This window comes from Macaca mulatta, chromosome X, assembly GCF_049350105.2.
Source record: "Macaca mulatta isolate MMU2019108-1 chromosome X, T2T-MMU8v2.0, whole genome shotgun sequence".
In the NCBI taxonomy this organism is placed as follows: domain Eukaryota; kingdom Metazoa; phylum Chordata; class Mammalia; order Primates; family Cercopithecidae; genus Macaca; species Macaca mulatta.
Window position 1 is genome coordinate 138,230,373 of NC_133426.1, and position 144,179 is coordinate 138,374,551.

A 144,179-nucleotide genomic window follows, 5' to 3' on the forward strand; every position below is an offset into this window, starting at 1 on the left:
ACCCAGGTTCCCTAGGAGTTCTATTTCATGTTCTGATGTAAGCATTGGGCCTTATATGTTGAGTGGGAGGCTGCCATTTAGTGGAGCTCTGAGATAAGGGACCAGATAGCTCTCAAGCTTGAGAGAGACACAGAACCCGACTTGAATGGACACAAACACAGGAATGACTATAAATTTCAGTCAGATGAATCACAGGATTTTGTCTCATGGTTTCATTATTTAACATTGGAACACAAACATTTTCCTGTGTCTTTAAATGGCCATGGCTTAAGACTGTGCCCTATAACTTTGCTGTGTATATGTGTTACTGTTTTCCAGTTAGGATTCAGTCCTATATTTTCTCATTAGTAACAACAAAAAGGTGGAATTTGCAAAGAAGTAAAAACAAAAAACAAAACAAAACAAAAAACCCATGTGCTGATCAAGAGAAAAGCAGTCTTATAAAACTGTATATTAAACACTGACACCCTTTTCCATATTTATTCCTTTTTTCAATATGTAGGTAAAAAGTTCTATATATAGTCAACACAATGAATTTACATTTAAATTGGATTTAGCTATACACTGTATTTTAGTATGAATATTCCATAGTATGAATGAAGATTTTCATTCTAAAATTTGATTTCTGACAGGTTTTTGACATTGCCATATAAAATTTGCAATTTCTGGATTTTGGACAATAAAATATTTGCAAAGAACTGTGTGATTGGACTAGTCATTAAGAATTAAGATCTCACCTTGCTCTTTTTAATCTACAAAATCTATTTATACATATATAAACATATATAAATATATATATTTTACATAGTTATGCCTCTGAAAATTAGGATTTTAAAATTATTCCTGAATTTTTATCTCTAATTCTTACTTTCAAATTTTATCTTTAAAATCTCAAAAGAAAGAAAACAAAATTCAATAAATGATAACTGAAATAGGCACGTCTCATATTCAGTCACTTAGATGTGAACCCCAGGAAAACTTTAAGATGGATGTGTTCACACCATTCACATGCAGCTATAATGTTTCATTAATGTCTGTGGATTAAAGATATGAATTTGTGGGCCAAAAATACCATATTCAAACGCACACTCAGTATAACACTGACCATAATTTAAAATATATGGCATTGGCCGGAGTGGTGGCTCACAACTCTAATCCCAGCACTCTGGGAGGCTGAGGCAGGAGGATCTCTTGAGCCTGAGAGTTCAAGACCAATTTATCAATTAGCAATTTAGGCAATTTAGCAAGTCCCTGTCTCTACCAAAAAAAAAAAAAAAAGTCAGGCATGGTGGCATGTACCTGTAGTCCCAGCTACTCAGGAAGTGGAGGTGAAAGGATCACCTGAGTCCAGGAGGTTGAGGCTGCATTGAGCCATGATCATGCCACTGCACTCCAGCCTGGGGAATACAGTCTGATCCTGTGTAAAAAAACATGTATATGGTATTTAAACATTTATATATGCATATGAACAGATATGAATATACACAGAGTCCTGCACACATTTTACTTTCAATATAACTGGATTCATACTATTTGAAATTTTGTCCAAAATCCTCAGCATCACCTTATAATCTTTGAATATATCCATATCAATATATACTTTTGAGTGCCTGAACTTTTTTATATTTTACTTATTTATAAAATATAACTTTTTTATATTTTATTTATAAGAATTATAAGCAGAAAACATATGGTAGGTCAAACCTAGTGAGAAGAAATAATCACTTTTAAAATATTTGGGCTACGTATTATGATCTGTTCCTTTGCATATATAATATGTACATTTATAAACTAATGTTCAAATTCCTCCATAGTATAATTGTTAAAACAAGTTTTCTTCACTGATAACTTGAGTACTTTTCAAATATAATTATTTATTCTTGGAAATAATGATAGGTTTAAAAATACTGGCACTTTTTTAAACTGTTCATATAATTCACATAACATATAATTAACCATTAAAATGTGTGAAATTCAGTGGCATTGAGTACATTCACAATGCAGTGCAAGTACTACCTCTATGTAGTGGCAAATCATTTTCATCACCACAAAAGAAAACCCTGGACCCACGAAGCAGTCATTCCCCATTCCACTCTATGCCGAGCCCCTGGCAAACACTCATCTGCTTTCCTTCACTACTGATCATCACAATAAGTAGCCTTTTTTGTCTTTCTTCTTTCACTTAGCATGTTTTCAAATTTCATCCATGTTGTAATACATGTCAGTACTTCATTTCTTTTTGTAGCTGAATAATATCCATATGTATATATCACATTTTGTTTATCCATTCATCAAGTGATTGATGTTTGCTTGTGTTCACCTTTTGGGCATTGTTAATAAATATATACAGTGAGTATATACATGTACTTGTTTGAGTATTTGTTTTCAATTGTTTGCGGAGTATACTTAGGAGTAGAGTTGCTAGGTCATACGATTATTTCTATGTTTAAATTTTTGAAGTACTGATAAACTGTTTTCCATAGCAGATTCGCAATTTAGCATTCCCACCTTCACTGCAGAAGGGTTCCAATTTCTCCGCCTCGCCACCCATATTTGTTCTTTTTAAGTAATATCCATTCTAGTGGGTGTTAAGTGGCATCATGAAGTGGTTCTGATTTACATTTCTGAAAACACCAATAATGGAAGCATCTTTTCATGTAATTGTTGATCATTTGTATATCTTCTTTGGAGAATTGTATATTTAAGACCTTTGCCTATTCTTTAAATTGACGCATCATCATTGTACATATTTATGGGGTACACATGATATTTTGATGCACACATAAAATGTGTGATAACCAAAAAAAGACAACTGCGATACTTATCCCCTACTGCATTTATTATTTGTGTTCGGGCACATTTCAAATGTGTTTTATCTATTTGGAAATAGCCATTAAATAATTGTTAACTATAGACATCCTAACTGTGCTATTGAACACTAGAACTTACTTCTTCTGTCTAACTGTATTTTTGTAGTCATTAACCCACCTCTCTTCATTCCCTTCCCTTCCTAACTTCTGGTATCCATCATTCTACTCTATACATTCCATGAGATGGATTCCTTTAGCTCCTACATAAGAGTGAGGACATGTGATAATTTGTCTTTCTGTATCTGGCTTATTTCACTTAATATAGTGTCCTAAAGTCCCATTCATGTTGCTGCAGATGACAGAATTCTATTCTTTTTTCTGGCTCAAATCAATAATCTTCCATTTTATATGTATGCCACAGTTTCTTAACCCATTCATCCATCAATGAACACTTAGGTTGATTCCATATCTTGACTACTGTGAATAATGCTGCAATATACATGAGAATGCATATAAACATGAGAATGCAATGTATATATACTTATATTTGATGTACTGATTTCCTTTCTTTTGGATATATACCCAAAAGTGGGATTGCTACATCATATGGTAATTCTATTTTCAGTATTTTTGGGAAACTCCATCCTGTGTCTCATAGAGGCTGTACTAATATACATTGCAGGTAACATTATACAAGCTTTCCTCTTTCTCTGCTTCCTAGCCAACATCTGTTACTCTCTGTCTTTTTTGTAAGAGACATTTGAACTGGGGTAACACGGTATCCCATTGTAGTTTTGATTTGCATTTCCCTGATGATTAGTGACGTTGAGCACTTTTAGATGTATCCATCAGCCCTTTGTGTGTCTTTCCTTCAGAAATGTCTATTCAGATCATTTGCACATATGTAAATCAGATATATTTGGTTTTTTTTCTATTGAGCTGAGTTTTTTTAAGTTTGCAAAGATATTCTCTCTTACTGTAGGTTGCCTCCTCACTTTATTGTTTTCTTTGCTGTGCAGAAGTTTTACTCTCATTTGTCCATTTTTGCTTTGATTACCAGTGCTTTTTGAGGTCTCTTACAAAAAAATCATTGCCCAAAATGATGTCTTAAAGCATTTCCGCAGTCTCTTCTAGTAATTTCATATTTTCGGGTCTTTTCTTAAATTTGTTGAGCCTTGTTCTGTGGCCTAACACATGCTCTGTACTGGAGAGTGTTCCATGTGCTGACTGATGACAAGAATGTATATTCTACAGCAGTCGAATGAAATACTTTGTAAATGTCAGTTAAGTTCATTTGGTGTAGAGTACAGTTTACTTCCAATGTTTCTTTGTCTAGATAAGCTGTCCATTACTGAAAGTGGGGTACTGAAGTCTCCCACTATTGTTGTACACCAGTCTATCTCTCCGTTTAGATCTCCAAATGTTTGCCTTATATATTTGTGTGTTCCAGTGTTGGGTACATACATATTTTAAATTATTCTATCCTCTTGCTGAATTGGCATCTTCTTCTTCTTTTTTTTTTTTTTTTTTTTTTTGAGATGGAGTCTCGATCTGTCGTCCAGGCTGGAGTGCAGTGGCGTGATCTTGGCTCACTGCAAGCTCTGCCTCCCGGGTTCACGCCATTCTCCTGTCTCAGCCTCCAGAGCTGCTGGGACTACAGGCGCCCGCCACCTCGCCCGGCTAAGTTTTGTATTTTTAGTAGAGACGGGGTTTCACCATGTTAGCCAGGAAGGTCTCGATCTCCTGACCTCGTGATCTGCCCTCCTCGGCCTCCCAAAGTGCTGGAATTACAGGTGTTAGCCACCGCACCCGGCTGGCATCTTCACTGTTACACAGTGACCTTCTTTGTCTCTCTTTACAGTTTTTGACTTTATTTTATTTAAGACCAGCCTTTCTTGTTCTTTTTCCATTCCTGTTCATTTTCATGTTGCTGCTGATGTTCCTCTCTGGTTTGAGATCTTTGCCTGAATAAAAGAAGAGTCCCCTAAATTTAATGTACTGGGGTTGCTAGTTTCAACTCCACTTTCAGTCTCAGACTACCCCCCTCAGGGATTTTTCTTCCTACAGGCAGTCAGGATGCCTCCTAGGGATTGAGGCAAGAATAGCATTCCTGCAAGGGACACCAAAATGGAAGAGAAGCTAGCTCTCTGTCTTGATCTCACATTTTACAGAGCAAACTGTGAATCAAGGGAGACTTTTCTTTTCTTTTTTTTTTCTTCCTTTTTTTTGGGGGGGGGGTGGCTGGGGGACAGAGTCTCACTCTGTCACCCAGGCTGGAGTGCAGTGGTGCAATCTGGGCTCACTGCAAGATCAGCCTCCCAGGTTCAAGTAATTCTCCTGTCTCAGCTTCCTGAGTTGCTGGGATTATAGGCGCACACCACCACGCCTGGCTAATTTTTGTATTTTTAGTAGAGACGGGGTTTCACCATATTGGTCAGGCTGGTCTCAAACTCCTGAGCTCAGGTGATCCACCTGCCTCGGCCTCCCAAAGTGCTGGGATTACAGGTGTGAGCCACTGTGCCTGGCAGCATTTTTTATATGATCATCATATTTGTGAAGAGAAACAATTTCCATTTTTTCTTTTCAACTGAGATACGTTTTATATATCTTCATTGACTGATGACTCCGGCTAGATTTTAAGTATAATGTTTAAGACAAGTGGCAACAGTGGGTGTTTTTCTCCTGTTCATGATTTTAGGAGCAAAGTTTTCCATCTTTCCCTCTTGACTATATTATTAGCTGTAGGTTTTAATAAATGCCCCATATATCGTGCTGAGAAAATGATCTTCTAATTATACATTATTGATTGTTTTGAGTTGCTTTTCTGGAGAGATGGACTAACAGAAAGTGTCTACTGCACCATTGTCATTGATGTCACTTTTGCTACCTGTTTTTGAATTTGTAGGAACACTCATCCTTCTTCATAATGTGCCTGACAGAATAGTCATATACGAAAAAGTAGTTACAAGTAGTTAGATAGACAATGAGCAGGGCAGGAAAGGGCTCTCCCCCACCCAGTAGGAATGTCACATGATGGTTCGGCAGTGATCATATTGCCCCTCTAAAATTGATAATTTGGTAGCCTGGGAGAGACAATCTCTTGATGATCCACACCTGTTAATATTAAGCATGTGAATTGAATGCAGGCCCCAGGGAGAAGCAGCTTCTTGGGCATGCGTGTTAAGAGAAAAAAATGGCAAAATGTGACGTTCCGGGTGCATGCCACCAGGAAAAAGAAAAAAGCCTCACATGGGCATGTGTATAACTCCCTGAACACACTGCACAGTGCTCAATTCCAAACGGTAAGGAGAGCACTGCGCATGCAGAAAGCTCACCCTAAAGCAAGAATCATGGGAAAGAGGTGAGCCTAAAAGGTCCCAGGGTCAAGGTTAAAAGGTCTTTTTGTTCTCTTGGCCAGTCAGGCACCCACTTGGATCTCTTCCAAGGGTTCTTTCTTTCCTTTCTTCCCTGTTCTAAAGCCTGTTAAATAAACTTTCACTCCTGCTCTGAATTTTGCCTCAGTCTCATTTTTTGCTTTATGCCCCTCAGTCGAGTTCTTTCTTCTGAGGTGACAGGACTGAAGTTCCTCTGGACCCATATGGACATGCCGCCTGTTACTTGGGGTAACTTGGTTCTCTGCCACCACTAACAAAGTGAGATCATGGGTAATGCTACCTCCAACAGACAAGCACTTTAAAAATGTGGATTGATTTTCAATCCTTTTCACTCCTTTTGGTTCCCATCTCTTTATGTGAAACGACTCCACTAAATAAATAAATAAATAGAATGACCGGGCACAGTGGCTTATGCCTGCAATCCAGCATATTGGAAGGCCGAGACGGGCTGATCATCTGAGGTCAGGAGTTCGAGACCAGCCTGGCCCACATGGTGAAACCCCGTCTCTACCAAAAGTACAAAAATTAGCCGAACATAGTGGAGCCTGCCTTTAGTCCCAGTTGTTCGGGAGGCTGAGACAAGAGATTCCCTCAACCTGGGAGACAGAGGATGTAGTGAGCTGAGATCGTGCCACCGCACGCCAGGCTGGGAGAAAGAGCAAGACTCCATCTAAAAAAACAAAACCAAAAAACAACTCTACTAGAAGATGTGAAACTTTAGGTCCTTTCAGTCTCTAGACTAGATGCCTTTGAGACTATCAGAAAACATACTGGCTCCTGCTTTATCACACCTGGAACAGGCCTGTCTTTGGTGTTCTCAGACTGCTGTAACAAAGGACCATGATACCGTAATACTGCCTGAAAGCCTGCTAACTCTTGCTCCAAGGGACAGGACATAACACACACACCCATCCCCGCCACACACAGCATCTAATGTCTCAGGAAATGCCTGAAGAATATGTAATGCATGGAAACATGTTGTGTTCTGGTGTTAAATGTTGAGACCATGAGATGAAACTGAGTAATCTCGATATGAACTGAACATAGGGACTATGAGGATCACGCCATGTGGAGCATATATGGCAGGGAGTAATGACTGCTGTCTGATCCTTACTCTATGGCTCATGCCGAATTGTTGACTATAAACAACACATGAGGCTAGAACATGAAGAACCCCCAGTTTTCTGGGAGGGGAGCCAGGTCAAAGACCACCAGGATTTGTAAATTGTTTGCCAAAGGTCTCTTCCAAGTTTCAAATAACGTTTTCCTTATTGCACTTTTATCCACCAAGTTTATCACCTGAAGGAGACAATTCGATGCTATGGAACTTTCTGGACTGTAACTGTGTAGTAAATCCTATCCAGATAGACACAGTGAGGAGTATATTTAATTTCTGAAAGAACAGGATTCCTGAGGAGCATGGGAGGGTCAGGCCTCATTTTGTTTTCAGATGGACAGAAAGAAAGTAAAAATTTAACCGTAAGACAAGGTTGCACCAAACTGGACAAATCTCCATGCATCCAGATTTAGTGGCGCCTTTGTCTCTGAGTGGCGTTTTTTCAGACATAAAAGGCGGGAGAAGAGCGCTCCAAAATAGGGCTTCAGTGAAAATGTGAAGCACTACTGCCACCGTGAGGAAGTTGTTTAAAAACAGACTCCGCCATTACGCACTCCTTCCCAGGATGTCGCGCTGTGGGGGAAGGTCTGATCTGGGCCGAGGTGGAAAAGGACTGGGCTCCAGACTAGGTCTTGTTGCCTTCTCCTCTAAGGTCTTAAGAGAGGCCGGGACATTGACGGTAATTTGGTGTAGAAACTGGAGAGTGAGGGGCTTGAAGTGAGGCAGCGGCTGCCAGGCTGTCCTGGCACAGGAAGTCCGGGGCGGGACCTCGGTTCATCCTGGTGTGGGCAGGACAGCAGGAACTCACTCAAAGACGAATTCTGGCTCTTGTGGGCATCTGTCTCCTGTTACTGCCCCTTAGAGCAAGAGTTGGCTGGCTTTCCCATGTTGTCATCTTGCTACAGGTCTTTGGGTCTCTTGTGGCATCAGTATCCGCGCACAATGGACAGGGTTCTTCCGAGGGAAATTTACAGGATTTGCTCTTCTTCACTCTCCAGGTTCTATACCAAGACACTGCCAAAGTCCACATCTCTTTTAAGGCGTTGGACGAGAAGGCAAGGAGGATCAGTATGGGGCCCAGGCCTCTTCCACGTCCCCACAGATAAGACCTTCTCCAACAGGTAGTCCTCAGGGGAAGAACTTTGTTGTGGCTTAGGGTGTCTTTAAACTACCACCGCACGATGGCAGTAGTGCACTAGATGTGCCAAGATGTGTCTTGGATCCCTCTTCTCCCGCCTTCCCTGTCTGAAAAAACGCCACCCAGATACAAAGGCACAAGGAAATATGGCTGCCTTGCTTTTTGCTGAGTTTGGAGCCATCTGGTCTTACTCTGGCACTTTTGTTTTGTTTTCCATCTTAAATCAAACCAAGGCCTAAACCACCCACCCTCATCGGGAATCTTACTCCTTCAGAAACTTAAAATCCTCCTAACCTAGTCTATATGATTATTACTTACCTCAGACTTATAGGTCCAGTAGTCTACATGGCATCAAACTGTCTCTTCAGGGAATAAATTTGGGAATGAAGGGACAAGGATAAAATCGCTTGAACCTCAGAGACCTTCTCTAGCAAACAAGTTACAGACCTTGGTGGTCTCTGACCTGGCCCCTCTCCCCGACAACCAGGAAGTTCTTCATCTTCTAGCTTATGTGTTGCATTGTAGGCAACAATTTGGCAAGAATCATAGAGGAGGAACCAGAAAGCTGTCATTACTGCATGCCATATGTGCTCCACATGGCATGATACTCATACTACACATGTTCAGTTCCTGTCTAGGTTACTCAGAGTTTCAGCTCATGGTCTCATCATTTAACATCAAAACACGGCATGGTCCCATGACACTACATATTCTTCAGGCATTTCCTGAGACTTTAAGTGGTGTGTGTGTTTGTGTGTGTCTTTTTTAATAATTTGTATTTTAGATATAAGTCTTACAGTATTCTCCTATTAGTTAATTAAAGAATAATGCTTGACAAAGATTGAGAAAAATCAATGTGCTAATAAAGATGAAAAGCACTACCATACAATTTGTCAAGGCAAAAAATAACCATGTGGATTATTTCCATATATATGGAAATATATACAAATATATATATAAATATATGAAAAATATATAAATATATATTTTTATATACTTTATACATAAATATATATTTTTAAATATAAATACATAAATTATATTAAATAATGGATTTTTATATGATTATATATAAATATATATTTTTATATAACATATATAAATATATAAAAATATAGATATAAATAAATATATACGTGTATATATATACACGCTTTTTCTCTTTGGGGGGACCAAAACTTTCTCTGTCACCCAGGCTACAGTACAATGGCGCAATCTCGGCTCACTGTAACCTCCAAGTTCAAGCGAATCTCCTGCCTCAGTCTCCTTAGTAGCTGGGATTACAAGCACAGGCCACCAGGCCTGGTTAATTATTTTGTATTTTTCGTAGACATGGGGTTTCGCCATATTGGCCAGGCTGGTCTCAAACTCCTGACCTCGAGGCATCCAAACACCTTAGCCTCCCAAAGTCCTGGGATTACAAGTGCGACCCACTGTACCCGGCTATATATACATTCCTAATTTCATGCAAATAATAAATCTGTATTGAAATTGGGTTACACTCTACATTGTGGTTTGGAGCAGATCAAGTATGTATTTTAACAAAGCTTTCAAGAGCATTAATTCATTTAAATATCATCAATACTAAACGTTGTTTTCAACATTTCAAGTCTTCAGTGTAAATGAAGGAAAATCTGAAAAATATATGCTCAAAAACATTCCTTTAGAAAAGCAGACACTATTTATTTATTTATTTTTGAGACGGAGTTTTGCTCTTTTTGCCCAGGCTGGAGTGCAACGGCCTGATCTCGGCTCACCGCAACTTCTGCCTCCCAGGTTCAAGCGATTCTCCTGCCTTAGCCTCCCAAGTAGCTGGGATTACAGGCATGCACCACCAGGCCTGGCTAAATTTGTAGTTTTATTAGAGATGGGGTTTCTCCATGTTGGTCAGGCTGGTCTTGAACTCCCGACCTCAGGTGATCCGCCCACCTCGGCCTCCCAAAGTGCTGAGATTGCAGGCGTGAGCCACCGCACCTGGCCAATTTTTTGTTTAAATTATTACAGATACATCACAATGTGCATACTGGCTCTATAGAATACATACTTGACTATATGTTTGGTTTAAGTTTCTGACATGTTAGAAGTAGAGTAACACATACTTTATCATTTATCTTACGGTGTGGTAGGTTTAATCCTCAAGGTTCTATAATTTTTCTTTTCTCCCTAAATTAGAGGCAGGGAATGGTTATTTATGAAGACACAGAGAATAAAATTAAGATTTTGTGATGGGCCAGGCGCGGTGGCTCACGCCTGTAATCCCAGCACTTTGCGAGGCCAAGGCAGGTGGATCACGAGGTCAGGAGTTGGAGACCAGCCTGGCCAATATGGTGAAACCCCGTCTCTACTAAAAATACAAAAATTTACTGTTTGTGGTGGTGCACGGCTGTAGTCCCAGTTGCTTGGGAGGCAGAGGCAGGAGAATTGGTTGAACTCAGGAGGCGGAGGTTGCAGTGAGCCGAGATCATGCCACTGCACCGCAGCCTGGGCAACAGAAGGCAACTCGGCCTTAAAAAAAAAAAAAAAGAAAGAAATTGTGAGGGATAAAGGGACTACCTGGTACAGATGAATGACATGTATCCAACCTAAATGGGAATGAGAGGCTCATTGCCCCTCCACACTACCTTTCATTGCAGAATAAACCAATCAATCTCCTTGTCACTGCCACTGGTAGTTGGCTAGCTGTGATTTCCTTTCCAGGCTTCCATCCACTGCCCAGGCACATAGCCACTTTATTAAAGATAGCTAGCAAGGGGTGAATAAAAGATCACTTAGCCTAAAGAATTCTAGGTTTGGCACCACCAGCATTTCTACCTTCAGATATGAGACACTGTCCCATAGGTAGGTCTGTATTCTTCCATGAAAATGGTCGGATCAAACTATTCCTCCATAGGAGGGAGGCAGTTTAGCAGATGTCTAAGTTTACTTTAGGTGAAATACTCCGGGGAGGTAAGATATCCTTTTTGTCCTTTCCAGGAACAGGGATCATGGGGAAATGTTTCCCCTAGAGTCTCCAGGACATTCATGCATGCCAATATCATCTATGTCTGCAGATCATCACTCAACTCAACAAAACCAGCTAGAGTGAGAGCTAGACACAGTGAAAGATGTCAAAAAAGCCAGGCTACCCTAGAATGCCTTACCCTGGAATGCCTGCCTGAATCCTCAGAGGCCAGGAGAGGTCATACCTGAACAAGCTCTTGAAGCACTGTAATGTCACAGTGCAGAACCAGACTAACATTAATTCCTTTCATTAAGAATTCAGATACTAAGATAATAAACTCTGAGGAAGAATGTCATGAGGATCAAGTCACCCATACACTTTTAGTCACCCTTATTGATTCTTCAATTATGAGTCATAGAGTATCTGGAGGTCTCCATACCAAAGGTTGGATATCTTCATTAGGAAATGGATTTGAAGCTGCTAGAGAAAATACTAGCTTGGATGCAGTACATAATGATTTGCTCAGGCCTAAACAATGCCATACCTCTCAAGGACATCGAACAGGAAAGAGCCACCTATCTGCCCTCCTTGAGAGAACTGAGATGACATCGGGGTCCCATTATGACAAAAGACTTTCTCCTGAACTTATAAAGTCACAGAAGCTGCTGGCTTGTGCGCTCAGATAATTGCTTAGGCCTTCCATCACATTCTTGGCCTTCATCCACTTTAGCAAATCGGCTCTCCTAAAAGATGATCTGGCCCTCATAGGCATGTTAATGTATCCTCACTCCTCTACAGAGGTCCCTCTAGTTGTAGGCAACGGTGTTTAGAATTTTTGTGTATTGAGGACCATGTGAATGACACTGGCTTCAGACAGATGGTCCCTGGAACTGGCCTGTCCATTGCAACCTAACAATGCTGCTGTAAATGTCACAGCCCCATAACACAGGGACAACCAGATTGCCTAAAACTCCCAACGGCATATTCATGACATAAATGCCCCAAGGGTCTGCATTTGGCTGTGTCATCTTCTAATCTTGTCCCCACTATGAGGAAACTGAGGCCCTGTCCTCTGTTTCCTGTACTAGGACTTCCTGGAAGCAGTTGGCTTAGTCCTGGTCTCTCACTCAGCAGATACTTCACTAAGACTTTGCATTTGTCCATTGCTTCTGCCAGGCCTCAGAGAAAAGGGTAGGAATGTCAACTTGTCTTGGGCGACTTTTCCTTCCGCAGCTGCTAGGGCTTACAGGGAGAAAACGTTCACGGCTTTGGATGTTATGAAACTATTTCCGCACGATGGCAGTATTGTGCGAGAAAAGCCAGCTAATTTTGTTCCAGTTGCTCCTCTCCCGCCCATCACTTTTCAAAAAAAAGGCCAAGAAGAGACAAAGATACCAGAAACTATGGTTACCTAACATTTTGCTACATTTGCGTAAAGGTATTCCACTTTTGGCATTTATTGGATATTAAACTGAGGTGTCATCCACTCACCCTCATCGAGCATCTCTTCCTTTCAAGAATTCAGTTTCTGCTCAACCAAGTCTTCTCATTTCTACTCCTCTTCACTTAGCATTGTGTCTGCAGTGCTCTATTATGATATCAAATTGCCTTGTAGTATTGGGGACCAACCTCAGGGATCCATGTCTAAAGAGAAAGAAAAAAAAAGATGTTGACATTTAAGGTCTTGGAGGAGAGCAAATCTAGGCACCAGGCCACGCGTTTCTTCTCCAGACTCCCTACCCAGGTTCCCTGGAAGTTTTACTCCATGTTCAGACCTAGTCAGTAGGCCTTGTATGTTGAGAGGAAGGCCGTTATTTAGTGGGGCTCTAACATAAGAGTCCAGATAACTCTCAAGCTTGACAGACACATACAACCCTACTTGCATGTACACAAATACAGGAATGACTATAAATGCTAATCAGATAGATCCCAGGAATTTGTTTTACGGTTTCATTATATAACATTGTAACACAAACATTTTCCTGGTTCATTAAACTGCAACGGCTTACAACTATGTCCTATGAGTTTACTGTGTATGTGTGTTACTGTTTATCAGTTAGGAATCAGTCCTATATTTTCACATTAGTAACAAAGAGGTGGGATTTGCAAAGAAGTTAAAAAGATGTGGTGATCAAGAGAAAAGCAATGCCATACAACTGTGTATTAAACACTGAAGGCTGGGCGCGGTGGCTCACGCCTGTAATCCCAGCACTTTGGGAGGCCGAGGCAGGTGGATCACTTGAGGTCAGGAGTTCGAGACCAGCCTGGCCAACGTGGCGAAACCTCGCCTTTACTGAAAATATAAAAATTAGCTCGTGTCACATGCCTATAATCTCAGCTACTTGGGAGGCTGAAACAGTAGAATCGCTTGAACCCAAGAGGTAGAGGTTGAAGTGAGCGAAGATCACACCATTGCACTCCCGCCTGGGCATCAAGAATGAGAATCCATCTCAAAAAATAAAAATAAAAAACACTGATACCCTTTTTCATATTTGCTCCCACTTTCAATACATAGATAAAATTTCTGTATATACAGTCACAATATATACAGTCAAACGCCACAATAAATTTACATTTAAATCGGATTCAGGCCAGACGCAGTGGCTCACGCCTGTATCCCAACATTTTGGGAGGCCAAGTCGGGCGGATCACTTGAGGTCAGGAGTTTGAGACCAGCAATTTCTTGATTTTAGACAATAAATTATATACAAAGAACTTTGTGATTGTACTAGTCATTAAAAAATAAGTTCTGATTGCTCTTTTTAATCTAAAAATGTGTTTATACATATATAAACACATATTTACATATCATATAAATATGTATATTATACATGCTTATACCTCTGAAAATGAGGATTTTAAAATTATTCTTGAGATTTTAGCTCTAATTCTTACCTTCAAATTTTATCTTTAAAAACTCAAAAGAAGGAAAACAAAATTCAATACATGATAATTGAAATAGGCATCTCTCACATGCAGTCACTTAGATGTGAACCCTAAGAAAACTGTAAGACGGATGTATTCACACCACTCACATGCAGCTACATGGTTTCATTAATGTCTCTGTTTATATAACTGTGAATTAAAGATATGAATTTGTGGGCCAAAAATATCATATTCAAACATATACTCACTATAACACTGACCATGATTTAAAATATAAGCCATTGACTGAGTGTGGTGGCTCAAGACTGTAATCCCAACATTTTGAGAGGCTGAGGTAGGAGGATTGCTTGAGCCTGGGAGTTTGAGACCATCTCGGGCAATTAAGCGAGTCCCTGTCTCTACAAAAAATACAAAATATACCTGGGCATGGTGACATGCACCTGTGGGCCCAGCTGCACAGGAGGTGGAGGTGAGAGGATCACTGGAGCCCAGGGAAGTCGTGGCTGCTGTGAGCCATGATCACGCCACTGCACTCCAGCCTGGATGACAGGGTGAGACCCTGTGTAAAAAAACATATATATGGCATTTTAAAATCTGTATATGCATATAAACAGATATGAATACACACACAGTCCCACACACATTTTACATTCAGTATACTTGGATTCGTGCTGTTTGAAATTTTGTACAAAATCTTTAGCATCACCTTATAATCTTTGAATATATCCATATCGATTTATACTTTTCAGTGCTTGAGTTTTTTTATATTTTACTCTAGAAGAAATTTAAGAAATTATAAGCAGAAAACGTATGGTAGGTCAAACCTAGTGAGAAGAAATAATCACTTTTAAAATATCTATGCTATGTATTATTATCTCTTTCCTATGCACATATAATATGTACATTTATAAATTCATGTTCAAATTCTCCTGTAGTATAATTGTTAAAACAAGTTTTCTTCACTGATAACTTTGAGTACTTTTCAAATATAATTAGTTATTCTTGGAAATAATGATAGGTTTAAAAATATTGACACTTTTTAAACCTGTGTTGGTAAAATTCATGTAACATAAGAATAACCATTAAAATGTTCAAATTCAGTGGCATTTAGTACATTCACAATGCACTACCTCTATGTGGTAGCAAATCATTTTCATTACCACAAAAGAAAACCCTGAACTCATTAAGCAGTCATTCCCCATTCCACTCTATGCCCAACTCCTAGCAAACACTAATCTACTTTCCCTCAGTACTGATCATCACAATAAGTAGCCTTTTTTGTCTTTCTTCTTTCACTTAGCATGTTTTCAAATTTCGTCCATGTTGTAATATATGTCAGTGCTTCATTTCTTTTTGTAGCTGAATAATATCCATATGTATATATCACATTTTGTTTATGCATTCATCAAGTGATGGATGTTTGCTTATGTTCACCTTTTGGGTATTGTCAATAAATATATACAGTGAGTGTATACATGTACTTGTTTATTTGTTTTCAATCATTTGTGGTATATACTTAGGAGTAGAGTTGCTAGCTCATATGGTTCCTTCTATGTTTAAATTTTTGAAGTACTGATAAACTGCTTTTCGTAGCATTTCCACCAACACTCTAGAAGAGTTCCAATTTCTCTACCACCCAACTGATATTTGTTCTTTTTAAGTAATTCCCATTCTAGTGGGTGTTAATTGGTATCATGAGGTGGTTTTGATTTACGTTTCTGAAAAGACTAATAATGGAAGCATCTTGCATAGAACTGTTGGTTATTTGTATATCTTCTTTGGAGAATCGTATATTTAAGACCTTTGCCTATTTTTAAAATTTACACATAATTGTACATATTTATGTAGTACATATATTTTCATGCATCCATAAAATGTGTGATAACCAAAAAAGGATAACTGGGATACTCAGCACCTAATGCATTTATTATTTGTTTGTGTTGGGAACATTTCAAATGTTCTTTTAGGTATTTAAAAATAAGCATGAAATTATTGTTAACTATGGTTGCCCTAACTATGCTATTGAACACTAGAACTTACTCCTTCTGTCCAGCTGTATTTTCGTAGCCATTAACCAACCTCTCTTTATTCCCCTCCCTTCCTAACTTCTGGTACCCACCATTCTACTCTATAGTTCCATGAGATGGATTATTTTAGCTCCTGCATATGAATGAGGACATGTGATAATTTGTCTTTCTGTATCTGGCTTATTTCACTTAACATAGTGTCCTACAGTTCCATTCATGTTGCTGCAGATGACAGGATTTTATTCCTTTTTCTGACTTAATAATCTTCCATTTTATATGCATGCCACATTTTCTTAATCCATTCATCCATCAATGAACACTTAGGTTGACTCTATATCTTCGCTATTGTGAATAATGATGCAATGAACATGGGAATGCATATATCTCTTTGCTGTACTGATTTCCTTTCTTTTGAATATATACTCAGCAGTGGGATTGCTGCATCATATGGTAACTCTGTTTTTAGCTTTTTGGAGAAACTCCATCCTATGTCCCATAGTGGCTGTATTAATATACATTTGCAGCAACAGTATACAAGCATTCCTCTTTGCTTCCTAGCCAGCATCTACTATTTTCTGTCTTTTTAGGAAGAGCCATTTGAACTGGGGTAATATGGTATCTCACCATGGTTTTGATTTGCGTTTCCCTGACGGTTAGTGATGTTGAACATTTTTTCATATATCTGTTGGCCATTTGTGTCTTTCTTTCAGAAATGTCTATTCAGATCATTTGTCCATTTGTAAATCAGATATTTCGTTTTTGGTTATTGAGCTGAGTTCATTTTACATTGCGATTTGTTACTCCATTGTTAGATGAATAGTTTGCTAAGATATTCTCTCTTTCTGTAGGTTGTCTCCTCACTTTACTGTTTTCTTTGCTGTGCAGAAGCTTTCTAGCTTGATTTACTCTCATTTGTCCATTTTTGCTTTGATTGCCGGGGCTTTTCCGGTCTTATACAAAAAATCTTTGCCCAGAACAATGTCTTAAAGCATTTCTGCAATCTTTTCTTCTAGTAATTTCATATTTTCAGGTGTTTTCTTAAATTTGTTGAACCTTGTTCTGTGGCCTAACATATGCTCTATACTGGAGAATGTTCCATGTACTGATGACAAGAATGTACATTTTAGAGCAATTGGATGAAATAATTTGTAAATGTCAGTTAAGTTCATTTGGTCTAGAGTATAGTTTAATTCCAATGTTTCTTTGTCTAGATAAGCTTTCCATTACTGAAAGTGGGGTACTGAAGTGTCCCTGTATTGTTGTACACCATTCTATCTCTCTGTGTAGATCTTCAAATGTTTGCCTCATTTTGCTCTCCAAATATCTGCGTATTCCAGTGTTGGGTAGATACATATTTCCAATTGTTATATCTTCTTGTTGTATTGTCATTTTCATTGTTATACAGTGACCTTCTTTGTCTCTCTTTACAGTTTTTGACTTTTAATCTATTTTATCTAAGTATAGCCTTTCTTTTTCCCTCTTTTCTTTTCTTTCTTTCTTTTTTTTCTTAATGGAGTCTTGCTCTGTGACTCAGGCTGGAGTGCAATGGCATGATCTCGGCTCACTGCAATCTCGGCTCACTGTAATCTCTGCCTCCTGGATTCAAGGGATTCTCCTGCCTCAGCCTCCCAAGTAGCTGGGATTACAGGCGTGTGCCAACGCATCCAGCTACTTTTTGTATTTTTAGTAGAGACAGGGTTTCACCATGTTGACCAGGCTGGTCTTGAACTCCTGACCTCAGGTCATCCGCCTGCCTCGGCCTCCCAAAGTGCTGGGACTCAAGCATGTGCCACCATTCCCAGCCAAAGTATAGCCTTTCCTGTTCTTTTTTCCTTCCTGTTCATTTTCATGTTGCTGCTGATGCCCTCTCTGACTTGAGGTCTTCTTTGAGTAAAAGAGGAGTCCCCAAATTTAATGCACTGGGGTTGCTAGCTTCAACTCCACTTATTGTCTCTAACTGCCCTCAGAGATTTTTCTTCCTACAGGCAGTCAGGATGCTGTCTAGGGAGTGAGGCAAGAACAGCATTCCTGGAAAGGACACCAAAATGGGAGAGAACCTAGCTGCCTGCCTGGATCTCACATTTTATAGAGGAAACCGTGAGTCCAGGGGGAATTTTCTACGTGGTGCCTAGCAGCTTCTGGTTGGAGAAGAAGTCCATCATGGAGAGAGAAGTCCATTAATCTTACCAGCTGCTCATATGTATTCACTTTCTTATGGCCCCACAGATCGTCATAGTCTCAATTTTCAGTTCTGCAATATTGATTGTGACAATCTCGACACTAGACAGCTGTTTTTAGTTTTTTGGGGGATAACGTCAGATTGCTTCCACTCTACCATTTTGGTGACCTCACTCTCCCTTGGCCTATTTTTTTTTAAATTGGGTTGTCTTTTGTTGTTTTTAAGAGTCCTTTATATGTATTGGATATTCGCAGTTTTTAGATAATTGATTTGGAAATATTTCCTCCCATTCTGTAAGCTGGCTTTTCAAGTTCTGAATTGTGCACTTCGATGCAAAAAGTTTTTAATTCCAGGGAAGTCCAATTTATTTTTTCTTTTGTTATTGGTGCTTTTGGTTGTATAGCTAAAAAATCATTGCCAAATCTAAAGTTCTGAAGATTTATTCCTATAGTTTCCCTGAAGGTTTTATAGCTTTAGCTCTTACCTTTAGACATTTGATACATTTTGAGTTAAGTTTTGCATATGATGTGAGGTAGAGGTTTAACTTCCTTTGGTATGTGGATAACCAGTTGTCTAAGCACTATTTCTTAAGGGGTCTATTCATGTCTCATTAAATGAACTGGATAACTTTGTGAAAAGTCAATTGACCAGAATGTCTTGGTTTATTTTCAGACTCTTCATCTCTTCCATTAATCACTGTGTGTATTCTCATTTGATCATCACCCTGATTTGATTACTCTAGCTTTTCTAGTAAGTTTTGAAATCTACAAGTGTGTCTTCCACCTTGGTTTTTCTTATTCAAACTTTGGTTACTCAGATCTCTTGCAATTTAATAGGATCTTTAGAATTTGCTCTTTCTTTTTCCCAAAAATAAATGCTCATGCGAATAATAATTAGGATTACATTAAATCTATAGATCTCTATGGCTAGTATTGCCATATTATAAATATTTAGTCTTCCAACTCATTACCACAGGATGTCTTTTGTAAAAATCTAGGTAATCTTTAAGTTCTCCAATATTTTGTGATTTTCAATGTACAAGTCTTTCATCTGTTTAGTGAAACATTCTCCTTAAAATATGATTTATTTTGAAGCTATTATAAATGGAATTGCTTTCTTAATTCAATTTTCAGATTGTTCATTGCTAGTGTACATAACTATAACTGATTTTTACCATTTAATGTTCTATCCTGCAGGGCTTGCTGAATATTGTTCATTAGCTCAAATATGGTTTTTCTGCATTTTTAAGCATTTTTATAAGATCATCAACTTTATGAAGAGAGATAATTTCCATTTTCTTCTTTTCAACTTGGATGCCTTTTATATATCTTCATTGTCCCATGACCCTGACTAGAATTTTAAGTGTACTGTTCAAGAAAAGGGCAAAAGTGTGCATTTTTACCTTGTTCATGATCTTAGGAGGAAAGTTTTCAGTCTTTTACTCTTGAGTGTAATACTACCTATAGACTTTTTATAAATGCCCCATATATTGTGTTGAGACAATGATCTTCTAATTATAGATTCTTGATTGTTTTGAGTTGCCTTTCCGGAGAGATACACTACAGAAGTTCCCTAATGCATAATTTTCATTGATGTCACTTTTGCCACCTGTTTTTGAATTTGTAGAAACAATCATGCTTCTTGAAAACATAACTGCCACAATAGTCATACATGATAACGTGAAGTGAGATCATGGGTAATGCCATCTCCAACAAATACTATTAAAACATAGATTGATTTTCAATCCCTTTCACTGCTCTTGGTTTATGTGTTTATGTACAGCAGTCCACTAGAAGAAGATGTAACTCTTCCTCGATGCTCAGTGGTTCAATTTCTCTTTATGCCCTTCTAGTCTTCTCCAGACAATTGGGTACCCTTGAGACCCTCAGAAAACTTGCTCGCTCCTGCTATATCCCACTTGGAACTGGTCTGTCCTTGGTGTTCTCACATTGCTGCAACAAATGACTCATGCCTCACAGCAGAGTGACACTGCCTGAAAGCCTGCTAACTCTTGCTGTAAGGGAGAAAACATAATGCACCCATCCATTCCCCACATAGGCACTGTGTAAAGTCTCAGGAAATACTTGAAATATATGTAACACATGGGAAATGTTGTATTTTTATGTTAAATGATGCGACCATGAGATATAACTCTGAGTAACCTCGACAGGAATTGAACATATGTACTATGAGTATCATTCCATGTGGAGTATATGTGGCGGGCAGCAATGACAGCTATTGGATCCCTCCTCTAAGGCTGATGACAAATTACTGCCTATAATGCAACACATGAGGCTAGAACATGAACTCCCTGGTTGTCTGGGCGGGGAGCCAGGTCAAAGAACACCAGAATTTGTAAATTGATTGCCAGAGAAGATCTCCAAGTTTCAAGTAATTTTCTCTTTATGCCTTCATCCCTGAAGAAGATAATTTTATACCATGAAATACACTGGCCCTGTAACTCTGTGAAATAAATCATACCCTCAAAGACTTGGGCAAGAGGATATTTAATTTCTGAAAGCAAAGATTCTTGGTGAGGGCGGTTTTTGTTTGATTTCAAGTGGAAAACAAAAGCAAAAGTGCAGCAGTAAGACCTGCTGGCCCCAAACCGGGATAAATATAAAGCAGCCATGTTTGGTGGTGCCTTTGTCTATGGGTGGCGTTTTTTCATACAAGAAGGGCGGGAGTAGAGGGCTCCAAGACAAGACTTCTTGGCACATCTGGAGCACTACTGCCATCGTGAGGATGTCGTTTAACGAAACCCCTACGCCATTATAGAGTTCTAGTGAGGGCTACCTGTTGGGGCAGATCTGGTCAGGTAAGAGGTGGAAGAGGCTTGGCCTCTATGCTGGGAGTCCTTGCCTACTCCTCTAAGGCTTTAAAAGAGACCTGGACATTGGCGGTATCTTGCTACAGAACCTGGAGAGTGAAGGTTATAATAGCAAATCCTGTAAACTTCCCTTGGAATAACCCTGTTGATTGTGCGCGATGCTACCAGAGACCCAAAGATCCATAGCAAGATGACAGCTCGTGAAAACCCGACTCTTGCTCCAAGGGGCAGGAACAGGAAAGAGATGCCCATAAGAACCTACATGTGTCTTTGAGAGGGTTCCTACTGTCCTGCCCACACCAGGAGGGACAGAGGCAGGGAATGGCTGTTTATGAGGACACAGAGAATGCAATTAAGATTTTGTGATGGGCCAGGCGCGGTGGCTCACGCCTGTAATCCCAGCACTTTGCGAGGCCAAGGCAGGTGGATCGAGGGACCGAGGCCCCGCCCCACGACTTCCTGTACCAGGACCGCCTGGCGGCTGCTGCTTCACTCCAAGCCCCTCACTCTCCAGGTTCTACACCAAGATACCGCCAAAGTCCAGGTATCTCTTCAGGCCTTACAGGAGAAGGCAACAAGACCTATAGCCTGGAGCCCAAATCCTCTTCCACCTCCTCACAGACCAGACTTTCCCCTACGGCGAGGCTTCCCGGGAAGGACGCTGTAATGGCCTAGTCTGTCTAAACGATTTCCTCACGGTGGCAGTAGTGCTTCAGATTTTCAAGGACACCCTGTCTTGGAGCAGTCTTCTCCCGCCCTTCCTGTCTGAAAAAACGCCACCCAGAGACAAATGGGCCAGGAAACATGGCTGCCTTGCATATTGCACAGTTTGGGGCAACCTGTGCAAATTCCTGTATTTTTGCTTTTCTTTTTCATGTGAAATCAAGTCAAGGCCTAAACCACCCATCCTCATCAGGAATCTTGTTCTTTCAAGAAATTAAATGTTTTCCAGACTTAGTCTACGTGGGTTGGCTCAGCACTTTCACATGGTATCAAAATGTCTGTCTCAGGCAGGAAATTAGACTGATCAGAGAAGAAAGGCGAGAATAAATTATCAGAAGCCTGGAGATCATCATGAGCCACCAATTCACAAGTCTAGGTGATCTTTGACCTATTCCCCTCCCCAGACAACCAGGCAGTCCTTCTCCATTTTCTCAGCTTATGTGATGAATTGTCAGACAGTGTTTGGCAGGAGTCATAAGAGAAGGCCAAGACAGCACACATCATTGTATGTAATACATTGCTCCACAGAGCATGATACATACACTTACATCTGTATAAATTCCCATTAGAAGTTACACAGTTTGGGGGCAGACGCAGTGGCTCACGCCTGTAATCCCAACACTTTGAGAGGCCAAGGCGGGTGGATCACTTGAGGTCAGGAGTTTGAGACCAGCCCGGCCAACATGGTGAAACCCTATCTCTACTAAAAATAGAAAGATCAGCCAGGTATGGTGGCCCACACCTGATGTCCCAGCTACTCAGGAGGCTGAGGCAGGAGAATCGCTTGAACCCGGGAGGTGGAGGTTCCAGTGAGCCAAGATCACGCCACTGCATTCCACCCTGGGCGACAGAATGAGTGAGACTCTGTCTCAAAAAAAAAAAGTTACGCAGTTTTAAAAATTGTCCTATGTTTAACAGTGAATAATTTATTTTTCCACATGTTCCTATGTCATTAAATATTTTTCAGCTTCTTCTTGTGATCTGAGTGTGTGTGTATGTGTGTGTGTGCCTGCATGCGTGTGTGTGTGTGTTACCTCTTATCTCTTAGGTATCAGATTTACAATATCTTCTTATTAGCAGTGGTATTTGCAAGCCAGGTAGTTGCGTGTTCCTGTAGTTTCAGCTTCTTGGGAGGTTGAGGCAGGAGAATAGCTTGGACCCAGGAGCAGAGCAACCTGAAGAACATAGTGACACCTTAGTCTCTTAAAAAAAAAAAAAAAATTTAAAGAGTATGATGTTTGCCACGTAGTTCAAAAATAATCTTGTGTACACCAAGAAGAAAAATACCATAAAATCTGTTAATACAACTGATAATATGTTGGGTTATTTTCTTCCATACTTTTCAATGTATACATACATAGGCCTACTATATTTAGGTTCACACAAAAAATAAATCTATATTAAAATTGGATTAATCTGTAGTGGTTTGGATCAGACCAGATGTGTATTCTGACAAAGTTTTGAAGGGAAAGTATTTGCTTGCATTAAATGCATGTACAAACTCTCCTTAACATCTTGTTTTGTATAAATAAGTACATATACACATACATACGGATATAGGCACAAAGCGAGGTAACTGAAATGATTACCATGGCTAAAATATAGTTAGTAAACATGTGTACACACATAGGTGTATATATACCATAAATAAGTGGTCTCTCAATCCCAAGAGGAAATGACTTTTAAAATGGTTTTATCACACATTCACGTATTCCATTGGTCATATAAGAACTTCTCTATTTAAAGTTCCCATGTATTTGTATGTCCAGTGTATGTCCAGTGTTCAAATATGTTCTCTTACAAATGGATTCTATGATTGTTCATGAGAGGTGATACTATTTTACTAAATCGATAGAGGCTTATTAATATACTCCCTTATTTGCACAACAAGGTGTTCAACACAAACACACACACACACACACACACACACACACACAATCACATTAATTATTCCTTTCAATTCCATCATCAGACTATAGGTAGTATTTAGTGCCTTGAATATTTCACACAATATTAGGTAATGGGAAGTTTCCAATGGTATGGAGTAACTAATAGTACTTTATTGCTAACTCTCATGACATTTCTTTATAGTTCAAAAATAACAATGAATCAAATTGCACTCAAATCCTAAGGATAATATAAACATTTGGCAAAAAAATGAAAAATGGAACAATTATAACAGAAGCTAATGAGGCATATTCTGTATCACAGAAACTCAATCAAAATTCAATTACTGTTTTTCTCAATTGCATTTTGCTTGTTCTTCTATTTGCATTATATTGGGGGGTTAGAGGGAATGTACATGTGCAGGAATTTTTTGTTATAAACATCAAATAACACCCTTTATGAGAAATTTCCTTCTGATTTAATGTTTTTCCTTCTATCATTTTTCTCGGTTTTTATATAGAAAGGCTACTTAAAATGTCACTAAACATATTTCAGCTAATTGGATTTTGTGTTAAACAATAATTTGTTAGAAGGTTTTAATTTTCTTGACTAGTAAGAGCAAGACATTTAATCATCCTAGCATGTAAACAGTGCCATTTATTTTTAGATAAAAATATGGTATTACTCAGAATGTTATCAGTACTAAGCTTATTTGTCAATGTGTCAAGCCTTCATTATAAATACAGGTAAAACTGGAAAATGTTCTCTCAGAAAACTCAGCTTTAGAGAATTAGACACTGTTAGTTGTTTTGTTTGAGTTTTTTCAATTTACAGATACATTACAATGTGCATATTGGCTCTCTAGAATACATACATGTTTAGACGTTTGATTCAAGGTTATCACATGTTAGAAGTAAAACGCCCTTGACTTTGCCATTTCTCTTACCTAGTGTTAGCAAACTTACATGGTTTGATTCCCAAGGTCGAACTGTTTGCTTTTCTCCCTAAATCAGAGGCAGAGAATGTCTCTGCCAATCAGGCCACAGAGAATGGAATTCAGGCTTTGTGAAGGCTGAAGAGGCTACCTAAGGAGCCTAACTCATCTAGTCAAGGCTTTCTCTGAGTGTTCTTTAGATGATATATGAAGGGAAGGTTAGAGATCATTTTTCTCTTTCACAAAATACCTGGAAGACGTCGTGCTTGCTTCCCCGAGCCTCTGCAAGGCACTCCTGTGTGTCAGTACACCTATATCCATATGCCATCCTTTAAGTCTAAAAGAGAGTTAGGCACAGGCCAGGATGTCACAAAAGCCAGTTCCCTTCTCCTGGCATAGCATGGTCTACATGGTAGGTGATGGAATCTTACCTTTCAAGGAAAGATATATTTTTATATCTTTTAGGTGTAGTTGACTTATAACTTTGTTCACATTCTCTAATTCCTTAATGATCTTCAGTTTAGTTGTTTCATCCATTGTTTAAGGTGGAGTATTGGGCTGGGTGACGTGGCTCATGCCTGTAATCCTAGCACTTTGGGAGGCCGAGGTGGGTGGACCACTCCAGGTCAAGAGTTCAAGACCAGCATGGGCAAAATGGTGAAACCCCTTCTCTGCTAAAAATACAAAAATTAGCTGAGCATGTTGGTGCACGCTTGTAATCCCAGCTACTTGGGAGGATGAGACATAAGAATCGCTTGAACCCAGGAGGCGGAGATTGCAGCCAAGATGGTGCCACTACACTCCAGCCTGGGTGATAGAGCAAGAGACTCTGTCTCTAAATAAATAAATAAATAAATAAATAAAGTGGGGTATTGAAGTCACCAAGTTATTTTTTAGAACTCTCTATTTTTTCCTTTAGTTCTGTTCAGTTTTTGCCTCATGTATTTGGGGACTCTTGTAAAATAAATATGTATGCTTAATTAGTACATCTTGACAGACTGATCGTATCATTATATAATGTCCATCTTTGTCTCTTGAAATAATTATTGTCTTAAGGTGTATTTTGTCTTGTATCAGGACAGTCAGACCAACTTTATTTTGGTTATTTTTCACATGAATTTTCTTTTTTCATGCTATTACTATTAACCGTTTGTGAATTGGATCTAAAGCCAACTCTTTTAGACAGCATAGAGTTGGATGTTCTAAAAAATGCATTCTGCCAATCTCTGCCTTTAAATTGGAGAGTTTAATCCATTTAAAGTAATTACTGGTAAAGAGGTACTTACTCCTCCTATTTTGCTATATATTTTCTGTATATCTTATAGCTTTTTTCTCAATTCCATAATTCCTACCTTCTTTTGTGATTAATTGATCTTTTCTAGTGTACCACTTTTATTCCTTTCTGTTTCTTTTTCCCTATATACTAATTTTTTATGGCTATCCTGCAGAATACAATTAATATCTTAATTTTAGAGCAATCGATTTTTATTAAACTACAAATTAGTTTATATAGTACATAAAACCTACTCCTTTAAAGCTCTAATCCCTTTTGTGTTATTTTTACAAACTATATGATTAAACATTGTACAATGTTAATTAATACAGACTTATAATTATTGTTTCATGCATTTGTTTTTAAAATCATATGGGAGGAAAAGAGAATTATAAACCAAAAATATAATTCTTCTGGCTTTTTTATGTATCTATGTAGCTACCCTTTTCTTTGTTCCTTATTTCTTCATATGGTTTCGAGTTACTATCTAGCGTCTTTTCATTTCATCCTGAGAGACTCCGTTTTGCATTTCTGTTATGGGAGGTCTACTACTGGTGGAATCTGTAAAGTTTTTTTCTATCTAGGAATGTCTTAATTTCTCCTTCATTTCTGAAAGTTAGTCTTGGGGGATATGGAATTTTTGACAAGTTTGTTTGCTTTTGCAACTTTAAATATGTTATCCCACTGCCTTTTGGCTTCCATGGTTTCTGAAGAAAAACTGGCTGCTAATCTTATTGAGGAGTCCTTGTATATAATTAAGGCCTTTCTCTTATAACGCTTTCAAGATTCTTGCTTTGTCTTTGTCTTATGACAGCATGGTTATAAGCTTTCTCATTGTAGATTTCTTCATGTTTATCTTACATGGAGTTTGTTGAGCTTCTTGCATGTTTATACTCATGTGTTTCAATTGCTCTAGCTTCACATTCAATGACTTTTTTCTAACTGTTCTAATCTGCTGTTGGAAACTTCCAGTGGTTTTTTTTTTTTTTTTTTTTTTTCATTTCAGTTTCTGTACTTTTCAGTTCCAAAAGTTCTATTTGTTTTTTTAAAAAATAATATCTCTCTCTTTATGGATATTCTCTACTTGGTGAGACATTATTCTCTTGGTTTACTTTAGTTCTTTGTATTTTATTTATGGAAACACTTTGAGCATATTTAAGAGAGTTGACGTAACTCTTTTCTAGTAAGCCCAATGCCTGGGCTTCCTTCTGCACAGTTTCTATTAATTTCTCTTTTCCCTGTGAGTAGGCCACACCTTCTTGTTTTCTTTGCATGTCTTATTTTTTGTTTATCATTAAAAATTAGATGTTTTGATATCATACTGTATCAACTCTGGAAATTAGATTTCTAGACACACTTCCCTCCCCACCCCATGGGTTTAGTTGATAGCATTTGTGTGTTGTTGTTTTTTATTTGCTTTTTTAGTAACTTTTCTTAAATATTTTTGTAAAGTCTGTATTTTTATCATTTGTGGCCACTGGAGTCGGTGTTCTGATAGCTTAGTGGTCACCTAGTACTCCGACAGTTTCCTTAAACATGTGGAGCCTAAGAAAGAAAGAGAAGTATTCTCTAAGTCCTTGAAGGCTGGCTCTGTGTGTTGGGGCACTCCTTCAACTAGCCAGGCTGTAGTCTTCACTTCTAGCTTGCAAGGGGCCTGAAAGCTACTGAGATATGAGTCCTTAAGGTCTTCTCAGGCATTTTCTGAATAATTGTCCAGCCCTGCGCATGTGCATGGCTTTTTATTTCTCTAGTATATACAAGAACTTTTTAAAGTTCTTATTCCCCCAAGTATTTCCTTTCATAGCCTCTTCCTTCCCATGCTTTTCCATCTGTTTACTGTTTAACTGTTGTCCCTTGCCCCAGACTCCTATAGCCAATACTTGTATCTTTAAGTTTTTTCAACACATGCCCCTCAGGAAGCTGTTCCAAACCTGGAAACACTCTAAGTGAGGCAAAACAAAAGCAAGATTACACCAATCCTTTAGGGAGCCAAAAGACAGGTCCAACTGGAATGCAACAATTCTTTGAGAATAAGTTCTGTATTATACCTATGCACAAGGGTGGGAGCTATACTGAAGGCACTGTGGAGGCTGGGGGATGGTAGACAGGCAATTTAAAATGCCGTAGCTCTCTTGCTCTCTCACCACAAAGCAGCCACTGCTTTCTTCACCAAGGCTTCCTTGGGTGTTGCAAGTTTTTGACAAGCTCTAGAGTTCTGTAAAAGTGGATTCTGACACTTCTTTCTAGTTCATGCCTAGCTCGTCGTTGCTTTTGTGGAGGGTTGATGTACCAACGTGTCCTCCTTCATGATCTTCAGTGACATCATTTTTGCCACCTGACTTTTGCACTTCTAGAAATAATCACATTTCTTTTTTTTTTTTTTTTTTTTTTTTTGAGACGGAGTCTTGCTCTGTCACCCAGGCTGGAGTGCAGTGGCCGGATCTCAGCTCACTGCAAGCTCCGCCTCCCGGGTTTACGCCGTTCTCCTGCCTCAGCCTCCCGAGTAGCTGGGACTACAGGCGCCTGCCACCTCGCCCGGCTAGTTTTTTTTTTTGTATTTTTTAGTAGAGACGGGGTTTCACCGTGTTAGCCGGGATCATCTCTCGATCTCCTGGCCTCGTGATCCGCCCGTCTCGGCCTCCCAAAGTGCTGGGATTACAGGCTTGAGCCACCGCGCCCGGCCGAAATAATCACATTTCTTTACAACGTTCCTTCTACAACAGGCATGTATGAAGTCATAGAGTTATATCACAAGGAATGACACCTCTGACAGGCAAGGACTTTTCAATCCTTTTCACTGTCTGTGTTGAAATAAATGATAAATATTATTTAACAGCTTAGTCATATGTAAAACATATAAATTAGATTGAATTCTACTTCAGTTTTCGTTTATGCTTGGCTAACACATTTGGACTACTTCTTCTCCATCTGTTTTTTTGTATCTACTCCTTTAGACGTTTCATTACTTCTTGGTTTGGCTACGTGGCCCCACTTCTCTTCAATTCCTCCTGGCTGCAGGCAGTGAATCTCTAGATGTTTGAGTGACCTGAGATCCTCAGCAAGCACACTTGCCTCTGCAATACGTCACCTGGAATTGGCCTGTTCTTTGTGTTTTGACACGGCTGCCACAAGAAACCAATGCCCCATATCTTCCTTGAGGAGTCCTTGTATATAATAAGGCCTTCACCATAGGATGGTGGTACCACGTGAAAGCCTGCTAACTCTCGCTGCAAGGGGCAGGAACAGAAGACAGATGCCCAAGAGCTTGCATTCGTGTTTGAGTGGGTCCCTCCAGTCCTGACCACACCAGGAGGAAATGAGGCCCCACCCCACGACTTCCTGTGCCAGTATCGCCTGGCAGCTGATGGTTCACTCCAAGCCCCTCACTCTCCAGGTTTTATACCAAGATACCACCAATGTCCAGGTCTCTGTTAAGGCCTTAGAGGAGAAGGCAAAGAGGCTCAGCATGGAGCCCCAGCCTCTTCCACCTACCCACAGAACAGCCCTTCCCCAACAGCTGGGTCTCAGGGAAAGAACGCTGTAATGGCGTATTCTGTCTTTAAATGATTTCCTCACGGGGGCAGTAGTGCTGCATATTTTCAAGGAAGCCTGCCTTGGGGCACTCTTCTCCCGCCCTTCCAGTGTGAAAAAACGCCACTGAGAGACAAAGGCGCCACCAAACATGGCTGCCTTGCATTTTGCCCAGTTTGGGGCGACCTGCTCATACTGCTGGAAGTTGCTTTTGTTTCCATCTGAAATCAAACCAAGGCCTAAACCAGCCACTTTTTTACTGAAATTTTTCCCTACTAAACGCTCAGTAACTTTATTTGCCTTTGGCTGGCTCCTGGGTGTGGGGCGGGGTAGGGGTTGGCAGCAGCCTGGGATTCATGCGCCCTCTGGTGGACCTCGAGAACTGGAATCCCGGCCAAACCTGAGGACTTCACAGTCAACACAGTTTAGGAGGGTTGCATCGTTCCTCAGGTCTGCACCCCAGACTCAACATGAGGGGACGGGGCACGTTGGGGGGATGCCCTGAACCTCTGGCTCTCATACTGTCCCGTGTTGGACACCCGCATGTTCTGCCGAGCCTTCATCTGCTTCACACGGTCCTTGTCCACTTCCCGCTTGTTGAGGATGAAGAGAAGGATACCACAAGGGAAGCCGATGGCCCAGGCCAGTCCCTGGCTTTCATGGGGTTCTTGCTCCTCTTTCTGGGAATGTATTCCAGCTCGGGGGATAGGGGTTCAGGTTCCTCCCTGCCCTCTGGGGAGCTGTGGGTTTGCAGTGCCTGGGTCCTGTTATGGGAGGCCGTGTTAGCTGTGGTTCCTGCGAGAAACCCCCGGAGGACACAGGCATTTCTCACCCCCCATATCCCCGGCCCTTCAGCACCATAGCAGCTACCACCGCCGCCATGTTCAGATCCCACCTTAAAGCACCCACTTTTATCAGGCAATATTATCTTTCAAGAACGCAATTTCCACTTAACCTAGTCTTTGCAGTTCTGCTCTTAACTCGGTTTTACATCTCAAGCATTTTCTCTACATTACCAAATTGTTTACGTCTAGGGGCAAGTCTCAAGGAGCTAGGCCTAGGAGGAAGAAAACAATTCTGAAAATTAAGGGCAGGATTGGGGCATTTCTAGGCAGCAGGCCACATGTTCCTTGACTTGGCTTGCTGTTGTTAAAGAGAAAATTATTCTGGCACTTGTAAAAGTGATAAAGAAGACTTTATTCAAGACTATTGCAATAGGGACATTACAACAGGTGAGAAATAGATCAGTCTCCATTCTGAGCATAGTAAAGACAGCCGGGGATTTACAGTCAAGGAGCAGAATGAGGGGTGTCAGTGCATGGAACATCACAGAGAGGAGACATCAAGGGTAGGGGAATTCTTGCTAAACTGAGTTAAGATTCGTATTAAAACTGGATTAGGCAAGCCAAAGACAGTACTCAAGAATGAGCTCAGTCAAAAAGACGGCTCAGAGGAGCCTATCTACAATTTGGTCAAGGAGATAGCCTTTGTCAGTATTCATGCCCTCAAGGAGTCTTTCTCCATTTACGGGGTTAGACTGTAAAATGAGAGGCACCTGTTTTCTTGGAGCCCTAAGAGGAAGGCTTAGATACCGCTCATCACTTCATGCCATAAATGCGGACTTTGAGTGGTATACATATATAAATATGTATAAACCCCTATCAGAAGTTACTAAAAGGTTGTCTCATGATTTCATCTTTTAACATGGAAACACAAGCACTTTCTAATATCATTAATTTTGTACCTTATATTTTAAAATTTTTATTTCACTTTATTTTTTGTTTGTTTTCATTGTATTCTCATTTGAATTTAGTTACTTAGTTTCTTCAGAAAGTTAAGGAAAATATTCATTGAAATAAATTACAAATATTACTGAACAGCTTAGTCATATTTCAACTTGTTAAATACATTTAGGCTTAATTCAGTTTTTGTTTATGGTTGGCTATAATATTTGGACCATTTCTCCTCCATATCTCTCCACTGGAAACAAAATATATAGGATGAAATACAAAATTCTCCCTAAAAGTGTCAAAGAATTCACAAAAGAGAAACTCTCAGATTAAAGCTCTATAGACAGAGAATTAAGGGGAACACCAGATTACCCAGTCTTTTTGGCCTTTCAGGTATTTGCTTAGCTGGGTAGTATTGGCCTTCATTTTCAGGGACCTCACAGGTGGCAAAGAGCAGAAGATAGAAAAAGCCTGAAGGGAAGTATAACTATTAAAAAATAAAACACACTTAGGGATTTTCCTTTAACACAAACATCTATCCCACATGGTTACAGGTTGGTTCTATGAATTTCTTTTTTTTTTTTTTAAGATGGAGTTTCACTCTTCGTGCCCAGGCTGGAGTGCAATGGTGCGAACCCGGCTCACTGCAACCTGCACCTCCTGGGTTCAAGTATTCTCCTGCCTCAGCCTCCGAAGTAGCTGGGATTACAGGTGCATGCCACCATGCCTGGCTAATTTTTGCATTTTTAGTAGAGATGGGGTTTCGCCATGTTGGCCAGGCTGGTCTCGAACTCCTGACCTCAGCTGATCTGCCCGCCTCGGCCTCCCAAAGTGCTGGGATTACAGGCAGGAGCCACCATGCCCGTCCGGTTTTATGAAGTTTTAAGCAAAAGATGATTCCAATCTTATTCAAAATATTTTAAAGGGGAACTAGAGATGAATTACTCCCCAACATATTCTGAGCAACTTTTATAACCTTGATACCTAAATCAAACATAGATTGTGACTGAAGAGAAAAATACAAACCCACTTCGATTATGAGTGGAGACTTAAAAATTGAAAGATATAAGCATGTTTAATCCATAGTTCTATAAAAGACAATAAACTATGATCAGCTTGGATTTATCTCATGACTGAAAGGGAGTTAAAACATTGCAAAAGGACGAAATGTCATACACCACTTTTCCAAATAAAGGAGAAAAGTATATGGTCATCTCAATTGATGCAGAAAAATAAAAATATTTGGTAAATTCAACAGCACTTACAACATAAACTTTTAGGAAGCCATGAATATAAAGGAACTTTCATAATCTGGTTATTGTATCATTTAATCATTGCTCTGTGAAACACTATTTTTTAACTCAGTGGCTTAAAAAACAAGCACTTATCATAGCTCAAAAAGCTACAAGTAAGACCAAGTGCTGTGGCTCACGCCTGTAATCCCAGCACTTTGGGAGGCTGAGGTAGGCGGATCACCTGAGATCAGGAGTTCGAGACCAGCCTGGCCAATGTGGTGAAACCCCGTCTCTACTAAAATTACAAACATTAGCCAGGCATGGTGGCATGCCCCCGTAGTCCCAGCTACTCGGGAGGCTGAGGCAGGAGAATTGCTTGAAACCGGGAGGCAGAGATTGCAGTGAGCCAAGATCATGCTACTGCACTCCAGCCTGGGTGACAGAGCGAGACTCTGTCTCAAAAAAAAAAAAAAAAAAAAAAAAAAATCTACAAATATACTGTGTTGTTATCATGGTCTTGCCTGGATTCTCAAGCATCTGGCATCATCACTAGGTCAGGTTGGCAGCTTTGCTAATGCTATCTCTTACATGTTTGGGGGTAAATTCACCATAGAGACTGCTGGTCTTTCCTCCCCACCCTGCAACAGGCCAGCCTGAGCATATTCACACACTGGCAGCAGGTTCGCAAGGGAAAATGGAAGTGCACAAGTCTTGTGAAACTCAGAGCTGACACACCATGACTTCAGAGTTTTATTAACTAAATCAAGTCACAAAGACAGCCCAGATTTAGAGTCCACCTTTTTCCTGGAAAAGAAACTGAAAATTCACATTTACCCTAGGAGGACAATTTAGGACGTTTTCACATTCAATCTAGTAGAGATAGCTACAAAAACCCACATCTAACATAATGCTTAATGGGAAAACAGCTAAAGAATTCCTTTCACGGCCATGAATAATAAAAGGCTACTCAATTAGAGCAATTCTACCAAATAGAGTACTGAAGGCAATGAAAAAAGAAAAATGAAATGAAAACAGGATTAGAAAAGAAGAAAAGTAAAATGTCATATATATTATATAATTCTATACATGTATAAAATAAGAGAATACATCAAACTGGGCATAAGATCAATATATAAAAGTAAACTGTATTTCTATATAGCAAAGGACATTAGAAAACATAAATTTAAAGAAGACACCATGTGCAACAGCACCAGTCACTATAAATTAACTAGGGATAGGCTGGGCTCGGTGGCTCACGCCTGTAATCCCAGCACTTTGAGAGGCCGAGGAGGGTGGATCACCTGAGGTCAGAAGTTCAAGACCAGCCTGCTCAACATGGTGAAACCCCGTCTCTACTAAAAATTCAAAAAAATTGGCCAGGTGTGGTGGCAGGCATCTGTTATCACAGTTACTTGGGAGGCTGAGGCAGGAAAATCACTTGAATCCGGGAGGTGGAGATCATGCCATTGCGCTGGGGCAACAAGAATGAAACTCCATCCCGAAAAAACAAACCAAAGTGAATTAACTAGGAATAAAAGATGTGTAAGACTTTTCATTTGAAAATGTAAAATTGCTAAGTGGGCCAGGCGTGGTGGCTCATTCCTGTAATCCCAGCACTTTGGGAGGCCTAGGCGGGCGGATCACCTGAGGTAGGGAGTTCGAGACCAGCCTGACCAACATGGAGAAACCACATCTCTACTAAAAATACAAAATTAGCTGGGCGTGGTGGCGCACGCCTGTAATCTCAGCTACTCGGGAGGATGAGGCAGGAGAATCGCTTGAACCTGGGAGGTGGAAGGTGCAGTGAGCTGAGATCATGGCATTGCACTCCAGCCTGGGCAACAAGAGCGAAACTCTGTCTCAAAAAAAAAAAAAAAAATTACTAAGTAATGGTAAAGAAGATTGAGATAAATGCAGACACCATGATCAAACATAGGAAAATGCAGTATCATAAAGGTATCAGTTCTACTACAATTGGTTTATTGGTTCAATGCTACTCAATTTATCATTGCAAAATGTCCTTGTTGTAGTGCTTTTTTTTTTTTTTTTGAGATGGAGTCTCGCTCTGTCACCCAGGCTGGAGTGCAGTGGCGCAGTCTCAGCTCATTGCAAACTCTGCCTCCTGGGTTCACGCCATTCTCCTGCCTCAGCCTCCCCAGTAGCTGGGACTACAGGTGCCCGCCACCATGCCTGGCTAATTTTTTGTATTTTTAGTAGAGACGGGGTTTCACCGTGTTAGCCAGGATGGTCTCCATCTCCTGACCTCATGATCCACCCGTCTTGGCCTCTCAACGTGCTGGGATTAAGGCGTGAGCCACCTCGCCCAGCTTTTACGTTTTAGTGCTTTTAACTTCAAAGCGCATTTGTCTGATATTAATATTGGTACTGCTACTTTCGTTTTGTGTGATACTTGTTTGCCCCAACCTTAATTTTCAAAACTTCCTATAATTCTTGGCTTTAAGTGACTTAATTTTTAAAAGTACTGCATAGGGTTCTTTTTGTTGCTGTTTTGTGTTTTGTATTTTAGCCCGATATAATGACTTCTGTCTTTTGAGGAGATAATTGTGTCCACTCACATTTACTCTAATGAAGAAAACATTTAACTTTATTCCTGCCTTCCTACCTTATGTTTATTATTTCTTTTTCCAGTTCTTGTTTTTGATGTTTAAGTTGCTGATTATATCTTTTTACCAATTGTTAATTTCCATTCATAGTTACCTTCATTTCTCCATGTCCACAAACAGCCACATATTTTTCTAATGTTGTCCGAAACAAAGTCCCTCAAAGCACACTATTTCTTAGGTCAAGGTACTTGATTTCTTCCTCAAAACTAACCCAAGATGTTGTGTCCATTAACATATGTATTCCAATTCATCCTTTTATATTTTTCCTACTTAAAAGACTTGTTAAAATTCTTTAATATTTTATTGTGTACTCTTAGTGTTATTTCCTTTGCAGTATAGTCCCTCAATTATGACCATTTAGAGTGCTTATGTTCTTCATTTATAGAGTATAAGGTCTTTATTCCTGCTTCTCCTTCTTCATCCACTTCAGTTCTCTTTTCTGGAATATTCACTTGGCTAGATTTTTTTTTTTTCTTTTTTTTGAGGCGGAGTGTTGTTCTGTAGCCCAGGCTGGAGTGCAATGGCGAGATCTCGGCTCACTGCCACCTCTGCCTCCCAGGTTCAAGCGATTCTCCTGCCTCAGCCTCCCAAGTAGCTGGGATTACAGGCGCCCGCCACCACGCCCGGCTAATTTTTTGTATTTTTAGTAGAGACGGGGTTTCACCGTATTAGCCAGGATGGTCTTGATCTCCTGACCTCGAGATCTGCCCGCCTCATCCTCCCAAAGTGCTGGGATTACAGGCGTGAACCACCATGCCCAGCAAGGTGACTTTTTAATAATTCTAGTATTTTACCAACATATGCTTAGTGCATATCTTTATTCCATTCTGTACCATAGTGAGACTCTACAATCTGGGCCTTCTTCAATTGTGGGAAGTTTTCTTCTACTTGTTACCTTAAATTTTGCCTTGTTTATTCTGTTTTTTCCCAATTGTAACATCTTTAGGCAAAGTCACAGAAGAACAGTTAGAAACAAATTTTATAATCGGATTAGTCAGGCTTCAGAATTCACATTCTTAAGATCTAGGTTAGGCAAACTGTCAGCTCACTTCTGAGGCACTTTGAGGAAGCCTCCCAACTTTTATTGGTTTTCTTGCATTCTGCAAGTCTCAGGTCCAGGGAGGACTCAGGTAACAAATTCAGTTCTATCTTGTGTTCTTAGCATAGGGGAACAACTGGCAAAAATAAGTCTGACTCAGTTGACCTTCCAGTTATTATTAGTCCACCTGTTTCTCAGGTCAAGCCCTTCCCACAGTCTGTTCCTTTTCATTGCAAGCTTTAAAATTTTTGGCCGGGAGCGGTGGCTCCCGCCTGTAATCCCAGCACTTTGGGAGGCCGAGGCAGGAGGATCACGAGGTCAAGAGATCAAGATCATCCTGGCTAACATGGTGAAACCCCTTCTCTACTAAAACAAATACAAAAATTAGCTGGGCTTGGGGTCGCGCGCTTATAGTCCCAGCTACTCAGGAGGCTGAGGCAGAAGAATTGCTTGAACCCGGGAGACGGAGGTTGCAGTGAGCCAAGATAGTGCCCCTGCACTCCAGCCTGGTGAGCAGCCCAAGGGAGAAATTCCCATAAAGGCCCCACTTATCCTCAGCTACCTGCAGGCCCAAGGACTCCCTTGGCTCGGAAGAAAAAGATAAATTACAGTTGGGAATGTAGAAATACACAGTCACATTCAGGTTCCAATGTTATAATTTTAAAAAACGCTGACATTGTTTAACTATATTTATGGGTATATGGGTATTTGTTATGGCTGTTTGCCAAATATTTCCATTACTCCTCCAGGATACTGTTAAGATAGTGGTATTTGGCTAAAGGATGGAGTCAAACCCATAGATCTGATTAAATAAATACCTAACCTACCCCTGCAATCCTGCCAGAACCCTTTATAGGAGAATGTAACCAGGACCTGTAGAGCAAGACAGCCAGATTACATAGTCCATACAGATTAGCCATTTGATACACAGAGAAGTAGAGAAAAATGAAGAGTGGATTAAAGAGGAGAAAATAGAAATATCAGGGAAAAACATCCAATATACGCTATTACGCAATTTGTGTTTAAAGAAAAAATACATACAGATTATAGTAATATGATAGGTCATTTTGTGTTCACTTTTCTGAATTCCATATTTTCTAAATATTCTGTATTGAAAGAGTCTATTTCTCTTAATTTTAAATATTTCTATTTCTTATAAATAAATAGCTATTTTCATATTTTTAAATCGTACTTTTGGATAACTAAAGTCCAACTGTCAAAATGCTCATAATATAGCCAAGAGAAAAAGTATAAAAGAAAAAATATGCAGGACAAGGCCCAATTTTTGTAAGCATGTATATGTATATACAAATTAAAATTTATTGGCCAGGCGCACTGGCTCACACCTGTAATCCCAGCACTTTGGGAGGCCAAGGCGGGCCAATCACCTGAGGTCAGGAGTTCGAGACCAGCCTGGCCAGCATGGCGAAACCCCGTCTCTACTAAAAATATAAAAATTAGCTGGTCATGGTGGTGCACGCCTGTAATCCCAGCTACTTGGGAGGCTGAGGCAGGAGAATCGCTTGAATCCAGGAAGCAGAGGTTGCAGTGAGCTGAGATTGTGTCACTGCTCTCTAGCCTGGGTGACAGAGCAAGGCTCTGTCTCAAAAAAAGAAAAAAAATGTATTTAGGTAAATAAAGCATAAAGATGTGATCACTGTTTGTCTCAAGACTGTGGAATTATAAATAGGGTGAACATTCCTTTCAGTTTGCCTTAGGAAGTCAGTTCACACAGTTGTCCAACTTGGACAATAAATTATATAATTACCTAAGAAGGATACACAATGTATATTCTCTACCTAAGTGCCCAATTAATTATTTAAAATGTGTTGTTTCTTTATTCATTCAAAGCATCATCTATGTGCAAATTAAAACATGAATATATATGAGGCATAAAAATGTAAAAGTGTAAGACAAGGTCATATGGTAAAATTGATAATGTTGTTTTAACATATTAGTTCAAAACCTATGGAAGAGCTTAACTCTAATGTCTTAAATTATAATAGCTAAATATTAGTATTTATTTTGAACATCAAGTTTGAGCAACTGAAATATTTATTAGTGAGTTCTCCATCTGGAAAGACATTTAAAAAGAAGGATGCCATTTTGGTTACTTTCTAAACTATGTGAGCCAGAAAATGGAGTACACCATAAGAGCTTGGGAAATGAGCCAGGTCAAAGACCACAACGTCTGATGGAGACAGATAGCCTCGTACAAGCTTTGGAGTTCCAGCAATTTCTTTTCCTCATGCACGGACTCCTTGGGACTTGAACCTTGTATCAGAAAACTTGAAAATGGGGAAAATCATACATATCTAATGGTGACTGATGAGGAGATCTGTGAAGCTGTGGTAGAGGAAACTGAATTACTGAAAAGAAAAGATGCCTGATGAGAGTGTGTGGTTTTAGGCTTCAGTTTGATTGTATATAGAAACCAAAAGCAAAAGCGCAGCAATGTGAGCAAGTTTCTTCAAACTGGGTAAGACACAAGGCAACCATATTTCCTGGTAGCTTTGCCTTTTAGTGGTGATTTTTTTCAGATGGAATGGGCGGGAGAAGAGGGCCTGGGGGCAGGGTTAGTTGGCTTTCCTGAGCTCATACTGCCATCGCGAGGAAGTAGTTTGACAAAAGCAAAAGCTTTGGATTTGAACTTCCCTCCCATCTAGCAGTTAAGAAAGATTTAGCAAATTCAAAGGTTCAATAGGGCCTGACCCCAAGATGGGCCTTCTCAACTTCAACTCTTAGGCTTTCCAGGAGCTCAATCTGGACAAAGGCAAAATCTCAATGAAGAAGCTGCTGAGTAAGGTGCCAGGACTGATGCAGGGTTTGGTTTCTTCTCACTGTGGGCAGGACTATAGAAAAATTAGTCTACACACAGCTTCTGGGCATTGATCTTCTGGCCCTGCCCCTTAGACCATGAGATAGTTGGGCTGGCACAAGATATCCCTGTACTTTGGAGTATGGGCCCCAATGTCAGCAACGTTAGAATGTGGGGAGGGGAAAATGAATCTCATTTGAGGTGGCATCTAACAGCCGCTGGAGGTCTCAGGGACACCAAAAGTCTGGTGCCTCTGTTGCCTAGAGCAAGAGGGATCTGAGGAAAAGGAGCATGTGTCACTGTGCCAAGTCAATAAATTCCAGAACATCAATAGGAGTGCAGATATACACAACCAGAAGGCCTGGAAGTGTTCTCTGAGCCCAGGAGGTAACAGCTATAGTGGCTTTGCAGCATTTTGTCTAGGGTCCAGTGTGAAGGCATACCCACGTGGAGGGATCCGCTCTCATTTCAGTTCTCTTAATGGGACAGAAATGGGTTCTTTAGCTTTCTTCTAACGAAGATGAGGCCTTTAAGGCTCAGGATCTAACTGTTCATTAAGATTAGCAAGTAGTGTTCTCTGTGCCTGTTCCTTAGCCTTTTTCTGATGAAGATTCCTTGTAGGCCTGACAAGATATCCTTCTTCAGGGAGCTGAGTACATCAGGAGCCCCAGAAAACTTGCCTCTTTAGTGCCACGCTTTCATACCAGAGATGATCTCTGTACATGATCCTTTTGAGAAAATGCTGAGCAGTCCATGAAAACAAGCATGAGTATTTTGATCTTCTTTCTTCTGCTCTCTTCTAAATCTATTCCATTTGAATATTTGCATGAGTACATGTATATGTGAGCACTCATGGGTTTGTTGGTATGACTTTAGGCTTCCACATAGTTTGCAAATCTCCTTGGGTTTTGAAATTTTTCCTTTTATCATACTTTTCCTTTTTATTATAAGGCCACCTCATGGGTCACTAAATATCCTTCGGATTATTGGATTTTGTGTTACTTATAAATTTGCCCAAAGATTTTTGTTTTCTTCACTATAAAAAGTGGTCTTTTTTATTTCCATATGTAAACAGAGCAATGTATAATTTTCAGAGAAACTGATTCTTACACTGAAGGCTATTTTAAAACCTGAAGGGTATACCTTTCTTTCTTTCTTTCTTTCTTTTTATAGACAGAGTCTCACTCTATCGCCCAGGCCACATTGCAGTGGCGCGATCTCGGCTCACTGCAAGCTCCGCCTCCCAGGTTCAGGCGATTCTTCCGCCTCAGCCTCCGGAGTAGCTGGGATACAGGTGCCTGCCACCACGCCCGGCTAATTTTTTGTATTTTCAGTAGAGACGGAGTTTCACCATGTTAGTCAGGATGTTCTCGATCTCCTGACCTCGTGATCCACCCGCCTCGCCCTCCCAAAGTGCTGGGATTACAGGCGTGAGCAACCGCCCCCAGCCTACCTTTGTTTCTTGATTTCGAATGTAAACCTTGCTTGTTACTATTTCAAGCATGGAGACATGTATGACGTTAATACTTGAGGGCATGGCCTTAAAATAATTACTCCAGGAAGGTAGACACAATGAGTATCTTCGTTAGAAGGCTCTGCAAATTCATTCTTTAGAATTCATATATATGCACTCAACTTAGGACAGTAGTCACACATGGAATAAGCAGAGAGAGATAGACTTTATTGTTTTTCTTTCTTTCTTTTTTTTTTTTTTTTTTTTGAGATGGAGTCTTGCTCTGTCGCCCAGGCTGGAGTGCAGTGGCACTATCTTGGCTCACTGCAAGCTCCGCCTCCCTGGTTCACGCCATTCTTCTGCCTCAGCCGCCTGAGTAGCTGGGACTGCAGGCGCCCACCACCACGCCCAGTTAATTTTTTGTATTTTTAGTAGAGACGGGGTTTCACCATGTTAGCCAGGATGGTCTCTATCTCCTGACCTCATGATCCACTCGCCTCGGCCTTTCAAAGTGCTGGGATTACAGGTGTGAGCCACCGCACCTGGCCTGTTTTCTTATATTAGTAAACTAGGTTGGTTTGATCCCAAAGAGTCAATAATTTGCTTTAACCCCTAATCAAAGAGGTGGAATATCTTTACTCATGTGGACACTGAGCATGGAATTCATTCTTTTCCAAGAACTTAAGAGGACCACCTGGTACAGCTGAAACATGTGGAGTCAATCTACTAGAGAATAGACCCTTTGCTCCTCCCCACTGTCTGACGTTGCAAAGGAAAGCTGAATGAACCTACTCATCTCTATACTCCTGTCTCCTATGGGAATGTGACCCTGACTCTGGAGAAGGAGTGTGCTCATGTGAAAGGTTAAGTGATACACATATATTGCCCACCAAATTGTAAAACCAATTGACAATGCTTCCCACCTCACGGGAACTTGTCCGATTCTACAAATGTTCACACAAAGTAGGTGTTTTCAGTGGTTTCATGTTCAGTAGCTTGCTCAGGGATATTTTGAAGAGGTGGGGAATGTTTGAGACTTTGTCAAATTGTAATTTACTTGAGTATTGGTGAATTTGAGAACCTCTGCTGTTGTGGGAAGTCAGGGATCCCAAACAGAGGGACCAGCTGAAGTCATGTCGGAAGAACACAAATTGTGAAGATTTCATGGACATTAATTAGTTCCCCAAATTAATACTTTTATAATTTCTTACACCTGTCTTTACTGCAATCTCTGAACATAAATTGTTAGGATTTCATGGACATTTATCACTTCCCCAGTCAATACTCTTGTGATTTCCTATGCCTGTCTTTAATCTCTTAATCCCATCATCTTCATAAGCTGAGGATGAATGTTGCCTCAGGACCCTGTGATGACTGTGTTAACTGCACAAATTGTTTAAACAATATGAAATCTGGGCACCTTGAAAAAAGAACAGGATAACAGTGATGTTCAGGGAACAAGGGAGATAACCATTAGGTCTGGCTGCCTAACAGCCAGGTGGAACAGAGCCATATTTCTCTTCTTTCAAAAGCAAATAGGAGAAATATCACTGAATTCTTTTTCTCAGCAAGGAACATCTCTGAGAAAGAGAATGTGTTCCCAAGGGGAGGTCTCTAAAATGGCCGCTTTGGGAACGTCTGTCTTTTATGGTTGTAGATAAGGGATGAAATAAGCCCCGTTCTCCCGTAGCACTCCCAGGCTTATTAGAATGAGGAAATTCCCGCCTAATAAGTTTTGGTCAGACTGGTTGTCTGCTCTCAAACCGTGTCTCCTGATAAGATGTTATCATGACAATGCATGCCAGAAACTTCATTAGCAATTTTAATTTCGCTCCATCCTGTGATCTCGCCCTGCCTCCATTTGCCTTGTGATATTTTATTCCCTTGTGAAGCATGCGATCTCTGTGACCCACATCCTATTCGTACACTCCCTCCCCTTTTGAAAATCACTAATAAAAACTTGCTGGTTTTGCGGCTTGGTGGGCATCATGGAACCTACTGACAGGTGATATCTCCCCCGGACACCCAGCTTTAACATTTCTCTCTTTTATACTCTTTCCCTTTATTTCTCAGACTGGCCAACACTTAGGGAAATAGAAAAGAAGCTACGTTAAATATCGGGGGCTGGTTTCTTGTTCCATGGTCTTTTTCTTCTGGGAAGTTTGTGCCTGGTTCCTTTTCTCTTTCCTTGCTGAATTGTTTCTCTTTAACTTTTCATCTTGGAATAGCTAATGATCTGTAATGGATGCCAATGGTTGAAAGGCAGTAAACACGGACAAATAATTGCTTGTGGTTTCCTGTTTTTGCTGTTATTTTTATTATGCCTGAAACAATGAAATTGTTTCCATCTGCAATCAGGCCTGTTAGCCTGTATTAAGTATAGCCAGGTGAGGTGAATACAACATTCTTGAGCCTGAGGAATTCCTGAGCTGAGGCCACTGCTAGTGTCATCCACAATTCTGTCTCCTCACATTTGTCTACCCTACTTCAAGCATAGGACCTAGTCAAAATGCAGCTCCAAGGCAGGCATGCTAACCCATCTAGTTCAGGTCTTCTCTTTCAGTCTGTTTTAACTGAGATAATGTCAGAAGATCAGCAATGAACTTTCACCTTCACAAGACATCTGGGATCACTGATGGATGCTTTGCCACATGTCTCCAAGACACTCCTGAGAGTTATTCACCCTTCTTGTCAATTATCTATTGCCTCTCAACTTTGAATGCATTCTTCAATATATGCTCTACAATAAATAGTGGGAATTTCCCCCCTGCACTCTGAGCTCCCGCACTACTGCCAAATGGGGCTCATATCCCAGGCCCCAGTGTGCTAGAGGACTGTGTCCCAGACTGTCTGCCTCTACAACAAGGAGCAGGAGCAGGAGACAAATGATCAGAAGCCCTGCACTTAGCAGTGAACTGCTTCTTCTAGTTCTTCCTGTACTGGGAGGACACAAAAGCTCCACCTCCAGGACTTCCTGTGCATGAATTTCCTGCCTGCCCCTTGGTCAGTTCTGGCCGCTTCTACAACTATATCATGCCTTTGTCCACAGATCCTAGAAGGCCTGAGAGATGAAGGCAAGGACATCACGCTTGAGGCCAGAAGCCTTTCCAACTTCCCCACAGGTCCAACCTTCCTCGACATACTAGTTTTTTGGGAGGAATTGTTCATGACTTGGATTTTCATCAACTGATTTCCTCACGATGGCAGTAGTGCTCCAGAAATGTCAACTGTCCCCAGGGCCTCTTCTCCCGCCCATCCAGTGTGAAAAAACGCCAACAAAAGACAAACGCACAAGGAAACAAAACTGTTTCAATTCTTGCCCAGTTTGAGGAAACTTGTTCACATCACTGTGCTTTTGCTTTCTATTTCCATCTTAAATCAAAACGAGTCCTTAACCATCCCGCCCTGGTGAGGCATCTTCCCTTTTCCAGCATTAAATTTCCACCAGATCTTTGGCTTCACAGTTCAGCTCTTCTTCACTGAACATTAGTTCTTCAGCATTTTCTCAATTTATTAAGTTCACTTCTTAAAGTTGAACAAGACTCAGGATTCCAGAATGAAATGGGAGAAGAAAACGCCGTAAGTTCCAGGCTTGGAGAAGGTCATCTCTAGTCACCTGGTATTATGGTCCTTGACATAGTTTTCTAGGTTACCAGGGAATCTCCCTCCATTTTGTAGGAGACACTAATCTTTCTGTTTGGTGGAAGGCTGTTATTTGGCCAAATTCCTGAGATTATTTTCTTATAGCCTATATAGCTCTCATTGGTTTGACATGTCATATATGACATACCAAATGTACCTTTACATTTATTTATTTATTTATTTATTTATTTATTTATTTTTGAGACAGAGTCTCTCACTCTATCTCCCAGGCTGCAGTGCAGTGGCACAATCTCGGCTCACTGCAACCTCCACTTCCTGGGTTCAAGCGATTCTTATGCTTCAGCCTCCCAAGTAGCTGTGACTACAGGAACCCGCCACTACACCTGACTAATTTTTGTATTTTTAGTAGAGATGGGGTTTTACCATGTTGGCCAGGCTGGTCTTGAACTCCTGACCTCAAGTGATCCTCCTACCTCAGCCTCCCAAAGTGCCGGATTTACAGGCATGAACCACTGGGCCTGACCTGTTCTTAGGAAACTCTTAATGAAAAAAATGTATTAAACAAAAAGGTGAGTTCTTATCTAAAACAAGTCTTCAGATGTAACTTTTCTTTGCACTTTGGTGTATCTATTTTAAAAATTCAGTACATCTGTCATGTGACCAATTTGTCTTTGTAATTATCAATACATTTCTTACAATGCTAAATGTGGAAGTCCAAACGGACACACACACACACACACACACACTCCTTTTTCACTTATGTCATTACACTGAATTCACAGGTTTGCATTTTACTATTTTATTTCCCTTAACAAAACAATAGTCAATATATGTTCTTTAAAGTTTATAAACTGAATCTCCTACATTATTTTCTTAGAGGAAACCAGTTTTAATATTTCTCCATACTTTATTCTAGATGTTTTAGTCAAGGAGGGCTGCCATAAAAAAATCATAGATTTTTAAACAAAATAAATGTATTTCTCACAGTTCTGGAGGCTGGGAAGTCAAAGATCATGGTGGGAGCCAATTCCGTTCCTGGCTAGGGTCCTCTTCCAGGTGTAGATGGATACCTTCCTATAATGTACTCACAAGGCAAAGAGAGAAAGCTCTGTCCCTTCATCTCCTTATAGGGGCACTAATCATAATGCAGGCTCCACCCTTACGACCTCATCTAAACCTAACTACCTCCCAAAAGTCTCATTTCCAAATACCATCGCACTGTGGGTTAAGGCTTCCACATACGAATTTTGAGGTGACACAAACTTTCAGTCCATACTACTAGGTTTTCTTTTTTTTTCTTCCCCGTGTGTAAGCATTGCATTCATTATCTCTTGCTATGTAACAAATTACATCAAACTTAATAGCTTAAAACAGCATACATTTTTTATCTCAGTTTCTGTGAGTCAGGAGTCAGGGCATAGCTCAGGTAGGTCCTCAGCTCAAGGCTGCAATCAAGGTGTCGGTTAGGGCTGGGGACTCATCTGAGGCTCAGGATCCTCTTGAAAGGTCATGTGGTTGTTGGCAGAATTCATTTTGTTGCAGCTTTAGAACTCACAATTGCTTACTTCTTTGAGGCTAGCAAAAGAGAAGATCTCAGACCACCAGGCCCTCTTTCCCTGTCCTGATTAGATCCGGCCCTCCCAGGGTAATCTCCCTTTTAAGACACTATCATTTTTGCCATATAATATAAAGGAATCAGAGGAGTGATAATCTATCATATTCACAGGTCCCACTCATACTTAAGGAATTATACAGGGAGATGGAATCATCTTAGAATTCTGCCTATATACCACAAGGATGAATGGATGGATAGATAGATACAGTTTTTAAAGATTTTAAGTCAAAATTATACATGAACACATTTTTCAACGTTAGTTATTTGTACAATACTTTACAAACAACATTATGCCATCTCTGACATTCCTCCGAGATTGAAACTTTTTTTTTTTTTTTTTTTTTTGAGATGGAGTCTCACTCTGTCACCCAGGCTGGAGTGCAGTGGTGCGATCTCAGCTCACTGCAAGCTCCGCCTCCCGGATTCACGTCATTCTTCTGCCTCAGCCTCCTGAGTAGCTGGGACTACAGGCACCTGCCACCACGCCCGGCTAAGTTTTTGTATTTTTAGTAGAGATGAAGTTTCACCGTGTTAGCCAGGATGGTCTTGATCTTCTGACCTCGTGATCTGCTCGCCTTGGCCTCCCAAAGTGCTGGGATTACAGACGTGAGCCACCGTGCCCAGATGATTGAAACACTTTTAACACTCTTAGCTAGTAAGTTTTTACTTGCTTATATATCCCTAAATAGAATGCCCATATTACCAATTCCTTCTAGAAGAATATTTTACTTTCTTTGCCCTCACTACACTTCACTAATACCAATATTAGTACTTCACTTACATCCTTCCTTCCTTCCCATCCTCCCAATGTAGCTATAATTGCTTGTGTCAATATTTAATGCATACAATACTATAACAATGTAAATATCTTGAGATGATCCATGTACTAAATTGTGTTTGCTTTTCTTTTTCTGGACTTCTTTCCCCTAGTCTCTGTCTCCTAGAATAATTTACTAGTCATTTCATTTGATGGTCTGTGTACTCAAAGTTCATTCAAACACACACATATACAAGTTGACTAAAATATCTCTCAAGGCTCTCATTCATATTACAGATTTTGATCAATTTAATTTTCCTCGCAAAATTTATCTCAAAATTTTCTGACCTCCTCCAATGTGTCCAATTTCCCCTATGTCTGATGCCCCAGCACTTTGGGAGGCCAAGGCGGGTAGATCATTTGAGGCCAGGAGTTCGAAACCAGCCTGGCCAACATGGTGAAACCCTGTCTCTCCTAAAAATACAAAAATTAGCTGGGTGTGGTGGCACACGCCTGTAGTTCCAGCTACTCTGGAGGCTGAGGCAGCAGAATCGCTTGAACCTGGGAGGTGGAGGTTGCAGTGAGCCGAGATTGCGCCACTGCACTCCAGCCTGGCGATGGAGCGAGACTCCATCTAAAAAAGAAAAGAAAAAAAAAAATTAGCCAGGCACGGTGGCACATGTCTGTAATCCCAGCTACTTTGGAAGCTGAGGTGGGAGGATTGCTTGAACCTGGGAGGCGGAGGTTACAGTGGGCCAAGACACGCCACTGCACTCCAGCCTGGGCAAGAGAACAAGACTCTGTCTCAAAAAAAAAAAAAAAAAAAAAAAAGACTCTTACTATTGATGATACTTTATAATCTGAATTGTATTTTTAAATATATTAAAACAATAGATGTTTCTTATCTTTTATAAAGCATCCTTTTTTAAAAAACGTGAAAAATGTTTTTTAAAAAAAAGACATGAGCATCCATTCATAAACAGTATATGGTAGTACAGTTACTACTATTTGCACTTTGGTGTTTACCATCTCAGATCTCTCAATATGTAGAGGAAATCACACATTCCTTTAACCAATATTTACCTAGTTCCTGCCAAGTTCTGGGCACTGTTCTAAGTCTTGGGGATAAAAGAATATTAAATAGGATATTTAATTGAATAGAATCATTTAACTGAATAGAATTATTTAATATTTAACTTAATATAATTCAGTTGTATTTATTTACTATATCAGTTATAATTAATATTTAACTGAAATAATTGATATGTAATTGAATATAATATTTAAGTGAATAGAATTATTTTAATTGTGCACACACACATTTACACATACATGTCTTTATATATACCTCTATATTTGTAAAAATTGTATATAACTTAATGTGCATGCGTATATACATAGTACATATAAATATATATATAACAGGCATGTATGCATAGATATAGGAATATGTGCAAATATTGGTGCATATATTTATAAACTAACACAATACATACATAAACACAATGTGTGTAGATAATTGGAATGTCATAAACAGTAGTAAAATTGAGTATCTTTTCATTTATTTAATAAACAGCTGGAGTTCTTCTTTTGTAAATTGCCTGTTTAATTCCTTTACCAATTTTGCCATTGGTTTAAATACGACAGAAAAGAAAGTTTTAAATTTTTTAGTCACAGGACGCTTACACGCAAACACACGTACAAAAAATCATCTTCAACTACTCTATGAGGTCAAATGCTAACTGAGTGAGGAAAGTAGAAGAGGGGGCCAGAATGTTTCTCCATTATGCAATGAATCCCAAGTAATTCTAGACGTTCTCCATCAACTTGGGAGCAAGAAGTATGGGTTATCAGGCTTACCAGGTATCATCAACTGGAGCTTTTTATGAAAAAGTAACAGAGAAGAACAATTGTTATGTATGAGGATAATCACTAGACTTCAAGGAGTTCAGCATCCTCTGGGAGAACAAATAAAGAGATGAGCACTCCTCCCTTCCTCCCCACCAACCCCACCAAGAGATCTGAGATGATGGCAAAACTCTATTAGGGGACAGGCCTTGGCTATAAGCATAACATTTTTTGGCCTCTTTGTGTATGCCTCTGCTCTCTAAGCAGGAGAGTTGGCCTTTTTTGGCTTGGCAGGATGGCTCCCAGTGTTTCTTCATTTCCCTCCTTGCTCTAAGGCAATGGGGTCCAGACTTTTGCTGTGTATGAGATCCCCCAGCAAGCACAAATGCTGTTATAAGATATCTCCTCAAATTAGCCTATTTTATGAGTTGTGATGCTGCTATCAAAGGGAGCCCAGGTTCTATGGCTCCGGAACAAGGTGAATCGACCTGAGCCATCTTCTGAGGGGCAGGGACAGGAACAGGAGACAATGGGCACAAGCCCTTCACTGGGCCCTGAAAGTTATCCTCAACGGAAGCCCCACCCAACAACTTCCTGTGCCCGGACTTCTGGCAGCCGTTGGCTCTGTCCTTCCTCGCCAACAACAGGCTTTTACACCTGGATATCACCTTTGTCATATTAGCATCAAGTCTTTGCCCAGAGATCCCGGAATAACTCAGAGAAGTCAGGGAAGCCCAATTTGGGGTTAGGGCCTGTTCAATCTCTCCGCTGAACCGACGTTTCTAAACCGAAAGACCTCACGGGACGGACGCTGTAATGGCGTACGGCATTTTAAAACTATTTCCTCACGATGGCAGTAGTGCTCCAGATATACCAACACGTACTGCTCCTTAGTCCTTCTCCCGCCCTTTCTGTCCAAAAAAACGCCAGCAAGAAAAGGACGCCAGGAAATATGGCAGCCTTACTTTTGCCTAGTTTGGGACAATCTGATCACGCTGCTGTACTTTTGCTTTTGGTTTCCATTTGAAACGAAACTGAGGCCTTCTCTTTTTAAGAACTACATTTCCAATAGGTTTAGCCTTCACAGTTGTGTTCTCGCTCACTCAGCATTACATCTCCAGTATTTTCCCAAGTTACCAACTTCTGCTTCTGGATTCAAGACTCAAGAATCCAGGCCTAAGCAGAAAAAGAAAATGCTAGAAACTCAAGGCCGGGAGGTTCTCTCTAAGTACCAAACCACATGTCCTTGCCTGGCTCATCTATCTGTAAGGCTCCCAAGGAATTCTATATTTTCAGGATAGAGATCTAAGTCTTACGTGTTGACTTGTTGGTAACCATTTGGCTGGAGTCTTAAGAGAAGTGCCCAAATGGCTCTCATTCCAAGGATTTTGTCTTGTGATTTCATTTACCATTCGAAGACACTTTCCAATGCCATTAAATGGTCTCCAATTGCTTCCTACCACTTCACTGGGTATGTAGGGGTGTGTGCGTGTGTATGTGTGTGTGTGTGTGTGTGTGTATTTATCTTTGTATCTGTATTTACCATTTATCTCTTAGAGATAAGCCTTAAAATCACTTCCTCATTAATAATTAAGACATGATGTTTGCCAAGGATTCAGAAATAACCATGCACTGATAAAGAGTAAAGCACTATCATAAAACTGATTAAGACCACTGATAATTTTTTAGATCATGTCCTCCTACTCCTTTCAATACACACAGAGTTTTATATTTATGTTCATATGTGACAATAAATTTATATTAAAATTGGTTGTTTGTACATGATGGTTTGCCTAGGAGATTGCCACTCCTGATTCTAAGACAGTTTGGCCACATTATATAAAATTTTTGTCTTCATATTTAGTAATGAAAGCATTGCAGAAAAATGTTTCTTGGCTGGGCGCGGTGGCTCACGCCTGTAATCCTAGCGCTTTGGGAGGCCGAGGCGGGCGGATTACCTGAGGTTGCGAGTTCAAGACCAGCCTGGCCAACATGGTGAAATCCCGTCTCTACTAAAAATACAAAAAATTAGCTGGATGCAGTGGCGCCCAGCTGTAATCCCAGCTACTCTGGAGGCTGAGGCAGAAGAATCGCTTGAACCTGGAGGCGGAAGTTGGGGTGATCTGAGATCACGCCGCTGCACTCCAGCCTGGGCTACAGAACGAGACTTCGTCTCAAAAAACAAACAAAAATGTTTCTTATTGCTCCATTTATTATATAGTTTAAATATGGCATATATAACATATAATATTGCTATATATATATAACACATAATATTGCTATACATATATATGCACATTTATTTCACCTTAATTATAACTTGACTTATACTGGGCATAGTTTTCTACAAAGTCTTCTGCAACAACTTACATAAATTGCATGTTTCCGTATATCAACATCTATTTTCCCTAGCTGGAAATTTCTTTATACTTTATTCTACAAGGAAGTTTCTCTTCGAAGGAATTATAAAGGTAACATCTGCTGTTGGAAATCTGCTCATATTTTGAGAAATTACAAAGCCAAAAATAAATGGTATCTCAATGAAAACTAGAAGAAATGACTTTTAAAATGTCTTTGCCATACATTCTCATATCTTCCCTATCCACATATAATGTATATTTTTTAACCTAAAATCCCAGTTACCTTGTATGTCAGACATGCTTTTCTCACTTATGACAGTTTGAGGTATTTGGAAACATCATTAACTACTCCTTGGAATAGGCAATATTTTTAAGGTTGCTTCTTAAATTTTTGCATTTCCTAAAATTAAGCATACATGTTTACAAAATAACCAGATACATTAGCCTTGTACAAAGAAGTGCAGTGAGGCCACAGGTAATGCCCACTGACGCGGATAAGGATTTTTAAAATATGGGTGTCCTGAATACACCTGTTTTCTGTGATCAGTTAAAGATATAAATATATTAGGTTTCAAATAGCCAACAAATCAAGTTTTCACCAATAATTTCTTTTGCACATATTTGTTCTGGGTTGACTCTCAAATTACAAATATATCATCAGCTTCTTGAAAAATCTCTTAGAATACGCAATATATGAAGAACAAATGGAAACACTTTATCACAAATCCCACTTTTTTGAGGCATCCACTATTAGCAGCTTGATGAGTATATTGGTTTAAACATTAAAAAATGATATATAACTGTTCAATAATAACTGATGCTATTTAATGAAATAAATTTAGTCTATATCTCATCAATATACTCCCCACATTCCTCAGCACAATGCTAGACACACACACACACACACACACACACACACACACACACACACACACACACTTTTCCATTTCTTTTCTTCAAATCCATCCTCACTGGTCCCACTACACATAGAATTTGGTGCCCTGAATTCTCAACTCAACTCTAGACCATGAGTACTCTCCAATAGCATTAACTTTTCTTGAGGAACAAGATAGTTTTTTATGGCTAAATCTCATAGCATTCTTTTACTGTTGATCAAACCGTAAGAATCATATGCATCTGGGAAAAAATCAGTAAGTGGAACAAATATATAGCAGTAAAGAAATGATATTCTTAAGAAGTTTAATTGATATTCCATTGATGTTTGTTATATTGCATTCTGCTCTTTTTAATATATAATTGTACATTGTGGGCACATGTGGACAGGTTGTCAGGATTTGGTGAGTTTTTACTTACATGATACATGAGGAATATCCTTGCATGATACATGAGGAATATCCTTGCAGCTTGAGTTGCTTCTTTCTATCATAGTTTTCTCAGGTCTCACATCACATGAGTCTCATCATATGTCATTAAATGTGCTTCAGAAAGCTGGATTTTCTGTTAAGTAAAATTTGGAAATAGAATTCAGAATAGAGCCTTTAAATCTTGCATGTGTGTAGAAGTGTGTGTGTATGTTTTAAAGAAAAATACATCTTGTAATATGTTCTTTTCCTAATTATATATTGAGATGGTGCTGGTTTCTTGAATTTTTTAAAAACTTGCAAATGTAAGCTTTTCTCCTTTTCAACATTTCAAGGCTTTGGACAAGTGTAAGTTAAAACGTGAAGGCAAGTCATTAGAAACATCACTGCAGAAAATTACACACTGTTAGTTGCTTGACTGGGGAACTTTCCAGATAACTTCCTTTCTGCCTATTTACTTTTCTGAACCAATATGTTTATGTGTTCAACTTGAATTAATAATGTATGTAATTAAGAGAGAAAGAAAAACTTCATTTTTCTTTTCAATTTCCTTGTTGTTAGCCAACCAGAATGGTTTGATCCCGTTACAACATTTTGCATTTTCTTGCCTAAATCAGAGGTGTGGTCACCTCCCCTATTGAGGACTTGGCGAATGGATTTCAATCTTTCCAAAGGCTTAAAAAGACTACCTACTATAGCTGAACTTAACTGTAGTTGAACTTGGACAATGGATGTTTTGCCCCCTCCCCACCGCCATCCTTGCAAAAGAAATCTCAGCTGTCCTCTTTGTCCTCTCCTTTCTACTTTCCTGTGGGAGTTTGACTGTGCGATCACTTTCAAGAGGTAGTCTCTGGACAAAGGGTATGCTCATGTGAAAGGTTAAATGATTTGGCCAATTGACCTTCAAAGAGGTGAACCAATTAACAGTGCTTCTCACTTGGTAGGAGCTTGTCCAATTCTACAAATCATTACACAAACATTGACATCAATGGATTCCTTTTCAAAGGCTTGCTAGGGGTTATGATAAAGATTTAAGGCCATAATGGAAGAATACAGTGAACTGCAATTTACTTCTGTACTGGTGAATTTGAGACTCTGTGATAACAGAGGTGCCTTATTCCTTTGCCATCTTTCCTGCTGAGTGGTTTTCTTTTTAACTTCATTTTGAAACAGCTTTTGATCTGAGATGAGTGTCAATGATTGAGCGGTATTGAGAGTTGGCAATAGTTATAATCTCCCATTACTGGTCACAGTGTCATGTTTGAATTCCTGGAACTCAGCAAGGTGCTGCTGCTTTAGGCCTTTATCCACTCTCTGACCAGATAGTCTCTTAATGTAAACCAAAATGTGTGGGAATACAAAATTCCTGACCCTGAGGAATTCTACGGCTGGGGCTACCTCTCTGTCACTCACAATTGTAAGTTCAGATATGGTGCACTGACTCCATACATCTGGCTTTCCTAGTCTAGCATATGGTCAAGTCAAACTATGACTCAACAGCTGGCAGCCTAACCCATCTGATGCAGGGTTTCTCTCAGTCACCTGCTTAGCTGAAGTAGGCTGAAAAGGTCAGAGGTCACCTTACACTTTCATAGGGTATTTGAGACCATTGAGACATGCTTTCTCAAATGTTTTCAAACCCTTCTTGGCTCATGTCAACCTATAACATCCTCAAGGACAGCTAGACCAAGACATGAATAGTAGGAGAGTCATTTTCCCCAGGGACCCTATGGTCTTTGTAGTAGTTGCTAAATACTTCCTAATAGATGTTATAGCTCCACCCTGGGCAGGTTGAATTCAGATGGTGACCATATATTACAGCAGTACCCAAGAATAACATTTCTTCCTCTTCTGTAAGTGGTCAGCCACTGAATCCATCATTGATACACAAGAAAACTCTCATGTGCAGTCAATCTTAAGAACTTTTTGCCTTTTCTTGCTATGCTATGGGCAAGTGTCCTGAGGGTCCTGATGTGCTCAGCTTTCCAAAGGAGGGTGTCCTTAGAGGCCTTACAAGGAATCTTCATTAGAAAAAGGCTAAGAAGCAGGCACAAAGAACAATATTTGCTAATCTGAATGAACAGTTAGGTCCCAAGTCTCAATGGCCTCATCTTCCTCAGGGGAAGGCCAACAGCTAAAGAACTCATTTCTGTTCCCTTAATAGAGCTAAGAGTATGTCTCTCTAAATAGGGAAGCCTTCACATTGGGCCCTAGAAAAAGTGCTGCAAAGCCACCATAGCTGTTACCTCCTGGCTTCAGAAAATACTTCCAGGTCTGCTGGTTGTGTATATCTGCACTCCTGTTGATGTTCAATGATTTATTGGCTTGCCCAAGTGACACACACTACCTTCTCCTCAGGTCTTCCTTGCTCTAAGCAATAGGGGCACCAGACTTTTAGGTATCCTTGAGACCCCTAGAAAGCACGCTGGCTGCTGTTAGACATCATCTGGAATGAGATGTTTCATCTGTACCCTAACATTGCTGACACCTTGTGCCAACCCCCACCTCATTGTTCAAGGGGCACAGCCAGAGGATATGTGGCCAGAAGTCCCCCCAGATAGGATCCGAGCCATTTGTTTTAGCCCCACCCTCACTGGGTAGATATCTAAGCCCCAATACTTCCTATACTCCACCTGCCTAGCAGCTGTCCCCTCAGTCCTTCCCCCGACCCTCCACTTATCAGCTTCTCCCCCAGGATCCTGCCTTTGTCCAGAGCTCCTGGAAGCCTTCAGATTTAAAGTGAAGGGGACGTACTTAGGGCTAGGGTCCGCTCAACCTCACAAAAGGCCCAACATTTCTCAGTTGCTAAAATTTGGGGGAACTCTAACAACTTTGGGTTTATGTTTTGTCAAACTACATCCTCTTGATGGCAGTATTGCTCTGGAAAAGCTGATTAGCCCTGCCTGCGCACCCCACCCCCAAAGCCCTTCTCTTCTCACCCATTCAGTCTGAAAAAGCCACCAAGACAAAGGAGACAGGAAACAAAGTTGCCTTGCTATTGGCCCTGTCTGGGGGAAATCTGCTCATTCGAATTCACTTTTGCTCCTGGTTTCCCTCTAAACTCAGACTGAAGCCTATACCACCCAGTTTCATCAGCCATACTTTGTGTAAAGAATCCCATTTCCACTCTACCTTAGCTTTGTAGGTCTGCTCTTCTTCATTCAACCTTGATCCCCAACATTTTCCCAAGTTATCTGCTTCAGTGGGAAATTCCTTAGGGACCTAGGGCTAAGAAAGTGAAGAAAATAATGGAAATAACAGCCTGGAGAAGAGCAAATCTAGGCACCAGGCCATGTGACTTGTTTCACTGCCAGGTTCCCTGTGAGTCCTCCATTTTCTGACCTGGGCACTAGGTCTTGTGTATTGAGTTGGGAGCAGCCATGTTAGAACCCTAATAGGAGGGTCCAGATAGATCTTAAGGCTGAATTCCATACAATGTCCCTCTTGGGGTGACACACACACTCCAAACTTACAAAATTCCAGTAGAAAGGAACATGATTTTGTCTTACGGTTCCATCATTCAACATTAGAACACAAGCAAGTTCCCACGCACATCATTATTTGACTTTTAATGGCTTCCTATGACTTTATTATGTATGTGTGTGCCACTGCTTAAGCCTTAGGAATCAGTCTTACGGTGTTTTCTCATAAGTAATTAAGACATGGTGCTTGTAAAGAATTTAGAAAATAACTATGTGCTGATCAAGAACAAAAGCACTGTCATAAAATCTTGTGTTAAACACTAATAGCCTTTTGCATATTTACTCCCATTATTTCAACACACACACAGGTCTGTATTTATGGTAATACACTACAATAAACTTATATTTAAATTAAATTTATATATGCATCATGTTTTAGATGCAAACTTTTCACTGTTGGTTCCTGGGTAACTGAAATTGTCATGAAATATTTGCAAGACCTGGATTTTAGATAATAAAACATTTGCAATGAGCTTCTTGATTGACTAATTCATTAAAGAATATTAGCTTCTCAATTTTTAAAAAATTTATACACAGGACGTAATACCTATAATACCACCACTCAAGTATCTTAATTTTGATACCTGCTTCACCTAATCATTACTATGCTGACTATAAATGTGTGTGTATATATATATACACACACTAACATTGGAAGAGGCACTACGTGCTTATGCCTCAGAACATTAGGGTTTCTTTTGTTTATATTTTTCAAAACTTATACCAAAATTTTATCTTAAAATTTTATGTAAAATCTGTAAAGTTGAAACGCATACTCACTCTAACACTGACCATGATTATACATATATATGCATAATGCATATATATGTATATGCATAATGCATATATATGTATATGCATTAGATAGATAGGTCCAAGTTACCTAGTTACAGGCCTAGAGAGAAAAAAAATGGTTGCACCTATTATATATATATATATATTTACTTCTCTTTATTTATTTATTTTTATTCAACCCCTGGGAGCATGGACTATTCTTCTCTTTAAAGATAATTGAATGCAAACTGGATATAGTTTTGCACAAAGTCTTCAACACTACCTTATACCATTTGCATACATGAATAACAATGTATATTTTTGAGTGCTTGGATTTTTTTTCTATCTTACTCTAGAAGACCTTTCTATTTCAAGAAATTACAAAAGTTACACCCACTGCTGGCACCGTTTAGATTTTAAGAAATTATAAAATAGAAAGTAAATGGTACTTCAATCACAACAATAAATAGCCACTTAAAAATATCCTCGCCATACATTCTTATATCTTCACTTTGCACAAATAGTATATACTTTAAGAATATGTTCAAATTCTCTTGTACTTTGAATGCTAAAACAAGTTTTCCTCATTTGTAACTTGAATGCTTTTCAAATCTCATTAAGTATTCTTCAGAATAATGACAGGTTTTAAAATCTTGCCACCTGTTTTTGCATTTCTAGAAACAATCATGCTCCTTTACAATGTACCTGCTATAACAGCCATGTATGGAGAAGTGAAGCGAAGTCGCAGGTAATGCCACCTCCAGCAGATAAGAACTTTTAAAATGTGGGTTCATCTTCAATCCTCTTCACTCGATTTTGGTTCTCATCTGTTTGTGCGTGGTCAGCTCTCCTAGCAAAAGTGCTAACCCTTCTTGGTTTGGCGGGCTGGTTCCATTTCTCTTCAAGGTCCTCCTAGCTGCAAGCAATTTGGTTGCACCTGAGACCTCCAGCAAGCACATGGCATCCTTCTATAAGCAACCTGGTATTTTCTGGTTCTCTGCACTGACTCTGCTACCACAAAGGTCCTAGGCCCCAGAGCCTGAAGGCACCACGTGTCGGCCTTTCCCAGACTCTCAGGGGCGGGGAGAGAGACAAATACCCACAAGCCCAGTACTTCGTTGGTTGGTGGCTTCCTCCAGTCCCGCCCATACTGGGAGAATACCAAGACTCCACCCTACAACTTCCTGGGCCTGGACTTCCTGGCAGAGACAGACTTAGTCTTCCCTCCCCGCGGGCCATTTCCTACACCTGGACCTCAGTCTGTCCAGAGCTTCAGGTAGGCCTCAGGAGGTGGAACTAAGATCCAGCTCACGGTCCGAGCCTGCTCAGCCTCTGACAGAATGGACCTTTCCAATTTAAGTCCTCTAAGGGATGGGGCTTTTTCCAAAAATTTCCTCACGATGGCAGTGTTGCTCCTGGAATTCCATCCAACACTGCCCCAAGCCCTCTTCTCCCGCCCGTCCGGTGTGAAAAAAAGATGTGACCAACATACTAAGGCACCAGGAAATATGGCTGACTTGAGAAACTTGCTCACAGTATTGTGATTCTGCTTTTGGTTTTCATCTGAAATCAAACTGGCGCCTAAACCTACATTCTCATCAGGGGTCTTTTCAGTTCAAGAACTCAATTTCCACTTACCTAGTCTTCACAGTTCTGCTTTTTCTTCACCCAGCTTTTTCTCATGGTACTAAATTATCTTGGTGTATCAGGGGTCAAACCTCAGGGATCCAGGCCTAGAGGGAAAAGCAAATGGTTGCATCTAAGGGCTTGGAGAAGACCAAATCCAGGCACCTGTACATGTTGTTCTTTCCTGACTCACTTCCCAGGTTTCCTGGGAGTCCTACTCCATTTCTGGCCTAGGCACTAGGCCTGTGTGTTGAGGGAGAAGCAGTTGTCTGGAACCCTAAGGTAAGCGTCCAGATGATTCTCAAGACTGTGTGCTATGCAGTGCCCATTTGGAGGGATACACAAACTCAAATATATATAAATTCCAGTCAGAGGAGACTGATACAATCTCATGGTCAAAATAATTTAAGATCGGAACACAGGCATGTTCCTATGTTATTATATGACTGTCAATGGTTTCCTGTGACTTTAGTGTGTATGTGCTTATCACTTAGGGGTCAATCTTATAGTATTTTATCTTAAGTAATTAAGATGTGGTGCTTGCAAAGGATTTGCAAAGGATTCAGAAAAGAACCATGTGCTGACCAAGAGTAAAGCACTGTCATAAACAGTACCTATTAGAAATACTGATAAACATCTGGATTATGTTTTGTAAACTAAAAAATATCTGAGACAGGTCTCAACAGTTTTAGAAATTTATTTTGCCAGTTTAAGCACATGCATGCCTGGGAGGTAGGTCCATGTTTCTTCAAAGATGATTTTGAGGGCTTCAGTATTTAAAGGGGAAAGGGCAAATACGGAGAAAAGGGGAAGAAATTTTGAAAAGGTGCGGGTAGATAAGAGGCACAGGGTAGCATTCTTTTGAGTCTTTGATCAGCCCTTCGTAAGTGAGATGAGGGTAGAGGAATAGTCACGTACACATTCATCTAGCTCAGTGAATCTGCATTTTTTATGTAGGATAAAATAAACACAGGGCAGAGGAAGCAATCAGATACGTATTTGTCTCAAGTGGGCAGAAGGAAGATTTTGAGTTCTGTCCTTTGTTCCATACCTGTGAGGATAAGCCAACATTTACATTGTCAGGGTGAAATTCAACAGAACGGTTTTACGGTAAAAATCTTGAGGCTCACAAGGAATTGCCTGATGGGCAAATTGTGAGGGAGATATGGCATTTTATGTTTTTGTTTTGTCCAATCATTGTAGTCATCTTCTTTAGGAATAAAATGGGAGGCAGGTTTGCCTGACGCAGTTCCCAGCTTGACTTTTCCCTTTGGCTTAGTGATTTTGGGGTCCTGAGATTTATTTTCCTTTCATAGTTTCAACATAAACATGCAAACTCACATACTCACGCACTAATTTCAATATATACACACAAACATTTAGATTTCGTGTCATACACAATAGTAAGTTTACATTAAAATGAGGTTTGTTTGTATGTTACGGTTTGGAGTATATTTTCATTTTTGTTTCCTGGGCAGTTTGTCACTATCATAAAAAATTTGCAACACCTATATTTATATTAAATGAAACATTGACCAAGAGCTTCTTGATTGCCACATTCAATAACAATATGGTCTCTGAAAACATGTTCACTTCATAAAACACTTATTTAACAATTGGAAATTTAATTCCTATGATGTCTCCTCTCAGGTATCATGATTTGAAGAGCTTCTAATCTTTATTATGCTGACATGCATATACTCTAAAACAAATATTGAATCACAAGTATAACATGCGTGCATCAGAAAATACAGGGTATTCCTTCCTTCTCAAAATTTTAACCTACAAGTAAATCTAAAATTTCATCTTATTTTATTTCTTTATTATTATTTTTAGAGACTGGGTCTGGCAAGTCTATGCAATCATGGCTCACTGTAGCCTTGACCTCCAGGCTCAAGCAATCCTCCCACCTCAGCCTCTGGAGTAGCTGGGACCACAGGCACACACCACGGCACCCAGCTAATTTTTCCTTTTTTATATTTTGTTGTAGAGAAGGGGTCTCCTTATGTTGCCCAGACTGATCTCTAACTTGTAGGCTCAATTAATCTTCCTACTCCAGCCTCCCAGAGTGCTGGGATTATAGGCATGAACCACAGCACCTGGCCTAATCTTATTTTACTACTAAAAAAAATTAACAACAGATTGCATTACTGTATAAATAAAGTCTGTGTCCTCCTCTCAAAGGTTCAAGGTGAATGCATTAGCATATTTTTATATTCATCTATAATCTTTTCTTAATGTTTCCCTTTATATGTATTTATTTCCTAAAAATTAAGTCTTGCAAATTTTTCATAATGGCAAATTGCCAAGAAAACAGAAGTGAAAATATGATCTGAATCATGATATATGAATAAATCCCATATTAATGTAAACTTATATATGAAGCTAAATATCAAAGTTTCTATGTGTATACATATATACATGTACACATATACATACACATACAAATACACATGAATATACAGACAGAGTGAAATTTAAGTGCATTGTTACTACAACAATCATGATTTAAAATATACACTTTTTAGGGAGACTGAGGCAAGAGAATTGTTTGAACCTGGGAGGCAGAGGTTACAGTGAGCCAAGATCGCACCACTTCACTCCAGCCCTGGAGACAGAGTGAGACTCCATCTCAAAAAATATATATACTTTTTAAACATAAGTACACATATAGATGGATAAGGAGTCATACCTCATTTAATGACAGGGATACATTCCGAGAAGTGCGTTGTTAGGTGATTTCATCATTGTGCAAACATCGTAGTGTACTTACACAAATCTAGATAGTATAGACTACTATACTCCTAGGTTGCGTAATATAGCCCATTGCTCCTAGGTTACAAAGTGGTATAGCATGTTGTTATACTGAATACTGTAGGCAATAGTAACCATGGTAAGTATTTGTGTATCTAAACAACAGGTACAATAAAAATACGATATTATAATATTATGGCATAACCATCATATATGCAGTCAGTCATTGACCTAAAGATCGTTATACGGGGCATGACTGTATACTAATGTGTATGCTTATTTATCTTTAAACATAATTGAATGAATACCGAAGGTAGTTTTGAACAGAACCATCATCATTATCTCATACAATTTACGTGTTCCCATATACATATAGGTACTTAGAGAACTTGAAATCTCTTTATTCTACCCTGGAAAGAGCCTTGTTATCTAGAAAATTTAAAAAGCAATAGTTGCTGTTGGCAAACTGTTCAGATATTGAAAAATCATGAAGCCAAAAATAAATGATAGTTCAATCCCTACAAGAAAAAGACTTTTAAAATGTCATTCTCCCAGCCTGGGCAACATGGTGAAACCTGTCTCTCCAAAAAGTACAAAAATTATCCTGGCAAGGTGGAGTGTGTTTGTAGTCCCAGCTACTTGGGAAACTGAGGTGGGAGGATCCCCTGAGCCCAGGGAGGTCGAGACTTCACTGAGCCAAGATCATGCCATGGCACTCCAGCCAGGGCGAGAGAGTGGGACTCTGTCTCCAAAATAAATAAATGAGGCCGGGCACGGTACTCACGCCTGTAATCCCAGCACTTTGGGAGGCTGAAGTGGGCAGATCACGAGGTCAGGAGTTGAAGACCAGCCTCACCAACATGGTGAAACCCCGTCTCTACTAAAAATTCAAAAATTAGCCGGGCGTGGTGGCACATGCCTGTAATCCCAGATACTCAGAAGGGTGAGGCAGGAGAATCCCTTGAATTCGGGAGGCAGACGTTGCAGTGAGCCAAGATTGTGCCACTGCACTCCAGCCTGGGCAACAGAGCAAGACTCCATCTCAAAAATAAATAAATAAATAATAAATAAATAAATAAATAAAATTTCATTCTCATTTCCTACTTATGTACATATAATAACATTAAAAATCATATTCAAATTCCTTTGTACCTTTAGTGTTCAAATACATTTTCTGTACATATTGTAGCTAGAGTACTTACCAAACTTCATTAAATATTCTTTGAAATACTGATTGTATTTTAGAGAGTAGCATCTTTTGGGATTTCACAAATCAGATGTATTTCTAAATAATGCGTTCAGGTAAAACATCCATTTCTAAAGAAGCATAGCAAAATCATAAGTAATGCCACCTCAAGAGGACAAGGACTTAGAAAATATGGTTGTATTTTCAACCATATTTCACAGATATATGTTGTATACATTCAGAAATATAGATTCCTTAGGACTCTCTCATGTGTTCAACACAGCAAGTTTTCACCAATAATTTCTTTGGTACTTTTTTTTTTTTTTTGAGAGAGAGTCTCACTTTGTTGCTCAGGCTGGAGTGCAATGGCGCGATCTCAGCTCACTGCAACCTCCGCCTCCCAGGTTCAAGCGATTCTCCTGCCTCAGTCTCCCGATAGCTGGGATTACAGGCATGAGCCACCACGTCCAGCTAATTTTTGTATTTTTAGTAGAGACAGGGTTTTGTCATGTTGGCCAGGCTGGCCACAAACCCCTGACCTCAGATGATCCGCCCACCTCGGCCTCCCAAAGGGCTAAGATTACAGGCGTGAGCCACTGTGCACGGCTTTCTGCACATATTTATTCTGGATTTGTTATTGAATTACAAAGATAATATAAGCATTATGAAACATTTCATAGAGTGCACAAATCAATGAAAGACCTAAGGAAATACTTTATCCCAAATCAACCTATCCCAAGGGAACCACCATTAGCAGCTTAATGGGTACATGTATTCAAATGTTGTAAACAAAGTGTACAACCACTCATGAGAGCTGATATTATTTAACTAAATAAATATATCCTACTGCACATCAATAAACTCCCCTATTTGCTGACAAGATGCTTGGAATATACATACATTTATCCAGGGAGGAATATATCATTATTTATTTTCTTCAATTACATTCTAGTTAAAATGTAGGTGGAGTTTTGTGTCATTGTTTCTTATTCAACATTGAATAATGCATACTGAATAGCATATCTTTTCATGATAGTACTTTATTTTTAATCTCATATAATTGCTTTGATTTTAAGTTCTTAAGGATAATAGAGGCATCTGGCAAAGAAATGATAAATGAGTAATTGTAAAACAGGAAAGAGAGGATACTTTCAATCACATAAACTCAATTGATATTTCAATCTAGTACATTCCACCTTTTCTTCTATATACACTTTTGCATGGGAGTGTACAGGGGTTTTTTGGTATGAATTTAAACTGACATGGTCTATATGTAGAATTCTCTTTTTAATTTATTTTTCTTTTTTATGCTTTTCTCAGGTCTTTTAGAGCAAGGCCACTTACAATGCCATTAGCATGCCACAGAAGACTGGATTTTATGTTAAGTAATTATTTGCCAGAAGTTTTTCTTTCCATAACCATTAAAAGTAGGGCATTTAATCATTTCAACGTGTATATAGAAGTGTGCTTATTCTTATGGAAAATAGAATCTAAAATAAAACTATATTGTATAACTTGTACCTTTATTAAATGTATACTATGACCCTTTTTGGGTTTTCTGTAAATTTCAAAAGCAACCCTTGCTCGTTTTCAACATTTCAATTTTTAAGACAGAAATAGTTAAAACCTGTAAACTCTAACTTGTATTTTTGAGATATAAACTATACTAGTGTTTGATAGGAAACCTTCCAGACATTGTACTTAGTACATATTCACCCTCTAGAATCCCTGTGAAATCACCCTCAAGGATAGAGAACTCTAGAATCCATATATGTTTATGGTTCTGTGTAACAGTAGAGAAAACCAGTCTTTCATAAGAGTAATCCTCATGATTTTGTTTTAGACACTAGTTTCTTAGGGATACCAAAAGCATAGCCAACCAAAGAAAAAACTCGACAAACCAGATTTCATCAAGTTTTTAAAAAGTTGTTTCACAAATGATACCATCAAGAAAGAAAAAAATAAACTCACAGAATGGGAGATAATATTTGCCAATCATATATTTGGTAAGGGACTTGTATCCAGAATATACAAAAAGCCTTACCTCTCAGTCACAAAAAGATAACTCTTTTAAAAATGGGCAAATGATCTGAATAGACATTTAACTAAAGAAGATATGTATATGGCTAACAGCATGTGAAAATATGGTCAACCTCATTAGCTATTAGAGAAATGCAAATGAAAACCACAGTGAGGTACTACTTCATAGCCCCTAGGTTGTCTATATTTTCAAAAGACAGATAATAACAAGTGTTGGTAAGGATGTGGATAAGCTGCAAGCTTCATATATGGCTTGTGGAAATATCACATGGTACAGTCGCTTTAGAAGTAGTCTGGCAATTCCTCACAAGTTTGAAGATTCTATCATCATATGACTAAACAATTCCAAACATATTGATCTACAAAAGAGAAATGAAAACATGTTCACACAAAAAGTAGAAACAACCTAAATGTCCATCAACTGATGAATATATAAATAAAATGTGGTATATTCATACAAAGGACTATTATTAAACCATATTGAAGAATGAATTATTGATACATTGTACAACATGAAAAATTCTTCAAAACATTATGCTAAGTGAAAAAAGCCAGACACAAAAGAGCATATCTTGTATGATTATGATTATATATAATTTCTAGAATAGGCAAATCCATAGACACAGAAAGTAGATTAATGTTTGCCAGGGACTAGAGGAAGCTGAGACTGAGAACTAACTGCTAGTAGGCATACTTCTTTTTGGAGTGATGAAAATATTCTAAAATTGATTATGGTAATGATTGCACAATTCTTTGAATACATTGAAAACCACAACATTGTACATTTTAAATTGGTGGAATTTATAGTGTGTGAATTCTAGCTCAATAAAGCTGTTTTTAAAAGTTTCAAAAATTAACAGGTTAATTCACATTTATAAAATTAATAAGAAAAAGTACACAATCATCTCAAATTGTGTAGAAAAAGTATTTGACAAACATAAGCATCAATCCTGATTTAAAAAATCTCTCACCAAACTAGAAATTGAAGAAAATGTATCTTCAATATGGTAAAAATATACAACTAATATCATACTTAACACTGAAAAAGTCAACACTGTTTTTAAGATCTAGAGCAAGATGAGGAATTCATCTCTCACCTCTTCTATTCAACGTCATACCAGATCTTCTAAGAAGTGCAATTAGGAAAAAATAATAAAAAGAAGAAGAAGAAAAGAAAGAAGGAAAGAAAGGAAAAGATTGAAGTTTGGAAAGAAAGAAGTAAAAGTGCTTTCACAGATGACAGTATTGTTTACATAGAATGATTCTACAAAAACACTTCTAAAGCTGCTAATTTAAAGTCCATATCTTACAGACAAGGTAAGATTAGTCTCGCTTTTGTACCCATTTAAAAAAATGTGTCTTTTATGTGGAATGTTTAACCATTGACAGCTAATGTATTTATTGATAGGTTTGAATTTCAGGCTACAATTTTATACTTTACATTGTTTGTCCTCATTAATTTGTATCCTTCCATTTCCCCTTTCCTTCCTTTCAAGTATTAGAACATTTAGTCTTTTAGAATTCTATTATAATATATCTGTTGGCCTTTTGGCTATACCACTTTGTGTTATTTTTTCAGTGGTTATTCCAGAGATTGCAATATGTGTCCTTAACTTTTTATAATCTTCTCAGAGTTGATATTTTACCACCTCATACAGAATGTGAAATCCTTATAACAATATACATACTTTTACTACTCCTCGGTGTCCTTTATTCTATTATTGTCATATGTAATTTATCTACATACATTATAAACACCACAAAATGATGTTAGAACTTTTGCTTTAAGCATTCAAGTGTATTTTAAAGGAACTAAGTGAAAAATTTTTTGTACATACTCAGACACTGAAAAGTTCTGATGTTCTTTACTCTGGAATATGTTCTGGCTCTGGAAGATCTGTATTTTCCTCTGATGTAGTTTTCTTCAACCTGAAGGATGTCCTATAGCATTTATTTTATTGTATGCCTACCAGTGACAAAGAATCTTAGTTGTCTTTTGTCTGAAAACATTTATTTCACCTTCATCTGTGAAGATATTTTCAAGGATAGAGAACTCTGGGTTGATTTTTTTTTCTCATCAGCACTTTCAAGAAGACATGACACTGTCTTGTAGCCTCCATAGTCACTGATGAGAAAGCCATAGCTTTTAAAATAAAACATGTGATATATGTCAGCTGCAGCATTTCAATTCTGTGGGGGAAATGACTGAGTTTTCAATGAGTGGTCTTGGGATTACTGGCCATCCGTGCGTGCAAATGAAACTTTACTTCTCCCTCACACTGTAGACAAAACTCAATTCCATAGTCTCTTTTCAGGTAGTCATGGTGAGGAAATTCATTATAAACCTGCACTTGTACTGCAGAAAGCCCAGGAGAGGAGGGAAGGCTTTGATGGATTTGAGAGGTGAGAATGAATGTCTAAGCCAAGGGTTAGCAAGCTGACTCACAGAACAGATGTGGCCAGTGACTTGTATTTGTAAGGCCTGAAAGCTAAGAGTGATTTTTACATTTTTGAAGCTTTGCTTGAAAAAATGGAGGATATGTGACCATGACCACTTATGGCTTGCATAGCTTAAATGATTCACAATCAGGCCTTTTACAGAAAGAGTCTGCTGTCCCCTGCATCTAGGACCAAAGATACTTTGACCCATAGTGTGTCCTATGTAGGGACAGGACATGTTCTAGAAACCTCACTGTGGTCTAATGTACACATCCTCTTCATGAGGATGGCTTCACTGACGTAAACATAAGCAGGACCAGATTAGCATTTCAGGTCAGGCCAGGCCCCAGAAGCAGAGTAGAATGAGATCCAGACACAAGTTCTAACCGTATCTGTGACATGGCCTTACAGGAAACCAGTGGAAATCATTCCCCAGTGAAAGGCAGAGGCCTAGGAAATGGTGTTGGAGCCGGAGTGCATGGGTGGGCATGAAGGTTTACCCTTTCTGGAGGACCTCCCAGACCACTGTCGCACAGAATCAAGGAGGCACTTCCTGGACATCTTCTCACTACTGTGTATCTTCCAGCCTTGATTTCTTAAAAGACAGCAAGGTGAGAGGAGGGGAAATAGAGGAGCATGCGAGAGACCACTGGGATCTTGGGTCAGGACTATCTTGCCATCAAAATGAATTTGGAAACTGTGGAACCTACGACCCAGGATGTTGATTTCGCAAACTCTGTTAAGTTCTTTTAAACTCGTGTTTCTGCATCTGATAGCGCTTTTATGCTCGGAATGTTGTCCTGCAAGGTCAATGGTCATATTCTCAAAATAAGAACTTCCTAGGTGCTGGCCATCTGGGGTCTCAAGGTGGGAGTGGGGAGCAGCTATTGTACCTCCTTTGCAGCCAGGCTTTGGAAGATGAGGGTGCTAAATGACAAAAGACAGTCAGAAATGGCAGTGAAGGTGAGGATAAGAGTTAGGCAGTAGAGAAAGGAGGAGAGAGGAGAGGAAGAAAGAGTGAACTCCCCTACACACACACACACACACACACACACTCTCTCTCTCTCTCTCTCTCTCATTCATTAAAACCTCTACTCTCATTCTCCTAAAATGATTTTTTTAACATTTCCATTTCTGGAACAAAGTTGTGTCTCCATAACTTAATAAAAAGAATGATTTTAAGTAGCATGATGTTTACAGATGGATTAAAATTTAGGAATATTTCTCATGTTACTTGATAAGCACATAACCATTGGTATTAAAAGGGATAAAGGATTAGATGTATGTCTAATAGTTGGTGACAGTTAAAGATGGCATCAAGACTAGTGACAGGATGAAACCAAGGGTGCGTGCTTTGGTGATCATATGGACGTTGAAAAAGTGATCTATAGGTGAAAGCAGTCTTGGCAATGGTCAGGGATCAAGTGAGCATCAGAGATGGGGTGAGTGAGGATCAGGTGTGTTCACAACGCAGGATTTTTGCAGTTATTCTGAATGTTAGGATCATAGTTAGGGATGGGATGGATTCGGACTTTTGTGAGGGTTGAAGATGTCTGTTTTTCATTTCCTTGATAATAGGAAGCACCGATTTTACATAGGGTAAGGGATTAGGTTGGAATCAGAGATAGAGGTCAAGTTGGGGTGGAAGCAAGTGTGAGGATAAGGGTTGTGTCGAGAAGGAATACATACATATTGCTTCAGATAAGCAGTGCATAGTAGGATGGATTGGGGTCAGGAATAAAGTGGGGGTGCTGCTATTCTGAAACATAGAGCGATTATACATGGCATCTCTGAGTCAAAAGGCGGGAGGAACCTGTAGGCCAGTGGTGGTGACTGTGAGTCCCCTGGAAGCATCTTTGCTGTTTGTGGCCCCGGAGGTATCAGTCCGCTGTGTGTACCCTGAATGCCTCCCTGCCTGAGCAGGAGTGGAGTGAAGCCTTTATGATCAGGAAGGGTCAGGGCTGATCATCTGGGTCCCAGGCAAAGGAGGAGCTGGGCTGGCTGTGGCCCCCTTGGCAGCCACATTCCGGAGGGACAGCTGAACCCACAGGGTGGAGTAGGAGGTGGCAGCTATGGAGAGGGGAGAAGGCAGGATCCCCGGGCCTTACTCCAGAGGGAGGGAAGGAAAGCATGAAGAGCTTGGTCTGGCCTGGGAGGGAGCCCAGGCTGCCGGGCAGAAGAAAGACTCTGTGGGCTCCAGGCCAGGCCCTGATGGCGGAGAAAAGGTGAGGGGCCCAACAGGATTCTGTCAGGGAAGGGGCCGCCCCTGTCCTCTCCAAGCCAAGACAGCCTAAACTCCACCAAGAAGTTCCGGTGATTGCAGTTCCCCTAACCGGAGCCACCCGCAGCAGGAGCAGGCCTCTCTGGCCACCCTTTCCCGACTCTCCAGCCGTGGCCCTTACATTGTGTGTGTCCCAAAACCCACTGCGGATCTCATGGCAGCTGTGGGAAAATGCACCAGAATTGCTGATATAGAGGATTCTAGGAGTTTTGCTTTCTCAGAACTTCCCCTCCACTTGCCTCGCCGAGCCCTGGGTTAGGAGCCCCTGCTCCCCACATCTCTCCCTCCTCCTACATGGGAGTTTCCCCCTGGCAGATTCTGAGTTGTGTGTCATACATCCCAGTGGCCACTAGATGGCGAAAGAGATCTTGGCAGGGCGCCTCACCTCTTCAGGGCTGAGGGCAACCTTTTCACAGGTCATTTTTCCTGTTCCAATGGGTGAAATTAGGGCTCAGGACCAACCAGCACCCGCATACCTCTCACACACATCTTTGAGGGAATGAAGGCTGAAAACCACTTTCTGCTGCCGCCTGGGATACTCCTCCCCTTACCACCCTCTCCCCTCTCAGATCCCACAGTGTGAATGAGCATCTCCACAAACAACGTGGGTAGGATAGGCGCTGGGGGTGGCGCTGTCTTTGGCTGTTCCCGTGTTCCTTGTACCTGCTGCCTCCCTCGGCTCAGCACAATTGACGCCAACAACTAATAATACTGTAGGCTTGGCTGAGGACTGGGGTCCCGTCTTAGTGGCTGTGTGACTTTGAGCTAGTTAATTAACCTCTCTGTGCTCGGGTTTTCTCGTGTATGCAATAAAGATTGTAATAGTGTACCTATGTCATAAAGTTACTGTGAAGCTGAAATAAATGAACATTTCTAAAACACTTATGACAATGCTTGGCACATGACCGCACATCCAATATGTGTTAGCTATTCTAATTTGCCATCTTGCCCTGCAGAGTAAGGCCTCAGTCATTATTTGTTTTTCTTGGCATTTCCTATCTTGAGCTCCTAGGTTTCGACTACGGACTGTGTCTCTGGCGTCATCAGCTGTGTCTGGCAGTTGGGAACTGCTTTTTAAAAATTAATTAATTTTTAACATTTACAGATGAAAGTTGTATGTATTTATTAGGTATAGCATGTTGTTTTGAAAAACGCATACATTGTGAAATGCTTAAATCGAACTAATTAATGAAATCGAACTAATTAATATACACATTATCTCACATACTTATGATTTTTTAAAATGAGAATACTTAAAATCTACTCTCAACGATTTTAAATAATGTAATGCATTGTTACTATAATCACCATGTTGTACAATAGATCTCTTGAACTTATTTTTCTCCTGTTTAATTGAAAGTTTGCATCCCTTGACTAGCATCTCCCCAACTCCCCCATCCTCACCCATAGTAACCACCTTTCTACTCTGTGCTTCTATGAATACAACAACTTTTTCGATTGCACGTTTGAGTGAGATCATGTGGTATTTGTCTTTCTGCGTCTGGCTCATTTAACTTAGTATAATTGTCCAGGTTCATCCATGTTGTCACAAATGACAGGATTTCCTTCTTTTTAAAGGTGGAATTCCACTGTGTGTATATGCCATATTTTCTTTACACATTTAGCCTTTGATGGAAACTTAAGTTGATTCCATATCTTGGCTATTGTGAATAATGGTGCTCTGTACATGGGAGTGCAGATACCTCTTCGACATACTGATTTCATTTCCTTTGATATATACCCAGAAGCACGATTGTTGAATTATATGGTAATTCTAATTTTAGCTTTTTGAGGAACAGCCATATAATTTTCCGTAATGGATGTACTAATTTACATTCCCACAAACAGTGTGCAATGGTTCCTTTTTCTCCATCTCCTCACCAACACTTATGACTTTTTGATAATATCTATCCTAACAAGTGTAAGGTGATGTCTCATTATGGTTTTAATTTGTATTTCCCTGATGATTAATTATGTTGAGCATCTTTTCATATACTTGTTGACCATTTGTACATCTTTTGAATAATGTTGCCAGGTGCGGTGGCTGACACCTATAATCCTAGCACTTTGGGAGGTCGAGGCAGATGGATTGCCTGAGCTCAGGAGTTCAAGACTAGCCTGGGCAATGTGGTGAAATCCCGTCTCTACTAAAATACAAAAAAATTAGTTGGGCGTGGCAGTGTGCACCTGTAGTCCCAGCTACTCTGGAGGCTGAGGCAGGAGAATTGTTTGAAACTGGGAGGTGGAGGTTGCAGTGAGCCGAGATCGTGCCATTGCACTCCAGCCTGGGTGACAAGAGTGAAACTCCATCTCCAAAAAACAACAAAAAAAAGTCCATTCACATCCTTTACGCATTTTTAAAGTTGAGCTATTTGTTTTCTTGCTATTGAGTTCAGTTCCTTATATACTTTTGATATTAATATTTTATGAGATTTATGGTTTAGAAATATTTTCTCTCATTCCATAGGTGTATCTTCACTCTGTTGATTGTTTCCTTTGTTGTGCAGAAGCTTTTTAGTTTGATGTAATCTCACTTGTTTATTTTTGCTTTTGTTGCCTGTGCTTTTGAGGTCACATCAAATAAATAATTGTCCAAACTAATGTCATGGGGCTTTTCCTTTATTTTTTCCTCTAGTAGTTTTACATTTCCAGGTCTTATTTTTAAGTCTTTAATCCCTCATTCATTTTCAGTTGATTTTTGCATATGGTGTGAGACAAGGGTCTAGTTTCATTCTCTGCATGTGGATATCCAGTTTTCCCAGCATTGTTTACTAAAGAGACTGTCCTTTTCCCATTGGGTGTGTGTAACTCCTTTTTGATCTCAGTTTTTTTTTTTTTTTTTTTTTTTTTTTTTTTTTTTTTAGAGACAGGGTCTCACACCATCACTCAGACTGAAGTGCAGTGGTGCAATCACAACTCACTGCAGCCTTTAACTCCTGTGCTCAAGCGATTCTCTCAACTCAGTGTCCTGAGTAGCTAGGGACTACAGGCTTGTGCCACCATGCCCAACTAATTTTTAAACATTTTTTCCTAGAGACAGGATCTTGCTATGTTGCCCAGACTGGTCTTGAGGTCCTGGACTCAAGTGATCTTCCTGCCTTGACCTCCCAAAGCATTCACATTACAGGTGTGAGCCACTGTGTCCATCTCTGGTCCTAGTTTTTTGTTTTGTTTGTTTTGTTTGTTTTGTTTGTTTTGTTTTGTTTTGTTTTGTTTCTTTTACAGAACTTTGGTGTTGCTGTTACTGGGTAGAGAGAGGCCTGACGTTATGTTTCCAGAGTGAGTCCCAGTGTTCTCTGAGAACACATGAGAAAAATAGAAACTTCTCTCTCCACCTACAGGACGAAATCCTCCCCCGCTGATATAAACATTTGAATTGGGGAGCAGAGCTTCAGGGGCCATTAAGAAAATGCTGCTCTGGGGACACTAATTGAACTTTCATGTAGCAGGTCCTGTGCCCTACCTGCTCAAGAACAAGTTCTGTTTGATGAAGAATTTACACAGCTCCCAAGTTCCCTCATTCCACTACCTGTCTAACCCCAAATTCAGGAATGTCTCCATATGTTGACTGTGCTGACTTTTTCACTGTCCTAGTGGAACCACAGCTTAAAAAATGGGAAATGGAGGCAGTCCCATATGGCAGAGTCTCCAATGTGGAATTAGGCATCGTCCTCCAAAAGCCAGCCTGCAGGCCCTTTGGAGAGCTTACTAAACTACAAATTGTCAACTGTATTACATGATAAGCCAGATGTGCCCATACAGTAACTCTTTTGCTAATAAAAGAGGTCTAAATTCCAATAATAGAACCAAGTGTTCCTAATGAATGCATCACAAGAATAATTTCAGTGAATGGAAGAACAAGGCCCATTACCAAGGAAGGTGCTTGCAAGGATAAGACTATCCAGATAGTGTATAATCCAGATGGACAGCTTCATTAACATTTCCCTCTCTGCCAGTGTCTGAGCTCACCCTACAAAAAACCATGACGCACTTCCAGATTTATATAAAGATAGGCGAGGTTATTCATACCAACCCTGCCTCTGGAAACAACTTTTAAAAACCTAAATAATATGTAAACAGTGCCTTCTTTAAACAATTGAAGAGCTCAGAAGGGGGTAAGATGTTACCTGTCCAAAACAAATGGAAAACGAAGACGTAGGGAGATAAATGAGAACTGGAAGCTACTTTTGCCATGTGAATATTTGCCAAATCAGAAAATTGTAATTTTTGTTCTGATAGCCTCCTAGGGCAAGACAAATATAAACTAAAAGCCACACTATATACAAAGCAGAGCCTTCCTTCAATAAGGTGGCCCCCAAAAAGGCTAAACCACAGAGAATAGATGAATAGGATTTGCCTGAGCTCTCACATAGAATTTCATCTTTTGTTCTATTTACCTAATAATCCAGGGAATCCCAAGCCTTAAAATTTAAGATCATCCTCAACTGAGAATAACCCCAATAACTTGGCAGAGGTAAAGGGAAATCTTCTCTGGAGGAAAGTTACTTCATCCTATCCTAAAGTCACTGCTACAGATAACAAAGTATGATGACCGAAATAACCAGGCCCATAAGCAAACACGACACAATGGGCAAGAACAGGCAGAACAATAGGCAAAAAAGGCACAAAATTTCAGTTAATGGAATTATTAAGACACAGACCATAAAAAAACTATGCTTACAATGTTTAAAGACATGAAAAAGGAAATCCCACTTCTAATCACTCTGGAGGAACAGAGACCAATTTGCCCTCATGCTTGAAATAACCAAAAACTACAAATATATGAAACAACAGTTACTGAGATCCTGGATATCAGGTTACAAGGGATGATAACCCTTGGATAGGGGCAACAGATAATGTAATACCAAGAAATATGTCAGCTTACTGCCTTAAAAGAGTTTCTAGGTTTCCAATGAGAACACATGGACATAGGGAGAGGAACAACACACACTGGGGCCTATGGACAGGTGGGGTGGGGAGACGGAGAGCATTAGGAAAAATAGTTAAGGCTTGCTGGGCTTAATACCTAGGTGATGGGATGATCTGTGCAGCAAACCACCATGGCACACGTTTACCTGTGTAACAAACCTGCACATGTACCCTGGAACTAAAAGTAATAAATAAATAAATAAAATAACAATTCTAAATAGTTTCCAAAAAGGTGAGGTTAAGAATATAAGACCCATTTTCCATGACTCCAGACTTCAAAATGTAGTATTTAAAAGAACTCCCACTTCATTTCTTTCTTTTTTTTTTTTTTTTTTTGAGACAGAGTCTCGCTCTGTTGCCCAGGCTGGAGTGCAGTGGCACCATCTCGGCTCACTGCAAACTCCACCTCCTGAGTTCAACTGATTCTCCTGTCTCAGTCTCCTGAGTAGCTGGGATTACAGGTGCATGCCACCACGCCCAGCTAATTTTTGCATTTTTTTTTAGTAAGGACTGAGTTTCACCATGTTGGGCAGGCTGGTCTCGAACTCCTGACCTCAAGTGATCCACCCGCCTCGGCCTCCCAAAGTGCTGGGATTACAGGCATGAGCCACCACACCTGGCCAAAATTACAAACTTTGAAATAACATAGAAGTCAAGGTAGAAACTCAAAGGGAAATTAGAAAATATTTTCAATGAAATGAAAATAAAATCACACGTCCAAATTTGTGGAATGTGACCCCATCAGTATGTAAGGGTAGATTTATAGCACTAAACCACCTGTATTACTAAAGACTACAGGCCTCAAATCCATGACCTGAACTTCTAACTTAAGAATGAAAAAGATGAGCAAATTAAACTGAAAGTAAGCAGAAGGAAGGAAGTAATACAATTGGAGTTAAAGTGAAATAAAAAGAGAAAACCAATAGAGACAAACCAGTAAAACCAAAAATTGATTCTTTAAGAAAATTAACAAAATTTTAAAACCTCCAATCAAAATAATTAGAAATAAAAGAGTGAAGGCCCCCAAAAACCTGTATTAGGAATGAAAGAAAAGTAATCACCACAGATTATGTTTATTAAAAAATAAGGGGCCTGGCGCAGTGGCTCATAGCTGTATTCCCAACATTTTGGGAGGCCAAGGCTGGCGGATCACCTGAGGTTAAGAGTTCTAGACCAGCCTGGCCAACGTGGTGAAACCCCGCCTCTACTAAACATACAAAAATTAGCCGGGCATGGTGGCAGACGCCTGTAATCCCAGCTACTCAGGAGGCTGAGGCAGGAGAATTGCTTGAACCCGGGAGGTGGAGGTTGTAGTGAGCAGAGATCACGCCACTGAACTCCAGCCTGGTCAACAAGAGCGAGACTCCATCAAAAAAAAAAATCATATTATTAAGAACTTTATTCCATATCATATAGTTAAAAATGTAAATGAAACGGATAAAAATTATTTGAAAGACACAAGCGCCATGAGCAAGGAAAGCTCTCCCAAGAATGCATAGTCCTGTATCTTATTTATTTTTATTTTTATGATTTCTTTTTAAGTCAGGGTCTCAATCTGTCACCCAGACTGGAGTGCAGTGGTGCGATCTCGGCTCACTGCAACCTCCACCTCCCAGGCTCAAGTGATTTTTCTGCCTCACCCTCCGGAGTAGCTGGGATTACAGGTGTGTGCCACTATTGTCCGGCTAATTTTTGTATTTTTAGTAGAGACGGAGTTTCACCATGTTGTCCAGGCTGGTCTCGAACTTCTGACCTCAGGTGATCCACCTGCCTAGGCCTCCCAAAGTGCTGGGATTACAGGCATGAGCCACCATGCTCGGCCATGCATAGTCTTATATCTATTCAAGAAATTGAATTAGTAGTTTAAAATATTCCCACAAAGAAGACTCCAGACCCAAATAACTTCACTGTTGAACCCTACCAAACATTTCGGGAATAAATAATACCAATTCCAAATAAGTCAAGAGAAGAGGATAATTCCCAACTGATTCTAAATGGACAGCATCACCTTGAAACTAAAATACTATGTGGTGTTATTATAGGACATAATATTACAGGACAAGAAAATTAAAGATCAATATTGCTCGTGAACATAGATGCAAAAATTCTAAACTTCTTTTTAGGAAATCTAATCCAATAAAACATGCAAAGGATAGTACTTCTTAACCATGTGGAGTTTATCTCAAGAAAGCAAGGTTACGTTATAATTCAAAAGAGCAGTCAATGTAATTCACTATGTTAAAATCTGAATAATTAAAAATATATAAAAATAATAAAATCATATACATTAAAATCATATGAAATCATTTCTAATGCAGATAATGTATTTGAAGAAACCCAGCATTCATTCTTTTAAAAAAGTTGTATTGATAAATGATATTTGTACATATTTATGGTGCACATATGATACTTTGTTGCATGTATTGAATATGTAATGATCAAGTCAGGGTATTTGGGATATCCATCACTTTGAGTATTTATCATTTCTTTGTGTTGGGAATATTTCAAATTCTCTCTTCTAGATATTTTGAAATATATGGCTGGGTGAGGTGCCTCATGCCTGTAATCCCAGCACTTTGGGAGGCCAAGGTAGGCGTACCACCTGAGGTCGGGAGTTCAAGACCAGACTGACCAAGATGGAGAAACACCATCTCCACTAAAAATACAAAATTAGCAGGGCATTGTGGCACATGCCTGTAGTCCCAGTTATTCGGTAGACTGAGGCAGGAGTATCGCTTAAACCTTGGAGACAGAGGTTGCGGTGAGCCGAGATTATGCAATTGCACTCCAGCCTGGGCAACAAGATTGACACTCCATCTCAAAAAAAAAAAAAAAAAAAAAAAAAAAAAGAAAGAAATATATAATATGTTGTTGCTAACTATAGTAACCCTACTATGCTATCTGACATTAAAACTAATACTTTCTATCTAATATATTTGATCCTATTGACCAACCTCTCTTCATCCACCCTCCCACCCACATAACCTTCCCAGCCTCTGGTATCTACCATTCTACTCTCTATCTCTATGAGATCAATTTGTTAAGCTCCAGTATGTAAGTGGGACAATGCAAATTTTTTCTGTGTCTAGTTTATTTCATTTAACATAATGACCTCCAATTCCATCCATGCTGCTGCAAATGACATGATTTCATTCTTTTATATGGCTGAATAGTATTTCATTATGCATATATACCACCTTTTCTTTAACCATTCGTCTGTTGATGGATACCAGTTGGTTCCATATCTTAGCTATTGTAAATAGTGCTGCAATAAACAAATGAGTGCAGGTATCCCTTTGACATACTCACTTCTTATTCTTTGAATAAATACCCAGTAGTGGAATTGTTAGACCGCATGGTATTTCCATGTTTAGTTTTTTGAGAAATTTCCATACTGTTTTCCTTAGCGATTGTACTGATTTACATTTCCATTAATAGTTTCTAAGAGTTTCGCTTTTTCTGCATCCTCAACAGCATCTGTTATTTTGTCTTTTTAATGATAGCCATTCTAATTAGGGTAAGACGGTATCTCATTGTGGTTGTGATTTGCATTTCCCTGATAATTCATGATTTTGATTTTGAGCATTTTTCACATACCTGCCAGCCATTTGTATTTCTTCTTATGAGAAATGTCTATTCATGTCCTTTGCCCACTTTTTAATGGGATTTTTAAAAATTGTTGACTTGTTTGCATTCCTTGTATATTCTGGATATTAGTCCATCATCAGATGAACAGTTTACAAGTATTTTCTCCCACTCAACAGGTTATCCCTTCACTCTTGATTGATTCCTTTGCTGTTCAGAAGCTTTTTAGTTTAATATGGTCCCATTTGTCTAGCCTTGTTTTTGTTGCCTCTGCTTTTGAGTTCTTAGCTATAAAATCCTTGCTTAGATCAATGTCCTGAAGGGTTTTCCCTACCAGCATTCATTCTTGATGAAACCTCTCAACAAAGAAATGAGAAGGAACTTCTTCAACCTGATAAAGGCTTTTATGTAAAACCTATCATACTTAATGATGAACAAATGAATGCTTTCACCCTAACATCTGGAGGAAAACAATGATTTCTATTTCTACCATTTATTTTCTAGTGTTCTGTAGATTTTAGCCAGTGCGACAAGGCAGATAATCAACAGAGGCATTCATATAGAAAAGGAAAAAATAAAACTCTGTTTATTCACAGAGGAAATGATTTTGTAGAAATTCTGATGGAATCTATTTTAAAAGCCCCACATGAACTAATATGTGAGTTTAGTGAGTGAAGTAGCAGTAAACAAAATCAATATACTTTTAAAAGCTATTTTATTTCCATATACTCACAAAAATTGAAATAAAAAATAGAATATCAGTTATAGTAGCATCAAAATATATGAAACACTCATGCACGAAGTTGACAGATGATGTCCAAGACATACAAACTATAAAATATTGCTCGGAAACATTAAAAAAGACCTAAACAAATAAAGAAATACACTGTGTTCATGGAAAGTTTTCAGCCTTTCACAACTAAGTATGATGGTAGAATGGTAGACACAAGTTTTTTTTTTCTTTTTGGAGCAACATGCTGTTTTAATGAGCACCTGGGTGCAGGCTGGCTGAGGCCTAAAATGGCGTCAGCACCAAATGAGGACGGGGCGGGATTTTATAGTCTCCTGTAAACAGGCAGTGTCCCAGTCTGACGTGACTGTTACGTAGTACCCGGACGGCCTCTTTCTCGATCTTCAGGGATACCCCTTCTTCTGGTCAGGGTAGGTGTCTTCTGGCCGGCTGTCTTCCTGCTTCTGCTGTCTTGCTGATGCACTCTGCTCATGCAAGTGGCCTTGCGCCTTGGGACTGGGCCTGAGAAGGGAGGAGTTATTCATCCCTTCAAGCCTTCAGGCCCCAGGGAGAATCTTTAATTCCTGTCTATTTGGTTATAGAAAAAAGGGAAAAGGGGCGACTTTCTCAATAACTACTTCAGGCGTGACATAGGGGGTGGCATGGGCAGCTTGGAAAAAGAAAACCTTAATTTTGGGGGTATTCTTGAGAGATGGGTTGGTATCCATTGTGGTGTTGTAGCAGGAGCATTGTCTGGATTGTCTGGCAGTTAACTGTAGTTTCAAAAAGAGTTTTAATGGCTTTTATTATCAGTGGGATAACACAGGGGAGAAACAGGAGGAGCCCAGTGATGAAGATTACTGTCCTTACCAGCATTTTAAATCCTCCTAAATTAGAGAACCACTCTCCTAGAAGGTTTGCGGGTCCCATCCTTTCCAGGTGTGGACTGGTACATGGGCTACTCTTCTGATGTTTGAAGCGATTTCTAGAACTGATTTTCTGTTATTGTCTATGTTAAGACAGCAATTAGAGATATTAAATTTACCACAGACACCACCCTCTTCTGCTAATAAGTAGTCTAGTGCTACCCTGTTTTGATAAATTGCTGTGCGCATTTGGTTTTGTTGTTGCGTGAGCATTTCCAGGGCTGAGGTGGTTTGGTTAGTGATTATCTCTAGAACCGCCTGTAGTGTAATTATTCTATTTAGCATATATATGGGAGTGCAATAACTCCATGAACCATCCTCAGCCCAGGTGGCAGGACTGTAATATTCGATGATCTGTTGTGGAGGCCATCTGTCCTCTTGCCATCTTTGGCTTCCTTTAAGGATTGTTTTTCTCTGTTTAAGTTATCATACACAGGGACTCCAAGGGTGTTGCCCGCAGTTAATGTTTTGGAGGAAGGAGTAGCCTTGGTGGTGAGCTTGGCCCTGGTGTGATGGACCCCATGGGGGAGTCCTTGGGCTTTCACTGCAGTTGGCGTGCTGAGTATCACAGTGTATGGGCCTGTCCACTTCGGTTGTAGCTTTTGTTGAGGGTCGGGTTGGCAGATAAACACGTCTGTGCCTGCAAGACAGTTATGTTGAGAGGACAGGGAGGTGTCGACAGGGAGAGGCATGGCCTCATTTGCTGCTTCACAAATAAAAGACCGTGTCTGGATTAAGGAGGGGAGGCAATTCCTGAATGGCTCAGAGTCTGGTAAGGGTGGAAGCCCTAAGACAAAAGTTTGGCCATACATGATTTCAAAGGGACTATAAAAAGAGGGTGGTTTTGGTGTTGCGTGGAGGGTAGGCACAAGATTTTCATATTTCCTTTTGGGAGTTTTCTGAGAGGTTTTTTTTCTTTTCCTCATGAATTGGGGGAACTGTTGCCAGATTTTGACAAATGCTTTTTCCGCATCTATTGAGAACAAATGGTTTTTCTCATTAAATCTATTAACGTGGTTAATTACAATAATTAATTTTCAACTGCCAAATCAAATTTTATACAAGATGAATGAGTTATACAAGATGAATAAGTTCTGGAGATCTGATTTACAGCGTGGTGACTATAGTTAACAACACTGTATTATATACTTGATATTTCCTAAGAAGGTAGAGCTGAAGTGTTCTCACCACAAAATAGAAAAGAAAATGAAATGATGACTATGTGAGGTGGCAGACATATTAATTAGCTTGATTGTTGTGATCATTTCACAATGTACTTCAATATCAATACATCAATCTTCATACCTTAAAAATACACAGTTTGGGCCAGGTGCAGGGGCTCATGCTTGTAATCTCAGTACTTTGGGAGGCTGAGGCAAGAGGATTGCTTGAGCCCAGGAGTTCAAGAGCAGCCTGGGAAACATAGTGGAACCCCATCTCTACAAAAAATTTTAAAAATTGGCAAGTGTGGTGGTGGTGCATGCCTGTAGTCCCATCTACAGAGGCTGAGGCAGGAGGAACACCTGAACCTGGGTGGTCCAGGCTGCAGCGAGCCATGATTGCACCACTACACATCTGCTTGGGTGACAGAGGAAGTCTCTCTCTCTCTCTCTCTCTCTCTCATTATTGTATAATAATAAATATATACAATTTGTTATTAGTCAATTATATATAAGTAAAGCTGAGAACATACTAAATATTGTATCCCTGGGATAAACTCCATTATTCCTGATATATTATCTTAGGCTTTTTCTAACTTTAGTAGAAATGCATTTGGTGTTTGCCAATGAAGATACTGGCTTTAACATTCAGATATGAACATGATTGATACAATTATGTTAAAGGTTTTTATCATCAATTTCTGGTGATTGAGTGTCTTAATACAAATAGGCATTGGGTATGTCAAATGATTTTTTTCTTCTTCTACATTTATGAGAAGGATCACACATTTATAGGAGGTTCTATTAAAATGACAAGTTATTTTAAAGGCTTTCCTGATATCAAAACCCCTTGCATTCCTAGAATAATATGATTAATCATGAAATACTTTTATTTTGCTGTCGGTTTTTTAAAATAACATTTAATTCTTTGTGTCAATGTAAGTGAGTTTGGTCTATAGGATTTGGGTTAGTTTGTTTGTTTTGGCGTTTGGTTTTTTTGTTGTTGTTGTTGCTGTAGGATCAGTGTTACAATTACTCTAAAAATAAATTTTATACGGGTATCTCAGTTAATAACAGTGCCATAAATCTGAATCTCTCAACATATACTCTAAAAATTCAAACATAACAAAAGCAGATGAATATATGGAAATCCACATCCATAGCATAAACAAAAACATAGAAAATACCCAAACTTTGAAATCTGTACTTGGAAAAGTAAGCTTCAAATCTCAGTGAACTTTCTTGCGAGGACTCCTATCACATTTCTTCATGGAAAACACTCTGGGAAATCTGATTGGAAGAGAGAATAGAGGAGCCAGCAATACACTTAAAATTGATTATAAGAGTGCTAGTAGATTGGAGTTCTTACAACAAGGAAGGGGCTTAAAGAACAGATAAAATGACAAAAATCAACACCCACAACTTAATTAGAAGATGGACAATGCCCAAACTTTAAGTTACCAGTAAATAGAGTAAATTTAAGTTATTTATTATTTAAGTTGCAAGTAAACAGAAAATTTAACAAATCCCAGTGAGCTACCTCTCAAGCACTCCTGTCACATTCCTTCACAGACAACGAGGACAATCTGGGAAAAACTACATGGAGAAAGAAGTGGGGAAGCATCACACCCAAGATGAATCTAAAGTATTTGTCAGAAAGACTAAGTCATTCTAAGTGTGAAAGTACTGAAAATGTCCTAGAAGACCAAACATTTTACTACAAGAAGGGAATTTAAAAGTGCCCTAAGACGAAAAGTCACCACTTCTGGTAGAGAAGACAGTGAAAAAGATGGGAGAAGCACCCTTTGAAGACTGAGTAGTGAAGAGGAAAAGAAGCAAAAGGGCAAAATATAGGTCTTTGCAAGACAAAAGAAAACCCAAATATGCAGAGCACACAATCCCTCCTATTACCACTAAAAAGTTTTTTTAAAAAAGATGTCAAGCAAAACATTGAAAAATAAAACTCTATTCTGCCAACCAAACAGAAGAGGGTGCCCTTGAACTACAAATGTTATAAACTACTGCAAATTCATGAAATGATTTAGGCAAAAATAAGGCTATTATAAGAAGAAAAAAAAGAAAAAGAGAGAACCTTGCTGATGAAATCTCCACCCCCGAAAGCTATGATGGTGACGAAGATTAAAATAATACTCCTATGTAAGTTTCTTATGTTGCTGTAACAAATTACCTCTAGCTTACTAACACAAGTTGTTTGTTGGCTTAAAACAATGCAAATATGTTATCTTACAGTTTTGGAGGTCAGAAATCTGAAATGGATCTTATGGATAAAATTGAGGTTTTGGTAGTCATTCTGAAGATCCTAGAAGAGAATCCATTTCCTTGTTGTTTCTAGCTTCTAGAGGCTGACTGCATTCATTGTCCTTTCTTCCATCTTCGAAGTGTATCAGATATGAAAGGGGGAACACTAAGCAGCACCATGTTTTGTTAGATTGGTGTTAGAGGTATTAGTATGAAGTCATGGTGTGATAGATTAAGGTGAACAGATAGATGCACAGATAGAATGACACAATTATAGATAGGAAAGAGAAATAAGTATATGTATATATTATGCATATACCTTTATATATACATTTACATATACATGTATGGATTTGCATACATGTATATACATACACATATTTTCTAATTCTGTCTACTCAGAGAGCCTAGAAGCAGTGACACCACAGTAGCAATAATCACGTTTAGTGCTCAGCTCTTAGTTGAGATCAACTATTCTCCACTAAAAGGAATAAATTCTTTGGAGAAATGGCTGATCAAAAAGCTGAGAATTGGCAAGTACATGATGAACTGTGAGCACCATGTTGTTCAGAAAATAAGAAAGTGGCCAATGAATGGTATATACATGTCAAAAGGACAGAGAAGCCAGATTATAGTGTGTACCAATGGCCAAACCAGGGACAATTGGAACATCAGTATAAATTATGAAGTAACATTATAACTCATAGAAAAAAAGAATCCCACTATACTGAAATAAATAAGAAATTTTAAAGGAGAAAAAAAGTCTTCCTTATAGTGGTTTATGAACTAAGCATATAGAAAGAAGGATGAATATAAAAAAATTACCATTTGCAGCCATCATGGCAATAATTGATTCAGGCAATAATTAACAATAGATGCTAAAACTAGGGATAAACATTTGATGAGTAACCAATTAATTACATAGTCTCAAAGTATCTACCACAAGATATTTATTATTTACAAAGGGGAAAACTTTAACTTCACAGTGAGGAAACCTGGCAGGTACCACCTTAACAAAAGGATCACATCAAATGCTAACAGTACTGGTAAAGGGACAAATTGACATTTCTTTGTCTCTTGTTATAATGCACTGTGCAGAACTTATCATTTCTGTAATATTCTCGTCAAAAACACATAACCTGAAAATAATCATGAGGAAATGTCTGACAAACCCCAATTAAGGTACATTTTATAAAATAACTGCTATGCACTCCTCGGAAATATCAAGGTCATGAAAGATAAAGAAAAATGGATTTTTTTTTTCAGGTTAAAAGAAACTAGAGAGACATGGCAATTGAATATGACTCATGATCCAGAATTTTCTTTTCCTATAAAAGACATTATTGAGATAACTATTAAGATTCGAATAAAGTCTGTAGACAAACTAGTAGTACTATGTTAACATTAATTTCTTGGATTTTTTTTTTTTGTAATTGTGCTTTGGTTATGAAAGAGAATAATCATGCTTTTAGGAAATACAAACTATTGTGTTTGCAACTTACTTTCAGTGGGTCAGAAAACTATTATACATATACACAGACGAATACATATATAAATACACACAGAGAATGATAAGCAAATATAATAAAATAACTTTTTGGTAATCTTGTTGAAAGGGGTGAGGAAATTTTTTGTACTATGCTTTCAACTCTTTAGTAGGTCTGAAATTAGGTTTAAAAAGTTTTTATGGTTGGGCGCGGTGGCTCATGCCTATAGTCCTAGCACTTTGGGAGGCTGAGGCAAGCAGATCACCTGAGGTCAGGAGTTTGATACCAGCCTGACCAACATGGTGAAACCCTGCCTCTACTAAAAATACAAGAAAATGAGCTGGGTATGGTGGTGGGCATCTGTAATCCCAGCTACTAGGGAGGCCGAGGCAGGAGAATTGCTTGAACCCAGGAGGCGGAGGTTGCAGTGAGCTGGGATCGTGCCACTATACTCCAGCCTGGGCGACACAGCAAGACTCCGTCTCAAAAAACAAACAAACAAACAAACAAAACATTTTCACCTCTGCACTCCCACCTGGACAACAGAGTGAAACACTGTCTCTAAAAAGAATATAGTTTTAAAAAATTCATCATGTTTAACAAAATGAAAGTATTATTAGAACTCTTAGGTGGAAATTTTATGAGAGACAAGATATTTATACAGTGTCAAAATTTCTCCTCATAAAATAACTATCACACAAAAGAGAAATAATACTAAGGAGAAAATATAGTAATAACCTGACAGTTGAGAAACTGGGCAGGTACCAATATATAACCGAATGTTCAATGTTCACATCATTAACAGTGGAACACAACAGTGTCATGTACCTCCTGATACTATGCAATGAGAAGGACAAAATAACTTCTGTGGTGTCAGTATGAAAACCTGAATCTAATTATGAGACAGTATCACGTGAACTCAAAGTGAGTGGCCATTTTGAAAAATAACTAACCTCTATTCTTTAAAAAGGTGAAAGATGGCCAGGCTTGTAATCCCAGCACTTTGGGAGGACAAGGCAGGTGGATCAACTGAGGTCAGCAGTTTGAGACCACCCTGGCCAACGTGGCGAAATCCCATCTCTACCAAAATTACAAAAATTAGCTGGGTGTGGTGGCGCATGCCTGTAATCCCAGCTACGTAGGGAGGCTGAGGCATGAGAATTGCTTGAACGCAGGAGACGGAGGTTGCAATGAGCCTAGATCATGGCACAGCACTCCAGCCTGGGCTACAGAGTGAGACTCTATCTAAAACAAACAAACAAACAACAACAAAAAAACCCAAAACCAAACCAAACCAAAACAAAAAAATGGTGGAAGTCATGAAAGACACACTCTGAGGAACTCAGTGGATAAAGAGACATGACTACTAAAAGCAATGCATGACCCCAGACAATAAATTTTTTGTACTCTTCTTGCAACATTTCTGGTGCCATGATTTTAGAATAGGAAGTGTATAAATTAATCTGAAAATGTTGTTTCTTTTTCAAAGCTCTCAGATTAAGTAGCATTGGAATAATATTATTTTTGAAGGTTTTGCAGAATTCTATGAAATCTTCTTAGTTTGGTGCCATTTATTAGAGGGAAATCTTTATCAAAACTTTTATTTTTTATTTTTAAATTTTATTTATTTTACTTTTTTGAGACGGAGTTTCGCTCTGTCCCCCATGCTGGAGTGCAGTGGTGTGATCTCGACTCACTGCAAGCTCCGCCTCCTGGGTTCAAGCAACCCGGAGGGTTTTTTTTGTTTTGTTTTTCATTTTGCCTACTAGACTTTCTGTCTCTACTGGAGTCGGCAGGGCAAGTTGAATTGTTCTAAAACTTACCCGCATTTTCAAGTTTATTTGCATAGAGTTGTCCAAAACAGTTTCTTTTTTCTGGCTTAAAACAATAAATATTTATTAATTTTTAACAATTTTGTGGACTGGCTGGCTGATTTTTCTAGTTAGGACTACCTCAGCTGATCTCTAAGTTCTGGATGGTTTGGGAAGGCCTCACTCACATATCTAGTGATCTGGGATGTTTTTTGAAGCACCTCAGTTCTCCTCTACATGACCTCTTCAGTAGACGATTTAAGAATCATTCACATAAAAATGGTTTCAGAATTCCAAACTCAACAAGAGAAAGTGCCAATGCATAAGAATTTTGAAAACATCAGCCGGGCGCAGTGGCTCATACCTGTAATCTCAGCACTTTGGGAGGCCGAGGCGGGCAGATTACCTGAGGTCAGGAGTTCGAGATCAGCCTGGCAACATGGTGAAACCCCATCCCTACTAAAAATACAAAATTAGCTGGGCATGGTGACACATACATGCCTGTAATCCCACCTACTAGGGAGGCTGAGGCAGGAGAATCACTTGAACCTGGGAGGCGGAGGATGCGGTGAGCCGAGATTGCGCCATTGCACTCCAGCCTGGGTAACAAGAGTAAATCTCCGTCTCACTAAAAAATAAAAAAATTTAAAAAAACCCAAAAAACAGAGAGAGAGAATTTTGAATACATCATATTTGTTAAAGCACTGTTAGCCACCAAAGCAAGTCACATGGTCAAACCCTAGTCCAAGGAATGGAGTAACAGACTCTGCCTCTTGATGAAGAGAGTGGGAAAGTCACGTTGCTAAGGGACATACATTTAGGAATGGGAAAATTTTGTGGTCATTTTACAATCAATCACATCTTGTCTACCTAAGTATTGAGAGCCTTCTTTAAAGTGGATATATTCTGGTGGACATTTACATGGAACTTAATTATAATCAGTGCCCACTGAGAGGGGTCCATCTACATACCTTTTCTCCATACTTCCTAGTCACCAGTCTTCTAAAATTGCTCTCTTCAAGTTTCTAACCAGTTGATCAAGCCATGCTAATGTCCCTGAATAGATCCATATTCTAGGCCATTTGTTCATCAAATGGACACTTGAATTCTGACCAGTCGTACTATTTCATTACTGCCTTTCTGGGATAACCCTAAGTGAGGCTGCAGTGCACTATCCATCCACATCTGGTAGCTCCAGCATACCATGATGATCTACATGTAAACCAGTTCCATTCATTTCTTCTCCTGTTAACTAGTCGCAGGAAACTTTCCCTGAGGGCTAAGGAAAAAGCAGTGAAGCATGTACAGTGAAAGTCTGAGCCATCTTCTTAGGCAGCTTACTAAAGTCTTTCATATTTATTCAGCTTTGTTTCTCTATATCATTTTCATTTTACAATCAAATACTGCCACATGTATTTGGTGGATTAACAACACTCACTTCATGATAAGAAATTCAGGTTAACTAGTTATTTGGTGTTCCATAATCTGATATTCAGTCTCTACCAGGGCACAGTAGGAGTTTGTTTTCTTTTTTTTTCTTTTTCTTTTTTTTTTTTTTTCTGACAAAAGGTCTTCCTTTGTTGTTCAGGCTGAAGTGCAATGGCATGATCACGATTCACTGCAGCCTCAAACTCCAGGCTTAAGCGATCCTGCCACTTTAGCCTCCCCAGAAGCTGGGACCACAGGCATGTGTCACCATGCCAAGCTAATTTTATTTACTTACTGCAGAGACAGGGTCTCCCTATGGTGCCCAGGCTGGTCTCAAACTTCTGGGCTCAAGACATCCTCCCACCATGGCCTTCCAAAGTGCTGGGATTATAGGCATGAACCACCTCGCCCAGCCAGTAGTTGCTTTTCTAATAGTTGTTAGCAAAACAGGGCATGCCTCACTCAAAAACACTAGGAGTCTGTGCAGTAATTCTCCAATTGAATCTTGCCAGAGACTACATTGAACATTTCTGTGTGCCATAGACACTCTGACACTTCTAATATCCTTGGATCTGTTGAAGTATAAGAGTCAAGCAGTAGGGCAGTTTTTATCACAGCCTGTACCTGCTATAGAACCTTTTCTTCCTTCTAGCCTATATTAGTCAGTGTTCTCCAGAGAAACAGAGCCAATAAGATATGTAGATATACAAGAGGAGATTTACTATGGGAATTGGGTCACATGAATATGGAGGTCGAGAAGTTCCACAATGTATCATCTACAAGTCAGAGACTCAGGAAAGGCAGTGGTGTAAGTCAGTTTGAATTTGAAGGTCTATGAACCAGGAGAGCCAAAGGTGTAACTCAGTCCAAGATCAAAGGCCTGAGAACCTGTGGGGTAGGTTGTGGGAGGAACTTTGGTATAACTTCCAGAATCTGAAGGCCCAAGAACCACGAGCTCTAATGTCTGACAGTAGGAGAAGATGGATGTCCCACCTTAAGAAGCAAGAGAGAATTCACCTTTCTTCCTCTTTTTCATTCTCTTCAGGCCCTAAACAGATTTGATGATGCCTGCCCACACTGGTGAGGGTGAATCTTCCTTATTCAATCTACTGATTCAAATGCTAATCTCTTTTGTAAACACCCTCAGAGGCACATCCCAAAATAATGTTTTACCAGCTATCTGAGCATCCCTTAGCCCCATCAAGTTGACGCATAAAATTAAACATCGTAAGTCCATCCTTTATCAACTTGGTACCCATACACATCTCCCTCAACCGTACTTAATATCCAAATAATGGAAACAATGAGGATTTAATTCTGCCTAACATGATACAACTATCCTATATAAAGCAGCAAACACACTAATCCCTTCCCCAGTAGAGCAGGTAAAGTTCTGAGTGATATTTATTCTTCTCCTGAGAGCCCATAACTTAAATATTATGATGTAAAATTCATAATACTTAAATACCAATATAAAGTCAATACATCTTGTGTTACATGATTAGGGAATAAGAGAGAAAAAAAGAAAGATACTTGCTTACTATATGTATATACACACTAATATATTCATTAACAAAACAAAGAGGAAACATTCATAACATGGCCCTACTCAAAAATGGCAATATTATATATGACCTGGTAAATGAGTTGGAGCAGGCACAACTGAATGTGGTGTCTGCTCTCTCCAATATCCAAAGAAGCCTACCAAATATTGTACTCTTTTCTTTTCTTAGTTGTGAGTGATGCCAATGTGTAGCGATTTGATTTCCAGATTACTGGACTCCTAATAACTTCTCTAATGAGTCAGGCCACAGAATTTGATGAAGTTTATCTCTCATGCCCTGACATGCAACTATCTTACTAAGATATTTAGAGTGGCTTCTACTTTCTGTTCATCAGCTCCATTAAGCATGATATCATCATTGTAAGTGGACTGTACAATGATTTGCGTGACATCAGGATGATTATGACTCCTCTGACTATCTTGTGACAGAGCAAGAGAATTGACATAGCACTGATATAAGAAAGAAAGAAAGCGAAGCAGTTTCTCCAGTTCTCTAAAAGGCAGACTCCTTATTACCTTGATGGGGATGGGAGGCAAAGCATTTGCTAGGTCAGTTTTCGCATAGCGATGAAGGAGACATTGACTTTCCAGGCCCAGTGACAAAGGGTGGTGAAGAAAGATCATACTGAAAGAGACATTCTTGCTGGGTTTCCAGGGTTAGAGAGGAGTTCACATGCATCTTACAGGCACTGCGTCAATCCCGTGCACAGAGCTGGAAAGGAATGAGGTGTTTATGGGAACAGTAATAAGTTTATGTAGATGGATCAGTAAGAGTTAGGGCATGCACATAGTCTGGGTTTATATCTTGGAACGCCCCTAAGAAGGCCTGGAGAGTCAGCCTCTCCTTCATTGGTAGACTCACACACACACACATTTTCTTTTTTCTTTTTTTTTTTTTTGAGACGGAGTCTCGCTCTGTCGCCAGGGCTGGAGTGCAGTGGCCGGATCTCAGCTCACTGCAAGCTCCGCCTCCCGGGTTTACGCCATTCTCCTGCCTCAGCCTCCGGAGTAGCTGGGACTACAGGCGCCCGCCAACTCACCCGGCTAGTTTTTTGTATTTTTTAGTAGAGACGGGGTTTCACCATGTTAGCCAGGATGGTCTCAATCTCCTGACCTCGTGATCCACCCATCTCGGCCTCCCAAAGTGCTGGGATTACAGGCTTGAGCCATCGCGCCCGGCCTCACACACACATTTTCATGTGCCTCCTTTGCACATCGCTTACACTTTGTATACAACTGTACAATGCAGCACTTTTCATGTGGCTAAAGGTCTTGGGAAGCAGGGGAGAGTGGCATGCCTCTGGGCCAGCACTAGAGTATACTCATGCTGATGTCTGAATTTCCCCAGACATTCACATAAATACCGGGTCATGAGAGGTTCACAGAGCAGCTTGGAGCAATAAAAAGGCCACTTCTACTCTACTATCCGTCTTCCCTAAAAGCCCCAATGGCAATTTTGTCTCCTTTCCAGGCCTGGTATCACCCAAGTTTTGTGCCTGTACTTGCTAGGGGACCCAGGCTCTTCTCAGAAGTCCCTGTAAACCAGTGACTTTGTCTCCTAAGTGATAAGATGCATTTGAGCAGCCAGGCCTCTCACCTTAACTGACCCTTCTCAATCACTAAGGACACTGTTCACTGTTGCTTGGTCTGAATGCTTATGTAGCTGGAATCTACTCACTGTCACTAAATTCAAGATGTCAGGGGAAATATTGTCTGAAACTTCTTGTTTCTGTCTCTTTTTCTATATGAAAATATGATCTCTGTCCAGTTACACTCCCACCCCCAGCCTAAGCCTAGAGTGAAGTGGAATAAATGCAGAGAAGTGGTCCTATTTTCTCCACAGTTCAGAAATGGAAAATTCAATATGTGTTTACAATGACAGCAAAGTTAAAATAGCTCATCTCATGCAATGTTGCCAAATGAAGGATAACAGAGACATAAACACTGTCCTTAAAAAGATTCTTTTAGAAGAAAAGTATGAATCGAATCATTTACTGAAGTACTGTTTGAACAGATGGTGTGATTAACAGCTAACATGTAAGCCATCTTGGGAGTTTATGGAAAAGTAAACAAGTACAGCTAAAAAGAAATCACTTTATTCCCCAAAAGGTTCTTTCATTCATTTTACTAAGTAAATTGGAAAGCCCGGGTTTTGAAGGCTGCATTTCCTTGGGGGATGTTAGGAAGGAGCAGAGGAGAGTCTCTTCAGAGCAAGACCATGTCGGTGCAGGATCAAGCTCTGAACTTGCCTCCTGAGGGATGAGTTGGTCTGAACAGCCGGGCCCCTCCCCTCAGCTGGCCCTTGCCAACCACTGAGGATGCTCTGTTCAGCTTGCTTGTCTCCAGTGGCCTCATGTGCCTGGGAGGAGGGGAAAGGAGTTAGAGTTTGGGAATCAGTTGTTCCTGGTCCTCTCTGGGCACTTTGCATGGACTGTTTCCTCTAAGGCTAACATCTCTGGGGTCACATGTTATAAGGCCAACTTACCCAATAGGGAAATGGGGTTTAAAAAGGAGGAAGTTGCCTACAAAGGCTGCACAGACACTTCTTTCATGGAGTTGCCATTGAAATCCTGGCCTGTTGAGTTCCAGAGCTCTTAGGAGAGGCAGTGGATTGTCAAGGAAAGAGCATGGAGCAGGATGTCTGGAGACATGGGTATGAAAGTCTGCTCTGCTAGCTTGTGCCTTGGGGACAACTGCTGTTCCCCTATGCACCACAGCTTCTACATCTGGTGGCTTTGAAATGATTTTCCTTTGCAATATTGCAACCATTGATACTGTGTCCCCTAGCAGGTGTGACTCCACTTCCTTCCTATGTGTGTGTGCGTGCATGTGTGTGTTTACTGTTATTATATTATTATTTTACAAAACAGCCTTTCAGAATATTCCTCTCCCCATTCAATAAAGGAGGTGCCCCTTTTGAGTTACATTTGAATTTCACTCCAGGTCTCTACTAACTGCAATGAAAAAGTTTACTGTGTTTTCTGTGTTGATATTTGACACTCCTCAGAGAAAGGGAGAAAGGACTCCTTTCTTGGATGGCATGACCCATTGCAACATTGCTCCTGGTCAACAGAAGAAATTTCTGTCCCACCTCAGATACCCATCTACTATAATTCTTGACCGTTTGCACCTCATTTTATAGACACTTGAATCTGTGTCATCCTCACCACTCTTATCCTACTGTATGTTTCTGCAGGCAACAACAGTGCCTTGGGCTTCCTGAGATGCCACTTGCCTAAGGCCAATGCCTTATATGTAGTAGGTGCTCTTTCAATATTTGGCCAATGTCCAAACTTGCAACATTGTTTTATCGAGCTCTTAATATGTTTCATTAGCACATAAAGCCTGCCATAATTCATCTTCGAAGGCAGCCATCTTCACTCCTTTCCACATGGCACCAATATTGTTTCATTAATTTACCAGGTGCTAAAAAGGTATATTCTAAACCATTCACTCTGAGGATCTTTTAGATTTTTAAATCTTTATGTTTATTCATCTCCAATAATTTGTCATGAAAGCTAACTTCTGACCTTACAAATCATATGCTTTTCCTAGGAGAAAGAGAAATGGCAAAATCAGCCCTTCAATTCACCATGCTGGAATTTTCTTTTGAGTATAATCCAATAAAGGAACAATAAATGCTAATAAAGCATTGTATTAATTTCATTTCAGTCTATAGTTTCCATGAAAAACTTTATGTTGAGTTCTTTTTTGATTAACAATCAAATATCATTCACTATTATTTTTCTTTATCCATAAGACCAAGAAACAAAAAAAAAAAAAACAAAAGAAATCAAATGTACCTGAAATTCATAGAGCTAAAAGAGTTCTTAATGATTGTATAACGCCATGTGAGAATGGTTGAGTGGGAAAGCAGATCATATATTTTCTGTAGTGTGACATAATGGCTATGAAAATATTTAGATATAAGAATGGGGAAAGAGCCCATATGATGATAGTGGTCATGACTAAACAGTATGAATCTGGGTGGTTTTGTCCAATTGCCTATAGATTTTGGAGTTCCCACATTTTCTCTTTTGTCAAATAAAATGTTTATTAGAAATAGTAATAGTGTAATGAGATCATTTTGCTTTACAGATGAGAAAATTAAAGTCCAGGTGTTTTGGGAAAACCACATCAAGAGATCTGGCCTCAGGAATTTAAAATTAAATTATACTTTGAATTCTGATTTAAGAAAGACAGAGATTTATAATTTCACTTGTCAATTCATCCAAAAATTTGGGTGAAATAAAAATTCTGTAAAATTTAAGAGCAGGCACACATTTTAAAGTGGGAAAACATGGTTGTACATGAACAAGGAATATGTTTACCAGGTTTCCTCTTTCTTTCAGATGGAGTAGCCATTTGGACTCATCAGCTTGTGGAAATATCTATTGCCCTACTCCCTAATGTCTTCTGTCAGTTATCTGCTCTTCCAAAGGGCCCATTGCCAATAGCAGCTTCAGCCATCCAGGGATGCTCACAACCTCTGGTGCAAAAGGAGATTTGATTGTTTTGGCAAATGGCTGTCAACGTGTCTAGGTATGAGTTGGTTTCACTAAAGGAAACCTGAATTTTTTACATGAGTGTTATTTCTGCTAATTATTAACACCTCATAATTAGATTGGCAGAAGTTTCACACCATGTTCAAGGACTGCAAAAACTGAAAGACTTAAATGCAGACTTCTCTGAGGACATTGAGACTGGAGACTAAGATCAACAGGATGTTTCCACGTCTCAGTTCCAATGAGGGATTCAGAGAGCACAAAGGACTCCAAAGGAATGCTGTTTTAAGCATTGTCTGTATATTTTGGATACAAGTCTTTTATTATATATGTCTTTTGAAAGGATTCTCATGGTCTGTGGATTGTCATTTCATTCTCTAAACTGCATCTTTTGCAGAGCAGACATTTTCATTTTAATGAAGTGTGATTTATCAAATTTTTCTTTCATAGATGATGTTTTTGCTGTTGTATCTAAAAAGTCATTGCCAAACCAAAAGCCACCTAAATTTTATCCTATGTTATCTTCTTGAAATTGCATTTTAAAAATTTAGGTCTATGATCCATTTTGAGTTAATTTTTGTAAAAGGTTACATGTCTGTATCTAGATTCATTTTTTTTGGCATGTGGATGTCCAGTAGCTTGAGCACCATTCATTGAAAAGACTATCCTTTCTCCACTGAGTTACCTTTGCTCTTTTGTCAAAGATAAGTTGACTACATTTGTGTAAATTCACTTCTGGGCTCTGTTTTATTCCACTGATTTGTTGTCCATTCTTTTGCCAATGCCACATTCTCTTTATCACTATAGTTTTATAATAAATCTTGATGTCATATATCAGTCCTTCATTTGTTCTTCTTCAGTATTGTGTGGGCTATTCTGGGTCTTTTGCCTTCATATGCAAAGTTAGAATCAGTGTGTTAACATCCACAAAATAATATGCTTGTATTTTGGTTAGGATTGTATTAAACCTATAGATCAAGTTGTAAGAATTGACATCTTAATAATATTGCCTTCCTGTCCATGAACATGAAATATTTCTTTATTTATTTAAGTTTTATAGTTTTGTTCAAATATATGTTTCTTATACATATTTTATAAAATTTACTTAAGTATTTCTGTCTTTTTTTTGGTGCTATAGTAAATGGTGCTGTGTTCCTAATTTCAAATTCCAAATGTTTATTTCTGGTATGTAGAAAAACAAAAGGCTTCGTAAATTAATTTCTTATCCTCTAAACTTGCTATAATTGCTTATTAGTTCAAGAGATTTGGGGATTTTTTTGGAGGGGGTCTTAAACAGGCCATCATATCACCTATGGAACAAGACAGTTTTATTTCTTATTTCACAATCTCTGTATCTTTCATTTTATTTTCTTGTCTCAGCACAAAGTTGAGTAGCAGGGATGAGATGGGACATACATGTCTTCTTCCTAATTCCAGGAAGAAAACATCTAGTTTCTCACCATCAGTTGTGATGTTATCTGTAAGGGTTTTTTTGTAGATATTGTCTATCGAGTTGGGAAACTTCCCCTCTATTCCTTGTTTTCTGAGAGTTTTTATCATTAATAGATGTGGGATTTTATCAAATGCTTTTTCTCAATCTACTGATATGATCATATGATTTTTTTCTTCTTTAACCTGTTGAAGTGATCAATTATATTAATTGATGAACCAGTCATCCATACTTGGAAGAAATTCCACTTGGTTGTGATATATAATTCTTTTCATTCATTTGTGATATATAACTGTTTATATATAACTCAATAATTTGTTGAGGATTTTGGCATCTATACTCATGGAAGATATTTGTCTGTAGTTTCTCTTTCTTGCTATGTCTTTGGTCTAGTATTAGGGTAATCTGTCCTTATAGAGTGAGTTAAGAAGTGTTATCCCTGCTTCTATTTTCTGCAAGAGATTGTAGAAAATTTGTATCATTTCCTCCTTAAATGTTTGATAGAATTAATCTGGGAATGATGCTTTCTATTTGAGGTGGTTACTAATTGTTTATTTAATCTATTTAATAGACATAAGGCTATTCAGATTATGTATTTATCCTGGTGTGAGTTTTCATAGATCTCTGAGTCTTTCAAGGAATTGGCCCATTGCATCTAAATTATCAAATTTGTAGACATAGGGATGTTTATAATATTCCTTTATTATCCTTTTAATATCCATAGTATAAGTTGTGATGGCATCTCTTTTATTTACGATATTAGTAATATACCTCTTCTTTCTGATTTTCTTGGTTAGCTGGGGTTGAGGTTTATCAATCCTGTTGATCTGTTCAAAAAAACAGGTTTTGGTTTTGTTGATTTTCTCTATTAATTTATTGTTTTCAATTTTATTGACTTCTACTTTAATTTTTATAGTTTCTTTTATTTTGCTTACTTGAGTTTAATTTATTCCTCTTTTTTGAGTGTCCTAGGATGAAAAGGTAGATTATTGATTTTAGATCTTGCTTTTCTAGTATATTCATCAACACTGTAAATTTTCATCTAAATACTGCCTTTACTCCATTACACACATTTTGATAAGTTGTGTTTTCATTTCTAGTTAGTTTAAAATATTTCTAAAATTTTTTTTGAGTGTTCTTTGACTCATGTACTATTTAGAAGTGTGTTGTTTAATCTCCAAATATTTTGGGATTTTCTAGCATTTTTTCTGTTATTGATTTCTGGTTAAATTCCATTGTATTGTGACATCATACTTTGTACAATTTCTATTCTTTCAAATTTGGTAAGTTATACTTTCTATCTTGGGGAATGTGCCATGTGAGCTTGAGAAGAATGTGTATTCTTCTGTTGTTGGATGAACTATTCTATAAACGTTAAAGATGTTGAGTTGATTGATCGTGTGGCTCAGTTCTGGTATATCCCTATGGATATTTTTGCCTGCTGCATCTGTCAATTACTGATGGAGGAGCATTAAAGTCTTCACTATTATAGTGAATTTGTTTATTTTTTTCTTACAGGTCTATCGGTTTTGCCACACATAATTTTCATGCTCTATTGTTAGGTGCATGCATATTCAGCAACATTATGTCTTCTTGGAAAATTGATTGCTTTATCACTAGGTAACACTCTTTTTTATTCCTGATACTTTTTCTTGTTCTGTAGTCTGCTTCAACTGAAATTAATATAGCTACTCTAGCTTTCTTTTAATTATTGTTAGCATAGTATATCTTTCTTCGTCTCATTACTTTTAATCTGTGTCTTTATATTTAAAGTGAGTTTCTTGTAGATAATATATAGTTGGGTTGCATTTTTAATCTATTCTGATAGTCTGTATCTTTTAATTGGTGAATTTAGACCATTCATATTAAAGGTGAATATTGATATTGTGGGATAAATATTTATCATTTTTGTAACTGTTTTTTATTTATTGCCCTTGTTCTTTGTTTCTTATTTTATATTCCACTCTTTCTGTTTTGTCTACTCTGTTTTTTTTCTAAATGATGTAGTTTGATTTTAATTGAGCATTTTATATGTTTTCATTTTCTCTCCTATATTAGTATTTCACTTTTATCTATTTTTAATTTTTTTAATGGATACCCTAGAACTTGAAACAAACATTTACAACTAATCTAAGTCCACTTTCAAATAACACTATACTATTCACAGATAAGGAAGGTACCTTTAACAGAGTATTTCCAGTTACTCTCTCCCACTCTTCATAACATTGCTCTCATACATTTCACATATCTATAAGCTATAATCTACCATATTGTTGTTCTTATTATTTTGAATAAGCTATTATCTGTTAGATCAGTTGAGAATGAGTAAAATAACCACACATACTCATTAAGTTTCTATTCAACAACTGTTGAATAGAATGTGAAGAAATCAAAACCCTTGTGCACTTTTGATAGGAAGGAAAAATCATGCAGCTACTATGGAAAAATGATATGGCAGTTCCTCAAAAAACTGAACATGTAATAGCCATATATATCCAGCAATTCTACCACTGGTGTTTGCCCAGAAGAATTGAAAGCAGGGTCTTGAAGAGCTATCTGTACACCAAGGTTCACAGCAGCATTATTTAAAACAGTCAAAAGGTAGAAGCAATTCAAGTCCCCATTGACAGATGAATGGATAAACAAAATGTGGTGTACACATAAAATGGAATATTATTTAGCCTTTAAAAGGAAGGAAATTCTGACACACGCTACAACATGGATAATCCTTGAGGACATTATGTTAAATGAAATAAGCTAGTCACAAAAGGACAAATACTGTATAATTCCTCTTATAGAGCTACCCCGAGTATTCAAATTCATGAAGAAAGAAAACAGAATGATGATTGGCAGGGGCTGGGGGGAGGGAGGAACAGGGAACTATTGTTTAATGGGTATAGAGTTTCAGTTTTGCAAGATGAAAAATGTTTTATAGATTGGTTTCACAACAATATGAGTGTACCTAACAGTAGTGAATTGTACACTTCAATGTAGTTAAGATCATAATTTTATGTGTGTTTTTCCATTAAAATTTTGAAAAAAATTAAAAGATTATGCTAAATAAAATATTTCATTTTCCTTCATTCACTCATTCTCAAACAATTTTTTCAAATTTGATCTAAAAATTAGATGCCACACCAAACAAAATTTCAGCAGACTTTTTGGTAAGCCATAACTGATTATAAAGTTCAATGGAAATTCAAAATACCTAGAATAGCCAAAAGAACTTTGAAAAAGAAAAATGTTTGAGACTAACACTTCTGATTTCAGTATTTATTTTAAATCTCCAGTAAACAAGATGATTGTTAATGGTATACAAAGCTAATCAATCCATGAAAGAGAAGCAAATCCAGAAATAGATTCACATACTTATATTGACAACCTATTCTGGACAAAGGCACAGATGCAATTCAATGGATTAATGATAGCCTTTTCAAGAAATAGTGACAGAACAATTAGATATTCATATGCAACAAAAGAGCATCAATCCATATCTTGCACCACATACAAATAATTAACAGAAAATATGCTTTAGACCTAAATGTATCACTTAAAACTATTAATCTTCTATATATAAATACAGGAGAAAACCTCTATGACCTTGAATTAGGGAAAACTTTCTTAGATACAACACCAAAAGCATAATCCTTATAACAAACTGATTAATTGGACTTCACCAATATTATAAATGTCTCTCTTTGAAAGACACAGTTAAGATAAAGAAAATATAAGCCACAGACAGAAAAAGAGTGTAATCTGATAAAGATTTATATCCAGATTATATAAAGGCTTATGTTCCTGATATATTTATAACCAGAATACATAAATTGGATTAAATTATCCAATTTTTAAAAGTAAGAAAATATTTGAAGAGACATTTCACCCACAAAGACAAATGAATGGCACTACGCACCTAAAAATATGTTCAACCACATTATTCATCAAGGAAATGCAAACTATAAATATAGTGTGTTCCACTACACACCTATTTGAATGGATAAAATGAAAAGATTGACCATATCAAATATTGACAAGAACTCGGTGAACTGGAAAGCTTATACACTGTTTGTGGAAATGTAAAATAGTACAACTTTGGAAAACTGACAGTCTTAAAATGTAAGCATACACCTGCTGTAAGATCTAGCCATTCCACACTTAGATATTTACCTAAGAAAAGCAAAAACACATGTCTGTACAATGACTTTACATGAATGTTTGTAGCAGCTTTATTTATAATAGCCCAAATTTGCAAACAGTTCAAATGTCTATCCACATGCACATGTACAAACTGTTATATTCATACAGTGGAATGCTATTCAGGAATGAAAAGAAGTAAACAATCAACACGTGCTACAATGTGAATAAATCTCAAGATAATTATACTGTGTGAAAGAAGCCAGGAAAAAAACATACTCACTGTCTCATTTTCTTTATGTAAAATTTTAGGAAATGCAAGCTAATGTAAATTAATGGAAAGCAGATATGTGATTTTCTGGAGTTAGGAGGGGAAGGGGAAGAATGGGAAAGAGAATATTAAGAGGCTCGTAGAAACTTCAGAGAAGTGACGAATATATTAATTGTTTGATTGTGGAGATAACTGCATGGGTCTGCATATATGCCAACTTGTCAAACTGGACACTTTTAAATATGTGCAATTACACCACAACAAAGCTATTTCTTAAAAGAAAGAAACAGGCTGGGCCCGGTGGCTCACGCTTGTAATTCCGGCACTTTGGGAGGCCTAGGCAGGTGGATAACCTGAGGTCGGGAGTTTGAGACCAGCCTGATCAACATGGAGAAACCCCGTCTCTACTACAAATACAAAATTAGCCGGGCGTGGTGGCGCATGCCTGTAATCCCAGCTACTTGGGAGGCTGAGGCAGGAGAATCACTTGAACCCTGGAGGCGGAGGTTGCAGTGAGCTGAAATCGCGCCATTGCACCCCAGCCTGGGCAACAAGAGCGAGACTCTGTGTCAAAAAAAAAAAAAAAAAAAAAAAAAAAAAAAAAAAAAAAAGTAAGAAAGAAACAATTAGCATAAAGCATAGTTGGTACAATCCCAGTTTTTGTTGCTGGTCACAAGGCCTAATTATAGCTTCCTTCCTTCACTACCTATCTGATGTTCCTCTTATACTCTGCCAAAATCTTGGCTCATTGATTTTTGCTTTTGTGTGTTGGAGTGATCCAAAATTTAGTTCTCACTCAATCTAAGAGCTCAGTGGTCCCATTTTTACGGAGTTGTCACAGTTTCTCGGCAAACATATATTTGGATATGGGAGTACTAAGAGGTATCTTATTAAATCCCTAGCGTTCCATCTTATTAAATCCCCAGGGTTCTAGACGTAGTACTCTTGACCCTAATCTGTAGTAGCAACCTAATTTCTTTGTTAGTAATTGAGACCAATCACCTTGACCAGCAGTGTAATCTCCCCTTCTTTGCCTGTTGGTTTAGCAGCATGAGGTAATAAAAATCCTCAGAGGGTAGTATCAGTTTTCAGTTGAACATAATAATGATCTTGATCTCTCATTGAAGCATAATTCCTTTAGGTACTAGGATCTCCAACCACTGAGACCAATGTTGCTGGGACAAGAAGCAAAAAATTATAAACCAATTATTAGGTGTAACAGTGAGATGGCCACTCTTACTTCCATCCTAGATGCCTGTAGTCTAAAGATGGAAGAAATGACAACATTTATTAGCCCCTGACTTAAGGCATATACTGCATCTTGTAAGACAGCACCCTAACCTTGCAGGTTATTTCACCATAAACTGCAACTACGCCTTCAAAAGGTAATTTCTCCACTCTATCATTTGGGTAAGGAGCAAATCTAAGATCAGTGAAATCTGGTGGTGTATGTCCATTGCCACACTTCTCTCATATAAAATGAGTTCTTTGATCAGAGGTAACATTGTATGAAATGCCATGGCGACAAATACGGCATTTTAAAGTTCACAACTGGTGGTGAAAGCCAAAGATTTGTGGTCAATGAAGGCAAATCTTTATCAAGAATATGCATCTATTTTGTGAGGACATATCACTCCCTCTATATGATAGAGTCAACCTTCTCCAGATGACTGGCTAGTCTCCAAAGGGAATGGTGCCAGACTAGAGATCAATATTTGTCCCTGCTCATGTAATATTAGGAGCTCAACAGTGTTCGTAGCAAGATGAGCCTTGATAAGAGGAAATCTTCTGTCTTGACCCAAAGCATGCCCTCCTTCACTACTGCCATTACTGCTTTATACAACAGGTCATTGGGCAAGCTTCAGGATGGCACAGGTAAAGAAGCTGACTGGTATTCACAGATCATGTCATCTTGTCTACCTGATTATTGATATTGCAGTGCAGGCCCTCTGGTTGGCAATTAGATGGAACACTAGGATCATCACATCCTGTCCCCGTTCAGAGAAGTTCATTCATTTACCTTTCCTAGAAACTTCCTTTTCCCAAAAATTTTAATGTTATTTTTTCCAAATCCTTTTCCAGCCATCTAATCTGTTAGCCATTTCTCATGAAGCAGTATAGATTCATATCTCTGGCCATTTGCCCTTCCAAACAATGTGGAGAAGCAAATATACTACTCACACTTCTACTCACTGGGAGGATTTCTATTTACTATTGTTTTTTATTTTTTAAAAATAATTTCAATATGTATTATAGATTAAAATGTATATGTGCAGGTTTGTTACATGGATATATTTTGTGATGCTGAGGTTTGGTGTACAAATGACCCCATCACCCAGGCAGTGAGCATAGTGCCAATAGGTGGTTTTTCAGACCATGGTTTCCTACCCCCACCCCATCTAGTAGTCCCCAGGGTGTATTGTTCTCATCTTTATGTATATGTGTACTCAATGTTTAACTTCCACTTATAAGTGAGAACATGTGGCATATGGTTTTCTGTTCTTGTGTTAATTCACTTAGGATAATGGCCTTCAGCTATATCCATGTTGCTGCAAAGGACAGGATTTTGTTCTTTTTTATGGCTATGTAGTACTTTTTTTTTTTTTTTTTTTTTTTTTTTTTTTTTGAGATGGAGTCTCACTCTGTCTCCCAGGCTGGAGTGCAGTGGCAGGATCTCGGCTCACTATAACCTTCACCTATTTCATAGTGTATATGTACCACATTTCTTTATCCAATCCATCACTGATGGGCACATAGGTTGATTCCATGTCTTTGCTATTGTGAATAACTCTTGCTTTTTAGGCCTGACACTGCACGGGGCTATAGTGCAGTGCTGGTGCCTGTATATACAAATTAATGGGCCTGGTTCAGGAGTGGCTCTGCTAAGTGCCTAATGCTTAGGCCTATGAATTTCTTGTTATTGTATCTGCTCATAGAGTACTCCTCGTGATGCTATAGGTTTTGGTAGAGGAAGAGGCAGCCAAGCAGCAGGGGTAAATACCAGAGGGGTCTGGCCACCTGCTTGTATGGTTTACTTATGCCTTCTGGAACTACTCTTACCTGTTTTATGCATTGCATTTACATTTTATAGTGAAATGGTCTGGTGTACATTCAATTTCTTGGTTCAGTGGATTCTATAATACCCAGCACCGAATGGTGAGCTGGAGTCACATAGTCATTTGCTGCCCCATAGTCAGATATTTGTTTCTACCAGGCCCAGTAACAAACCAGAAGCTGCTTTACAAATGGAGATTACTTTGTAGACAGAAGAAGGTATAGCCCAAGTCCAAACTACAGAAGCCTCTATTGTGATTCAACTACTAGGACTCCATAAACTTCTGTGTTTGCCACAGCTACCTCTAACATCATTGGTTCTGTTGAGTCATAGGCCCAAGTGGCAGGGAAGCTTGCACTGCAGCTTGGATTTGCTGCAAAGCTTTCTTCCCCCTACTCTAAATCCTACTTAAAATTGGTATCCTAGGCTGGGCACAGTGGCTCACGCCTGTAATCCCAGCACTTTGGGAGGCTGAGGCTGGCGGATCACGAGGTCAGGAGATCGAGACCATCCTGGCTAACACGGTGAAAACCTGTCTCTACTAAAAATACAAAAAATTAGCCGGGCGTGGCGGCGGACACCTGTAGTCCCAGCTACTCAGGAGGCTGAGGCAGGAGAATGGCGTGAACCCAGGAGGTGGAGCTTGCAGTGAGCAGTGAGATAGCACCACTGCACTCCAGCCTGGGTGACAGAGTGAGACTCCATTTCAAAAAAAAAAAAAAATTGGTGTCCTACTAGGTTATCTGGTAAATGGATTAGAGTATCATAATTAAGCATGATATATTTTGCCTCTTCCAAAATCCAAAGAGGACTATTATATATTGTGACTCTTTCTTTATGATGGATATATCATGAGTATATAATGTGACAGCAAATTGCTTCTCACTTTATAGGGTATAACCCTACACGCGCAGATCACTATATTCTTAAAAACATCGCCAAGTTGTTTAACAGTGTGTAGCACCTCCCCATTCTATCTCTCCCTCCTGCTCCAGTCATGTAGAATGTGCCTGCTTCCCCTTTGCCTTCCGCTGTGATTTTAAGTTTCCTGAAGCTTCCCCAGCATGCTTCCTGTAGAGCCTGCAGCACAGTGAGCCAATGAAACCTCTTTTCTTTATAAATTAAAAAAAAAGTCACCAAGGTCCCAGACAACTGAACTTTCATGGAGTATATCTCCCACATTTTGACATCTGTGCCTTACTAAGGGCATCTAAGGTACTTATTACTTCCCTATCAGTTCAAGTAGCATAATTACATCAGTGTAATACACCAGCGTAAAATTTTTTAGAATGTTGAGATAATCAAGACTTCGTTGGACTGATTGTATTATGACAGAGCAGGAAAATAGACTTTGGTCAATGTAAGACTGAGAAGGTGTGCTGTTGACATTAACAGGTAAAGATGCACTGTTTCTGATGATTTTTTTCTGATGGGAATTTAAAAGGAGGCATTTGCTTGGTCAGTGGCTGCATAACAAAGTGGCAGAGCTGTTTCAATTTTCTACAGTCTGAAGACACCATGTCTGAAACTGCAGTGGTGAATTGCATCACCACCTAATTTTGTTTATAATAATCCACAGTCATTTATAATACCCGTATGACTTTTGCACTTGACAAACAGGTAAATTAAATTAAGTTGTTATAGGAATCAACATCCGTGCATCTTTTGAGGCCTTGGTAGTGGCACTGATCTCTGTAGCTCCCCCCAAAGATAAGGTATTGATTTGGATTTATTATTTGGGTGAGGATATTGAGGGGAGAAGCAAGTTAATAGGATCTTCGCTCGGCCCTTTCTACTGCAAGAGCCCTCATTCCATGGTGATTCTGACAGTTTCTAAGTATACTTATTCCTGCTACATATCAAAGGACTGGGAAAAATATTACAGAGTGCATCTGTGGGACCAGTGGATCCAATGTTGTATAAACTTGGGCCAGTGCTCTGTCTATACCTTGAATTTCAGAAACTACCATTCTGATCAGTAGGCCATGATGGTATTTGGGATCTCCAAGTTAATAAATAGTAACTGATGATTCTTGGAAGAAATGGAAATTTCTCTTTTCATAGTACATAGTAGCCCTGGTAAAGGGTTGCATTTCTCTCCAGGTGAGGTTTGAAGGAAGATTAACTGTACAGGCATACCTTGTTTAGTGGAATTTTGCTTTACTGCACTTTGCGGATACTATGTTTGCTACAAATAGAAGATTTGTGGCAACCCTGCATTGGCGAAGTCTACTGGTGTCATTTTTCCTACAGAATGTGCTAACTTTGTGTCTCTGTGTCACATTTTGGTCATTCTCAAATTTTTCAAACTGCTTCATGATTGTTATATCTTTTATGGTAATCTGTGATCAGAGATCTTTATTGTTACTATTGTAATTGTTTTGGGGTGCCATGCATGTCCATATAAGACAGTGAAGTTAGGACAGAGTCTCAGCCTCGCCGCTGCTGCTGCCGCCGCCGCCCAGAGACTGCTGAGCCCCTGTCCGTCCGCCGCCACCACCCACTCCGGACACAGAACATCCAGTCATGGATAAAAATGAGCTGGTTCAGAAGGCCAAACTGGCCGAGCAGGCTGAGCGATATGATGACATGGCAGCCTGCATGAAGTCTGTAACTGAGCAAGGAGCTGAATTATCCAATGAGGAGAGGAATCTTCTCTCAGTTGCTTATAAAAATGTTGTAGGAGCCCGTAGGTCATCTTGGAGGGTCGTCTCAAGTATTGAACAAAAGACGGAAAGTGCTGAGAAAAAACAGCAGATGGCTCGAGAATACAGAGAGAAAATTGAGACGGAGCTAAGAGATATCTGCAATGATGTACTGTCTCTTTTGGAAAAGTTCTTGATCCCCAATGCTTCACAAGCAGAGAGCAAAGTCTTCTATTTGAAAATGAAAGGAGATTACTATCGTTACTTGGCTGAGGTTGCCGCTGGTGATGACAAGAAAGGGATTGTGGATCAGTCACAACAAGCATACCAAGAAGCTTTTGAAATCAGCAAAAAGGAAATGCAACCAACACATCCTATCAGACTGGGTCTGGCCCTTAACTTCTCTGTGTTCTATTATGAGATTCTGAACTCCCCAGAGAAAGCCTGCTCTCTTGCAAAGACAGCTTTTGATGAAGCCATTGCTGAACTTGATACATTAAGTGAAGAGTCATACAAAGACAGCACGCTAATAATGCAATTACTGAGAGACAACTTGACATTGTGGACATCGGATACCCAAGGAGACGAAGCTGAAGCAGGAGAAGGAGGGGAAAATTAACCGGCCTTCCAACTTTTGTCTGCCTCATTCTAAAATTTACACAGTAGACCATTTGTCATCCATGCTGTCCCACAAATAGTTTTTTGTTTACGATTTATGACAGGTTTATGTTACTTCTATTTGAATTTCTATATTTCCCATGTGGTTTTTATGTTTAATATTAGGGGAGTAGAGCCAGTTAACATTTAGGGAGTTATCTGTTTTCATCTTGAGGTGGCCAATATGGGGATGTGGAATTTTTATACAAGTTATAAATGTTTGGCATAGTACTTTTGGTACATTGTGGCTTCACAAGGGCCAGTGTAAAACCGCTTCCATGTCTAAGTGAAGAAAACTGCCTACATATTGGTTTGTCCTGGTGGGGAATAAAAGGGATCATTGGTTCCAGTCACAGGTGTAGTAATTGTGGGTACTTTAAGGTCTGGAGCACTTAGAAGGCTGTAGTAGAAACATACCCCATGGACACCACAGGTTAAACCATGTGTATCTGTGGAACACTCAATCTTAATGTGCACACCTTTGACTACAGCTGCAGAAGTGTTCCTTTAGACAAAGTTGTGACCCATTTTACTCTGGATAAGGGCAGAAACGGTTCACATTCCATTATTTGTAAAGTTACCTGCTGTTAGCTTTCATTATTTTTGCTACACTCATTTTATTTGTATTTAAATGTTTTAGGCAACCTAAGAACAAATGTAAAAGTAAAGATGCAGTAAAAATGAATTGCTTGGTATTCATTACTTCATGTGTATCAAGCACAGCAGTAAAACAAAAACCCATGTATTTAACTTTTTTTTAGGTTTTTTGCTTTCGTGATTTTTTTTTTTTTTTTTGATACTTGCCTAACATGCATGTGCTGTAAAAATAGTTAACAGGGAAATAACTTGAGATGATGGCTAGCTTTGTTTAATGTCTTATGAAATTTTCATGAACAATCCAAGCATAATTGTTAAGAACACGTGTATTAAATTCATGTAAGTGGAATAAAAGTTTTATGAATGGACTTTTCAACTACTTTCTCTACAGCTTTTCATGTAAATTAGTCTTTTGGTTCTGAAACTTCTCTAAAGGAAATTGTACATTTTTTGAAATTTATTCCTTATTCCCTCTTGGCAGCTAATGGGCTTTTACCAAGTTTAAACACGAAATTTATCATAACAAAAATACTAATATAACTGCTGTTTCCATGTCCCATGATCCCCTCTCTTCCTCTCCACCCTGAAAAAAATGAGTTCCTATTTTTTCTGAGAGAAGGGGAGATTGATTGGAATTCCATTTAAAATTTTGGTATATGGCATTTTCTAACTTAGGAAGCCACAATGTTCTTGGCCCATCATGACACTGGGTAGCATTAACTATAAGTTTTGTGCTTCCAAATCACTTTTTGGTTTTTAAGAATTTCTTGATACTCTTACAGCCTGCCTTCGATTTTGATCCTTTATTCTATTTGTCAGGTGCACAAGATTACCTTCCTTTTTTAGCCTTCTGTCTTGTCACCAACCATTCCTACTTGGTGGCCATGTACTTGGGAAAAGGCCGCATGATCTTTCTGGCTCCACTCAGTGTCTAAGGCACCCTGCTTCCTTTGCTTGCACCCCACAGACTATTTCCCTCATCCTATTTACTGCAGCAAATCTCTCCTTAGTTGATGAGATTGTGTTTATCTCCCTTTAAAACCCTACCTATCCTGAATGGTCTGTCATTGTCTGCCTTTAAAATCCTTCCTCTTTTCTTCCTCTCTTCTCTAAATAATGATGGGGCTAAGTTATACCCAAAGCTCACTTTAACAAAATATTTCCTCAGTACTTTGCAGAAAACACCAAACAAAAATGCCATTTTAAAAGAGGTGTATTTTTTCTTTTAGAATGTAAGCTCCTCAAGAGCAGGGACAATGTTTTCTGTATGTTCTATTGTGCCTAGTACACTGTAAATGCTCAATAAATATTGATGATGGGAAGAAAAAAAAAAAAAAAAAAAAAAAAAAAGACAGTGAAGTTAATCAATAAATATTGTGCTTGCTCTGACGGCTCCACCAACGGGCCATTCCCCCATCTCTCTTTCTCTCCTCTGGTCTCCTTATTCCCTGAGATAAAACAATATTGGAATTAGTCCAATTAATAACCCTGCAATGGCTTCTAATGTTCAAGTGAAAGGAAGAGTTGCACATCTTTCACTTTTTAAAATTCTTTTTTAATTATACTTTAAGTTCTAGGGTACATGTGCACAACGTGCAGGTTTGTTACATATGTATACATGTGCCATGTTGGTGTGCTGTACCCATTAACTCGTCATTTACATTAGGTATACCTCCTAATGCTATCCCTCCCACCTCCCCCAACCCCACGACAGGCCCTGGTGTGTGATGTTCCCCTTCCTGTGTCCAAGCGTTCTCATTGTTCAGTTCCCACCTATGAGTGAGAACATGCGGCATTTGGTTTTCTGTTATTGTGATAGTTTGCTGAGAATGATGGTTTCCAGCTGCATCCATGTCCCTACAAAGGACATGAACTCATCCTTTTTTATGGCTGCATAGTATTCCATGGTGTATATGTGCCACATTTTCTTAATGCAGTCTGTCACTGATGGACATTTGGGTTGGTTCCAAGTCTTTGCTATTGTGAATAGTGCCACCATAAACATACATGTGCATGTGTCTTTATAGCAGCATGATTTATAAAACTTTTGGTATACACCCAGTAATGGGATGGCTGGGTCAAATGGTATTTCTAGCTCTAGATCCTTGAGGAATCACCACACTGTCTTCCACAATGGTTGAACTAGTTTGCAGTCCCACCAACAGTGTAAAAGTGTTCCTATTTCTCCACATCCTCTCCAGCACCTCTTGTTTCCTAACTTTTTAATGATTGCCATTCTAAATGGTGTGAGATGGTATCTCATTGTGGTTTTGATTTGCATTTCTCTGATGGCTAGTGATGATGAGCATTTTTTCATGTGTCTGTTGGCTGCATAAATGTCTTCATTTGAGAAGTGTCTGCTCATATCGTTCACCCACTTTTTGATGGGGTTGTTTGTTCTTTTTTCTTGTAAATTTGTTTGAGTTCTTTGTAGGTTCTGGATATTAGCCCTTTGTCAGATGAGTAGATTGCAAAAATTTTCTCCCATTCTGTAGGTTTCCTGTTCACTCTGATGGTAGTTTCTTTTGCTGTGCAGAAGCTCTTTAGTTTAATTAGATCCCATTTGTCAATTTTGGCTTTTGTTGCCATTGCTTTTGGTGTTTTAGACATGAAGTTCTTGCCCATGCCTATGTCCTGAATGGTATTGCCTAGGTTTTCTTCTAGGGTTTTGATGGTATTAGGTCTAACATTTAAGTCTCTAACCCATCTTGAGTTAATTTTTGTATAAGTTGTAAGGAAGGGATCCAGTTTCAGCTTTCTACATACGGCTAGCCAGTTTCCCAGCACCATTTATGAAATAGGGAATCCTTTCCCCATTTCTTGTTTTCTGTCAGGTTTATCAAAGATCAGATGGTTGTAGATGTGTGGTATTATTTCTGAGGGCTCTGTTCTGTTCCATTGGTCTATATCTCTTTTTTTGGTACCAGTACCATGCTGGTTACTGTAGCTTTGTAGTACAGTTTGAAGTCAGGTAGCATGATGCCTCCAGCTTTGTTCTTTTGACTTAGGATTGCCTGGCAATGTGGGCTCTTTTTAGGTTCCATATGAACTTTAAAGTAGTTTTTTCCAGTTCTGTGAAGAAAGTCATTGGTAGCTTAATGGGGATGGCATTGAATCTATAAATTACCTTGGGCAGTATGGCCATTTTCACGAGATTGATTCTTCCTATCCACGAGCATGGAATGTTCTTCCATTTGTTTGTGTCCTCTTTTATTTCGTTGAGCAGTGGCTTGTAGTTCTCCTGGAAGAGGTCCTTCACATTCCTCGTAAGTTGGATTCCTAGGTATTTTATTTTATTTGATGCAATTGTGAATGGCAGTTCACTCGTGATTTGGCTGTCTGCTTGTCTGTTACTGGTGTATAAGAATGCTTGTGATTTTTGCACATTGATTTTGTATCCTGAGACTTTGCTGAAGTTGCTTATCAGCTTAAGGAGATTTTGGGCTGAGACGATGGGGTTTTCTAAACATAGAATCATGTCATCTGCAAAGAGGGACAATTTGACTTCCTCTTTTCCTAATTGAATACCCTTTATTTCTTTCTCCTGCCTGATTGCCCTGGCCAGAACTTCCAACACTATGTTGAATAGGAATGGTGAGAGAGGGCATCCCTGTCTTGTGCCAGTTTTCAAGGGGAATGCTTCCAGTGTTTGCCCATTCAGTATAATATTGGCTGTGGGTTTGTCATAAATAGCTCTTATTATTTTGAGATACGTTCCATCAATACTGAATTTATTGAGCGTTTTTAGCATGAAGGGCTGTTGAATTTTGTCAAAAGCCTTTTCTGCATCTATTGAGATAATCATGTGGTTTTTGTCTTTGGTTCTGTTTATATGCTGGATTACATTTATTGATTTGCATATGTTGAACCAGCCTTGCATCCCAGGGATGAAGCCCACTTGATCATGGTGGATAAGCTTTTTGATGTGCTGCTGGATTCGTTTGCCAGTATTTTATTGAGGATTTTTGCATCGGTATTCATCAGGGATATTGGTCTAAAATTCTTTTTTGTTGTGTCTCTGGCAGGCTTTGGTATCAGGATGATATTGGCCTCATAAAATGAGTTAGGGAGGATTTCCTCTTTTTCTATTCCAATCAATAGAAAAAGAGGAAATCCTCCCTAACTAATTCAGAAGGAATGGTACCAGCTCCTCCTTGTACCTCTGGTAGAATTTGGCTGTGAATCCTTCTGGTCCTGGAGTTTTTTTGGTTGGTAGGCTATTAATTATTGCCTCAATTTCAGAGCCTGCTATTGGTCTATTCAGGGATTCAACTTCTTCCTGGTTTAGCCTTGGGAGAGTGTATGTGTCTGGGAATTTATCCATTTCTTCTAGGTTTTCTAGTTTATTTGCATAGAGGTGTTTATAGTATTTTCTGATGGTAGTTTGTATTTCTGTGGGGTTGGTGGTGATATCCCCTTTATCACTTTTTATTGCGTCTATTTGATTCTTCTCTCCTTTCTTCTTTATTAGTCTTGCTAGCAGTCTATCAATTTTGTTGATCTTTTCAAAAAACCAGCTCTTGGATTCATTGATTTTTTTGAAGGGTTTTTTGTGTCTCTATCTCCTTCAGTTCTGCTCTGATTTTAGTTATTTCTTGCCTTCTGCTAGCTTTTGAATGTGTTTGCTCTTGCTTCTCTAGTTTTTTAAATTGTGATGTTAGGGTGTCAATTATAGATCTTTCCTGCTTTCTCTTGTGGGTGTTTAGTGCTAAAAATTGCCCTCTACACACTGCTTTAAATGTGTCCCAGAGATTCTGGTATACTGTATCTTTGTTCTCATTGGTTTCAAAGAACATCTTTATTTCTGCCTTCATTTCATTATGTACCCAGTAGTCATTCAGGAGCAGGTTGTTCAGTTTCCATGTAGTTGAGTGGTTTTGATTGAGTTTCTTAATTCTGAGTCCTAGTTTGATTGCACTTTGGTCTAGGAGACAGTTTGTTATAATTTCTGTTCTTTTACATTTGCTGAGGAGTGCTTTACTTCCAACTATGTGGTCAATTTTGGAATAAGTGCGATGCGGTGCTGAGAAGAATGTATATTCTGTTGATTTGGGGTGGAGAGTTCTGTAGATGTCTATTAGGTCCGCTTGGTGCAGAGCTGAGTTCAATTCCTGGATATCCTTGTTGACTTTCTGTCTCATTGATCTGTCTAATGTTGACAGTGGGGTGTTGAATTCTCCCATTATTATTGTATGGGAGTCTAAGTCTTTTTGTAAGTCTGTAAAGACTTGCTTTATGAATCTGGGTGCTCCTGTATTGGGTGCATATATGTTTAGGATAGTTAGCTCTTCTTGTTGAATTGATCCCTTTACCATTATGTAATGGCCTTCTTTGTCTCTTTTGGTCTTTGTTGGTTTAAAGTCTGTTTTATCAGAGACTGGATTGCAACCCCTGCTTTTTTTTTGTTTTCCATTTGCTTGGTAGATCTTCCTTGCCCCTTTATTTTGAGCCTATGTATGTCTCTGCATGTGAGATGGGTCTCCTGAATACAGCACACTGATGGATCTTGACTCTTTATCCAATTTGCCAGTCTGTGTCTTTTAATCAGAGCTTTTAGCCCATTTACATTTAAGGTTAATATTGTTATGTGAGAATTTGTTCCTGTCATTATGATGTTAGCTGGTTATTTTGCTCGTTAGTTGATGCAGTTTCTTCCTAGCATCAATGGTCTTTACATTTTGGCATGTTTTTGTAGTGGCTGGTACCGGTTGTTCCTTTCTGTGTTTAGTGTTTCCTTCAGGAAGGCCTGGTAGGTGACAAAATCTTGTAGGGCAGGCTTGGTGGTGACAAAATCTCTCAGCATTTGCTTGTCTGTGAAGGATTTTATTTCTCCTTCACTTATGAAACTTAGTTTGGCTGGATATGAAATTCTGGGTTGAAAATTCTTTTCTTTAAGAATGTTGAATATTGGCCCTCTCTTCTGGCTTGTAGAGTTTCTGCTGAAAGATCCACTGTTAGTCTGATGGGCTTCCCTTTGTGGGCAACCCTTCCTTTCCCTCTGGCTGCCCTTAACATTTTTTCCTTCATTTCAACTTTGTTGAATCTAACAATGATGTGTCTTGGAGTTGCTCTTCTCAAGGAGTATCATTGTGGCATTCTCTGTATTTCCTGAATTTGAATGTTGGCCTGCCTTCCTAGGTTGGGGAAATTCTCCTGGATAATATCCTGCAGAGTGTTTTCCCACTTGGTTCCATTCTCCCCGTCACTTTCCAGCACACCAATCAGATGTAGATTTGATCTTTTCACAGTGTCCCATATTTTGGGGGGGCTTTGTTCGTTTCTTTTTATTCTTTTTCTCTAAAGTTCTGTTCTCGCTTCATTTCATTCATTTGATCTTCAATCACTGACACCCTTTCTTCCACTTGATTGAATTGATTACTGAAGCGTGTACATTTGTCACATAATTCTCTTGCCATGGTTTTCAGCTGTATCAGGTCATTTAAGTACTTCTCTACACTGTTTATTCTACTTAGCCATTCGTCTAATACTTTTTCAAGGTTTTTAGCTTCTTTGTGATGGGTTCAAACTTCCTTCTTTAGCTTGGAGAAGTTTGATCATCTGAAGGCTTCTTCTCTCAACTCGTCAAAGTCATTCTCTGTCCAGCTTTGTTCCATTGCTGGTAAGGAGCTGTGTTCCTTTGGAGGGGGAGAGGTGCTCTGATTTTTAGAATTTTCAGCTTTTTTGCTCTGTTTTTTTCCCCATCTTTGTGGTTTTATCCACCTTTGTTCTTTGACGATGTTGACATACAGATGGGCTCTTGGTGTGGATTTCCTTTCTGTTTGTTAGTTTTCCTCCTAACAATCAGGATCCTCAGCTGCAGGTCTGTTGGGGTTTGCTGGAGGTCTACTCCAGACTCTGTTTGCCTGGGTATTGGCAGGGGAGGCTGCAGAAGAGTGAATACTGCTGAACAGCAAATGTTGCTGCCTCATTGTTCCTCTGGAAGCTTTGTCTCAGATGGGTACCTGGCCGTGTGAGGTGTGAGGTGTCAGTCTGCCCCTACTGGAGTGTGCCTCCCAGTTAGGCTACTTGGGTTGAGGGACCCTCTTGAGGAGGCAGTCTGTTCGTTCTCAGATCTCAAACTCCATGCTGGGAGAACCACTACTCTCTTCAAAGCTGTCGGACGGGGACATTTAAATCTGCAGAGGTTTCTGCTGCCTTTTGTTCATCTATGCCCTGTCCTCAGAGGTGGAGTCTACAGAGGCAGGCAGGCCTCCTTGAGCTGCAGTGGGTTCCACCCAGTTCAAGCTTCTTGGCCGCTTTGTTTACCTACTCAAGCCTCAGTAATGGTGGGCGCCCCTCCCCCAACCTTGCTGACCCCTTGCAGTTAGATCTCAGAATGCTGTGGTAGCAATGAGGGAGGCCCCCTGGGCATGGGACCCTCCGAGCCAGGCGTGGGATATAATCTCCTGGTGTGCCATTTGCTAAGACCCTTGGAAAAGCACAGTATTAGGGTGGGAGTGACCCGATTTTCCAGGTGCTGTGTGTCACAATTTCCCTTAGCTAGGAAAGGGAATTCCCTTACCCCTTGTACTTCCCCGGTGAGGCATGCCTCGCCCTGCTTCAGCTGTCGCTCAGTGGGCTGCACCCACTCTCCTGCACCCACTGTCTGACATGCCCCAGTGAGATGAACCTGATACCTCAGTTGGAAATGCAGAAATCACCCATCTTCTGTGTCGCTCACACTGGGAGCTGTAGCCTGGAGCTGTTCCTATTCGGCCATCTTGGAACTGCCCTCCTCTTTCACTTTAAATCAAAAGCTAGAAATGATTAAGCTTAGTGAGGAAAGCAGGTCAAAAGCTGAGATAGGCTGGAAGCTAGGCCTCTTGTGCCAAAACAGCGGCAGGGTTTGAGAGACTGACTCCAGTCTTGAAAGAAGTTCTGCTGTGTGTAACACACTATTAAGCAGCATCACATGCTATAGAGAAATCTTTCATGAAAGGAAGAGTCAATCGATATGGCAAACTTCATTGTTGTCTTATTTTAAGAAATTGCCATAGCCACCCTACCCTAATCACTTAGCAGCCATCCACATTGAGGCAAGACCTTCTGCCAGCATGAAGATGACCACTTGCTGAAGGCTCAGATATCGTTAGCAATTTTTAGCAATACTGTATTTTTAAATTAAGGTATGTACATTGATTGTTAAAGACATAATGTTATTACACACTTAATAGACTAAAGCATAGTTTAAACATAACTTCTATATGCACTGGGAAACCAAAAAATATGTGTGATTTTGCCACATTGACATATTAACTGTATTATAGTGTTCTGGAACTGTACACGCCCTGTCTCCGACATACACCTGCATAGACCTGTGGTTGCATTGTAAGTTTCTTCCATAAAGAGACATCGCCTTCCCCATAATCAAGGATCTGTAGGTCTGTAAAAAGGAATAGGCTGGGAACCAAATAAGAGACTATTATGATTTCTTACTATGGCAACTTGAGTAAGGTTTCTGTTAAAATATTTCCTCTTGCACAGATTAATTGCACCTTAGTAGGCTACCTATCTCATTCATTTCTATGAACCTTGTGATTAATTAGCTACCACACCAATAACTGCAGGTCAGAAAACATTCTATATCTGCCTTATTGTGGTAATTTGGCCATCCTGTCAATGATGGTTAAGCACACCACCTGGCCACACTTCTCTGTGATACAATTATTATTGTTGAAAGCAGGGCTCCCAATTCCATGTTGATAACTACCACAATAACCTCGGGATATGGAGGAAAACCACCGTAGATCTTTCTTAGCATGGATTTTGTAATGCCTTGGTGAAGAGACTGTCTTCTGGTCTCTCCCAAATGCTGTAGTTAAGGCGTGACTGAGCAAGTTGCATGAAACAGATCTGCGACTTTCCCATCTTTCTTCTTAAGTCTTTGTGTTCCTTTCTTAAAAGTATACTAAGAAAGTCTGGTACCTTAACGCATTTGACTGTATGCTACAATTGATTTTAAATAACCAAGTCGAAAGACAGTTAACAATACTCCCAAGTGCTCAAGTTAACAAATTAAATCCAGAATTTCAGATAAATATACCCATATCAATAAATTCAACCAAATACAATTTCACTTTTTTTCCTTGTTGGTCTAATACTCTTTGAATACATTTCCATATCCGCCCTTCAAATTCCTGCTGACATAAATTAGCAAATTTTGCAACTCTTTTAACACATACATTATCTCCTCCCTGATCACATCTTGCATTTCTTCTGTGGTATACTGGGACCTAATTTTAAATCCTACATTCAATAAAGGATACTGACAATAGATTTTGAGAGGAATAGATATTTTGTGAGGCAACTTCCTCAGGTGAAGTCATTGAAAATATTTCATGCAAAGGAAGAATGGTACCCTCACATTAATGGGTTGGGGTGGATTGCTACTACTTCTGGATCTGCCCAAATGTACCCATCCTACAGCTTATGGTCCCACACTTTTCCTACTATTGCCCTTAACCTAGCATAACTTGGTGCGGTTGAGACAGTGCTACAACTTTTGAATTCTTACAATCAGGCCTTTGTCCTGCTTCCCAGCCATGTCTGCACTTAATATAGGTAGGCTAATGAGGGATTCTAATTACGACTGCCAAAGAGACTCTGATTCTCCATTCTCTGCTTTGATTTGAGAATTTAAGGTATTAGGTTTATCTTTTCATCCTACTTCTCTGAACACTCGTTCATGTTCTCCTTCAGAGGCTTACCCTCCTCAATATAGTCATTAAACATTGGAGTTACTCAAGACTTGCTGTTAGCATTCTCCTCTTCACATTGTATTCTCTCTGTTTGAGAAATTATCCATTCCCAGTAGTTTCAATGATCATTTGATGTCTGCAGGCACCTCAAAATCTACATATACAAAATGTAACCATTACTCCTTTAATATTTGCTCTTCCCCTTATGTCTCTTATTTCAGCGAATGGCACTACAACCCACACAGTTGACAATGGCAAAATCTTTGATATCACTTCCAATTTCTCACTCTCAATCATGACTACCCACATCTAACCTATCAATGATCATTGTTAACTGTATATCTTAAAATTTTACAAAAAACTACATTCTAGACAAAAAATCCTCCAGGAAGATAGGAAGAGAGTTTTTTCTCTACTGTTTCATCACCATGTGGCATGTAGTAGGTTGCTGGTAAATATTGCTGTATTAATGAATCAATCCGTAATTTGACAAATGAGTGAGTATGCACTTTTCTCCTTATTTTCTTTGCTACTATTCTACTTCAGGTTACCATTACTTCTCACCTGACTTACCACAATGCCTTCTTAACCGGTCTCTCTAGCTTTAGTCATCTGTGCTTTCATCCGTCCATCATGCTGTAGTCAGATTTACCTCTCCATTCAGGACATCTCTTTGTGTAAAACCTTTCAGTATCTTAAATATGTAATAGTTGCATTATCCTCTATTCCCCCTACTAAATACAATGAAAAGCCCTGGGCAATATGTATAAAATAAATGTACAAAGACGCTCAAAGGTGAAGAGAAGAAGGCAGATCAACTAGGGACCTTGACATGCAAAGAATGACAAGGTGGTGACTTCTCTGAGTTTTCTTTTTGCTTCATATATACAAGTCTGATTATGGAGAAGCCGGTAACTAGGAAACACTAATGGAATGCATACAAGAAATAAAGCCCTAACAAAAGCCTGTTCTCTCTAATCAAAAACCCAGGAAAGGGACGGGTTAGCAAGAGAGAAAGCTTTTAGAAAATAACTGCTTTACTGCAGCCAAACACCACATTTAAAACCATGGCTCAATCCCAGATCGTGCCAGCAGAAGCCACATGGGGATGTAAGACTTCCACCCACACCATGCTGTCATGAGGTGCCCCAAATTCCTACCACCACTGGAACGGTGTCAGAGGAGGCTTAGTGGAAAGAAGGAGAGACAGTTCTTTTTTTTTTTTTTTTTTTTTTTTTCAATTGAGACTGGGTCTCTCTCTGTTACCCAGGCTGCTGGAGTGCAGTGGTGGAATCACGGCTCACTGCAACCTCCACCTCCAGGGCTCAAGTCATCCTTCTACCTCAGCCTCCCGAGTAGCTGGGACTACAGATGCACACCACCACACCAGGTTAATTTTTGTATTTTTTGTAGAGATGGGGTTTTTCCATGTTGCCCAGGCTGGTCTCTCAAACTCCTGGGCTCAAGCAATCTTGAGCCTCGGCCTCCCAAAGTGTTGGGATTACAGGCATGAGCCACTTCGTCCAGCCAAGAGTAAGGTCTTTCCCCATCACTCAGTGATAACAATGTGAGTTTCCTTTCCTTTCCACAAAGTGTCAGTGGAGGTCATGCGAGGAGCAGTCATGAAACATCCTACTCCTCCTACTCAGGGACTTTTCAGTGGAAGCCTAGAGGACAGCTAGAAATTCCACCTCTGCCCAGCAGTAATGAAAAGATCCCCCTTGGGTATTGTAGAAGGTTAAATGGGGGAAACTAGACTTCTACCTCCATCTGTCAGTAAAGATGATGTACTCCCTCCCTCCTCCCTTCTGCCTCCAGAGCAGTGTAAAAAAATAAAAAACCAGTTAAACACAAGATTTAGAAAAGATCCACAATCTCATCATAATAGTCAAACTGCATAAGTTTAAATAAAAAAGTTACTCTGCATACCAGGAACCAGAAAGGTCTCAGACAGAATGAAAAGAGATAATAAATCGCTGCCAACACAGAGATAACAAAGATGTTAGATATATCTGACAATGATTTTAAAGCAACTATCACAAGATGCTTCAATGAGCAATCACAAATATGCTCAAAACCAGTGAAAAAATAGAATTTCAGCAAAGAAACATAAGACGTAGAGAAGAACCAAATCGAAATTGTAGAACTGGAAACTATAACAACAACAACAGCAACAACCACAACAAAAACACTGAAAGGGTGAGCTCAACAGAAGAATGGAGAGGGCAAAAGGATCAGTGAGTTTGAAGATAGGACAATAGAAATTATCTAATCTGCACAGCAATAAAAAATACGAAATAAATCAGGCACAGAAAGATGAATACCACACGTTCACACATATGTGGAGGCTTAAAAATTGGTCTCATAGACGTAGAGAGTAGAATAGTGGTTACTAGAGACTGGGAAGATGTGGGGAGGCTAACCAGAGGTGAGGTGGGTTAATGGATACAAAATTACAGTTAGATGGGAGGAATAAGTTCTAGCATTCTATAACACTGCGGGGTGATTATAATTAACAATTTATTGGATATTTTCAAATAGCTAGAAGAGCAAATTTTGAATGTTCCTGACACCAGTTACCCTGATTTTTATCATTGTACATTGTATACGTGTATGAAAATATAATGCTGTACCCCATAAATATGTACAATTATTATGTGTCAATTAAAAATAGTAATATAAGAAAAAATAGACTAAAGAAAAATGAATAGACTGAGGGATCTGTGGAATTATAACAAAAGATCTAATATTCTTCTCCTTCTTTTCTCCTTCTTCTCCTTACACTTCTTCTTTTGAGATAGGGTATCACTCTGTCGTCCAGGCCGGAGTGCAGTGGAGCAATCTTGGCTCACTGCAACCTATTCCTCTTGGGCTCAAGATATCCTCCATTCTCAGCCTCCTAAGTGGCTGGAACTACAGGCGTATGCCACCACGCCAGGATAATTTTTGTATTTTTTGTAGAGACGGATTCACTATGTTGCCCAGGCTGGCCTTGACCTCCAGGGCTCAAGTAGGCCACCTGCCTTGGTTTCCCAAAGTGCTGAGATTACAGGTGTGAGCCACTGCACCTGGCCAATCTAACATTCTTATAATCAGAGTTCTGGAAGTAGAAGAGAAGCAGGGTGTTGTTAAAAAAGTATTCAAAACAATATAGTTGAAAATTTCCTAAATTTGGCAGCCATGAATCTACAGATTTAAGAAGCTGGGCAAACCTCAAACAGGATAAACACAAAGAAAGCCATACAAAGACACATATATTCAAACTTCTGAAAACTAAAGGCAAAACAATTTTGAAAGGAGCTAAAGAAAAACAACATATTACAGGGTAACAATAATTTCAATAGCAGCAGTTTCTCATCAGAAACCATAAAGGCCAAAAGGAAGTAATATTTTTTTGACTGCTGAAAGATAATAATGCCAAATGAGAATCCTATATCCAGTGAAAATATCCTTAATGAATTAAGAGAAAATCAACATATTCTTGGGTGAAGGAACTCTAAGAAAATTTGTCACCAGGAGAGTTATCCTAAAACAATGGCTAAAGGAAGTTCTCTAAACTAAAAGGAAACAATGAAAAACAAAAGGAATCTGGGAACACTAGAAAGAAAAAGAACATGGTAAGCAAAATATATGGATAAACACAATAGACTTTTCTCCTCTTGAGTCCTCTAAGTTAAGTCTGATGGTTGAAGCAGAAATTATGACATTGATTGGTTACAAATGTATGTTGGGAAACTATTTAAGACAATTATATTATAAATGCAAAAGGGTAAACAAATGTAAAGAGAGATAAGGTTTCTACACTTCACTCAAATTCTTAAATAATAGCAATAGACTGTGATAAGTTATGTATATGTAATGTAATGCCTAGAACCTCTTAAAAAGCTATAGAAAGAGATAATACTCAAAATTGCTAGAGGTAAATCAAAATGATATTCAAAAAAACTAAGTACCCTCAAGAAAGCAGAAAAAAAAAACCAGAAACACAAAAAAGAGAGTACAAAGATAATGACAATAATACTTTTTAAAATACCAAACTTAATTTCCAATATATCAATATTTGTGATCAATATAAGTGATCTAAACACACCAATTAAAGATAGAGATTGGTGAAGTGGATACAAAAATATGACCCAAACTATACACTGTCTATAAGACACTTACTTTAAACAAAGACATAAGCAAATTGAAGGTAAAAGGATGGAAAATACATATCAAGAAAATATTAAACAAAATATGGTAGAGTGGGTATATTAATATTGGATATTAGAGCAAAGAAAATTACCAGAGATAGAGAAGAATCTTATAAAAAAGGCAAGTTCACCAAGAAGATATAGGAATTCTAAATGCGCCAAACAAGAGAATTGTAAAGTATTTTTCAGTGAAACAAAAACTGATATACTTGAGAAACAGAGAATTCCACAATTATTGTTGGAGACTTCAATATCCTTCTCTCAGCAATTGATAGAACAACTAGGCACACACACAAAAAATCACCAAGAATATAAAAGAACTCAACAACACTATCAACCAAGAGGATCTAATCAAAATTTATAAAACCACTTCGCAAACAAAAACAGAATACACATTTCTTACAGGTGCCCACTGAACATATACCAAGATACACCACACCCAAAGCCATAAAATGAGTTTCAACAAATTCTTAAAAAATTGAAATCATACAAGTGGTTCTCCAACCAAAATAAAATCAAAATATAAATCAACAACAGAAAAACAATAGGAAAATCACCAAACACTTGAAAATTAAACAACACACTTTATTTTTTCTTTTTATTATTTTTTAATCTTTTACTTTAATTTTAGGGGTACATGTGCAGGTTTGTTATATAGGTAAATTGAGTCTTTCAGGGGTTTAGTGTACACATTATTTCATCGCCCAGGTAATAAGCATTGTATCTGATAGGTAGTTTTTTGATCCTCACCCTCCTCCCATGCTCCACCCTCAAGTAGGCCCTGGTGTCTATCGTTCTCTTCTTTGTGTCCATGTATGCTCAATGTTTAGCTCTCACTTATAATTGAGAACGTGCAGTATTTGGTTTTCTGTTCTGCATTAGTTTGCTTAGCATAACGGCCTCCAGCTCTATCCATGTTGCTGCAAAAGACATGATCTCATTCTTTTTTATGGCTGCATGGTATTCCATGGTATACATGTATATTTTCTTTATCCATTCTACCATTGCTGGGTATTTAGGTTGATTCCATGTCTTTGTTATTATGCATAGTGCTGTGATGAACATATGCATGCATATGACTTTATAGTAGAACAATTCATATTTCTTTGGGTATATACCCGATGGATTGCTGGGTAAACTGTTAGCTCTGTTCTAAGTTCTTTGAGTAATCTCCAAACTGCTTTCCACAGTGGCTGAAATAATTTACATTCCCACCAGCAGTGTATAAGTGTTCCTTTCTTTGCAACTTTGCCAGCATCTTTTTTTTTTTTTTTTTTTTTTTTTTTTACTTTTTAATAATAGCCATACTAACTGGTATAAGATGGTATGTCATTGTGGTTTTGAGTTGTATTTCTGTAATGATTAGTGATGCTGAGCGTATTTTCATATGCTTATAGGCCATGTATATGTCTTCTTTTGAAAACTGTTTATGTCCTTTGTCCACTTTGTTATGGGGTTGTTTGCTTTTCGGTTTTAATTTGTTTAAGTTCCTTACAGATTCTGGATATTAGCCCTTTGTTAGGTGAACAGTTTGCAAGTATTTTTTCCCATTCTGTAGGTTGTCTGTTGACTTTGTTAGTTTCTTTTGCTTTGCAGATGCTCTTTAGTTTAATTAGTTCTCATTTGTCAATTTTCATTTTTGTTATAATTGCCTTTGGCATCTTTGTCATTAAATCTTTGTCAGGGCCTATGTCCATAATAGTATCTTCTAGGATTTCTTCAAGGGTTTTTTATAGCTTTAGGGTTTTTTTTTTTTTTTTTTTTTACTTTAAATTCTAGGGTACATGTGCACAAAGTGCAGGTTTGTTACACATGTATACATGTGCCATGTTGGTGTGCTGCACCCATTAACTCGTCATTTACATTAGGTATGGCTCCTAATGCTATCCCTCCCGCCTCCCCCCACCCCACGACAGGCCCTGGTGTGTGATGTTCCCCTGCATGTGTCCAAGTGTTCTCATTGTTCAATTCCCAAGTATGAGTGAGAACATGCGATGTTTGGGTTTCTGTTATTGCGATAGTTTGCTGAGAATGATGGTTTCCAGCTGCATCCATGTCCCTACAAAGGACATGAACTCATCCTTTTTTATGGCTGCATAGTATTCCATGGTGTATATGTGCCACATTTTCTTAATCCAGTCTGTCACTGATGGACATTTGGGTTGGTTCCAAGTCTTTGCTATTGTGAATAGTGCCACAATAAACATACGCGTGCATGTGTCTTTACGGTAGCATGATTTATAATCCTTTATAGCAGCATGATTTATAATCCTCAAAGGGAAATCAATAGAGGAAAGATAGCTTTTTCACCAAAGTGTTCTGGAGAATTTGTGGACATTCATGTGCAACAAAGTGAACTTTAACGTAAGTCCCACACCTTATTAAAAAACTAACTGAAGACGGATAATGGACATCAACATAAAATGTAAAATGAAAGCCTTTACTAATAAAGCATAAAAAGTCACCAAGTTCAAGAAATAAATACTTTCTAGACTTGACTTGAAAAGCAAGAGTTATGAAAGAGAAAATTGATAAATAGAACTACATCAAAATTTAAAACTTCTGCTTTTTGAAAGAGTCTGTTAAGAGCATGAAAAGAGAAACTCTAAAATGGGAGAAAATATTTTAAGTTAAATATCGAACAAAAAGCAGTTCCAAAAGGTTACATACCATTTGATTTCATTTATATAAAAAACTAAAAAGACAAAATTGCAGAAATGGAGATTAGTGGTGGCTAGGGTTTAAGGAGATGGGGAGAAAGAGGGATGTGGAGGCAGCTATAAAAGGGCAAAATGGGGGATCTATGTGGTGATTAAACGTTCTTTACCTTTACTCTATCAAGGTCAATATCTTGATTGTGGTATTGTATTAAAGTTTTGTAAGATTTTACCTTTGGGGAAACTGGGTAAAAGGCATAGAGGGTCTCTCTGTATTATCTCTTATAACTGCATGTGAGCCTACATTTATATCAAAACAGAAATTAAATTTTAAAATGTGATTTTTTTTAAAAAGTTCACTGTTTTTTCCCTTTTGCTCCTAAGGGAAAGACTAATATGGTAGCATGCCCTGTAATGCCCTGCATTTTCTGACCCCTGCCTCTTTGTCTAGCTTCATCATTTGCCATTTCCTCTCTCTCACTCAGCCACACTGAATGTGTTTTTTTAGTTCCAGGAGTTCAACATGGTTTTCCCCTGTCCAGGACTAGTTATCAAGTCATTCTTTCTACCTGGATCATTTTTCCCTCCCCTTCTTAACTTGTTTGACTCCCATTCATCTTGTAGGTTTCATGCTAGAAGTCACTCTTGTTGGAAGCTTTTTATTACTCAACACATCCCAAATCTGGGTTAGCTGTCCCTCCTCTAATTCCCAACAGCATGCTGTTCTTGCCACTACCATACTACTCACTGCACTCTTTTGTAGATATCAACTTGTCAGACTCAGGCTCAGTCTTTTTCATTGGACCACAATCTTCGGGAGAGCAAGAATTATGTCTATATTGTTAATCACTGCATACCTGGCACCTAGCACAGCACATGGCACATAGTGGGGTGCTCAATAAATCTTTTATTTAAATGAACGAATACATGAATGAATGAAGCAAGCCTCAGCCTCAAATTACTAGTACTAAAACATGGTCCATCCTAAACACTCTGTTGCTGTAGCCAAAACTCCCATCTTTCCTCTTCCTCCTCTGCTCACATCCATCTGTCAAAACATCCTATGGCTCTAGCTTAATTTTCTCACTATCTCTATTGCTATCACCATATACCAAACCACCACTGTCTCTTTACTGAACTACTATAAGAACTTCTGGGCTGGTCTTACTCTTTACCATCCTAACTCATTGCCATAGCCAGGTTCTATGTGATCTTTGCTCAGAAAATGTATACATCTTCTTTGTGCAAGGCAGAAAGATTGGAATACACACACACACACACACACACACACACACACAAAATAAATACACATATATATGCATAGATAGATAGTTTTTTTTTTTTTTTTTAACACAAGGGACTTTAAGCCCTATATATATCATGGAAGCTAAACTTGAGTCTCTTAAAAAGAGAACGAAAATTAATTTGGTCTGTAAATTCAAGTTGTATGGAATTCAAAACTTATAAAATGAATAGAGCCCAAATTAGTTTTCATTATACAGGGTCTAAAATCCCTCATTTAAAAAAAGATAAATATTCTGACAGTTGAGCTAACACAATCATACTTTGGGGAAAATCTGATTGATTAATATAATGCTACATTCTAAGGATCCAGAAGGTTTACAAGTTAAGCAAGTTTAGGCCAGCATATTGTGGTGGGCCTCCAGGTCTTTTAAAATCCTTAATTCAGGAGACATCGAGAGAGGTGATGTCAACAAGAAGGCGGAACAGAAATTTCCAATGCTTATCCACTAGCAGAAACACCAATTCAAATAACCATACACATATGAAAATACCATCACAAGAGCTGAGGAATCCAGGTGAGAGATAACTGAACCTTGGTGGAGCACAAAAATAAGAAAAGATGTATTGAATAAGGTAGAAAAGATAGTTTCATTTTACCTGCATCACCTTTTCCCCAAGCCCACACAGCAATATGCAGAGCAAGATACTCTGTGTGTTAGCGAAGCAGAGTGAAGTGTGCACCAGATTTTACTGCAGATCCCAGCACCAGACCCACCCCAGTGAACTCTGGTATCAGACCAGCCCCCAGGGACTCAGGCTGCAGACCTGAATCTATGAACCCCAGTGATTGGACTCAAATTCTAAGCCCACTGCAGTGGCCCCAAGCTCCACACCAGCCCCTCTGCACCCAGGCACAAGATTAGACCACCTGAGGACCCTATCAGTCAGCCCACCGAGAATCTCTGGATGGGCTGACTGGTAAAGAGCTTTCCCTGTCAACATCTGTCTGTAAAACTGGATGAGGTGCCTACTTGAAATGAGCAGACACCAAATGCAAGGTTACAAGGATCATAAATTACTTTCTCTTCTGTGTTCTTTGAGAACGCTGGGACTCTAGTAATTCCTGTCAGGCCTGTCTCAATGCAGGGCATAATAGCAGCAACACCAATGCCAAGGCTTTGTAGAAAACTGGGACCAAAAAGGATTTAGGAATACACAATATGGAAAGGATAGTCTCTTCAATAAATGGTGCTGGGAAACTGGATATCCACATGCAGGGGACAAAATTAGACCCTTATATCATACCATATGCAAAAGTCAACTCAAAATGGATTAAATACTTATAGATTAGACCTGACACTGTAAATCTACTAGAAGAAAACAAAGGGGGAAAGTTCAATGACATTGGTCTGGGCAATGATTTTTTGGATATAACCCCAAAAGCACAGACAACAAAAACAAAAACAGACAAATGGGATTACATCAAACTAAAGAGCTTATACACAGCAAAGAAAACAATCAACGGAGAGAAGAGACAACCTAACTAATGGGAGAAAATATTTGCAAATGGTACATCTGATGAGAGGCTAACATCCAAAATATATAAGGAATTCAAACAAGAGCAGGAAAACAAACAACCCAGTTTTTTAAATGGGCAAAGGACTTGAACAGACATTTCTCAAAAGAAGACATATAAATGCTTAGCATCACTAATCATCAGGGAAATGCAAATCAAGACCATAATAAGATATTATCTCTCACTTGTTGGAATGGCAAAAAATCAAGATAGCAAGCATTGACAGATACGTGGAGAAAAGGGAACCTTTGTACACTGTTGGCAGGAATATAAATTGGTACAGCCATTATGGAAAACAGTATGAAGGTTTCTCAAAAACCTAAAAGTAGAATTACAATATTATCCAGAAATCCCACTTCTGGGTATATGTCTAAAGGAAATGAAATCAGTATGTCAAAGAGATATCTGCACTCCCATGTTTATTGCAATACTATTCACAATAGCCAAGATATGGAATCAACTTAAGTGTCCATCAATGGATGGATTGATAAAGAAAACATGGTATATATGTACAATGAAATAGCCTTCAGCTGCAATAAAGGAGAAATTTCTGTTATTTGTGACAAGATGGACGAACCTGGTGGACATTATGCTAAGCGAAATAATCCAGGCAAAAAAGGACAAATATTGTATGATCTCACTTGTATGTGGAATCTAAAATAGTGAAACTCGTAGAAGCAGAGATTAGAATGAAGGTTGCTAAAGGATAGGAGATATGGGAAATGGGGAGATGTTGGTCAAAATTTATAAAGTTTCAGTTTTGTGAGATAAATAAATTCTGTAGATCTAATGTACAACATGGTGGCTACAATTAATAATACTGTGCTGCATGCTTGAAATATGTTAAGGGTATATCTTAAATATTCTCACAAAAAAAGGTAACTATGGGAAGTGATGGGCATATTAATTAGTTTGACCATAATAATCATTTCACAATGTTTATGTATATAAAAACATGGCATTGCATACCTTGTGTACAATTTTTATTGGTCAATTATAGCTCAATGAAGCTGGAAAAAATAAAATCTTTAATTCAGGTCCTCATATTACTACTTTAAATACTTAACTATCTCCCAGAGGAGAGAATAAATGAAAAATTGCCCATATGGAGAGGACATGAACAGATAGATGCTTCTCAAAAGAAGACATTCATGAGGCCAACAAACATGAAAGAAAAAAAGCTCAACATCACTGATCATTAGAAAAATGCAAATCAAAACCACAATGAGATATCATCTCACGCTAGTCAGAATGGCAATTATTAAAAAGCCAAGAAACAACAGATGCTAGTGAGGTTGTGGAGAAACGGAAATGCTTGTACACTGTTGGTGAGAATGTAAATTAGTTTAAACATTGTGGAAGACAGTGTGGTGATTCCTCAAAGACCTAGAAGCAGAAATACCATCTGACCCCACAGTCTCATTACTGGGTATACACCCAAAGGAATATAAATCATTCTATTATAAAGACACATGCATGCATATGTTCATTGCGGCACTATCCACAATAGCAAAAACATGGAATCAACCCAAATGGCCATCAATGATAGACTGGATAAAGAAAATCTGGTACATATACACCATGGAATACTATGCAGCCATAAAAAGGAATGAGATCATGTCATTTACAAGAACATGGATGGGGTTGGAAGCCATTATCCTAAGCAAACTAATGCAGGAACAGAAAATCAAACACCACATGTTCTCATTTATAAATGGGAACTGAACAATGGAGAACACATGGACACGGCGGGGGCGGGGATCAACATACACTGGGGCCTGTCGGGGGTGGGGCGGGGGGTGGGAGAGCATAAGGAAAAATAACTAATGGATGCGGGGCTTAATACCTAGGTGATGGGTTGATCTGTGCGGCAAATCACCATGGCACATGTTTTCCTATGTAACAAACCTGCACACCCTGCACATGAACCCTGGAACTTGAAATAAAAGTTGAAGAAAAGAAAAATTGCCCACATGGAAAAAAAATTCTCTTAGATCAGATCTTGTTTCCCCACCGTCATTGCTGAAGTAACAGTTCTTGGAAATTCTTATCAAATACATTGACATGAAAATGAACATTACTTTTCGTTAGGCAAATATAACAACTGTCTACTTTTCCATTAGAATTGTATTCTTCTCCCTGCCTCCCACCCCCAGCCTAACACAAATCCCTATTTTTTTAAGCAACTCAATTGCAAATCAGGGACATGTTCCTTTATGTTCCTAAAGTGGAAACACTACTTTGAGACTGGGGTTATAAATATTTAAATCACCACAAGATTTTCCATAGTTGCATTCGAATTGTGAATTCTTTTTAATCTGGTTAAATATTTGGGGTCGGTCAGTAAACTATACATTTTTGGCAAAGGCCAATATATTTAAAATTTCTACATATAATCAAATAGTCCTTTCCTTAATTTATTTTTCTGTGGCTGGGATCAAGGCAACAATATCTTTAGCACTGCAAACAGAATATTATTTTAATATTTGTACAGAGAAAGGAAAACTGCATGTCATGAATTGGGCATCTATATTATTATCATGGATGTCAGAAAATGAATTCCCTTTGGTGGTTTTCTGACACCAGTGTTTAACGGTAGCTTTATTATAAGCCATCTCTGTGTAAATAAAGGAAAAATATATTTAAACAAGTAGAAATAAATGTGCATGATTCACCAGCACAGTTAACTCAAGATTTTCCAGACTTACAACCACAACTGATAGGAAGATTTATCACCACAGCTGCCTGTGTTAAACTTCTTTTCCTTGCAGTTGAAGGAATCACATTTCTTCTTTGGGATTAGTCATTTGTGGGGGTGTCACCAACTGCAAAATGCTTCTGTTTTGAATGAGGTGCACTTCTCTGTTGCTGTGCTTTAGCCCTAATTTTTCACCCCTTTTTGGGTCCTTCTCTTTTCCATACAGACAAATTTTAATGACTTACACAGTCAAGTTTTCTTCAGCTGTTATTCAAACTTAAAACTTCAGGTTGCCTGGTTTGATGGTAATGTGGTTACCTCTCAAGGAAGGATGGGATGAAATGACATTTTGACCTATGTTCACAAAGATGAAATCTGGGCAAAAGAGAAATTCTCCATAGGGTGTGAAAACGGAAGGGAGCAAATATTTCTTGGGTGGCTATAAATGCACCAAGCACTGTGCTAGGCTCTCTGTTGAAATTATCTCATCTTGGAGCAGTCCTGCAAGAGGCTAAGATGATATTCCTGTTTCACATCTGAGAAAACTGGCTTTATTAGAGGTTGAGCAGATAAAAGAACTCAGTACTCAGTCAAGTGCAGCAGCTCACACCTATATTCTCAGTACTTTAGCAGGCCAAGGTGGGAGGATCTCTTGAGCCCAGGAGTTTGAGACCAGCCCAGGCAACATGGTGAGACCCTCCTCTCTACAAAAAAACATTAACATTAGCCAGGCATGGTGGCGTGGCCTGTAGTCCTAGCTACTTGGGAGATGGGAGGCTCACTTTAGCCCGGGAGGTCAAGGCTGTAGTGAGCTGTGATCATGCCACTGCACTCCAGTCTGGACAACAGAGGGAGATCCTGTCTCAAAAAACAAAACAAAACAAAACCCAAAACAACAATGACAACAAAAACCCAGACACAAATAACTCTAAATCTCTTATGTGTTTTTTTCTCCTTTTGACTATATAGCCTCTGGCGTCTGGAATACAGTTAAACAATACATTTTTTTATGAATATACAAATTAGAGGGATTTTAAAGTAACAGCTTTACTAGGAAATAATTCACATACCATACAATTCACTCTTTAAAATTGTACAATTTGATGGCTTTTTGTTTTTTCACAGTTGTGCAACTACTAACACAGTAAATTTTAGATTTTTATCACCTCAAAAAGAAGTCCTGTACACTTTAGCTATCACCTGCATATCACCACATTCCCCGCTAGCTCTCAGATACCACTATTCTAATTCCTGTCCCTATAGATTTGCCTCTTATATGGACTATTCATATAAACAAAATCATACAATATGGGTCTTTCATGGCTGGCCTCTTAGCATGTTTTCAAAGTTCATCCATTGCTACTCTATGGCATATATTAGTAATTCATTCTTTTTTATGGCTGAATAATATTTCATTGTATGTATATACCACATTTTATTTATCTACCACTTATAAAGATTTGATGTTATGTTTGAAAAAGAAAATTCTAAAGGTGAAAGAGTCCTTAATGGTTCACCTATTATTTTATCTACCTCAATCATGTAACACTTACAGGGTTTGTCATACTTTTTTCTAAGGGCTCTAAGGACCATGCATCCTGAAACTCAACTAGTATTACTTCATAATTTCTGGTAACCTTTGACTTTGTGGAACCATTTTGATTAATCAGATTTTGTTTGGGCTTATATGGAGATGGAGGATCTATACCTATTAAGTATCTGTCAATTGAAGAACAATGACAGAACAATTGAGCAAGAGTGAGATTTCAGTAAATCCAGTAGACGTTGGCTTTACTTTATGCCACTTTTAATAGTTTGGTTTTCTTTTTTTTTCTTTTTCTTTTTTTTTTAAATTTATTTATTATTATTATACTTTAAGTTCTAGGGTACATGTGCATAACGTGCAGGTTTGTTACATATGTATACTTGTGCCATGTTGGTGTGCTGCAACCATCAACTCGTCAGCACCCATCAACTCGTCATTTACATCAGGTATAACTCCCAGTGCAACCCCTCCCCCCTCCCCCCTCCCCATGATAGGCCCCGGTGTGTGATGTTCCCCTTCCTGAGTCCAAGTGATCTCATTGTTCAGTTCCCACCTACGAGTGAGAACATGCGGTGTTTGGTTTTCTGTTCTTGTGATAGTTTGCTAAGAATGATGGTTTCCAGCTGCATCCATGTCCCTACAAAGGACACAAACTCATCCTTTTTTATGGCTGCATAGTATTCCATGGTGTATATGTGCCACATTTTCCTAATCCAATCTGTCACTGATGGACATTTGGGTTGATTCCAAGTCTTTGCTATTGTGAATAGTGCCGCAATAAACATACGTGTGCATGTGTCTTTATAGCAGCATAATTTATAATCCTTTGGGATGGCTGGGTCATATGGTACATCTAGTTCTAGATCCTTGAGGAATTGCCATACTGTTTTCCATAATGGTTGAACTAGTTTACAATCCCACCAGCAGTGTAAAAGTGTTCCTATTTCTCCACATCCTCTCCAGCACCTGTTGTTTCCTGACTTTTTAATGATTGCCATTCTAACTGGTGTGAGATGGTATCTCATTGTGGTTTTGATTTGCATTTCTCTGATGGCCAGTGATGACGAGCATTTTTTCATGTGTCTGTTGGCTGTATGAATGTCTTCTTTTGAGAAATGTCTGTTCATATCCTTTGCCCACTTTTTGATGGGGTTGTTTGTTTTTTTCTTGATATGACCCAGCCATCCCATTACTGGGTGTATACCTAATAGTTTGGTTTTCATTGAATTGCCTGGTTGTTTTAGCATCATATAGTCTAATTTAGCATATTAGGTAGTATCTAAAATGACAGCTGGAACAATCAGTTAAAAAGCAAATAAATTTACGGCCATTCACATGGCATCATAACTGTTTGATTTTAAATTTAACAAAAAAGTACAAAGTGTCTAGCCAATTTGCTTAAAAACTGGCAAAAATTATTTGTGAGGAGATATAGTGCAAATGCAAAAATAAACCACTACTTCTTTCTGTCAAAGCTTCAGTCAATCACTCAGTTATGTTATTTATGAAAGTAATAGGACTATTTAATTATAAGTTTGACTATTGGCCAGAAATGGACCAGAATCATTGATGTAATATAACCTAATATACGGACCTTTCTTCAGGATCCAGTAGGTTACACATCTTTATCAGCCTTCCCTTGCCTTTATAGGTCCTAAATAAAAAGAGAAGAAGGCTCGTATTCAAGCAGTTGTACAAGTGTACGGTAGAGTCTAATACATTTGTACAAACTCTACAAAGTCATGGCTAGAGTTGAACAAGGAACTCTTTAGCATTTATCTTGATTAATTGTAGAATATAAGCATTTTGGAAACCACTTTAAGCTCTAAAAACACAAATGTGTTCAAAATTAAGTATACAGAGAGAGTAGTACTAACTAGAACCACCATAGCAGCTCCTTGGAAGAGGTTCTTTTCTAGGGTAAAAATAGCAAATTTTTTGTGACCTACACTTTGTTGGTACTTGTCACACAAGATGAATGGAATTAATACACAATATAGGGTTTACGCAACTATTATCAAAGAATTCCTCTTCAGATTTCATTTTACAGGCAAACACCCTCTTTGAACTAATGTGCAACAGATCCTCCAGTTCCATGTTAAGGTGATTCCATCTCATGATAAAAATTCTCTTTCATATGGAAGATACTTTACCATTTTAGAAGTATTATTGCACAAATTATTATTCCTTATACTCATAATTTCTTCTTTTAAAGCATTTTATGTATCATAATAAATTGTTTTTCAACATCATTTCTACAAGTATTAGATTTCCATTACATCAATTTCTCATAAAAAGGAAAAACTGGAAAAAGAATAAATTATATTCTCTCCCATCTCCTGTTTCATTGCTTTGTCTTCCATGGTGTACTTTAACAACCCATCTGGCCATTTTTACTCCCAATCCTTACACACACTTTTGAGCTTAGCATTTGTGTTCTCCCTGAAAATCATGGCCAAGATTGTGATTCTTTTTCTCCTTCTTCCCCATGAGACCCCATATACATTATGTAACTTATCTAATCCTTCTCATTGCCATCTTGGCCAACTAGCTCCCAAAGACTTCTAACACAGCATGTTTATAGGGTTCTTGTAACTAGGTCTCTTCCTCCTCTGTCCTATCCTTCTTTCTCCTACACTAATCCAGTGTTTTCTTGAGTTGATGCTATCTCTCTTGATCAAAACTTTTCAATCCTTATCTTGATTTCCCTTTGTAGATTTTTCATGCATTTCTCAACTATACTTTGCAAAATGTCCTCTCTTTGGGTGTTGGGTATAGAGGGGGAAGCATGAATAGCAATTCCCAGGTGATAAAGATAAGGAGAGTGATGACATAAGGAGGTGGGGGATACGTACTCAAATGTGTTCTGATTTAGCCAACATGTTTGCCTGGAGTTCTGGAGAGAGGCCTAAGCTGCTCATATAAATTTGGAAGGAAAGAGAAGAGGATGGAACCACAGAATCTTGGTAGACATCAACATTTAAGGGACAGGAAGAGGACCTACTTCAGAAAGCAGTATGAATAAAGGTGGTTAGAGACATAGGAGGAAAGATTTTGCCTTTTCAGTAAGGCTTTTCCTGATGACTTATTTAAAATTTGTAACTCTCTCCCTGGCACTCTTGTCATTGGTGATTTGGAAAGATGGTTTCAAAGATGTATAGGGGTAAAATGTGAGATTTCTGTGAGGTGTGAATCAAATACTGGCGAGGAAGAACAAATAGCTACTATAGTTCTCTTGGGTATAAAACAGAAGAAGTTACAGGATCTGTTAGAGGGCAATATGGGAGACTTTTAAAGATAGGAGAGAATGGAAAAATTTATGGACTAGGAACCAAAAATCAATAGATAGATTCAAAGCTTATCAGAATATAGTTAATTGATGTAGAAAGGTCACTGAACAGAGGAGTTGCAACCCAGAATATCTATCTATCTATCTATCTATCTATCTATCTATCTATCTATCTATCTATCTATCTATGTATCTGTCTGTCTATCTATCTATCTATCTATCTATCTATCTATCTATCTATCTATCATCATCATCATCTATCTATTGATTGAGAGAGATGGATTTTTACTGAGTGGCTGAAAGGTGCCTTCTTCAATTAAAAAAAGTGGTTAGAAAGGACATAGTTTGGCATAAAAATTTTCTGGTAATGGCAATAGAAAGACTGGAAACCTCTGCTCTAAGGTCTCGATTTTCTGTGAAAATGAAGGAGTATGCAATGTAGGGTGTTTGAAAAGACTGATGAAAGTTTGAAATACGTTTTGAGAAAATGGAGGAAAGGTGTTGACAAGGCTAGACCTGCAGTGATCCCCAAACTTGAGCTTACATCATAATTGTATGAAGCACTCATTAAAACACAGAATACTGAGTCCTACCTCCAGAGTTTTTGATTCAACAGGTCTGGCTGGGGCCCTGAAATGTGGATTTCTAGCAGGTTACCAGGTGATGCTAAGACAGCTGGTTCAGGGGATCACATCTTGAGAATGACCAGCCAAAGGAGATAGAGAGCAGTTGCCAGTAAGTGTAAAGAAGGTTCAGCTGAAGTTGAGCACTAGCCAACAAGTTTTTGAAATTTTTTTCAAGTAGTTATCAGCAACCTGGGTATAGAGAATCAGAGAAGGTAGCTGGTTGGGTTGCTGGGAGTGTTCTGATCTGCAAAGGTGAAGAGCAAGCAAATTAAATTAAATGCAAATTAAAAGCAGATTAAATAAAATGCCAGCCTGGGAGGCACCTAGTTGGTGCTCAATAAATGGTAGCTGCTTTTCTATGCCCATGCAATAGTTTTTGCCAGATTCTGCTCTCCCCAGCAGGACTAGCTTCATAGTGATGCCATCTGCCCCTGTATTTTTCACTAAAGTCATACCAGGCAGGCCCCCAAATGTCACCTTAGACAAGTGACTCTTCAAATATTGCACATAAGTCGTAGTGTTTCAGGTCACTCCACCAATGCATAAAAGCTTCTATGTTAAACTAAATGGGCAACTGTTGCCTTCTGAATGCCCCAAGCCCCTTACTTGTACCTGTCTAATGTTAACTAAAGGTTGTTGCTTCATGGTTTTATTATGTACACGCTATGTCCTATGGCGTCAAATGCAGGAATCACATCCCGTTTCCATTTGCCTCACCTGCGAACACTGAAGTCGTCTAGTATAGGGGATCATCTCTGAGTCTAATCCCACTATTACATGAGCTCTCTTTAGGTTCACACCAAAGTCAAAGACTGTATCTCAAACCAGACAGTATTTATACAGCCAGTGAAACCAAACTGCATGGAGATCGCTTGTCAGATCACTTGTTCAACTGTTGTTATGTTTTATGCACAAATGCATCTCATATGAGGTGTCTGTCATATGTCCCTTTGACTACATGTCATATGAGGATATGCCACATTCTTACCTAGAGAGGATGTATTACATGTTTGTTAACCTGAACCCAGACCATGGCAGCACTTGCTCCCCAAATCACATTGCACTTCAGATACAGGGGACATGCTAATCTCTATAGTGTTCCAATTTTAACATAGGTGCTGCTGGGCTGAGCACAAACCACATTTAATGCACAGGGTGTGGGGGGCTGGCTACTTCCTATATATCTAAAGATAAAACCCCTCTCCTATCCCACTTATGCCTCATGTCCTATTAGCAAAAGTCCCTCAAAATCCATCACTAAAGCAACTCTCCCATAAGCAAAACCTTAGCAGTCAAGGCCCCTCAAACTTCAATATGTATAGAATGGTTATATACAGTATTTCTATGTGTGAGATTAGGCACTAACAATAATTGAAGAACTAAGAACATCTCTGAGGAATTGCTTGAATGATTTCCAATTATTAACATGGAATAAGATGTCCAGGATAACATGGGAAAATTATAAGATTTGTATGGAGAACAAAGAGGAGTATTGAGCTAATTTCTAAATAGCATGCATATAGACTTATGGACACTGTATATTTTAGAGGCAGCTGTCACTGAGATCACACCTGCCACTTAGCTGCCTGCAGGGACTGCCCTCCAAATAACCCTGGGTAGGTGGCTGTGCATCCAATTACACCCTGTGAACCAGAGTCCCAGAAATCAACTATGAAAAGTCCCTCCTCAAGTTACACCATTTACAGATGCAATGGAAGCCATTTACAGTTTTATTCTAAGTAGGCCCAATAATTCTACTTCAACTGAGACAGTTTGCAATTGAGGTCATCTCCTCAGGAATTTGCTATGGAGTTGCTAAGGGGGATCAGTTTCCCAGAGCTAAAGTGAACTTTGCTGTTGTAACTTGAGTTGAGGCACATAAGACAGCTGGTTGTCTACCAAAAGGAAGGGAAAGCATGCTGAACAGAATAAAAGCAGCTGTGGGATTCCCAAACATAGAGTATACCACATCTGGCACTGGCTGGACTTCCAAATTATCTGGAAGTTTTCCAGGCTGCTGTCTTCTGATTTCATGATCACCAGTGCTAAACCTCCTGGACCTGGTTCCTCTAATCTTTAGAACCAACAATTCTCATTCGTATACAACGTGGTTGGTTACAGCTGGAAACTGCTTTTTCAAGATGTGCATATATGGGCCAAAGTCTCTAGAGATCATCTTACAAAAAGATTACCAACACTTCCCTGTTGGAGACATCTGTCTATGTTGATAAAGACAGGTCATGGTGAGCTAGGTTTGAGGAGGTAAGCAGTCTATAGTTATTGGATTGTGTTGGCCATGCAAACATTTTACCATTCTTTGGGAGTTTTATTACATGAAATACCAGAATGGTTAAATAAAACATAAATTTGTGAATGCTTGAGGGTGGTGGTGGTTAGGAGGGTCGCTACCATTTTGAAAACACAGGATAAGCAATGTAAATCATCAAAATAATTACACTGTACTATGTATTTATGCACATAAGTGATTTTCTAATGTATTTACCAGAATCTCAGTGATCCTGGAGATCCCATCAGCATTCTTTTAAGAAAAGGGGATAAGGGAGACCAAAGTGAGAATGACTCAGGATACTACATATGATACTCCATAGTTCTGTGTTGTCCAGTATGATAGCCATTAGCCACAAGTGGCTATGTAAATTTAAATTAGCCTTAAGCAAAATAAAACTTCAGCTTCTCAGTCACATTGGCTACAATTGAAGTACTCAATAGTCACATGTTAGTGGGTATCATATTGGACATTGGAGAGCATAGATTTAGAACCTTTCTATAACCTCATGAAGTTATATTGAACAACACTGCTAGAGAATTTCAGCTTACATATATAGGATACATATATATATATATTCCATAATATATATGTATTTATATTCCATAATATATGTGTATCTATCTAAAATATATATACATATTTGTATATATCTATATATATGTAATATATATACATATATTATTTTCTCCTCCCTAGGCTCTGTACCCTTGGCCACTTTTAACCCAAAATGTCCCCTCCACCACCCCCAATCCCACCTGATTGATGTTATCTCCTTCTATAGACTAATCTGTACTTCTCTGTTCCAGAGAATTCCTGTAACTGTACCCGTTATGTGGTGTCCTTATAAGGCCAATCGTCGATGAACGATAAAACTCCAAAGAGTAGTTACAGATGCTGATGGTTTTCCTTTCTTGATGGAGGAAGAAAAATACATTAATGCTAGGGTCATACTTTCCCCTCAGTGTGGCCACAAATTTTATATAATCTTCACACACATACAAAAAGATATTCCTCAAGTGATGATTACTTGGCTTGTTTAGGAGTTCACAATGTAATCACACTGAAAAGAGGCCTTCCATCTTCAGGTCCCTTCTCATTCCTGCACATTCTCTCTGCATTTCAAAGCTTCTTACAACACACACACACACACACACACACACACACACACACACACGGACTCACCATGGGTACTAGGGTCTTAAATGTGATTCAAAGTCTTGGGAGCTAAGTTAAATTTGTCCAAATTAACATCTAAGCTTCTATTTTTCCCAGTTCTTTTTTTAGCCAACTTGAAATCAATCCTTCTTGTTCCCTGGCCCCTCTTCTACTGCACTACTCCAGATTGATGCCCTGTGTAACTTCCTTTACTTTCCTTTATCCTAAATTTTGGCTAATGTTCTGCTTATTAATTAGTCATTTCTTCTGAGTAGTAGTCTTATGGTTTATATAGACTAAATATGGCAAACAGGTTACATTTCATTGGCTAACTCTGATCAATCACTAAAAACTGCCTATAGTGTTATGCTGAAAAGAATTCAGAGGCCATGTTCAAGCTCAGTGGGATAGAATGCAATAATTGATTAGTGATGTGTGCCATGGGCATAGCAGGTATATGCCACATATTGTCATCCCTGAAATAGATTAGTTCGCTCCTATGTCTTCATACAAATCCACCAATCCTTCTTACTCTCTTTGGTTCCTTTCACAATTCACCTCTCCAGTTTGATGCTCCTTTAACATTCCTCCCCCTGCTTAATAGGTATAGGCCCATGAGCTACCCATATTCCATAAATATTCTACCCAGGCTTCACGGTAGGCTTCTTGTAAACTGTTCTGCATTTGGATCCATCTTTACTGGGGCAAAAGGAGGGAAAAAGCAATCTAACCTTTTAGGATTTACACAGCAAGTCCCAGTGCACCAGGTCATTTCTCTTACTAGACATGAATCACATTTTCTTTTAATCTAGCCCCCTACAAACACATTTTTGAGGGACCTCCAGTAAATAGAAATTAATTAATTATAATTTTTGTTTCATGGTACTTCATCATCATTACTCCATATATGTATTTTTTCTATTATCTATCTATCTATCTATCTATCTATCTATCTATCTATCTATCTAATTATAACTGAACACAAATAAACCTGCCACCCAAAGAAGAACTAGAATATTAGCAGTAATTTCCATCTACCTGCATTCTTCTTTTGTATCCCATCCTGCATCTGCCTCGTCAAAAGTCATCACTCAGTGTTACCACTAGCCCAAACAGCAGATATTTTATGCAAATTAGAAGAAGATGCCCAGTCACCTGGTAAACATTTTAGTTAACATATTATTTATTTATCAAAAATATAAACATCATACTCATTCTGTATAAATTATACAAATTTATCTCATTCTTGTTTATGGGTATACAGTATACCATGGTGTATTTTCTTTATCCAGTCTATCATTGATGGGCATTTAGGTTGATTCCATATCTTTGCCATTGTGAATAGGGCTGCAATGAATATACATATGCATGTGTCTTTATAATAGAATGACTGGTATTCCTTTGGGTATATACCTAGTAATGGGATTGCTGGGTCAAATGGTACTTTTGTCTTTACGTCTCTTAGGAATTGCCACACTGTCTTCCACAATGGCTGAACTATAAGTGTTCTGCCAGCAGGGTATAAGTGTTTCTTTTTCTCTGCCGCCTCACCAGCATCTGTTGTTTTGTGACTTTTTAATAATAGCCATTCTGACTGCTGTTAGATGATATCTCATAAAACCCAAAACTAAAAACCCTGGAAAGACAACTTAGGCAATACCATTCAGGACACAGACATGGGCAAAGATTTCATGATGAAGATGACAAAAGCAATTGCAACAAAAGCAAACATTGACTGATGGAATCTAATTAGACTAAAGAGCTTCTGCACAGCAATAGAAACTATCAACAGAGTAAACAGCCTATAGAATGGGAGAAAATTTTTGCAATCTGTGCATCTGACAAAGGTCTAATATCCAGCATCTATAAGGAACTTAAACAAATTTATAAGAAAAAAAACAAACAACCACGTTAAAAAGTGGGAAAAGGACATGAAAAGATACTTTCAAAAGAAGACATACATGTGGCCAACAATCATGTGAACAACAAAAAAGGCTCAACATCACTGATCATTAGATAAAAGCAGTTATTTCAGATGTTATTAGAATCAACAAAGTCTTTCAATTATCAAACCTGACTGTCAATTGTTGCTTTCAATAGAATAATATGTATCCATCATATTAGAAAAAGGCACTTTGCTTCCAACAAAATGTCAAACAATGTTTCTGCAGATACTGATTTTGTTAAAAACAAGAGTGTTTACCACAATGTGTGGACAACTACTGAAATAAAGATTCAAATTACCTGTCTTTGGAGTCAACAATTTTATAATAAGCATAAGAAAAACATCAAACGGGTAAGATGTTTAAGATATAAATGGTCTCCCCTTAGGTGTGATGCTCTTATGCAAGGAATAAACTTTAAAACTCTACTTCTGTTTGGTAGTTCTGAATTCTTTATCCTGAATTTCATGTTTAACATTGCTTGATGTAAGTTGAAGAAGAGGCAAAAATGCAACAAAGTTAGGTGACATGGGCATCTGGGCCACTGTTCATATAGTTGATTCATGCCTTCTAGACCTGCTTGAGCCAATTCTAAATTGATTACTTCATTGTACAGGGGATTAAATAGATAGCTGCTATGTCTGCTTAAAGTTATGATGTGGTGGATCTAATAGTAACCAGATCACAATGGGAATCTAGCTTGCAAAATATCTTGGTATCTTGTGCCCAGTCTCAACTATGGCCCAGTAGCATATCAGACAACAATTTTCAAACAGAGAACAGGTTTTTGCTATAAATGGCATGGCCTCCCTCCAGAGCCCTGAACGTCTGTACTATTATACTTCTATTGGGGCCAAATTAAATGCTGTCCCTGTCTCTTGGTGGCAGTAGGTGCAACAATCTGTCTTTTACTTGGGAAAATATACCAGCAGGTTCCAGATCCTCCTTTAACTTCATCAATATGGCAGGGCGATGAATGTTTATGGAGCTTATCTTCCATCTTTTGACATACAAGTATCTTACTCTGGAATTTAGGGGCATTGCTACATCCAGCTCAGCAGACTCAGTTAATACAATATGAGAAGAACAACTTCTCAGAAATTTTGAGATGTTTAGGGTTCCTATGGCCTATATTACATCAAAGAGCATGACTTAACTTAGCACTATTTACAAAGTAATTGTGAATTGCTTTCAATCCTCACTATATCTAGCACAGCAACTGCAATCAGAACTTCCAGTTGGTTAAGTTTACAGTAATCACTGTCATCTGTCATGAACCATCTGGTTTTACAGAGTTCAGATGTGAAAACAGAGAAAACAGAATATATCTTTTAAATCTTTGATGGTGACATTAATTTTTTGCAGTGACTCTAGAAATATAATTTTTTTTCTGATTTGAATATTTGTCAAAAAGTTGGAAGGGTTTCACTTGTTTTTTGTTTTTTTTTTTTAAATACTATAATAGTTTTCATCCACAGGTCAGTGAAACAATAGAAGTCTTTCATTCTTGGCGTCTAAGAATGCGTCTCCCAATTATACACTCAGAGACCAGAGAAAAAGCCACAGTGTGGGTGTGTGGACCCATTTGACCCGATATAAGATGGGCTTCAGCCGAAACTCCGTTTCTTACCTGAACCTTAAAGCCTCCATATGAGTCAGATGAACATGATAGTGTTTTAGGACCTCTGTGATCAGTCACCTCAAACCCTATATATAACAGTACTAGAATTTGAATATTTCCCTTTCCCCAGTCTAAATGTATCCTGGACAAAAGCTGAAAAAAGAAACACTAAAGAAATATTCACTATTTGTACTTAAGGTGAATCGGCATGACCTTGAATCAATGGGTCTGTGAATGACATAGATCTGGAAACTGCATGAGAAGTGCAATTTTTCATTTATGGCATCTGACATCAACCTTCTAATCACCAGCTTTCTATTTCTTTATCATAACAAAATAGAGAAACAGCCTAGTTGAATCCCCATCTAGGAACACCACCATCGTCTATTTCAGTTGCTGTAAGTTTCTATGAATCATGGCATAGCAGTCAACATTCAATCCTTGCTACCTGCCATGTTAATAAGGGTTGGGGGCTGAGAGTTGCCATGTGGCCTCTGTAATTCCAGAATCTCTTCGTCCATGTTGGTATTGATGGCAGTAGCTGCTGCCATCATTCCGGCTGCAGCAGGGAGGTGTGGCTGATGCTGCACACTCCACGGAGCCGGTGGGAGCCCCGCCCCTTCTGAGTTGGGACTGGAGCTCCTCGTTTGTTGCTGCAGCTGCCCAAACCGCAGCTGCAGACCCAGGCCTCCTGCTCCACGAAGCACAAAGGAGCCCCACCCTCCTGGGCCGGGCTACAGCCGCCTAAACTGCAGCTGTGGATCCGAGCCTCCCTGTTCTATTTGGAGAGGGCTGGGAGCAGGCGAGATCTGCCATCCTAGGAATGGCTGTGACTCCCTCCCAGGTGTGGGAGCTAGGTGTCTCTGCAGCCTGTATCCTTGGGTGCCCCAGGAAGGACCTCCCCACCCCGTCCCTGCAGGCTAGGGGATATCTTCTCATGCTGCCTGGCCTCTCTCCACTCCCTGCGCCTGCTCTGATCTCTGAGCGGGCTTGGGGCCGAGCCCGGGGGGACATGAATGGCGGGGGGATGCAGCTCGTGCTGCCTCTTCCAGCCTGCCATGGCCGCCCATGGACCAATGGGCAAGCATTTCCTCCCCTCTGAGGTCCGTAAAAGCCCTGGTATCAGCCAGAGTAGGAGAGAGGACGGCCAGAGGACGAAGAGGGCAGAGAGATGATGGGACAGAACGACCAGCTACAGAGGGGAGTACCCTTCCACTGAATGTTGCAGAGACGACCTGACCTGCCGGCAGACAGGAGCTACCCTCTCTGCTGAGAGCTTCAGAGACCTGCAGAGATGTCCGAATGACTTGTCTGCAGAGAGGAGCTACTCTCTCCAGCGCCTCCTCTTTGCTGATAGCTGAACAGTCTAAAGGGATGACTTGCCTACAGAGAGGAGCTACTCACTCCTCTGAGCTGTTTTTTTCTTTGTTGTTGTTTGTTTGTTTGTTTTTTGAGACGGAGTGTTACTCTGTTGCCCAGGCTGGAATACAATGGCACCCTGTCGGCTCACTGCAACTGCTTTAACAGTAAATAAAACTTTTCTACTTCTTCACCCTTCATTTCTCTGAGAACCTCACTCTTCCTGGATGCAGGGCAAGAACTAGGACAAAGGTGCCTTGGCCACAGAGGTTTCCAGCCAGAAAAATCGACATCCTAGAGATCCCGTAACAGTATTAGAGAGCCAATTTCCGTAGCAGAATCTCACACTGTCAACCATAGCCTACAGATAATAGCCATCATTGAGCTCAAAGATGCTATTGTTTCCATCACTAGTGCATGCTTTGTAAAAGGGGTAACTTCTGGTTCTTCTGTGGTACAGAGTCAATTGGTGGGTTTCCAAGTCTTACATTATAAATCTATTTTAACCCCCTGAGCTTACTTTCTTAGTACATACTATGCCAAGAAAGTTCAGATGACTCTACCTTGGTTACTATAACCCATCAACATGGTTGAGCTTCAAGAAGCCCCTCAAATAAATATTAAGATCATCTTTAGGTAGCCTTGCCAGATCATTAAATTCAAATTCACACATAAAGTATACTAAAGGAATGTGGCAACTGCATGTCACTTGTGAGTTGCAATTTCATGTCCTTATAAAGTACATTATTAGGACAATTGGTGGACTTTGAATAAGGTCAATAGATGAGCAAAAATATTGCATTAATGCTAATTTCTTCAATTTGATAACTGTATTGTCATTGTAAGAGAATGTCCTTGATTTTAGGAAATATACATTGAATTATTTAGGATTAAAGGGCATGACATCTCCAACTTACTCTCAAATAGTTAATATGTATTATGTGCTGAGGAAGATAATAGGGTGAGGAAGAGGAAGAGAGAGGGAGGAAGGGAGTTGGGGGAAGGAGATTAACAAAGCAAATATAGAAGTATTAACATTTGGGGAACCTGAAGACTCTTTGTACCATTTGTGAAACTTTTCCTAAGTTTTTACTTAATTCAAAACAAAAGTTTAAAAATGTTCTGATGCATAGATGAATTTTCCAGTAACAATAAATTCTTTTTTTCAGACTTATATTTTGTCAATTCCTTAGGTCTTGTAATTCCTTTGATATTTAGGCTATTTCTCTCTGGATCAGGGCTTGCACTCAGTTGAATCACACAAAATTATCCTGGCTTGAAGAATACACTTTTAAGGCACTCCAAATTCCAATCTACATATCAGTGACATCAACATTCTCAAACCAATGCCCCAGGAAAGGATGTGAAATAAATATAGTATTTGAAGAGCAAAGAAATTTCTCTGCTCTCGTCCACAAGCAGACTCTCTTTTAGGGCAATTACAAGTTTCACCCCTGTATTTTCTGCACCAGCCAGCACACTTTTGACATTAGGCATTAGTCTATATCTGGAGGAACTACATCATTTATAAGAGGACCTTGAATTGGAGCAAAGATCATTCCAAGTGCTTCTCACCAAGGTAAACCACTGAGTAAGAGACCCAATCTGCTTCTTCTGTCACATCCACTTCACTTGATCCTGTGGAAAACTCAAGTACCAACTCCAGGCCAATTCCAAGTTAAGAATGTTGCAAAACCTATTACTTTTCACTTCCAGCTTCTCATTTCTTTACATTCAGCTCCCAACTCCTTATATTTACCCTTTCTTTAGCTCACTCATATCCCATTCATTTACATTCCATCTGAATAATCAGAGACAATGAACTAAAGTGTTTATGGTACAATATCTTTGTTTCTCACCACTTTCTAGGCCAACTATGTGAAGCACTATAATATAAATGGGGTGTGGGATTTCATGTGTATTCCTCCTATACATGCTCTGAAGTACAATGCAACCTTCATTCCAGATATTCCATGTAGGGAAAATAATCTGAACTAATTTTTAGTGATCTTTGCCTTTTCTAAAAGGTTATATCTAAGTTTGGAGGAGTTTACAAGGTACAAGGGCATAAAGGTCAGGGGTACAATGGGAATCTTGTCTTCAATATTATCTGTCTGTATTATCTGGCATCACTGACATGTTAACTATTGCATCTGGTCCTTTGCCATTTGTCATTCAAGTTTTGCTGAATTGGCTGCCTGCCTGTCTGAAAAACCCTTTAGGTCTGGCAACTGTCACTGTTGCTTCTTTTTTCTTCTCCAGTGCCTGATAATTATTTTATTGCTCCTATGATCAACAGAAAACTATAGTGTTATCTGAAGCTCACAACGTTTTAGACATAATGCTTACTCAAGTCCTGTTTTATTCCTACATTCTGGGAAATCATTCTACACTCCCTTGCTCTGCCTCAGGGTCATTCTTACTTAATTTTGT

At 39.0% G+C, this 144,179-nt stretch overlaps 1 long non-coding RNA gene and 2 pseudogenes across 2 annotated transcripts; 1 reads left to right on the plus strand and 2 right to left on the minus strand.

The window, feature by feature from the left end:
- Window positions 1–1,292: 1,292 nt before the first annotated feature.
- LOC114674738 (uncharacterized) lies at window positions 1,293–57,484 on the minus strand. The gene is made up of 7 exons (XR_003725849.2): window positions 57,037–57,484; window positions 55,208–55,303; window positions 52,068–52,211; window positions 23,081–23,221; window positions 14,708–14,846; window positions 12,893–13,045; window positions 1,293–1,417 (listed from the first exon to the last, which is right to left on the minus strand). It is a non-coding gene; the product is annotated as an uncharacterized LOC114674738 (long non-coding RNA).
- LOC144338845 (putative thioesterase PNKD pseudogene) lies at window positions 30,001–30,553 on the minus strand (annotated as a pseudogene).
- A 46,888-nt stretch (window positions 57,485–104,372) lies between the features above and the next one.
- Window positions 104,373–107,007, plus strand: LOC144338846 (14-3-3 protein zeta/delta pseudogene; annotated as a pseudogene). The gene has a single exon (XR_013413230.1). The product of XR_013413230.1 is annotated as a 14-3-3 protein zeta/delta pseudogene (transcript).
- Window positions 107,008–144,179: the final 37,172 nt, after the last annotated feature.